Source organism: Sarcophilus harrisii, chromosome 1 (genome assembly GCF_902635505.1).
Source record: "Sarcophilus harrisii chromosome 1, mSarHar1.11, whole genome shotgun sequence".
In the NCBI taxonomy this organism is placed as follows: domain Eukaryota; kingdom Metazoa; phylum Chordata; class Mammalia; order Dasyuromorphia; family Dasyuridae; genus Sarcophilus; species Sarcophilus harrisii.
Window position 1 is genome coordinate 91,825,813 of NC_045426.1, and position 111,877 is coordinate 91,937,689.

General features: G+C 39.5%; 3 protein-coding genes, 1 long non-coding RNA gene, 1 other non-coding gene and 1 pseudogene across 6 annotated transcripts; 3 read left to right on the top strand and 3 right to left on the bottom strand.

Annotated features, from left to right (window-relative positions):
- Positions 1 to 1,317: 1,317 nt before the first annotated feature.
- LOC100917839 (cathelin) lies at positions 1,318 to 15,897 on the top strand. The gene is made up of 5 exons (XM_031961062.1): positions 1,318 to 1,560; positions 3,071 to 3,178; positions 3,455 to 3,526; positions 4,214 to 4,291; positions 15,797 to 15,897. The coding sequence occupies exons 1-4, from the start codon at positions 1,369 to 1,371 to the stop codon at positions 4,286 to 4,288; spliced, it is 447 nt and encodes a 148-aa protein (XP_031816922.1). The 5' UTR covers positions 1,318 to 1,368; the 3' UTR covers positions 4,289 to 4,291; positions 15,797 to 15,897.
- LOC100931913 lies at positions 13,645 to 15,897 on the top strand (annotated as a pseudogene).
- A 21,638-nt stretch (positions 15,898 to 37,535) lies between these two features.
- Positions 37,536 to 40,741, top strand: LOC100919663 (cathelicidin-6-like). The gene is made up of 4 exons (XM_003762945.4): positions 37,536 to 37,971; positions 38,957 to 39,064; positions 39,302 to 39,373; positions 40,496 to 40,741. The coding sequence occupies exons 1-4, from the start codon at positions 37,783 to 37,785 to the stop codon at positions 40,619 to 40,621; spliced, it is 495 nt and encodes a 164-aa protein (XP_003762993.1). The 5' UTR covers positions 37,536 to 37,782; the 3' UTR covers positions 40,622 to 40,741.
- Positions 40,742 to 45,729: 4,988 nt separating this feature from the next.
- On the bottom strand, positions 45,730 to 81,520 carry MYO1G (myosin IG). The gene is made up of 22 exons (XM_012544063.3): positions 81,140 to 81,520; positions 77,848 to 78,056; positions 77,382 to 77,475; positions 75,357 to 75,522; positions 72,746 to 72,799; positions 71,714 to 71,809; positions 71,027 to 71,143; positions 68,694 to 68,900; positions 67,976 to 68,121; positions 67,194 to 67,308; positions 65,625 to 65,795; positions 63,822 to 63,892; positions 61,449 to 61,523; positions 60,623 to 60,755; positions 54,413 to 54,579; positions 53,595 to 53,802; positions 52,835 to 53,058; positions 52,533 to 52,677; positions 50,973 to 51,077; positions 48,094 to 48,207; positions 46,330 to 46,484; positions 45,730 to 45,963 (listed from the first exon to the last, which is right to left on the bottom strand). The coding sequence occupies exons 1-22, from the start codon at positions 81,232 to 81,234 to the stop codon at positions 45,807 to 45,809; spliced, it is 3,024 nt and encodes a 1,007-aa protein (XP_012399517.1). The 5' UTR covers positions 81,235 to 81,520; the 3' UTR covers positions 45,730 to 45,806.
- A 4,316-nt stretch (positions 81,521 to 85,836) lies between these two features.
- LOC105749691 lies at positions 85,837 to 88,387 on the bottom strand. Of its 2 annotated transcripts, XR_004233201.1 has the most exons (5): positions 88,280 to 88,387; positions 88,011 to 88,103; positions 87,301 to 87,407; positions 86,523 to 86,579; positions 85,837 to 85,951 (listed from the first exon to the last, which is right to left on the bottom strand). It is a non-coding gene; the product is annotated as an uncharacterized LOC105749691 (long non-coding RNA). The 2 variants fall into 2 exon arrangements; XR_004233202.1 differs by lacking the exon at positions 88,011 to 88,103 and having other exon boundaries at positions 88,280 to 88,386.
- LOC111719543 lies at positions 86,031 to 86,165 on the bottom strand. Its single transcript, XR_002769650.1, has one exon. It is a non-coding gene; the product is annotated as a small nucleolar RNA SNORA9 (small nucleolar RNA).
- Positions 88,388 to 111,877: the final 23,490 nt, after the last annotated feature.

A 111,877-nucleotide genomic window follows, 5' to 3' on the forward strand; every position in this document is an offset into this window, starting at 1 on the left:
CAATTGTTAGTAATGGACTGTCTATTTATTGCTATGCCAAGCTCAGTTTGTCCTTGAGACTCAATTGCAACATTTAGGTCCCTGTATCTACAAGTCGGGAGTTTCCCATGACAGGGGTTGTCTCACTCTCTTATTTTCTTCAGGGCTCTCCTTAGAGATTGTTGGAGTCCAGCTCTAGTAGCGATTTAAGGGTGTGAAATACAAGGGCCAGGTGGAAAGAATTTAATATGAACTCTTCAAATGGTATTGATCAGAGACAAATATATCTACTTCCAATGCTTATAGACTTGATACAAAATACACTCTTTGATGTTCAAATACTTTTTCTAGGAAAGACAATCTAGTGAGATGTAAATGGTTATGGCTTAATCTTGGTCACTTGGATAGAGCTCTACACAGATGAGATACACATGAAAGTAAACTTATATCAATTTCCTCAAGTACCTTTCTCCCAAATGCCTTTAGTCTCCATTGTGGCCTATGTTTCCTGTCCTAAGGTCAAAGGTAATCCTTTGACCCATTTTATAGTAGTTGTACATTTTGCTTCAGTGGCTTGATTTCTAATCATTATATTAACAAGTATGTCTCTGATATTTTATAAGAAAAGGGAGGTTGGTAAGGCAAGTTACTCTAAGATTCAAGACTTGGAATGGATTCTTACCTCCTGGCCCTCTACAAGAGATTACCTCTTCTGGCTGAAGAAGACCTACTATATGGCTTGTGAAATTCTCAGACATGTTCAGACCATAAGGCTGATGGATCAGCATACAGATTTGTTGATTTGAATGAGAGGGAGGCAGACTTCTAGCTGGGAAGACTTTACCAAAAGGAATGAGGAATCATATAAGGTACCAGAAATTTCTGGTTGACCTTGGACCCTCTGCTTTTGGAGAATTGAAGCTGAGCACTTTGGGGAGGAAAAGAGGAGGCTATAGAGGATAATTTAAGCAATCCTTTCTGTATTACAAAGTTCTTTGAGTAATTGGAAAGGCTTTGGACCACCCACCCATCCACAGCCCCTCCAGAAGTTTATAAGATAGAGATAGATGGAGAAATGATTTATTTCTTCACATTCTTTCACTTGCCTAATCTTTCTGTCTTTCTCCTTCTCTACATTTTCCTATACTTCCTTTTTTCACCCGACGCTTCCTTTTGGTTAACTTCAGGGCTTCATGAAGAAACTAAAGGAAGGATCCTTCAGCGCCAGGGATGAGGAAACCAGTGACAAAAGAATGGAGGAAACCATAGACCTCAGGGAACCGTTGGTACCCAGTGGATGGAGGGATTCATTGCCCTTGTGTAAGGCTGGGTTGGAGCCAGTGTATAAATGATAGCTTCTGTCTGCCCACAGCATTGAGTGTCAAGAAGATGAGAATGCAGAAGATCTCAAACATGCAGATACCCCTGTTGGTGCTGGGGCTGCTCAGCCTGACTCTACTTGCATCTGCCCAGGATGGAAGATATGAGGACGTGGTAAAAAGTTTCATCAGGGAATACAACGGGAAGTCAGGAACTGAAAACCTCTTTCGACTCTCCATCCTGAATCTGGCACCTGGGGAAGTGAGTAGCATTGGGATGGTGGGGGAGGGTTCCACCTTTCCAGATTCCCTGATATGAACTCTCCACTCTTGGGAACTTTGGTCTCCTCACTGGAAGCCATTGTGACATAGTGGAAAGAGAGGGGCAGCCAGGTGGCAAATGGGGTAGAGCACTGAGTTCATATCCACTCTCAGATTTTTACTAGCTGGGTCACTAGAGAAGTCCTTTAACCTCTGTTTGCCTGAGATGCCCCAAATTACTTGTGGGAATAATAAAAATATACCTCCATGAGTTACTGTGAGCAACAAATGAGGTAATAATTGTAAAGCATTTAACATAGTGCCTGGCAGATAATAACACCATATAAAGATTTGTGATTATTACTTTTGGAGGCAGTTCTCTTCTTCCAGGACTGACACTTTTTTCCAACTCTGAGCCATGACTCTATCCTCTCGGAGATTCAGTTTTCTTATCTGTGAAATAGGGATGATAAAATATTCTTAAACTATCCCAAAGTTTCCTTGTGACCTTTCCCTTGGCCTTGATTTCTCTTTCCATTTCCTGTGACTTTCCAATCCCATTCTTAGAGACCAAGCTCCTCATCAGTAACTCCCAATCAGAGGGATCTCTCTGTCTCTGTCTCTGTCTCTCTCTCTGTCTCTGTTTCTCTCTCTCTGTCTCTCTCTGTCTCTGTCTCTCCACATACGTTATACACTGCAGAGGATCATGAACTGTGAAACTGGAAAGAACCTTAGATGTCACTGAGTTTAATACCCACAATTTGAAAAGTAAGAAATCGTGACTCAGAGAAATGAAGGGTAAAGAGCATTGGTAACAGACCTGAGAATCAATGAATGAACTAATAAATGAAGGAAGAAAAAGGGATTTCTGTATCTGGCTCATTCCCTCTTTTAATCATTTCCTATTGCCCTTGCACATAGCTTACTATGTCTTATGTTCATTAATATTTTGTTTCTTCTCTTTACATTGTAAGCCTCTTGAAGGCAGGGTATGTCTTTTAATTCATTTTGGGTCCTAATTAGTACAGTGCCTGGTACATAGCAGATACTTTATAAGTGTTTATTCATTGAATGAATGTCTTGCTATGTCCCAGGAACAATACTAAGCACCTAGAATACAAATAAAATCCAGGTCTTCAGGCTCCAAATCCAGGATTCTTGTCATTACTACAACTTTCACATGACCCTGAGAATGTTTAAACTTGTATTGATTTTTTTTCCTTTTTGAGAGTTGTCTCCCAACCAGACTGAGATGGCCACTGAAGAGGGGGATTGTGGAAGCTGAGCACTGGGGGTGTGGGTGGAGGAACCAGAAGCCATTCAGGAGATCCTGGTTCTGCAAGCCTCCAATTCTGAATCTGTTGACAGTGTGACCTTGGGGGATTTCCTCTAGCAATTGAGAGGGTCAGATTGGATGGTGTCTAAAGTGCAGCACTAAATAGCTTGCTCCAGGCTCCCCAGGGGCTCTGCTGGAACCTGGGTCTAAAAGCCTGTCCTGCTTTCTTCCCCAGAACGATGATCCTGCTGCTCCTCGACCTCTGAGCTTTACCATTGCTGAGACCGTGTGCCTCAATGCTCAAAATCGCAATCCAGATGAATGTGACTTCCGGGAAAATGGGGTGAGAGTGTCCTGGGTTGGGGAGGGAGCCTGAGGCAATGAGTCTCTTTCTGAGTCTCTCCAACATGAGGAGATTGCTTGCTTAGAAGAGGGGGGAGGGTGCCGAGTTCTGCTTTCCTCCTGCCCTGAGGAAAGTGAGTTTCCCAAGAAGAGCTGCAGAAAAATCCTCCTGGTTGGCTGGGTTGGGACAAAGCTTGAGCTTGCTGTCAGCCCTGGCATGTCAGGGGCAAAGGTTACAGACTCTCAGTCCTGAACTATCTCTACAATCCCTTCACAGTTGGTGAAAGAATGCGTTGGAACCATTGCTCTGGATTCTACCCAGAACTCCGTTGATATTTCCTGTGATGGGGTAAGTGATGAATTCTCAGTGGAGATTTAAGGAGGAGTGCAAACCTCCAGGTTACAAAAGGGATTTATGATGCCTTGTTCACTGGAGGCTGCTGGGAGAGATCTGGATGGGATCAGCTTCCTCCAAACTTAGCGTAGCATAGCCAGTCTCCTTTTTTCCTTCCTGGTTCTAGGAGGAGATATAGCTATAAGGGGAGAATTTCTCTCCCCCATCCACCTTATCTAAAACTGGCTCTGGAACCTGAGAGATCTCTGACCAGCTGCATGGTCAATAAAACCTCATCCCAGGATGTTCCTGGGCATAGAAGCTTTTGAGGGGTGGGGGAAGAATTCCTTGTTTTTCTCTACATTTTCTGGGCCCAGAAATAGGAGGAGAATATCATTGGAAGACTATTTATCTTTATCAAAATGGTATCTGTGCTAAGTGGAGCTCCGGATCTAGAATTGCAAGGCTGAAAATTGGGGCTTAAATCCTGGGTTTGCCACCTGCCAGCAGGGTCATGATCTGTCTAAGTGTGCTCCCATTGTTAATGCGGACATTATATGAGGTGATTGCTGAGGTCCTTACAAGTCCCATAAACCTCTAATTTACCATATTTTAAGGGAGTGTATGGGGGAGGGGTTATTCTCTCTTCAACCTGACTCCAGAAGCCCTGGACTGAGGAGTTCTGTTTTCTTCCCTCTGCAGCCTGAAAAGATCAAGAGAATTGGGCTGATAAGACTGATTGGAAAAATCTTGAGGGGACTCAGAAGACTTGGCTAGGAGGTGAGACTCCTATGGAAGACTGAGTCTCAGATTTTGTTTTAAGGTCTGCCTCTTCAAATAAATAAACTCCAGTTTTACTCTTTCTGCATCCAAGTTTGCTCAGACTCTGTCCTCATTCCGTTTTTGGCTTAATATTGACATACTAATTATGTATCTTAGTCTTAGTGCACAATAAAAAAATGAAAAGACCCACCCACAGTCTTTCCCCTCAAGGAGCTTGTAATCTAGGAGGGTGGGAGTGGGAGCAGAGATATAAGTGCAGAATGTAAGGTGGAAATGTGTGGGAACAAGGCATCATCTAGATAAAGTGCTTGAGGAAATCTGAGAGAAAGATCACTTTCTGGTTAGGATCTATATGGGGCTGAGGATTGGGGAAGGGCAACAGACCTGAGATGTCTTCATCTTAGAGGAAGAGAAGGGAGACATGAGAAAAGGTGCATTCTAGACATGGGGAACTTTCTTTGGGAAGATCAAGAAAAAACTATCGAACAGTTAGAACCTAGTTTGAGTGGAAAATATTCAAAATATTAAAGGGTAGAGTGTGTAAGGTGTTGTAGATAGGCTGGGCTGATGAGAGTCTTTCATGCCAGACCTTGCCCAGGAGTTTGTAATTTATTCTGGAGAGAAGAGGGAGTCCCTGTTGTTGTTTTTATTAAGCAGGGGGGTGAGAAGATTACATGTTTCCATTAGCAAGAACTTTTTGGTAGCTGCTTTGAAGATGGAATAGAGAATGGAGGGACTGGAGCCACAGGGATTTAGTCAGGAAATTTTGCAATAGGTGAAAGAAGATGAGACTCAACGCTGGTATTTATAACAATGAAAAAGAGGATTTAGATGGGAAAAGCAGGGTGGACAGGATGGGAGGTAGAATTGACCAGTTCTAGCAAGTGAGTGGATGAGGCTCATAGTGGAGAAGGCATTCCCCTGGGAAAGGGCTATCCACCTAGACTCAATTGAGTATAGAGAACCCAATCGAGTGGTTCTTGTGAGCCTCAGTAGTGGATATGGGAAGAGGAGGAAGGAAGGCTTGTCCCTTTGAATAAGAAAAAAGAAACTAGTGAAATCAGACCCAGGTCTCTTATCCTTGTTCCCCCAAAGCAATATTATACTCTGACCCAGAGCTTCCCAGGCTCCACACACAGATTGGGTGGCAAACAAATAGTCACTTATCCTAGTATTTACACTTCATCACTTTTCTGAATTAGAGACTCCCTTGCCCTATTCTACAACCAGGCACTAAGTCAGCAAAAACCCCAAGTATTCATGCATCCCCTGACTCTCAGCTCTATAGAGAGCCTCACTAGCTACTGTCTTTTCTTCATCAGGATCAAGAGAATGAATGCCTGTGAATATATGGGCAATGGTAGCCTGGCAAAATAGCCCATACAGACCTACCACAAAGACAGAGTGGTGAAGGTTTTTTCCAAGGCCTGTAATTCCAGAGACATGCTCTTTCGCTGTATCAGTCCTCCCACTTGGTACTCCTCCCTTAACTTGCCTCAGTTTGCCATTAATCCTTATGAAGTTCCCTTTGTTCTAGAAGCCTTCTCCCTTGGCTTAAGCTCCTAGGGCCCCCTGTCCATAGGTACACACCTACCCCATTACCACATTCTCCTAGTGTATGGAGGTCTGGATCCCATGTTATTTCAGACAATGGAGCACAATTGCATCTGGAATTTTCACCTGTCCCTAAGTGTATTTGCCTTCTGCTTAAGATTCCTCCATTTGATTTAGATCCTATCACAGCCTCTGAGGCATGGTCATTTTTCCCTTCAAATAGGTGGTTCCCACCTTGTATCCCATACATTAAAAATAACTGGAAGATATTCCTTCTTTCTGTATCTTCTCACACTGAGGCTTCTTTTATACAACTATCACATCACAAGGGAGTGGAAGCATCTGTGTCTTTCTCTTATTCTTCCTTCAGGTTCTTTGATTTTCTCTTATTTTCCTGTATCTAGGCCAGTACTTGCATATTGTAGGTGTTTGGTGAATTGAATAACTTTTTGTCAAAAATATTATGGACAGGGATGACTTGTTATTAAATGAAAGATTGAATGACACTGCCTCTGAAACCCATTCCAGTCATGACATTTTATAATCATTTTATCTTTTAGGGCATAGAATGTCAACCTGTTCTATTGTAGCCAGCCAGCACTCTTGTCTCCTTGTTTCTGATCCCCCCTTCAGTACTCTTCCTGTCTTTATATTCAGTAATAACAGCTTTTTATAACACTTTAAAATTTACTAATCACCTTACAAGTCTTATCTCAATGGATTTTCACAACAACTCTGGCAGGTAGATGGCACAGACAGTATTATTCCATTATATATCCATGAGGCCCATCCCCTCATTTTCTTTTCTTTTCTTTTCTTTTTTTTTATTAAATAACTTTTTATTGACAGAACCCATGCCAGGGTAATTTTTTACAACATTATCCCTTGCACTCACTTCTGTTCCGATTTTTCCCCTCCCTCTACCCTCTCCCCCAGATGGCAAGAAGTCCTATATATGTTGAATATGCTATAGTATATCCTAGATACAATGTATGTGTGCAGAACCGAATAGTTTTCTTGTTGCTCAAGGAGAATTGGATTTAGAAGGTATAAATAACCTGGGAAGAAGAACAAAAATGCAAGCAGTTTATATTCATTTCCTAGTGTTCTTTCTTTGGGTGTAGCTGCTTCTGTCCATCATTGATCAATTGAAACTAAGTTAGATCTTGTCTTTGTTGAAGAAATCCACTTCCTTCAGAATACATCCTCATACAGTATCGTTGTTCAGGTATATAATGATTTCCTGGTTCTGCTCATTTCGCTCAGCATCAGTTCATGTAAGTCTCACCAATCCTCTCTGTATTTGTCCTGCTGGTCGTTTCTTACAGAACAATAATATTCCATAACATTCATATACCACAATTTACTCAACCATTCTCCTATTGATGGGCATCCATTCATTTTCCAGCTTCTGGCCACTACAAAAAGGGCTGCCACAAACATTTTGGCACATACAGGTCCCTTTCCCTTTTTTAGTATCTCCTAGTAGAGACATTGCTGGATCAAAGGGTATGCACAGTTTGATAACTTTTGGGGCATAATTCCAGATTGCTCTCTAGAATGGCTGGATGTGTTCACAATTCCACCAACAATGTATCGCTGTCCCAGTTTTCCCACATCCCCTCCAACATTCCATGTTATCGTTCCCTGTCATTCTAGCCAATCTGACAGGTGTGTAGTGGTATCTCAGAGTTGTCTTAATTTGCATTTCTCTGATCAATAGTGATTTGGAACACTCTTTCATATGAGTAGTAATAGTTTTAATTTCATCATCTGAAAATTGTGTGTTCATATCCTTTGACCATTTATCAATTGGAGAATGGCTTGATTTCTTATAAATTAGAGTCAATTCTTTATATATTTTGGAAATGAGTCCTTTATCAGAACCTTTGACTGTAAAAATGTTTTCCCAGTTTATTGTTTCCCTTCTAATCTTGCCTGCATTAGTTTTGTTTGTACAAAAACTTTTCAATTTGATATAATCAAAATTTTCAATTTTGTAGTCAATAGTGATCTCTAGTTCTTCTTTGGTCATAAATTCCTTCCTCTTCCACAGGTCTGAGAGGTAAACTATCCTATGCTCTTCCAATTTATTTATGATCTCATTTTTTATGCCTAGATCATGAACCCATTTTGACTTTATCTTGGTGTACGGTGTTAAGTGTGGGTCAATGCCTAGTTTCTGCCATACTAATTTCCAATTTTCCCAGCAATTTTTGTCAAATAATGCATTCTTATCCCCAAAACTGGGATCTTTGGGTTTGTCAAACACTAGATAATTAAAGTTATTGGCTGTTTTGTCCTTTGAACCTAACCTATTCCATTGATCAACTAGTCTATTTCTTAGCCAATACCAGATAGTTTTAGTAACCGCTGCCTTATAATATAATTTTAGATCTGGTACAGCTAGGCCACCTTCATTTGATTTTTTTTTCATTAATTCCCTTGAAATTCTTGACCTTTTATTTTTTCATATGAATTTTGTTGTTATTTTTTCTAGGTCATCAAAATAGTTTTTGGGAAGTCTAATTGGTATAGCGCTAAATAAATAGATTAGTTTAGGTAGTATTGTCATCTTTATTATATTTGCTCGCCCAATCCCAGAGCATTTAATATTTTTCCAGTTAGTTAGATCAGACTTAATTTGTGTGGAAAGTGTTTTGTAGTTTTGCTCATAAAGTTTCTGATTTTCCCTTAGCAGATAGATTCCTAAATATTTTATATTATCAGTAGTTACTTTAAATGCCAGCCCCTCATTTTCCAAAAGGATCCTTCATGACTGATCATTCTCATATGGTTAGAGTTTGTCTCTTCTTTTAGTTTTGGGTTTTCTGTTTGTGTTTTCTTCTAGGCCTGACTCAGTCAGTGCTCATGGAATTGAAGGTTTGATACCAGAATGAAATTCAACATTGGAATGACATTCAAACACCCATCTCTGAATTGCCCATCATGGTCCAAAAGCCAAACCAAAGTCCTAGGCTGAAACCATCTCTATTGCCTCAGTTGACTGGGAAGTGTTGTCAGCTCCCTGAGCTCTTAGTTCCCTGAAGTTCCCAAGAAGAGATCCAAAACCTTTTAAGGTAAACAAGCCCAACTTAAATGAGGTTGGGGTTAGGGTATTGCTCCTTTCACACTTTGCATTGTTTAGGTAAAGAGCTCTGCCCTTGAAATCAAAAGAAACTGAGTTCAAAATTCTGTCTCATACTGATTAGCTAGATGAAAAGTCATTTAACATCTTTTAACCTCAGTTTTTTCATCTGTAAAATGACTAGAGTCTCAATGTCTTCTCAAGTCCGTTTTAACTCTTAACTCTGTGAGCTACTACCCATAACCCTGTAACCTAGAGGTAAAGAAACTGGGGCAAAAGCTGCAAAGATAGAAAGGGGAGCTAAAAGGAAGAGAAATCAACTAGTAACTGTTATGATATCATGGAATAAAGAGTGAAAAGGATATTTTTCATCATTTGATCTTGTAAAAAAATTTGACACATTAAAAAATATCCATTTTAGTTTGCAAAAATTCTCCCCCACATTGTCATTTTTTAGAAATGAAATAGAGTCAAGAAAAAGAAATCACCCAATTGACTGTGGCTCTAGAGATACTTTCCTCCTTCTATCCCATTAATCCAACAGCTTTCTGCCAAAAGGGCAAAGAAATAAACATTTAATAAGCCCCCAGTATATGTGAAGTATTTTATTAATATTATCATAATTGATGCTCACACTAACCCACGAGAGATATAAGCTATTATTCCTTGATTTTGCAGTATGAGGACATTGAGGCAAACAGAGAATTACTGACTTGGCCCAGAATGACCAAACTATTAAGTGTCTGAAGTGACATTTGAACTGAGATCTATTCTGACTGCAGACTCAGCACTCTTTCCATTGCACCACCAGACTGCCTGAAGTCTAGAATCATACTTCACTAGCAAGTCCTCCTAAAGTAAAATGCATTGGGCAGATGACTGAAGTTGTTCTGCTAGTTTGGGTGAATTCCCTCTTTATGTTCCAACAAGTTTCTCTAAATGTCCATATTTGTCATTCCTAACAGAACCATAATATTCCACTATGATCAAATCATGGTTTCTTCAATCATTATGATGCAAATTGTATTCCCCTTGACTTTTGGGGGTGAACTCTGAAACTTTTCTCTGGCAGAGATCCACCCTTCAGAGCTTTATTTCTACTTCATTTTGTTGGAAATCTTGGCAGGGAGGAGCTTCACCCTATATTGAGTTGAAGATTAGCCCAGGACCACTCCCAGTAACTTGAATTTAAGTAGTCTCATTCAATTGGAAATCTGAGCCTGATATTTCTATTGAGTGGCTTGAAACTCCAAGATATCTTTTCAACTGGAAATCTAGGCCTGGGGGCATTGAATAGAAGCCCCCATCCTCAGACTTCTTATAAAAAAACAGTTTTGAACTCCAAATCTCTGCAGAAGTTCGAAGCAGTATTATTATGCCTTTCTAAGGTACCTCTCTTCTTGGCACAGCTGTGTACCAGAACTCTTGCCCACTGTGAAGACATTCTCTTCTCAGTGTTAACCTTTATTTCCCTAACAGGACTCTTTGCCACTAAGAAGTCTGTATTTCTAGCAAAGCTGGCTTCTCAGTGCCACTAAAAATCCCTTTTCTTGCTACATTCAGATTTTGGGTTTGTGAATGCTTTCACACTGAATCTCCATCAACCAGAAGGAATTCTCACATTTCAGTTTTCTACTACTAGAACCGCATCAATTAGACTACTGATTCTCCCATCAATAGACATATGCTTACCTTGTGTTTCTTTACTGCTACTAAAAATAGTGTTGTCAATATTTTTGAATAGAAGGTCTTTCTTTTAGGCCTTTGATCTCCACTGGGTCCATTAACTTTATTTTCCTATCTCTCTAACATATAGTAGGTGCTTAACAAATGCTTTTTTTCTTTCCCTTTTGTCTGAGAGCTTTTGGACTAATGGGGCAGAATGAGGCTCAATTTTAGACGCAGCCAATTTTATCTATTTTACTGACTTGTACTTCTGTTACAAAGAAGAGTACTTTGGTGGAATGCAGTCTTTGGGAAGTGATGGGTTTTTCATTTCAGATGAATGGACTACTAACTGTTCCTCCATCAAATCCTGTCCTCTTCTGCTAGGGTAGCAATTGTGATCTCAGACAAAGTTATATTTAAAATACATTTAGTTAAAAGAGATAATGGGGGAACTGCATTTTTCACATTTGCATAACTTCATTTCAAAGCATATATCTCCTAATTTAAATCTTACCACAACTCTATGAAATAAAAGGTACCAGAGCCAATGAAGCAATACTGGACATCCATGCACTAAATACTGCTTCCAGGCATGTGTATAAGCCATCTCCTGGAGCTGCATGGGAATATTCTCCCTTTGCCTTTCTTAACTGGATTATTAACAGCAGCCTCCTAATTGGGACTCCACTATTCAGTGTCTCCCTTCCTCAATCTGTACTGTTGATCAATGATGAATTGATATTCCTAAAACCTAAGTCTGAACATGTCACTGCCCAGTTTGCCTATTGCCTCTAGGATGAAATATAAACATTTGCATTTGACATTTAAAGCCTTTCACAATCTGACTCTGATGCGGGAAAGATTCCAATCTTTGATTCCCAACCCCCCCAGCTAATGTAAATTACCCTTTGACTCACAAATCCTGGTCCCTTTGAATTCCAATAGAAGACCGGGACCTGTCCCAGCCCCACCCGGATCTGAGCCAACTTTGGGGCTACACCCCAAAGCCCCTCAAGCTAAGTCTCCGATTTAAAAGGACCACACTGGGAACCCCTCTTTGCAGAGATTCCAAACATGGTAGCCATGTGAGGACCCTCTGTCCAGAGGACCCTCTGTCCACTGGACCCTCTGTCCAGTGCCCTCCTTCTCTCTACCTTCACCTATCTCCTACTTCTAAACTCAGTAATAAACCTCTTTTATCAATCTAGCTCTCCGGGCCAATAAATGCTTTTATTGGGAATTCTATGCTGCTACTAGACCTCATATACCGCCGTATCCTTGCACCGAATCCGAGGGGGTTGCAGGGGGACTATGTTTGACTCCCTGTACCCCAAACCTGGCACTAGACCTAACTAAACCCTAATTTCATTTAGGTACCCCAAATCTAGACCTCAACATGTGATCTACACCTCAACATTTGGTTCCTGACCTCAACAACTCCAGCCTAGTTTTCTGTTCTGACTTCATTAAACTGCCCTTCCCATAGTCTATGTTTCTGCTAAATGAGGTTCCTTACTGTTCTCTAAATAAGACGGGTCATCTCCCACCATTGTACCTTTGTGAAGAGGGGCAATCTCCATATTTGGAATGCCTTCTCAGATCAAGATTTTAGAATTTCTCCCTAGTTCCCTGTAAAGTACCACCTTCTTCATGAGGACTTTACTGAATCCTCCCCTCTACTACCCTCCAAACCTAGCAATTGTTAGTAATGGAATTGCTGACTGTCTATTTATTGCTATGCCAAGCTCAGTTTGTCCATCAAACTTCATTGCAACATCTAGGTCCCTGTATCTGCAAAGACTGGAGTCTCTTGTGATTGGGATAGTGTCTCTCTCTTATCCTCTTCAGGGCTGTGCTTAAAGATTGTTGGAGTCCGGCTTCAGTAGTGAATTAAGGGTGTGAAATACAAGGGCCAGGCGGAAAGAATTTGATATGAACTCTTCAAATGGTATTGATCAGAGATACAAATATATATACTTCCAATGCTTATAGGTTTGATACAAAATACACTCTTTGATGTTCAAATACTTTTTCTGGGAAACACAATCTAGTGAGATGTAAATTATTAAGGCCTTATCTTGATTCCTTGGACAGAGGTCTAAATAGTTGAGATACACATCAAAGTAAACTTAACATATCAATTTCCTCAACCTTTCTCCCAAATGCCTTTAGTCTCCATTGTGAGCTATTTTTCCTGTCCTAAGATCAAAGGTAAGCTTTTGACCTATTTGATAATTGTTTTAAATTTTGCTTCAGTGGCTTGATTTCTAATCATTATATTAACAAGTATGTCTCTGCTGTTTCATAAAAAAAGGGAGGTTGGTGAAGCAAGTTACTCTAAGATTCAAGACCTGGAATGGATTTTTACTTCTTGGCCCTCTACAAGAGATTACCTCTTCTGGATGAAGAAGACCTACTATATGGCTTGTGATATTCTGAGACAGGTTCAGACTGATGGATCAGCATATAGATTTGTTGAGCTGAATGAGAGGGAGGCAGATTTCTAGCTGGGAAGACTTTACCAAGAGGAATGAGGAATCATATAAGGTACCAGAAATTTCTGGTTGACCTTGGACCCTCTGCTTTTGGAGAATTGAAGCTGAACATTTTGGGGAGGAGTAGAAGAGGCTACAGAGGATAATTTAAGCAATCCTTTCTCTATTGCAAAATTCTTTGAGTAATTGGAAAGGCATTGTACCACCCACCCATCCACAGCCCCTCCAGAACTTTGTAAGACAGAAAGAGATGGAGAAATGATTTATTTCTTCACATTCTTTCACCTGCCTAATCTTTCTGTCTTCCTTCCTCTTGACTTTTTCCTGTACTTCCTTTCTTCACCCAACACTTCCTTTTGGTTAACTTCAGGGCTCAATGAAGAAACTGAAGGAAGGCTCCTCTAACCCTGGGGCTTGAGGAGACAAGTGGCAAAAGAATGGCGGAAACCACAGACCTCAAGGAACTGTTGGTACCCAATGGATGTAGGTATCCATTGCCCTTGTGTAAGGCTGAGGAAGAGCTGGTGTATAAATGATAGTTTCTGTCTTCCCACAGCATTGAGTGCCAAGAGGATGAGGATGCAGAGGGTCTCAAACATGCAGATACCACTATTGGTACTGGCGCTGCTCAGCCTGACTCCTCTTGCATCTGCTCAGGACTCAAGATATGAGGAGTTGGTGAATAGATTCATCAGGGAATACAACAGGAAGTCAGGAACTGAAAACCTCTTTCGACTCTCCATCCTGAATCTGGCACCTGGGGAAGTGAGTAGCACTGGGATGGGATATATATATATATATATATATATATATATATATATATATATACACACATATGTTTGTTTGCATTTTGTTCCCCCACTTTAGATTGTAAACTCTTTGAAGGCAGGGAATGTCTTTTGGCTCTTTTTGGATCCCCATTAGTACAAGCGCCTGGTACATAGTGGGTGCTTTATAAGTGTTTATTGATTGAATGTCTTGCTATGTCCAAGGAACAATGCTAAGCACCTAGAATAGAAATAAAATCCAGGTCTTCAGGCTCCAAATCCAAAATTCTTGTCACTACTACAACTTTCATATGATCCTGATAATGTTTAAATGTGTTCATTTTTTTTTTTTTTTCTTTTTGAGAGTTGTTTCCTAACCAGACAGAGAATGGCCATTGAGTAGGAGGATTGTGGAAGCTGAACATTGGGAGTGGGGATGGGGGAACCTGAAGCCATTCAGGAGACCCTAGTTCTGCAAGCCTCCAGTTCTGAAGCTGCTTGACAAATCCTTGGGGGATTTCCTCTAGAAATTAAGAGCATCGGGCTTGATGGTGTCTAAAGTGCAGCACTAAATAGCTTGCTCCAGGCTCCCCAGGGGCTCTGCTGGAACCTGGGTCTAAAAGCCTGTCCTGCTTTCTTCCCCAGAACAATGATCCTGCTGCTCCTCGACCTCTGAGCTTTACCATTGCTGAGACCGTGTGCCTCAATGCTCAAAATCGCAATCCAGATGAATGTGACTTCCGGGAAAATGGGGTGAGAATACTTAGCGCCTAGGGTCAGGGAGGAAAGCTGAGGCAATGAGTCTGTTTCTCGGGAGATTGCCGCCTTGGGGAGAGGAGGAAGCTGAACTCTGCTTTCCTGCTGCCCTGAGGAAAGTGAGATTCCCAAGAGGAGTTGCAGAAAAATCCTCCTGGTTGGCTGGGTTGGGACAAAGCTTGAGCTTGCTGTCAGCCCTGGCATGTCAGGGGCAAAGATTACAGACTCCCAGTCCTGAACTATCTCTGTAACCTCTTCATAGGTGGTGAAAGAATGCGTTGGAACCATTGCTCTGGATTCTACCCAGAACTCCGTTGATATTTCTTGTGATGGGGTAAGTGATGGATTTGCATTGGTGGACAGGGGGATGAGTGTAAACCTCCAGGCTTCATTAGGGATTTTTGGTGCCTTGTCAACTAGAGGGAAGAATTTCTCACTGGGAGAATTCTGGATGGGATCAGCTTTGACCATTCCCTCCAACCTTAGCCTAGCATAGCCAGTCTCCTTTCTTCCTTCCAGGTTCTAGGAGGAGATATAGATATGAGGGGAGAATTTCTCTCCCCCATCCACCTTATCTAAAACTGGCTCTGGAACCTGAGAGATCTCTGACCAGCTGCATGGTCAATAAAACCTCGTCCCAGGATGTTCCTGGGCATAGAAGCTTTTGAGGGATGAGGGAAGAATTCCTTGTTCTTCTCTACATTTTCTGACCCCCAGAAATAGGAGGAGAATATCATTGGAAGACTATTTATCTTTATCAAAATGAATATGAAGAAGAAACTACTGAGGTCTTAGCTTTCTGTGCTAGGTGGAGCTCCGGATCTAGAATTGCAAGACTGAAAATTGGGGCTTAAATCCTGGGTTTGCCACCTGCCAGCAGGGTCATGATCTGTCTAAGTGTGCTCCCACTGCTAATGGGGACATTACATGAGGTGATTGCTGAGGTCCTTACAAGTCCCATGAATCTCTAAATTACCACATTTTAAGGGATTATATGGGGGGAGGGGTTATTCTCTCTTCAGCCTGACTCCCAGAAGCCCTGGACTAAGGAGCTCTGTTTCTTCCCTCTGCAGCCTGAAAAGATCAAGAGAATTGGGCTGAAAGGATTCGGGATAGATTGAGGGATCTGGGTAACAGAATCAAGAACAGAATTAGAGATTTTTTTTCCTAGGAGGTGAGACTCCTATGGAAGACTGAGTCTCAGATTTTGTTTTAAGGCCTGCACTCTGCCTTGGCCTCTTCAAATGAATAAACTCCAGTTTTATTCTTTCTGCATCCATGTTTGCTCAGACTCTATCCTTCATTCCAATTTTGGCTCAATATTGAAATACTAATCATGTACTCTTAGTCTTAGTGCACAATAAAAGATGAAAAGACTCACCCACAGTCTTTCCCCTCAAGGAGCTTGTAATCTAGGAGGGTGGGAGTGGGAGCAGAGATATAAGTACAGAATGTAAGGTGGAAATATATGGAAACAAAGCAGCATCTAGATAAAGTGCTTGAAGAAATCTGAGAGAAAGATCACTTTCTGGTTAGGATCTATCTATATGGGGATGAGGATTGGGGAAAGATCAATAGACCTGAGATGTCTTCATGGAAGAAGTGACTTGTGAGCTGGGCTTTAGAAGAAGAGACATGAGAAAAGATGCATTCCAGACACAGGAAACTCTCTTTGGGAAGATCAAGAAAAAACCATGGAACATTTGGAACCTAGTTTGCCTGGAAAATATTTAAAATATTAAGGAATAGAATTTAAAGGTGTTGTAGATAGGCTGGGCTGATGAGAGTCTTTCATGTCCGACCTTCCCCACAAGTTTATAATTTATACTAGAGAGAATAGGGAATCCCTGTTGTTATTCTTGTTAAGCAGGAGAGTAAGAAGATGATTTTTTATTAGCAAGATCATTTTGGTAGTTGTGTGGAGGATGGAGTAGAGAAGGAAGGGATTGGAGCCAGAGGGATTAGTCAGGAGGTTATTGCAATAGATGAAAGGTGGTGAGATTCAAGGCTGATATTTATAGGAATGGAAAAGAAGGATTGGATGGGAAAGGCGTGGACAGATTAGGAGTAGAATTGACCAGCTCTGGCAACTGACTGGGCAGAGTGAATGTTGATTCCATTCCCCTGAGTATGAACTATCCACTTAGATCCAGTCTATATTAGATGAAACGATCCAGTGATTTTTTTTTGAGCCCCAGCAATGTATATGAGGAAAGATCTCTTATCTTTGTTCCCTCCAAAGCAATATCACACTGGGCCAGAGCCTCTCATACTGACAGGGTTCCCCAGGGGTGGCAAACATTCATTTATCCTAGTATTTACTCTTTATCACTTCTCTGAATTAGAGACTCCCTTGCCCTATTCTAGACACACACAACCAGGCACAGAGTCAGCAAAAATCCCAAGTGTTCATGCATCCCCTGACTCTCACTCAGCTCTACAGAGAGCCTCACTAGCTACTGTCTTTTCTTCAGCAGATCAAGAGAATGAATGCCTGTGAATATATGGGCAATGGTAACCTGGCAAAATAGCCCATACAGAGCAACAACTAGGCCAGAGTGGTGGGGGCTTTTTCCAGTTCCAGAGACATGATCAGTCCCTGTGGCCATCCTCCTGCTTGGCACTCCTCCCTTAATTGGCTCAGGTTGCCATCAACCCCTATGAGGGTCCCTTTGTTCTAGAAGTCTTGACCCTGAGCTTAAGCTCCTAGGACTCCTGTCTACAGGCTTAACACCCACCTCATTACCACATTCTCATAGTGTATGGAGATTTGGGTCCCATGTTATTTCAGACAATGGAGCACAATTGCACCTGGGATGGACTCTTTTCCCATCTCAATTCCACCTGCCCCCAACTGCATTTACTTTCTGCTAAGATTCATCCTTTTGATTTCAATCCTATCACAGCCTCCGAGGCATGGTCATTTTGCCCTTCAAATAGGTGGTTCCCACCTTGTATCCCACACATTCAAAATGACTGGAAGATATGTCTTCTTTCTGTGTCTTCTCACTCTCAGACTTCCCCTTTGTGATTATCATATCAGAAAAGAGTGAAAGCATCTATGTCTTTCTCTTATTCTTGCTTCAGATTCCTTGATTTTCTCTTATTTTTCTGCACCTAGAAAAATATTTTGTAGATGCTAATAAGTGTTTGTTAAATTCAATAACTGCTTGTCAAAAATAATATGGGCATAATTCCAAAAGACTTATGGTGGAGAGAGTCTCCAGAGACAGGACTATGGTGACTGAATGTGGAGCACAGCATAGTGTTTTCACATTTTTGTTGTTGTTTATTTTCTTGTTTTTTTCTTTGTCATTTTTTTCATTTTTCATCTGATTTTTCTTATGCAACATGATAAATGTGGAAATAGGCAATTCTGAATTGCCCATATGTAACCTATATTGGATTACTTGCTGTCTAGGGGAGGGGGGAGGGAGAGGGGGAAGGAGAGAGGGAGGGAGAAAAATTGGGAACACAATGTTTTGCAAGGGTCTATGTTGAAAACTATCTTTACATGTGTTTTGAAAAATAAAAAGTCGTTTCAAAAGAAAAGAAAAAATGTTATGAGCAAACATGACCTTGTATTAAGTGAAAGATTGAACTATACTGTCTCTGACATCCCTTCAAGTAACATTCTATAAATCATCTTACCCCCTAGGATACAGAAAATCAACTGGACTATTGTGGTCAATACTCTTCTCTCCTTCTTCCTTAATATCAAGATGCTTATCAACATAGAATTATAAATAGCATAGTTATGGTACTCATAAACATCAACAGAATTGTAAAGAGTTGTGATATTTAACAATACAGAAAATAAATCATCCTACTAATGTATTTACTTCAGGTATGTCTTTGATTCATGTAGTGTTCTCAAATATATAATATTCTCTGGGAGCAGATTTCTTTGGGGGGCTTCTGGAGGCAGCCTTAATTTCAGTTCAAAGTAATAATCACCTCAAATGCAGCCAGCTGTTAAAGTACAGTCCTTTATTGTCTCTTACAAAATAGCCCAGTTAGCTTTCCTTGGTTCCAAGAGCTCTTGCCACTAGTCCTTTGTCTCTTCCAGCTTCAGCTTCAGCCTTCAGCTCCCTCTGAATTCTGGCTCTCAATCTCCCCAACTGACTCCTGGCTGAGACTCCAAGAGCTTCTTATATATGAGCTCTTAAAGGTGTGAACTCAAAGGTTGACTCCTCCTCTGAGAGAGTGGGAATGTGGGTTCCTGACTTGTGAATCTCCAGGACTTGTGAATCTCCCCACTGAATCCTGACTTGTGAATCTCGAATGATAATGTGTGAACTAATGTGTGAACTCTTAAAGGTGTGGATTTAAGTACATAAGCATTGTTTTTTTTATCAATTCCAGTGAGTTAGCACCTTGTTTCAAGTTCTGGCCCATAACATATTCATTAGATAGTTAGAATGCCTTGTTCCTGTAAAATGAGTTCTTCATCAAGATTATCCTGAATTTACCAAATATGTCTTCCTATTGTTAGGAAGATGGTGAGTCCATATAGTTTGAATAGTTTACCCTAACAGAGAGTAGGTTTCAAGTAAGACCTGGCCCTCTTGCTGCTCATGGACTTATTCAATATTGGCCCTCTACAGGACAGAATTTTTCCCCATTACACATTTTCATTTACTGACATTGTTCCCATTCTACAAAATCCATGGTCATGTCTTCATGAAGTCTTCTCTGATCTTTTCATCTGAGACTGATCTCTCCTTCTTCAAATATTACTGTTTTCATTAGCTTTTCCTTGTGTATTCTAATTGCATAAAAATGTTGGTTGTGTAACCCTGTGATCAAAGATCATTTATATAAGACTTTATATGATAGATACTGATCTTTATGCCTGTGAGATGGATGGAGTTGGCAAGAGCTTCAGAGAAGAGAGAATTTCCATCATCTAGAGAGAAAATAACAAGATTTCTAGATTCTCTCCAAGGAGAGATCCCTTTAGGAAGAGAGAAAATCAGTCTCTTGTAATGAGGTGATTCTTAGGCAAATATTCTGAACTCTATAGGTATTTATTTATAAATACAGCTATCTCTGATTTATATAACTACCAAAATATTTCTCCTTTGGACAAACCTAACCATACTAGTATCTCTAGGGTCTTCTGGAAAGACTAGTAGGTCTCTTAGAAACTGATTAGTAATAACTTTAATAATTTAGTGTTGGACAAATCCAAAGACCCCAGCTTTTGGGATAATAATTCACTGTTTGATAAAAACTGCTGGGAAAATTGGAAATTAGTATGGCAGAAACTAGGCATTGACCCACACTTAACACTGTACACCAAGATAAGGTCAATATGGGTTCATAACCTAGGCATAAAGAATGAAATTATTAATAAATTAGAAGAACATAGGATAGTTTACCTCTCAGACCGGTGGAAGAAAAAGGATTTTATGACCGAATTAAAACTAGAGATGATTATTGATCACAAAATAGAAAATTTTGATTATATTAAATTGAAAAGTTTTTGTACAACCAAAACTAATGCAGACAAGATTAGAAGGGAAACAATAAACTGTGAAACATTTTTACAATCAAAGGTTCTGATAAAGGCCTCATTTCCAAAATATATAGAGAATTGACTCTAATTTGTAAGAAATCAAGCCATTCTCCAACTGATAAATGGTCAAAGGATATGAACAAACACTTCTCAGATGAAGAAAGTGAAACCATTTCTAGCCATATGAAAAGATGCTCCAAGTCATTATTAATCAGAGAAATGCAAATTAAGACAACTCTGAGATACCACTACACACCTGTCAGATTGGCTAGAATGACAGGGAAAGATAATACAGAATATTGGAGGAGATATGGGAAAACTGGGACACTGATACATTGTTGGTGGAATTGTAAATACATCCAGCCATTCTGGAGAGCAATTTGGAATTATGCTCAAAAAGTTATCAAACTGTGCATACCCTTTGATCCAGCAGTGTTACTACTGGGCTTATATCCCAAAGAGATCATAAAGAAGGGAAAGGGACCTGTGTGTGCATGAATGTTTGTGGCAGCCGTCTTTGTAGTGGCCAGAAACTGGAAACTGAATAGATGCCCATCAATTGGATTTTGGCTGAATAAATTGTGGTATATGAATATTATAAAATATTATTGCTCTGTAAGAAATGACCAACAGGATGATTTCAGAAAGGCCTGGAGAGACTTACACGAACTGATGCTTAGTGAAATGAGCAGGACCAGGAGATCATTATATACTTCAATAACAATACTATATGATGATCAATTCTAATGGACATTGCCCTCTTCAACAATGAGATGAACCAAATCAGTTCCAATAGAGCAGTAATTGAATTGAACCAGCTACACCCAGCGAAAGAACTCTGGGAAATGAGTATGAACCACTACACAGAATTCCCAATCTCTCTATTTTTGTCCGTCTGCCTTTTTGATTTCCTTCACAGGTTAATTGTACACGATTTCAAAGTCCGATTCTTTTTGTACAGCAAAATAATGGTATGGTTATGTATACATATATTGTATTTAACTTATACTTTAACATATTTAACATGTATTAGTCAACCTGTCATCTGGGGGAGGAGGTGGGGGGGAAGGAGGGGAAAAATTGGAACAAAAGGTTTTGCAATTGTCAATTCTGAAAAATTACCCATGCATACATCTTGTAAATAAAAAGCTATAATTAAAAAAAAGAAATAACAAAACAAAACAAAAAAAGAAACTGATTAGTTATCAGATGCCAAGTGTATCCATTGCATCTTGAGCCATCAGCAATCTTCTTGACTTTTATCTTGCTATTTCATTTTAATGATTAATTTAAGAGGCCCTAAGATGGAGGGAAATTCCATTTAATATAACTACAAAATATATAAAATTTGGAGACAAGAAAGTGCTCCCCAAATAAATAAAAAAGTCACTTTAATAACTAGAAGAAGATTTCATATTCAGGGCTAGACCACACAAACATTATAAACATGATGATACTGTCAATTTACAGTTTTAATACTAGTCCAATCAAATGATCAAAAGGATACTTTCTAGAACTTAGTATCTTTTTGAGCAGCCCATTCCATTTGGGGACAGTTCTAAACCTTAACAAATTTTGATATTATTTACATTTCAAAATATAATCCTTTATTGTCCCTTTTTAGAGAGTCAACCTTTACAGATAACAATAAAAAAGGGAGAAATATATAGCAAACCATACCCACTTATTGAAAAAAAATCTTCGAGTATAAGCAGAATGTCATAGCTATTGTCCTTCATTTTTTCAAAGACATGAGAGGGGAAGGGATGAATAGGCAACGTTGTTTTTTATTTTTGTTTTATTCTTTTTATATTTTTAAATAGCATTTTATTTTTCCCCAGTTATATGTCAAGAAAATTTTTAGCATTCAGTTTTACAAAATGTTTCTTCCACCTTCTCTCCTTCCCCTCTCCACTTCTAAAGATGGTAGGCAGTGTGCAATAGTTTATAGACAGCACATAGAGTCTTGTAAGTCTCTGTTAGATGCATTCTATACCTGAATAGAAGCCTGTTATTCCTCTATTTTCAGCAGTGGTTCAAAAATCTAGATTCCATTCTCAAACACAATCTTTTGAATAAGCTCCTCCACTGGACAGAAAAGAAAGCAAATGCATGAAATTTTTATGACTTTTCCAAGTTCCCAAATCTAGAAAATTTGGGGTAGAAAGATGAAGGAAAGACTGGAAGCCAAGGTGCTCTTTACTTACAATCCTGGATGCTACAAGGTCCTGGTGGCAGTAGAATGGGGTACTGAACAAAGTAAAGAAGGAGGGGATGGCATCAAGGATGACATAATAATATATTGCTTTTCAGTTCCAGATGTCCATTGCAACTATGAATGACAGCTTCTATGAAATGTTTTAGCCACCTCTTCAACAATGAGATGAATCAAATCAGTTCCATTTGTTCAATAATGAAGAGAACCAGATACACCCAGAGAAAGAACTCTGGGAAATGAGAGTTTCCCACTACATAGCATTCTAATCCCTCTGTTTTTGTTCACTTGCATTTTTTATTTCCTTCACAGATTAATTGTATATTATTTCAAAGTCTGATTCTTCTTGTGCAGCAAAATAACTGTGTGGATATGTATACATATATCGTATTTAACATATACTTTAACATATTTAACATGTATTGGTCAACCTGCCATCGAGGGGAGGGAGTGGAGGGAAGGAGGGGAAAAATTGGAATAAAAAGGTTTTTGCAAGGGTCAATGCTGAAAAATTACCCATGCATATATCTTGTAAATAAAAAGCTATTTTAAAAAAGAGAAATAGATTAAAAAAAAAAAAAAAAAAAGAAATGCTTTAGCCACCCTCCCAAGCTCTCAAACCCGCTTGTAATGGCCTCAAGCAACAGGACTTTGACTTGACTAATAGACCACTGGTGAAATGGATAGAGATCTTGAAATGAGTTGACACAATTGTCCACTTCTTTCTTTTTCCATAAAGAGGGATGCTCCCTGAGTTCATCCAGGCTGCAGAATCCTAGATTCAAAATCATAAACTTGGAAGGGACCACAGTGATAAATCTAGTCCAGCTCCCACATTTGATTTATTTTAGTCTTTGGGAACAACCACAGTTTAATCCATATATTTCTTCTTTTTTTCTTTTTTCTTTCTTTTTTTTTTATTAAAACTTTTTTATTTTCAAAACATATGCATAGATAAATTTTCAACAAAATTTTTCAACAGGCTATCCTTGCATAGTCTTGTGTTCCAAATTTTTCCCTCCTTCCCCACTCCCTCCCGCAGATGGCAAGCAATCCAATATATGTTATAAATGGTGAACATATATTTTTTCTTGTGAAATCAGATCTCTTCTATATTAATTCATTCAATTGATAAGCAAAAGGAAAAATAACACTTATTTTTATCAGCCTCAGAGGCTTATTGAGAGATAGCACTTGGTAAGCTTTAAAATAATGTTAAATGGCATTATTATCCTAACATTAAAATCTGACCATTGTTGCAACATTATCTCTTTTCCATCCAGAACAATAACAAATCCAACTGGACCTTCTAAAGTGTATACACACACAGACACAGACACAGACACAGACACAGACACCCCCCCCCCCCACATAATCTAACTTAATTTCCTCATACAGAGCCAAGAATTGACCTAGACCTTTTTAAGTCCACTGTTCTTGCCACTAGTCATAATAGTAATTAACCAGCATTCATGAAATGTTTACTTTGTGTTAGGAATTATGTTAAGTTATAAAAATACAAAGAAAAGCAAAACCACTTTTAAAGAAATTATAAACTAATGTGGGAGGTAACATATTAACAACTATGTAAACTGAGACACTGCAGGATCAACTGTGAAGTCTCAGAGGGAAGACTTCATGCAAAATATGGGGATAGTAGGTGTGAGGCTTGAAGAAAGCCGGGAGACTGCTTGATCCCTAATCTGCTCCAGGTTTATTAGTCTTTCCACTGTCCCCTGAATGTATCTGGTACATTCAGGCCTCTCCATCACTTGCCTTCCTCACGAGAAGGCTTTCATTTTCTTCTGCTTTCCCTGATTGCCCCAAATCATAGTAACCTCTCCTTCTGCTTGACTTTACACAGATATGACCAAATAAATCTTGGTATTCGGGCCAGAAGACCTTAGGGAAAATCTGCCTTTAAGGGTAACCTCAACAAGTCCCCCTAACTACTCAGTTTTTCCTCTTTCTAATCTATAAATTGGTGGCTATAAACCCAGGGTTGAAAGGCAGTGTGAGATAGTAGAGGGAGGACTCCTAGGAAAAAGTTAGGAAGGCTGGATTTAAATCCTCCTCTGACATAATGGATATATTGGGACATTAGAATAATCACTTATTCATTCAATGTCCTAAGTAACAGTCTAGGACAATTAACTTCAGAAGAATTGTCAATCTGTATTGGTACAAGAAATTTCTTCACCAGAAACTCCCCACAGCAAGGAAATCAAAGATCTTTACCATTCTTCTTCCCAAAACAAATCAAAACACAACACAAAATCATTCCTGACTTTACCAGACTGTTGAGAGAAAAGACTGTAATTTTTAAGGTGGCATGGAAATAGAACATTTGTATGTCTTCTAATATCACTTACACTATATTTTATTTTTATTTGGGATGATTTCCTTTGTATCAGCATTATCTTCCTCACCACCCAGAAGAGTGAAAGTTGGGGACCTAAAGCTATCAAGAGAGGCCCTAAGTAGCAAAACAAGGAGTTGCTTGGGTAGGATCTCCTAGGCATTTGGCCGTCCAACCCTGGAGAGATAAAGCTATCCATCTTCAGAGGGATGGCAGGGCAGTTTTGGGGAAAACTGGGGACACTAATGGGTTGAGGAAGTTGCCAGAGATAGCAGTATAATGATATAATTTACACCTCTGCTACCTACTATTTATGGTTTCTAGGATAACTACCCTAGGATGATTACGAACCAAAGCAGAAACCACACACACACACACACACAAATGCACACACACATGCACATATATATTACTGTCATTATGAGGAGAGTAGCTCAAGTCCCTCAAAATAGAATCTTTTCCCACAAGGGGACAATTTTAGTATTACATGAATTCTTGTGAAACCCTTTGTTTATAACAATCCTGTTTTACAGAGAGTGTAAAAACTGATATTTCCCATTTTACAGATATGGAAACTGAGGTATAGAGTAGAAAGTGACTTATCTAAAGAAACATTGTAGGAGTTACAATCAAGACTCTCCCTGTGGCATTTGGATTCCCAAATTGGCACTCTTTTTTATACACTATTATGCTTCTCTATGCTGTTCAAGAAAGTATTGCTAACAACTTTGGGCAGGGGGGAATCCTTTAAAATTAAAACCAATACCAATATAATCATGTAAACTTGCTTTGTAACTACTTACATTTAAATTATTTTTTTCTTCACATGTTTATGTTAAACAATATTGGATTACTTACTGTCTAGGGCAGGGGATGGAAGGAGGGAAAAAATTGGAACAAAAATTTGAAACAAATTTGCAAGGGTGAATGTTGCATATATTTTGAAAATAAAAAGCTATTTAAGAAATAAATTATTTAATTTCATTATACCAGATATCAAAAAAATTTATCCCCTCTCCTCAGTTTCCAATAGGGTTCTCATATGTAGGCACTCTTTGTAGAACACTGAGTATTCAATCAGTCCCCATTAATGGGGCAATTCTTAAGCAGATGAACAGAATTTTATAAGTATTTGTCTATAAATACAACGATACTTGTTTGTATAAGTGTCAAAAACATTCTTTCTTTGGACAAGTCTAATCATATCAATTCCTTTCATTGAAATTCTTCAGTGGTTTTCTGCCTGTAAGAATAAAATTCAGACTCCTCAGCTAGCATTTTAGAACCTTCATCATCTGGCTCTAGTACCTACATTTTTTGTCTCCAACTGATACTAGAATCTTTTTTTTTTTTTTGTTTGTTTGTATATGATAAAACATTTGGAGTCTAGGTATATTGTCAAAAAGTGGCTTTATTTAAAAATCAACACAAAAGCACATGATAGATGGAGTGTGGAGGTGACTGTGGCTGCAACCCAAACAAAGCTAAATATTGAATCAAATCTGAGAAGTCCAGGCGGAACAGATGGTCTGTCCTCTCCTATTAGCTTCTGAGAATTGATGAAATTTCAAGTGTGAGCATTTGCACCTCATGTATTGGCAAATGCTGTATAGATTTAAGAAAGTGATGGGGAAAATGTTCATGTAAATTAAGCTTAAACACAGGCTATGCCTTTATTTGGAGAGCTGATTGTTAAAAATTTATTGGCACTCCCCTAGGGAGTCCCTATGTCCTTCTCTTAGATGTTCGTTTCCTCCATAAGGTTGTTCATCCAGAGGTCTATCTTATGCTCTCCAAGTTTGAGGAAAGCAAGGAACCCAGAAAGAAAAGTCTTCACCAATTCTTGCCAAAGCTGCAGATTTTCAATTCAATTTAATCCACCTATTGACACCTAGGTAGCCAGGATCACCAATTGTTTCAAATGGGATGAAATCCCTGGAGTTGGCACTCCTAAATGTGATGAAAAATGACAATCCTTTAATATTGCAATTGCCATTTAGACTCTAGTTTTATTGAGGCAGATACTGGCTGGGAGGGCTTCTCCTAACTTCTCTTGAGGACTCTCAAAAGTCTTCTTTTCCCTTTAGTTTATGGCCAACCATTTTTCCTCTCTCCTTCCAAAAATCATTTCCTGAAATAGGTGTCTTGGAATTCATGGGCTAAAGGTCAATTTTTAGGTTCACGGCAAGACATTACATTAATAGCAGGATGGAAGGTCATGAGATAATAAACTCAAGATTCAGAATAAGACTTTTTTTTTTTTTGGATCTAGGGAATACAAGAAAAAATACTTGACTATCCACATATTTTTACAAGGGTTTTTTTTTTTTTATTTCAATGGGAAAAGGCAGATAGGTGAGAGAAAAAACACTGTTAATTGAAAAAAATAAGGTAGAATAAAATAGAAGACATATCTTTTTTGTTACACACACACATACACACACACACACACACACACACACACACACACACACACTCCAGATTGTAAGCAAGGGCTATAATGAACTTGTCCATACTATTGGTGCTTAGACTAGGGAATATTTCCCCTTGCCCCTCCTTACTTTTGTCACTGTATATTCAGATATGTGGGGCCAGTAGAGTGTCAGGACTGAAATCAGGAAGACTCATTTTTCCGAGTTTATATCTGGCCTCAGATACTTTGTAGATTGAGGAGGATCTCTGTGGATGGCAAGGTCTGTCTGATTGAGGCTCATACATTGTTTTGAATACATCAGACCCTGGAATCTTCCTGGAAGACATCTGTAATCACTCAAGGGAGCTTGATCTGTGCTTCCAATCAGGAATGAGTAAGTGTCTGAAGAAAGGCTATTGCCCAGATTTCAATATGCATCCAACACCTATGGAACTCATCCAAAAGTAAATATATCTAATCCAGGCAGCTGGGATGGACAATGAATGAGGTTCCGAGTTGAGTTGAAAGAAGAAAAGAGACTGGATTACTTTTCAGAAATGATAACACTTTCTGCAAATTATAAAATTTCCCCCTAATTTCAAGACCCATTTTCCATATTAATATTTTATCATTTTTGCAATATGACAGCAAAATGTAGAATTCCCCTGTTTCCTAAGAACCAATGATTGTCTTAGAGAAGAACATGGAGAACAATGGAAAAGTACATGGTAGGCATGGAGAAGCAACACCATATATCCAATGAGGAATTCCAAAAAAGAACAGAGACAAAGGCTGCCAATATGGGCTGGTTGGTGATGTGGCAAAAGCAAGACACATGAGACAGATATCCAGAAGGTTCCACTAGAACATTTGCAATATCAGAAAAGACTGAAGATCTCCAACACATTGAATGTATTCCTTCCTGATAAATTTTTGAGATTACATGCATAGGATAAACAATGATGGGTCACAATCTACACTGATAGAAGAAATTTCCAGTGTAATGAGACTACAGATTCATTTTAGTATTTTACTTCATCTGATCTTTGGTTCTTGTCTTAACTTGCCAGTCAAAGAAGATCTTGGGTTCCAGGTTCCTTTTCTTCACCTCCACACCCAGCCTCACCTAGTTCCTATTGGATATTTGTGAAAGAGGATAGAATGCCTGAAATAGATTTTGAGTACAGAAACTTAGCAACAGGGATGTAACAGGATCATTGATGGAAATCTAACAGTTATGGAGGATTGAAGGTACTTCTGTACCCCCTTCTTGGCTGACTCCACTCTCATGTAAGTAGCACCCCTTATGCCTACCTCTTTTCATTCAACATGATTTTCTTTCAAACCCAGTACTTAATCTAAATTCTCCAGCAGAGACTTAAGCCTTTGTGGTGGAACAAAAGGATCAAAGGTGCCTGGGAAAACTGACCTCAGAAAGCAACTACTCCAGCCCTTTTCTCCACCAATAGACTGCTTTAGGCTCAAAGTGTGGCTAGATTTATTAGGTCTACATTGACATGGTCCCTTACTACCTTCTTGGAAATTATAGTATATAATTCATTATTTTCTCTTTTGTTCATCCTCAGCCATCCCATAGGAGTTCCAGAAATAAGACAATCTTTGTCTCTGATGAATATATATTGTAGTATGTCTTTCACTCCTCTCTCTTATTTTACCATTCATTGATAACAGTATTAACATTATCCTCACAATTATTCCAATACAGTTATTCCTTTCCCATTGCAACTATCCCCATCATGGTTTCAATATATGGCATATACAATTAAATGGAAATTTTAGGGGAGTTTTGGAGAAGCCACAAAACAACATGTAAAGGCCAACAAAGATAAGACAGAAAATTTTTAGGAACTCAGATGTGCATAACCTATATGTATAGTGTACAATATCCACCCAAATTTTACAATAAGTGTAAACACCCCATAAAAGAAGAAGAAGAAGAAAAAATCAGACTTCTCTAGTATAGAGAGAGGACCAAAAAAATTTTACTTGGATATTCTAGATTGTTGTATGAAAAATCCTTCTTTGGGAGACCCATTGTGGGAAGCTATAATCCTTCTCAAGGATGATATTCCCATCTATCTAAGGAGGAATCTTTTGAGGCTTGGTTAGGACCTGACAATGAATTAAGACAGTGCCATGGAATTCAATGAAGCTTTCCATAATCTCCTTCCCATCCTGAAGTACTTTGTGTGCATCTCTGCTTGTTCTTTCACACATTCTACCTTTGTTAAACTTGTTGGCGTATATTCTATTTAATTCAGCAGGTATTTATTAAATTGCCTTCTATATTCAAGGAGAAATGGTTGGCCCAAATGAGAGGTCTGGGTAATTACTCAGAGTGTAAGAAATTCATATGCCACCAGGTGGCACTCCGAGCTTTGGCTGCTTCTGCTTTCTTCCTTGCCCATGGGCAGATAACTTTCAGCTTTCCATCTTTTAGAGCCTTCTAGCATGCTAAATTGCTAAGGGATGAATATCCAATAAAAATTCATAATATTAGTTGGTTGCCTATCCATTTGCATAGGATCTTAAGCCTTTACCCAATTTCCTGTGATCATGAAAGCTTTACTACTCATATCTTGATAAAATCTAATCTTTAAAAAATAACATTAATAAGGTCACCTTCAAAATTCTAGAGAATGCTAAGCTGCCAGCATTCCTACTGTGTTCTAAAGATTCATATTTTCTTCATCCAGTCTTTTGCACCTGAGGCATTTTCCATGAGGCAACCTAAATACCTTAGTAGAGAAGTCTTTTTAAGTGCTTCCAAGTGGTCCAAGTCACAAGGGGAAGGAAAAAACATCTCCTTGACCTCAACTCTTAAAGTAAAGCACTCTCAACTGCTAGCCACTGCCAGGTGAATGTTTCATCAGATCTCCCAGTCAGCTGACCCAAGGCATATGGCCATTGTTTTTCTTTACCTCTTCTTTAGTGATTTCATTGTCAAACTCTTGTAGTCACAGTTAACAGGTACAAATGCCCCAAGGCCAACTGCTGTTTGATGCTTTCACCTGCTCTTCTGTGTCCCTTTGGTCTTCTCCCAGGAATCTCTTTTCCAGGTTTGGTGGTAGGGTCCATTAGGGGATGGCAGTACAAAAAAGGTGTTCATTGAGATTAAGAAAGAAAGTGGTCAAATGAGAAAAAACACCTTATATCCATTTTTTTTTTCTGATAAGGGTTTGGTATCCAAGCTTTATAATTGACTAACATAAGAAAATGATTGTTAAATTCATGGGTCCCAAGAAAACAGAATCCTGGGGTACACTCACATGTAAGGAGCAGAATATAGATAAGGAACATAAAAAGGAGACTTAGAAAGACAATGTAGATAGGCAGGAAAAAAACCACAACAGAGAAATATCACAAAATGCCAGGATGAATAGAGCATCCAAATATTATATGACCCCAAATCATTAGCCATCCCTTATATTCATCCCCTAAGGTCAAACCTCCTAAAGAGTCAGAGTAAGCTTCAAAATTCTGCCTTTTTTCTCTTCAGCAATGTGGTGATCCAAGACAATTCCAGTAGACTTGAGATGGAAAATGCCATCTACATCCATCCAGAAAGAGAACCATGAAGACTAAATGTGGATGGATTGAAGCATAGTATTTTCACTTTTTTATTGTTTGTCTGATTTTCTTTCTCATGGCCTTTTCCCTTTTGGTCTGATTTTTCTTGCACAACATGACAAACATGAAAATACATTTAAAAAGATTATACATGTATAACCTATAGCAGATTGCTTGCTGTCTTGGAGAGAAGAAGGTAAAAGATGAAGGGAGAAAAAGGGAGACACAAAGTCTTATAAAAATGAATGATAAAAACTATTTTTACATATATTTGGAAAAATAAAATACTATTGAGGGAAAAAATTTAAAAACCAAAAATATCAAAAAAAAAAAAAAAAGAACGTTGACAACTATCTTTACAATCATTTGGAAAAGTAAAACACTATTGAGAAAAAAAATCTGCCTTTTCAATATCCCTCAGTTACTTGGCATTCTTTGTGATCTCTACTGTTATACTTACTGTGATTTCTTGAGGCTACTGAACTTCATAGTCCCCATCTCTGTGGATGGTGCATTCAAGATGCATTCAGTGTAGGGGATAAGTGATGAGTACTTATTTGAAAGGGCTGGTCACATTGGAGCTAAATTCCTAGTGAAAGAGTCTAGAAAGGTCTCAAGTAGGAATTGTATTCTGAGTAATGCTCTGAAGGACCCTACAGACATCACTAACCCCTTGTGCAAAGTCATTAAGGTAGCAGGTAAAATATTATATGTGGAGAAGAATAACAGTTTAGTATTAGTAGAACAGAGAATTTGTGATGGGAAGCAATTAAATTAAATTGGGAAAGCGGGTGGGACCCAAAATGTAGAGAGTTGTAGTCAGGCTAAAGATTTCATTTTTTTTTTTCTCGATAGTATTTTATTTTTCCAATTACACGTAAAGATAGTTTTCAACATATATTTTTGTAAGATTTTGAGTTCCAGATTTTTTTCTCTTCTTCCTTTACCTCACCTCTTCCCAATACAACAAGCAATCTGATGTAAATGATATTTTGCATATTAATCATGTTGTGAAAGAAAAATCAGAACAAAAGGGAAGAACCATACACCAAAAAAAGCAAACAAAAAAAAGGTGTAAATAGTATGCTTTTTTCCCCCATTCAGTCTCCATAGTTCTCTCTCTGGATGCAGATAGCATTTTCCATCCCAAGTCTATTGCAATTGTCTTGGCTTACTATATTGCTGAGAAAAGCCAAGTCTATCATAGTTGACCATCACATAGTCTTGCTACTGTGTACAATGTTCTCCTAGTTCTGCTTACTTCATTCAGTATCAATTCATGTCAATCTTTCCAGGCTTTTCTAAAATCATCCTGCTGATTGTTTCTTATAGAACGATAATATTCCATTATTTTCATATGCCATAATTGGTTCAGCCATTCCCCAGTTGATGAATATCTCCTCAATTTCCAATTCCTTGCCACCACAAAAAGAACTGCTATAAACATTTGTGTATATGTGGATTCCTTTTCCTTTTCTATGATCTCTTTGGGATATAGACCCAGTAGTGACACTGCTGAATCAAAGGGTATGCACAGTTTTCAGAATAGCTGGTTCAGTCCACAACTCTATCAACCATGCATTAGTGTTCCACTTTTCCTAGATCCCCTCCCCCCAATATTTAGCATCAGAAAATTTCATATTTTTATCCTAATGCTAAAATAGTAGGGACTAGAAAAGGAAATGGCAAACTACTCCAGTGACTTTGCTAAGAAAATCCTAATGGAGTCACGAAAAATTGAACATGACTTCAGTGACTGAACAATAACAACATAATTGGGACCCAGTGAAAATTCATTACTTTGTGAAAGCTGTGAAATGGTCAGATCTGTATTGTAGGAATATCATTTTGATAGCTGTATAAAGGATGGTTTGCAAAGGGAAGAAACTGAAGGAAAATCAATTAGTAAGTTAGTGCAACTGTCCCTGTAGAGGGAATGGAATTCTTTACCAAGAGAACTCCTTCACCCCCAAATAAGAACAGGGAGCTCTTTTATGATTACAAAAGTGATTTTAAAATTATAATGTGTTACTTATATACTTCTGGGAGCAGTTGCCAGACAATTTATTGAATCTCTGCAGTCTGGGGCAGTGGTCAGACTATTCAGTGAGTCCCTGCAAAAAAACCCAAAATTTCCCATGGTAATTATAGAAATCAAACAAAGGAAAGTGGAACTGCAAAATGTTATTACAGATATCATTAGGGGTTTGAATTATGCTTATCAAGCAGTTCCAGTTTTGGTCTCAGAGCTCAGGCATCATACCTTGAATAAGTGCCTCAACCCCCAAGGTTATGTGATAGACATAACCTTGTTATGTTCTCAACACAGTGAAGGTTATGTTCTTGTATCTTGCTAGAATTTGAACCTAGCTACTATATCCTTACTATGGCTTCCAACCCAACAGAGATCCCACAAAGCTAGGTACTGGTCCGTTTGAATAAGTTCTCAGACACCCACAAGGTGTTTTATTTTGTTTTTTCTGGCACAGTGTCCTTTATAATAGCTTTCTCATTTGGAATGGTTTTCACCCCGATAATATGGATTGATTTTACCTATCAAGATTCCATACCATGACACAAAGAAATGATGATGGCCTGAGATGATATGAGTTGGAAAGAAGGGGAGTGATTGAGGAAGGTGTTCTATAGATAGTCAACAACTTTAGCAACTGATTGGTATGCGAGTTGAGGGAGAAAGAAAAGTCAAGGATTTTTAAATTAGTCAATCAATTCATCAATAAGTATTTATTATATGACTACAGGGATGAGGAAAAGGATTGCAGACCTTGGGAAGTTAAAATTCCATGTAGGAAGAGCAATAAGTAAGTCAGTTTGGTTAGAGCTCAGTTGTATTTGAAGGGAAGTAATATGTCATCAGTCTGGAAAGAGAAATTGGAACCAGAAAGTAAAAGGCTTTTGGGGCCAGACAAAAGACTTTTTATTTTTATTCTCATGCATGTAGAGAGCCTTGATTCTTGATCTGAGGAGTAACATTTGTGCTTTAGGAATGGCAATTTGATAGCAGGTGGAATATATACAGATTAGGGAGAGGAGATACCAAGGAATTTTTTAAAAAATCCACAATGAAAACATCCAAAGTCAAATCTTAATTGAGTTTAATAGATGTTGAAAAATCTTTTGAGAAAGTACAATACTCATGTATGCTAAAAATCCTGATAAAACAGGCATGAATGTATATATGTACAATGTATAATGTATACATTATGTAGCATCACTTCATGTAAGTCTCTCCAGACCTCTCTGAAATCATCTTGCTGATTGTTTCTCACTGAATAATAATATTCCATAATGTTCATATACAATAACTTATTCAGCAAAGGGATACTTTAAAGAACTTGATAAAAAAATAAGAAAATTCATTTAGAAAAAGAAAAGATCTAGAAAATCAACAGATATCATGAAAGGGGAATAGTACTTCTAGTTTTTAAACTATATTAGAAAACAGTAGTCATTAAAATCATCTGGTATTGGTTAAAAATGAGAAATGTAGATGAATGGAAGAGACTGGACAAGGGAGAATCAGAAATAATGGAACGCAATAATGCAATATTTGATAAACTAGAAACATAAATTATTCAGAAAGAATTCTTTATTTGATAAGAAACTTCTGGGAAATCAGTATAATTAGGTTTAGATCAATGCTTTACACTATATTCCTCAATGTTCCCTAAATGCACACCTGCCTTTAATATTAAAGATTATATAATAAAAAATTGGAACAGACATAGATCATACACTTTTCAAAACTATGGGAAGATGTATTCTTAACTAAACCACGGGATAGAAGTAATTATAAAAGCTATATAAATTTGATTAATTGAAACTGAAAAACTTCTGAATAAACAAAATAATTAAAAGATTAAGAAGGAAAGTTGTCAAAATTGAAGAAAAAATCTTTATATCAAATTTTTCTGATACAAGAATGGTATCCAAGCTATATAAACAACTAACAGTTATAAAGATGGTCATTGAATCGATGGGAATTGATGTGAGTAGCAAAAGAATAGGTAGAGATAAGAGGAGAAAGCCTAGGACAGAATCCTGGCGCATACATATATAGGGGCCAGGGTATGTATGATGAACCTACAGAGAAGAGGAAGAAAAACTATACAGATAAGAAGAGAACTACACACCAGAGAACAACACACCAAGGAGGATGTCCTAAAAAAGGGGGATCAACAGTGTCAAATCTGCAAAACAGTCAAGAAAAACAAAGCCTTTTTAAAAGGCCATTGAATTTATTAATATAGCGGTCTTTCACAATCCTGATGAGAACTGAAGAAGATCCTTAAGTAGTAACAAAAAAAAAAAATAAGATTAGACAGAATTAAGAAGTGGAGGTGATTATTGATTAGAGAAATGCAAATTAAAATAACTGTGAGGTACCACTACACACCTCTCAGATTGACTAAGATGACAGCAAAAGATAATGATAAATGCTGAAGGAGATGTGGGAAAACTGGGGCACTAATACATTGTTGGTGGATTGTGAACCGATCCAACTATTCTGGAGAGCAATTTGGAATTATGCCCAAAGGATTTTCAAACTGTGCATACCCTTTGATCCAGTAGTGACTCTACTGAGTCTGTATCCCAAAAAAAAGATCATAAAAATGGGAAAAGGATACACATATGCAAAAATGTTTATAGCAACTATTTTAAAAATGTTTATAGCAACTATTTTAAAAATGTTTATAGCAACTATTTTTTAGTGGCAAGGAAATGGAAACAGAGTGGATGTCCATCAGTTGGGGAATGGCTGAACAAGTTATGGTATATGAATGTAATGGAATATTGTTGTTCTATAAGAAATGATCATCCAGAGGATTCAGAAAGGCTTGGAGAGACCTACATGAAATGATGCTAAGTGAAGTGAGTAGAACCGTGAGAACATTGTATATAACAGCAAGATTATTTGATCAACTGTGATGGGCTTGGTTTTTTTTCAACAATGAGGTGATTCAAGCCAATTCCAATAGACTTGTGATGGAGTTATCTGCATTCAGAAAGATAATTATGGGGACTGAATATGGATCACAAGATAATGTTTTCATCTTTGTTGTTATTGTGTTGTTTGCTTGCTTGGTTTTTTTTCCTCTCATTTTTTTTCTTTTTGATCTGATTTTTCTTGTGCAGCATGACAAATGTGGAAATATGTTTAGAAGATAAGACATATATGGTTTAACATATATTGTATTACTTGCTGTCTAGAAGAAGGGAAAAGTGAGAAGGAAGGGAAGGAGAAAAATATGGAACACAAAGTTTTGCAAGGGTGAATGTTGAAAATTTTCTCTGCATGTACTTTGAAAAATTAAAAAAAAACTATTATATATATAAAAATGGAAGTGATCCAGAAAAAAAAAATATATATATATGAAGTAGAGGTGATCCAGAGAGAATAAATGAAGTCTGAATAGAAACTGAAGAATTTTTTTCTTTTACTTTTTATTTAAAACATTTTTTTTTTACTTTTAAAATTTTTCTTGTTTTTTTGTGATATGGTTAGTATGGAATGTTTTACATGATTTCACGCATAATGGTTTTATATTACTTGCCTTCTAGATGAGGGAGGGAGGGGCCGGAGGCAGAGAGAAAATTTGGAACTGAAAATATTTTTAAATCTTAAAAATAATTTTTTTTAAAAAGGAAGTGGAGGTGAGAAAGTAAAACTAACAAGTTTAGACAGTTTTTCCTAAGTGTTTTGCTATTAAGAGAGATGTAGAATGATAATAGCTTGAGGGGCTGCTAGAGCCAAGTAAAATTTTTTAAATGAGGGAGGAGTACTGAGTATTTTACAGGTGATTAGAAGCAATTGAAAAATGGAGAGAGAGTATGATTTAAAGGGAAAACTCCTAGAAGCAAGAAGGAGAAAAGATCAAGGAAAGAGATGGGCCTTGGCAAGAAAAGGAGCTATCTTGTACTTAATATAAGTTCAAAGAAAGAGAAGAGGGAAAGATCATGAGAAAGTGATTTGAAGTGAGAAGTTGGGAGAAGAGAAAGTTTGCTAAGTAACTAAACACACTGTCAGATAGACTATATCTTTTAGAGGTGGAGTTTGAACCCAACCTTGCTGAACTCTAAGGTCTGCTATCTATTAACCATGCCAGATTTCCTCTACTTGCATCTAGGAAGTACTTAACATACATTTATCGAATTGAGTCTAGTCTCTTCTCTATTGGATTATAAACTCCTTGAGGGCAAGGACTGTGTATATTTTCATCTTTGCATAACCAGTGGTGAACATGGGGTCCTAAATATTTATTTTTATTTAAAAATTTTGTTAATACTTCATTTTAGAGATTAAACTTAGATGGAGAAATAAGAAGAAAATAGCAGATGAAATGGCATATTGGCGTTGAAGAAATTCTTGTTCCAACTGTTAAACCTCTCAATAGGAGACTGGCTTGTACTTATTGAGTTGAATGTGATGGAGGAAGGGATCCCCATCTTGAAAGGTCAAGACAATGGGAATTATGAATAGCACAGAGCATAGATATCCTTAAGGCCTCTGCTTTGTGGAGACCTGTCTGTGGGTAGAGGTAAGAGGATAGGAGAGGAAGGAGGGAAGAGAGAGGATTTCTGAGCTAGACTTGAGCAATCTTCAATTTAGTGCAAAGTAATTGGGCAATTGGAAAGGAAACCCTTCCAGGATACAATCTGACTCTAGGATTCTGTAAGGCAGAGAAAAAAGAGGAAATCATTTATTTCTTTACATTTCTTCACATCCCTTCACCAGCTTAGATCCTCTGCCCTCCTCATGCTGTTTACCATATTTCCCCTCTTTCCCCAGTGCCTCTTTCCTCCTAACTCCAGGGCTCCATGAAGCAACTGAAGGAGAAATACCCCTTCCCTTGGAGGGAACCCCAAAGCCCAAGGATAAATGTTGTAGAATGACAAAAGAAAGGGGAAACCACAGACCTCAGAAAGCTGTTGGTGCTCCATTGCTTTAGGTTCTTACTGCCCATGTAAGGCCAGGAAGGAGGCAGTAAATAAAGGATGAGTCCTTCCGGATCATAGCATTGAGAGCCAAGAGATTAAGGATGGAGAGGGGCTGGATCATGTGGCTGCCACCATTATTGCTACTGTTCCTCAGCATGGTGACTCCATTTGCCCCTGCCCAGACCCTGAGCTATCAGAATTTGGTGAACCGATTCATCATCAACTACAATAAGAAATTGGTTTCAGGAAATCTCTTCCGACTCCTGGTTCTGAATCTGCCACCTGGGACAGTGAGTATGGGAAAAAAACTCCAGACAAGGTATCCCAACATGAACCTTTTGTCCCAAATAATCTAATCTCTTAATTGGGAGAGAATTATGGAGACAGGAGATCTGGGTAAGAATTCCAGGTCCGACACTAGTTTCCAGGTTTTTGAGTAAATCTATTTCCTTCTCTGAGCCTCAGTTTCTCATCTCCAAAAATGGGTGAGCATCATTGAACAGCTCAACTAATATTATCTTTGTGAGGAAAATATCTTACAATGAGAAAGAGGTCTGAAGTATTCCTCATATTCGATAGGTTCATTCTTGCTTCTATGATTCTCTCAAGTTACTCCCTTACCTAGAATGTTTTACCTATCCCTGCTTATCCAACCATACTTACCTCAGAGTACAATCCTGGTTCTCCCAGTCATATTAGGCCATTGTTTTATCTCCCTCTCTTGAAACCCTACAGCAGCAATTTTCAATCTTCTTGGTCTCAAATTCCTTTGTACTCTTAAAAATTATGAATAGCACCGATATCCTTAAGCCTTCTGCTTTGTGGAGACCTATCTGGATAGAGGTAATAGGATAGGAGGGAAAGGAGGGAAGAGAGAGGATTTCTGAGCTAGATTTGAGCAATCTTCAATTTAGTGCAAAGTAATTGGGCAACTGGAAAGGAAACCCTTCCAGGATACAATCTGACTCTAGGATTCTGTAAGGCAGAGGAAAAAGAGGAAATCATTTATTTCTTTTCATTTCTTCACATCCCTTCACCCCTCTAAAGAGCTTTTCTGTAGGTTTTCTGTTGATCTTTATATCATATTAAAAATCAAAACATCTTGGTATTATTATGAAAATAGTTTTCACTTCTTGAATCCCAATGGGTCAGATTAAATTGTCTAAGGTCATTTCCAACACTACATACTATGATGATGACTATAGCTTGCTGCTGGACTCGAAGAAGCTCAAATGAGGCTTCACTCTGGAAAGTTGCTCTGGTTTTTTCCCCCAGAACAATGATCCTTCTATTCCCCGTCCCTTGAACTTTACCATAATGGAGACTGTCTGCCCCAAGACCAAACCACACAATCTGGATGAATGCAACTTTAAGGAGAATGGGGTGAGTAGTATAATGGGATAAGGCTGCAGGGTGGTCTCTTTTTGGGGATATTCCCCAGGAAGATGAGCTCTGATTTCCTGCTGCTTTGAGGAAAATGACTAGCTTAAGATCAGAAGCAGAGAATAACACTCCTAATGGGCTGTGGGACATGGCTTGCACTGCTGTTATCCTTGGCATGTCAGAGGTAGATGTCACAGGCTTCCAGTTCTGAGCCCAGTCTTCCCAACACCTTCACAGCTGGTGAAAGAATGCTATGGAACCATCTCCTTGGAAGCTACACGACCCTCCATCAGTATTTCTTGTGAGGAGGTAAGTGATGTCTCCTTAGTGGAATCTTGGGGGAAGAGACCAAACCGCTATACTTGATCTGTATCTAGAAGAACTTGGGATCAACTCTTACCTTTCTACTTCTCTTCGATCTTAGTTTCAACCTAGTTCTTTTCTTCCAGGCTACAGTTGGAGATATAGCTTCTGAAAGAATATTTCTCTCTCTCTCTCTCCCCCCCTCCCCCCATCCCATCCCAACTCTGGAGCTAGAAGGTTCTCTAACCTCAGAGTCCTAAGGAAAGGATGGAAAGGAAGGGGGACAGAAGGGACTAGATCTCTTCTTCCAGAGAATTAATAGGATTTAGAACTAAAAGGAATCTTAGAAAGCACTTAGTTTAATCTTTCCCCTTCCCCTTCCCCTACCAATTTATAGAGAGGAAACAGAGACCCAGTGATGTGCAATGACCTTACCAAAGATCATATAGCTAGTAAATGGCAGAACTGAATCAGGAGGTGGATATCCTGGGAAAACTTTTTATTTAATGAATTAAAAAAAAATAAGAAAAAATCCTGGGGCATTATCCTCCAATGGAGTTGGTTCAATGGAAAGACCATTGAATTGAATACTGGGTCTGTCATTTACTACATTTTATATAATCTTAGTTTCCTCCTCTCTAAAATGAGGTTAGATTAGGCAATGTGTGAGGTCTCTCACAGTTCTAACTGCGGTGACCCTGAAGGACAGTCATCGCTAAATACTAAAGGGTAATATCTCTAAATTTACCCAGTTACTTAAAGAAAAATTCCTGATGAGTATACTATAATTGGGAAGACATTTTTCCAATAACACCTGCTCAGCTGCTGGGTTTAGTGTTAGGTAATTCTTGCCTGAGGGGCTGCTGGATTGCTCAACTTAGATAAGATTAGAAATTTACACAGCTGCATAGAGGGATGAAACGTGAAATTTTTGGATTGTAACAAGTAAAGGAAAGTTGTGATTATGTTGTTTGACAAACTTCATGACTGCCTTTCTTGGAGGGAAGTAGAGGTGTGATCCATCTTCAGCAGGGGACAAAATTGTCAATGTGCAGGTTTTTTCCTGTTTTTGCAACCAGATTCCCTGAGGCTATAGCCTAAGGAGTCATGTTTGCCTTTTTTCTGCAGCCTGAAGAATTAAAGAGGGAGGATTTTCTGGATCAAATTATTCGGGATTTTAGAAATTTCATTTATCAAAAATATAGGCGACTGCGGGATGAATTTCGAAAACTGCGGGACATTTTATCCGGATGAGTCAACAATAAGAAGTAGGATCCTAGGATGAATCTGCACCTTGACTTCTGTTTCTAGCACCAAATTCTACTCTGGTTCCCTCAAATTAATAAACTGTGTGAAATGGTTTGTTTTATCTTCTCTATCATAGTGTTCTTTCCATCTCCTTTCTCAATTCAGTTCAATTTAGACCAACCATTTTTTAAGTGCTTCTCATTAGCTTAATACTGGGAATACCCAGAAAAAAAAAATCACATGGTACATGCCCTCAAAGAGCTGCTATCTTGGAAGGGTGGGAACTAGGAAATGCACTAATTCTCATAGTGTGTTGGGACCAAGGAGGAAGCTAGACAAAGTGGTCTTAAGACATTTGAAGAGGAGATGTGGTTATTTTTAACTTAAGAGCTAAGGTGAGGGAACCATAGATCAGAGAAAAAGATACGGAAGAGGTCTGCCACCTAAAACAAGAAAGAATTTTATTAGTGTAAAGACAGGAATTTTCCCCCCTTTTCCCCAAGGAAAAGCTTTCAAGGCAGAAAAGAGGGGTAGGGGTGGAGCAACTCTTCAAGTGACACATCGTCTTCCTCCATTAGTTAAAAACTAGCTTCTTAAACTGTGGGTGCAATCCCAGAGAGGGTCTTGTAACTGAATGTTAGGGGTCATGAAATTATGATTTAGTATTAATAAATGTTTGATTTGTATGCTTATTTTGTATAATTATGTAACCGGGATCATTTAAAAATTTCTCAAGTGAAAAGGGGTCACCAGCGGAAAAAGTTTAAGATACCCTGAGTTACAACACTGTGAGCTCAAGGCTACCTAGGTCCCATTCAGTTCCACTTTGGATCCTACAGCTCTCTGTGTCTCATCTAAAGTTTCTGACTAAGTAGTGTAAAATGAAAAGTTTGAAAATGATCAATAATAATCCATACTTTTAACAAATTGGTTCATGACCCATGTCCATTGAGATTCTCATCTTCTCAACATTGTATGACCCCAAATCACTGATAATAGTACTTGTCCAGAATGGGATTAAAAAAAAAAAAAAAAAAGATACACCATTAAAACTCCCAATAGACTAGGGTAGCCATTTCTAGCAAGATATGAAATCTCATTTTTCCAGAATTCCTCCCACCTCCTCTATGACATATCTCACAGGGGAAGAGGAAGAAATGTTTCCAGAGACTTTGACATAAAAATCTTTCCAAGCATCCTCCCCTCCTATATCGTTCACACAACAGGGGTCTGTACTCTCCCCCATTTCTGGCAGGGACTACATTTGTTTCCTGGACAGTCCCTGAACATTAATGGGATTCTCTAATGTTTCTGACACCATTAAGTGCCACTGGACCCAAGGTCCCCAGTCTATCACACCTACATTCATTTTCACCTTCGCTGTAGTCCATCACTCTGAGATGGTACAAATGAATGTCCTTTCCTTACTCCATTTTATGAGCCATAGGCATATATACTTGGGAACTACTTGAAGGAAGTATGATAAAAGAAAATTTTAATTCCATGTTACTAAAACTATGTAAATACATAATACCTAATGCCTGAATCTAAGTGCCATGAGATGAGATATGATAAAGTAAAATAGCTCATGGGGTGGGAGAATGATCCAAAATATAACTGGCAGATTTCTTTTTATTTTCAAATTTTAGTTTCTCATTCTCATGGAGGAATGAGGAAAATACCATATGAGAAAATGCTATGATGGAGCTGGAGAAAGTTTTATTCCAACTGTCAAACCTCCCAAAAGGAGACTGGTTTGTACACAAATTTAGTAAAACAACTAAAGTCTGTCATCTGGTGGCTAAATAAGATATTGCACTCTGAACTCAAACTTTTGCTCCCTCTTCCCCAATAGAATTTGTTATCTCAATGATAACATAATCCAGTGGAAGCAGGATCCTAGACCTGTCTTAATTGTGCTTCTGGAGCAGGAATTCTTAATATTATAAATATAATGGACCCCTTTGCCAGCCTGGTAAGGTCTTTGAAATTCTTTTCAGAATAATGTGTTTAAATCCATAAAGATAAATCCATAGAATTACAAAGGAAGTCAGTTATATTGAAAAAGAATCATATATACATATTATATATGTATATACATGTATAACACACACACACATATATATATATATCTTTCCAATATATATATATCTGTGTGTGTTCCCATACACTTCAGGTTAAGAACTCCTCTCTAGTGAGACTGATGTCATTTCAAAGGCCTATGGGTAGGCTAGATATTGTTTTCATAAAAAAAACCTATGAATAAATATGTTCCCAGGAGAAATAATGCTGTTTCTAGATAGGGCAATGGAAAGCTTCTGATCAGTTTGTAATCCCTTATTCCTAAAATGTTTCAATCACATCTCTCACTGTGATTTGATAAATTTGAGCTTCTCTCTCCTACTTCATACACCCTTCATCTTTTAATCTGTCTCATTTTCATTTTATTATTTTATTTTATTATTTGTTTCCTCAAGGGAGTCCTGAAACTACAAACTGTCAGTGGAATTGCATCAGACCCACAGAATTATCTAGTGATGAGTTCTTTGCTAGGCTATCTTGGATTGTTTAAAACAACAACAACAACAACAACAAAAATTTCCCTCTCTTATTTCTTCATCCATAGCATTAGTTCCTTGAGGAAATCAATTTTATCTTGCATCTCATTTCATGCCTTATAATTTTTGGCATAGTATACTGCACATAGTAAGTGCTTAAAAAAACCAAGACTTAAAATATAAAACTGATGTCGATGAATTGAATTAGATGGTCACATTTTCTTATCTCTACCCAGACCTTAACCCTTAATTTCTTCTGGAAACTGACCCAAATTAACCCCACTAAACTACTATGATTTTGCCTTTCCTATATCCCTAAGCTCTCAATGAACAATATTCACCACATTCTGTATTATTATTCTTAAGGTGTACTGAAAGGGTTTGGGTCTTTTTGTTTTGTTTTGATGGAGCTGGGGGATGTGGGTGGGTAGTGCTATATATATATATATATATATATATATATATATATATATATATATATATATATATATATGTATTCCATCAAAACAGGAGCTCCCTGAAGTCAGGGAGTGAGTTTGTCTCACTCACAAAAGGGGTTACTTTGAGGATCCAGATCAAGTCTCATCAGATCAAAGATTCTCCAAAGATGGAAGTCTCTTCTATTCCATCAGACCAGTTTTAGATTTATTTTTTCTACCTCTTTGCAGTTGAGAGCCCCACCCTCAACTGGGGAAAGGGAAGGGTACTCAGTTCCTGTTTATTAATTTTTGTAGGGTATCCAAATAACTCTCTGCCACTTTGAATGTACAAATTGTAGGATAAATTAAAGCTTACTGGGCAACAGGACTTTCAATGGGAAATAATTCAAATTCAATAGATAAGTATTACTGCAAATGCTAATTTGCTGTCAACTGAATGTTTGCAAGGAAGAAGAAAGTAGCTAAGTGGAAGCATCTGAGACTTTAATTTACAATTTGGGGGAATGGAAGGAGATGCATATTCCTTCCCAAGGCAACTACCATCCCCATACTTCACTTTGTGATGTTCCACTAGCCAGTAACACAAGTCTCTGACTCTCTAATTCTTCCAGAGTGATCTTTTCCCAGAGTCAGTCTTCCTCCCCCCAAACCTGAGAGTACTCAGGCAAGACACAGGTAAAGATGGGGCACTCCTTCTCCTGTCATCTCTATAATTCTCCTCCCCACAATGAATTAATTCAGGTGAAAGAATTTGAATTTACAACTGCATAGGAAAGATTCATCTCAAGAACCCATTGGGAAAATCTGAACAAGTTCCAACTGAAACAAAGAAAATGAAAATAAGGAGAAAAGAATCATTATATACAAATTCTATGAGGGAGACAAGAGGTCCAAGAATTTGCTTACACCCAGAGAGATGTCAACACTCAAAGGCAGATGTGTATATTAGTGGTCAAATATAAAGGAAACTCAGTAATGTAACTGAAGGAAGTGGGCTAGTGACTGGACAAAAGGACTGGCCCTTGTGGGTTTGTGGCTGACATTTAATGTTCTATGGGGTGCCTGTCTAGGTTCACAGAATTGAGTGGGGCTAATATCAAATAACAGTTACACCAATGGATCTTATAAAGTGTTCAAGTTAATCTGTAGCTTGAAATAGTTTCCTCCTTTTCCTTTTCTTCCTACTTCTCTTCCTCCTTCTCTTTTTCCTCTTCTTTCTTCTCTTCCTTCTCCTCTTCTTCCTGCTCTTCCTTCCCTCTTCTCCTCCCATCCTCCTCCTAATCTTCCTCCTCCTTCTCCTTTTCCTTCTTCTCCTCCTCCTTTTCCTTCTTCTCTTTCTACTTTATTCCTCCTCTTCCTCTTCTTCTCTTCTTTTTCTCCTCCTCCTCCTCTTTATTCTCCTCACCTCTCTCCTCCTCCTCTTCTTCATTATCTTTGTTCTCTCTCCTCCTCTTCCTTCTTCCTTCTCTTCTTTCTCTTCCTCCTCCTCTTCTTCATTCTCCTCCTATTCTTCCTCCTCCCCTTCTTTCTCCTCCTTTCCCCCTTCTCTTCCTTCTCTTTCTCCTCCTCCTCTCCTCTTCCTTCTTACTTCTCCTCCTCTTTCTCCTCTCCTCTTCTTCTTTCTTCTTTTTCTCCCTTCTTCCTCCTTCTCCTCCCTTTTCTATTCCCCTCCTCCTCCTCTTCCCCTTCCTCTCCTCCACCTCTTCTTTCTCCTTTTCCTCTTTACTCTTTCTCCTCCTCCTCCTCATACTCTTCCTTCTCTTCTACCTCTTCCTCCTCCTCCTCTTCTTTTCTTTCTTTTCCTCATCCTTTTCTTCTTCTTCCTTCTTTTTCTCTTTTCTTCCTCCTCCTCCCCTCCTTTTCTTTCTGCTCCTCTTCCTCCTTTTTCTCCTGCTCCTCCTCCACTTTTCCTCCTCCTTTTCTTCCTTCCCTTCCTTCTTCTCCTCCTTTACATCCTTTTCCTCTTCCTCCTCCTCATTTTCTTCTTTCTCCTTCTCCTCCTCCTTGTTGTCTCTCTCTCTCTTTCATACACACACACACACACACACACACACACACACACATACACATGTGTTCCCATGCATACACATACACAAAGATAATCAACACTCTAGAAGTGAATTTTTAAAAATCTTCTTGTGACATGGTCTCCATACTTAGGCCAGGAGAATCTTGGCACAACGGTGGAAAGACTCAACAACTTGGCCAAAGGAGGACAAAACCATCACGGCTACGTCGAAAGTCTGGCCCAAGCAGATCGGGTTTGGTCTCCACGGAGACATGGCGCCGGCGTCCACGCTGGTTCAGCTGGATGCAGTCCGAAACCTGTACGTGCAGGTCCTGCCCCACTCTGCGGCAAAATAAACATCAGAGCCCAGGATTCTAGATACCTCTTGGTTGCTTCTCCTAGTCTTAGGGGCTAGGTGCCGGAGAGCTACCCCAACCCACCATTCTAGCTTCTGAGAAGTGTCCCCCTCTAGAGCTCCTGTGACATCTGGGTCCTTCCTGTATTTCTTCCATACTTGCCTCCCCAGTGTCATGGGAAGTCATGGTGGTATCGAGAGAAGGGTTCTGGCCTCTTGCCTGGTACTGCCTCCAGCTCTTAGCAAAGTTCTCACATTACCACCTCATGCTTCCCCTCCTTCCCCCCCAGGTAGAGTCTATCCTTATTCTGACCATATCACCCAGGAGCGCTCCCTCCATGCTCATTTCTTACCCCTGGAAGTGTCCAGCCAGCATGCCCACCAGCTCCCCAATGCGATTGTCCATTTTAGGCTGAGTTCGATGAAGACATACTACCAAATCATCCTGGCCCTTGGCATGTAGTACTACCAGTTGGTCCTGACCACTTGTCACACTCAGCCCAGTCACCTGGAGGGAAGAGAGGTACAAAGGAAAGGTCAATCAGCTGCTTTGAGACACTCATGGATCCTGCCTCCAAATGTCCATCTTTTGTGCCTTTTTCCAACTACGAAGTGCACCTCTTTTGCTCATGTCTGACCCCCTTCCTGTGAGTTACAATTCCTTCTCATGCTCTCGTCCTATGGAAGGAGGAACAGGGGGTCCAAATGGCCTTGACCTACCCTTGAGGCTCTAATATCTAAACCTTCATCTCTTCCTCTTAGTCCATTCATCCCTAAAATGTATGCTTTCAAGGTCCTTCACCATCTGGTTCTAATCTACCTTTTCAATCTCGTCTCATCCTTCTCTCCTTCACAGGCTATATACATGCTTCACAGCTGGGACCATTCCCCTATATTCTGCTTTTGTTCGTGCTTTCCTTTATGCCCAGAATAGTTTTCTCCCCAAACCTATCTCTACCATCAGAGCCCAGCTCAAATGAAGCTCCTCCAAGAAGCCTTTCTTGAAACTTCAAAGTGAAAATGAGTTCTTTCTCCTCAAACTCCTCACTCTTTGCTTGGCTCTCTCCTTTTCTTTATCTCACTCTCCATTTGGGGACTTCCCTTTTTCTCATTAGAAGATGAGCTCTTTGTGAGCAGAGCCTGTATCTTCTTTAGTTTTGCATGCTTGGTGTTTTATAAATATAATATGTATTTATAAAGCTTATGTTACAGATGTTATGAATCCCTTCAACAGAGCAGGTGTCTGTTGAATTAAACTGAATTGAAAACTGCCTTCTATACTTCTTTGTTGCTTCAAGTGTCCATTGTAAAACACACACACACACACACACACACACACACACCAAAAATAATCTTCAGCAGCTCCCCTTTGCCTCTGGCATTAAATACAAATTCTTCCATTTGATATTTAAGGTCCTATATATTATAATTACAAACTATGTACTAGCTTCATTCCACAATAATACCTTCTCTATCCTCTGTGTTCCAGATGAATTAAATAAATTGCCATTCTCCAAACTGTCCTAATGTCCTCAAATGTGTGTAATATTCAGAAGCTATATCCCATGCTGGAATTTGCTCCCTCCTCATACCCCAACATTCAGAATTCTTCCTCACCTTTAGGAAGCAACTCAGAACTTCCCTGGTTTTTTCTGCCATAGCTGAAAGTGTTTTCTCGCTCTCTTTTTAGAACACTTAGGACCTCTCCTTTGCCTCAATCATATTATCTACCTTGTATTATACTTATCTGTGTATATGTTATATTCCCTACTCTCTCTCCCAGCTCCTGGTAAACTATAAGCACCCAGAGGACAGGAACTGTTTCTTTTTTTCATTTTCAGATCCTCAGCATATTTACTTAAAAAGCATTAACTTTATTGAGTTGAATTGAACTGAATTCCTCCTTTTCCTTCCCTTCCCTTCCCTTCCTCTTCCTTTTTTCTTTTCCCTTCACTCTCTTCCTCTTCCCTTAATGTGCTTAATGAAGCAAGTACTCAGGATGAGGGTTCAATATATACTTGTTGCTGTACCAACCCTCCCCATCCAGTGCCCTGAGCATCTCCACCCTGCCACTTCTAGCCACTGGTGCCATCTTCCCTACTAGTGCCCCTGCTCACATGGCTCAGAGGAACAGCCCGCATCACACGGTACTGTTTGCTGGGTTCCAGTTTGTAAAGGTGCTTGTCTGTGAGCAACAGTGCCCGGTCTCTGCTCTTGTTGAATCGGTTTATCTGAGGAGGAGAGAGAATCAGGTTAGCATTACTCAGGATGCCCTTCTGCCCACTCTACAGACTCCAAGTAAGAAATTACTTTTACACAGTCCTTTAAAGTAGAGAGAGGCAGCTTAGGATAGTGGACAGAGGCTGTCCTTAGAGCCAGGAAGACCCAGTCCTGCCTCTCATGTAAATTGGTGATATGATCCTGCCAATACTACTGTGGTTTGTTGCTTATATTATTAACTGAAGAAAAAACTAAATTTTACTAAGAGGTTTTCACTTGGTGAAAATGAAGATAGAATTTCTTTTCCCACCAAAGTTACAAACATTATTTCTCTGGGGACCCCAGGTTAAGGACTCCTCTCCAACATCCCTTACATGTGGTCATCCCAGCCTTTGCTAGAAGACCTTCTACTTCCTAAGGTAACCCTAATTCTTAGGAAATTTCTCCTTGTATCAAGCCTAACTCTGCCTTTTTGGATTAATTGTGTTCTTGGTTCTGAACAAGCCAGAGGTCTTATCTCTCAATAAGCCTTTCAAAACTTAAACATTCTAAGTACTTTTGGGATCACACTCCCAAGGCATCTTTCTAACTAAACCCTTCCAGCTCCTTCAATCAGGTCCCCATGACAGAGTCTAGAAGCCCTTCATCATGCTGGTCACTTTGTTCAGGTGGGCTCTGTGGATTATCCTAAAATATAGACAACCCTCCATGTGTGGTCTGATCAGAATAAGGTCCAGAGGTACAACCATTTTCCTTTGCTCTGGATGCTGTGTGGTGCTGTATAGAGACAGGGCTAGCCTTGAAGCCAGGAATAGTCATTGAGCTCAATGAGTTCCATTTCTCTTATATATACTATGTCATCCTGGACTAGACTATTTTAAAATCTTGTTAGCTTTTTTTTTTTTTTTTAAATAAATTGGGGTTAAGTGACTTGCCCAGAGTCACACAGCTAGTAAGAGCTAGTAAGTAACTAAGGTAACATTTGAGCTCAGTCCTCCTGATTCCAAAGCCCTGCCTAGATCTCATTAGCTTTTTTGGCTAACATGTCAAACTGTTAACAAAATATACGCCAAGTTTGTGAACCACTAAAACCACAAGATCTTTTCAGATAAATTTCTTTCTCAACGTAACTCTCCCATATTATACTTTTGATGTTTATTATTTTGAACCCATGTCTAATATCTTAATTTATCTTTATTAAATTTCATCTTATCTGATTTGGCTGAATGTTTTAGTCAGTTTTTTTTTAATCCTCACTTTGTCATTTAACTCTGTCATTTAGCTATTCTTTCTAGCTGTGTGGTTGTTACTGAGTCATTTCAGTCCTGTCTGACTCTTCATGACCCTATTTGGGGTTTTCTTAGCAGAGATACTAGAGGATTTGCCAATTCCTGTTAGAATCCTAGTGATAACTCAATGGAGTTGATAGAAACAATGCTTATTGCTTCACATATTAGAGCAAATGCTTACAAGGTGTTAAGTCACTAGAATTGATAGAAACAATGCTTCCAGGGGTCCTCAAACTTTTTAAATAGGGGGCCAGTTCACTGTCCCTCAGACTGATGGAGGGCCGGACTATAGTAAAAACAAAAACTTTGTTTTGTGGGCCTTTAAATAAAGAAACTTCATAGCTCTGGGTGAGGGGGATAAACGTCCTCAGCTGCTGCATCTGGCCCATGGGCTGTAGTTTGAGGACCCCTGGACCTTTAAGAATTCACACATTAGCTCACACATTAGAGTTCACAAGTTTGGGAGATTCACAAGTCAGAAACCCACAATCCCACTCTCAACCTTTGGGTTCACACCTTTAAGAGATGATATATAAGAAGCTCTTACAGCTTCAATCAGTCAGTCAGTCAGTTCAGGAGATTGACAAGCTAGAGACTGCAGTGGGCAGAATGAAGGATTCCAAGGAGTAGAACCAAGATTCAGAGGGAGCTGGAGGCGACAAAGGACAAGCTGCAAGAGCTCTTGGAACCAAGCAGAGCTAGGCCTCTAAGAAAGCTAACCGGACTATTTTGGAAGAGACAATAAAAGGCTGTACTTAAATCCCTGGCTGCATTTGAGGTGGTTATTACTCTGAACTGAAACTAAGGCTGCCTCCAGAAAACCTCCCCAAGAAACCTGCTCCCAGAGAACCATCATATTATACAAAAGAAGAAAACACCACAAATTCCTTTTCCAGATCATTTTATAGGTAAGGAAACTAAAGCAAACAGGGTGAACCAACTTGCCCACAATCACACAGCTAGTAAGTGTCTGAGGGAAGATTTGAATTCAGGAAGCTAAATTTTCCTGATTTTAGGTCCAGCACTCTATCCACTGTGCCACCTAGCTGTGTATTATTTGCAAATTTGATAAACCTGCCACCTAAACTATCCTATAAAGCATGGAAAGCAAGGGGCCAGGGACAGATTTCCCAGGGTACTTCACTGGAGACCTTCCCCTTCATGTTGATGTTGATCCATTAAAACCACACGTTGGATCTAGTCATTCAATCAGTCCCAGATCTGCCTACCCTACAACTCAGCCTCTTGTCCACCAGGATAACTTGAAGGACTTCGTGAAACAATTATATGACCTTAATCTAAAACCCTTTAAATTTCTAACAAATACTGAATTTCTAGAGCATATAAGATCACAGATTAAGCAAGAAGGGGCCTTTGGCCCCTTCATTTTACAGATAAGGAACTGAAGCCCAGTAATTCGCCATAGGATCACTTAGGTGATAGAGGGTAGAGCCTAGGAGGGCTCTCCTCCACAGGCTAGTTCTTACCTTTCGGACATGACTGGAAAAGAGCACATTTCTGAAACCATCCTTTTCTTGCAAGTTCTTCAGCTGCTGAGCAAAGGGGGCTGCTGCTGTAGGGTTGTCAGTAGTCTGGGAGAACAATAAACAGGTGGGTATAGATGGAAAGATCAATAAGCAGCCCAGAGCACTGATAATGGTGGAATGCTAAAACCAGGGGCCACCCCAAATGCTGGGGAGATATCAATTTTTGAAGAAGAAAGAATACATGTGGAGAGTGCTAAAAAGGACACTGGGATTGGAGTTAGGTGACCTCCACCCAAATCCCAGCTCTCTCCCATGTCTAGAATATATGAGCCTGCAGGTAATTTTTTGTTTCTGGTCCTCACTTATCTGTAAAATGAATATGAAATCTTTGTACATCATGTCTCTATTAGCAAATGCTAGGGGAATGGCATTATGAATATTTTTATATACCATATTCTAACAACCAAAGGTCTCCCTTCATTAATTGAGCTTTCAGTTCTATTCTAAATGGCATCCTCAGGGGGTCCTCAATGGAGATCCTGCTCTGACCCACATTCATTTCCTCTTTTTTTCTAAACTGCTCTAGAACCCTACCTCAGAAATCAGGACTTAATTTTTCTGTGATTGGTTCATGTTATGTTATGTCTCTCCAGCAGGATTTTAAACAGCCTTTTGGAAGAATACAAATCACAGAAGTCTGCAGCAATTTTTTGTTGTTGTTTGCCTGCATTTTGTTTTCTTTCTCATTTTTTTCCTTTTTGATCTGATATTACTTGTGCAGCACAATAATTGAGGAAATAAATATAGAAGAATTGTACATATTTAATATATATTGAAATACTAGGGGAAAGGGTGGGGGAAGGGAGGGAAAAAATTTGGAACATAAGGTTTTGCAAGGGTGAATGTTGAAAATTATCCATGCATATGTTTTGAAAATAAAAAGAAAAAAAAAGAAAAGGGGAGTTCTAACACTTGTACTACCTATAACTCATAGGATTGTTGGAAGAAAAAAAATGACTTGCAAAACTAAACATTTTAGAAATAGGAGTTATTCCTATGTTTGGAGATAAGCTCCTTAATGGGATGGCAGAGGAAGTTGACGGGGAGCTGGGGGCCAGTCTGTCCATGAAAATAGTTTCAGGGAGGGCAATTCTGGTGGTTTTTCCCCGTGATGGGCACTCAGTGCTCTTGCCAGAGTTTTGACTCCTAGCTGGCAGAACTTCCAGATCCATGGACTCTAATGCTCGCATGAATCAGGGATGGGTCAATAAATGGGATGAGCAGGCAGGGACAGCCAGATGAGCTCAAGGGTGAGGAAGGGGAATCATAGGATAAAGGCTGATCAGAAAGAATAGAGAAGCAGGAGCAGATGGAGTGAGGGAGTGGGGGGCAGGGGGAGACAGATTGAAGTCAAGGAGGACAAAGGGACTCCTCCATTGGTCTTGCCCCCTGGCACCTTCCACGTTCATGGCAGTCAGACTGCAGAAGGGCTTCAGTTGGAGAAGAGACCCTTCCAGGAGGCACAGATTCACCCCCGGGCCGGCCATCTGCCAAACTCACCGAAGAGAGGTAGTCCCGTGACCATGCTCGGCAACACCCCCAGTCCTGGCGCAAGCCCTGGAGCACGCCCATGGCTGCCACCTTAGCCTTAATCTGAGCCATGTCCGAAGGGGGGATGTTCTTCACCAGCTGTCGTGCCCGCCACCTGACCGGGGAAGAGACAGAGGATCTAGATCTGGAGGGGCAGAGGACTAAGGAGGAAGGAGGGCAGCAATGGGAAGCAAAGAAAACAGGGAGAAAGGGCACTGGTTGAAGAGAAAAGAGAGACCAGTGGGGAATGGAAAAAGGAGAAGGAAGGGTACCTTCGAAAGAGCCCCTGGCAGGTGTCTTGGAAAGGTTGGAGCACAGCAGGGGGCGTAGGCCAGACCAGGTCTCGCCCATACAAGGGGGGGTGGCGGGCGGCCTGGAAGCGGTTCTGCAGCTCAGTGAGGTGGGTGCGGACCTTGTGCCGCCGGAAGCAGCCCATGATGGTATAGACAGCCTTCATGCGCTGGCACCGACGCCTTGCCAGGGTCCCCCGCCAGGCCTGGAAAGAGACAGAAGTCTTGGTACTCTTGACCAGGGCTTCTTAAATTTCTTCCACTCACAACCCCTTTTTCAACCCAGAAATTTTTAAATTTTTAAATTTAAGTTTTTTTAAATATATGTAGGTATATAAAACATATAAACAAATAAACACACATAACAAATCAACATTTCATGGCCCCCACATTAAATTAGGAGACCCTATTTGGGATTATGACCCACAGTTTAAGAAGCTCAACACCCACATTTTGCCCTATGAACCTTCCTAATTCTTATTCCCTTCCAAAACCTTTTGCTTCTCCCCAAATCAAGTCCTTCCAATTCTCCTCCAATCTTCTGACCCGATCCTGCCCCCCCCTCCCAATCCCAGTCACTACCCACTGGATCCTCCTCCTCTCATTGTGCCTTCCCAACTGAGCCCTATTCCTGCATCCCCAGCCCCTGTACACGTCCTCCTCATCCTCTGTCCTGCTCCTGACCTATTCCCCATCCCCAGCAGCTCCCCTGCCCCTCTCCCCTTTGCCCCAGACTCTGCACCTTCTGCAGCAGCAGAACGATGATGGGGATAAGCTGGGCCCGGCTCTGCTCCAGGGAGACCAAGGTGCGGGGTGAGCGGATGAAGAGCTTGCTGTGTCCAAAGGCCACGTCTCCCTGGAAGCCGTGCTGCTCGATGAGGGCCCCCACGGCTGCCTTGTCCGAGGCCAGCAGGTGGTTAGGCCAAGTATATTCACAGGTCATTTTGTACCTAGGACAGGGAGAAGGAAGGGAAAGAGCTCCGTCTGAGGGCCAGGGGCATCTTGCTAAGTGGCAGAGGCAAGAAGGCCCTGGCTCCACGTCTCTTGCTCCCTGAAATTCCACAATTAATATCTCAGTCCTTTGGGTTCCTAATTTCTTGCCTTCATCTGAAAAGCGGAACATTCCACGTTCCATCTCCAACCTCCTGATATGAATTACAAGGTGTGAGAGGTGACTTAGGTCTTAGAGACTCTCTCTGTCTTTCCCTTTGAGTTGAGACTAAAAAGACAAAGTGGTTTTTCCTAAAGTAAGTGCTGGGATTTGGACCCAGGGGACCTGACTTTCAATTCAATTGTCATTCCCTTAGACCCCCCTCTCCTGCTCCACTACCCCCAGTTTCTGGCCATAGGTCTGCCTACCTGGGCCTGAATTACAGGCTCAGTCTTTGCCCCAGGAGACCAATGGAGGGAATGCCTCAAAAATCATCACCAAAGGCTAAAGCTGCCTTCCTCCCAAGGGCCTGGAATACTTAGATGAAGGTGGAGGTTTGGGATGGGAGACAATAGATACATGGTGAGAGCTAGGATGCTGTGGTGGGGTGATGGGGGGAGGAGGGTCACCTGAGCAAGAATCGGGGGTAGGGTTGGCGAGATGCAAAGCCAGCCCTTCGCACCCTCACGTTCTCCAGCAGCCCCAGATAAGCCACCTGGTGTCGGCAGCGTTCCTCATCTAGCCGGCCAGGGCACTTTTCTTCATTGGGTTTTATGCAGCGCACATAGTAGGGTTCCTACAGAGATCAGATGATTTAGAGCCAGGTGGAATCTTGGGGTCCAAGCAGCCCATTTTTCAAGTGAAGGCCTGGGAAGCGGATTGCCCAGGATCACCCCCTCCTGGAAGGAGCCTAGCACAGTGCTGAGCACACAGGAAGGCTCTTTATGAACACAACTGGCTGACCCATCAGAGAGTCTCAGAGCTGACCCAGTCAGGGACTGCACTCAGAGCAATCCTGTTCCTTAACTCCTCTCATTTTCTCTTGCTGAGTTTCTACCTATCCCTGAAAACCCACCTCAGGTGGCTCCTTCCAGGAACCCTCCCAAACCCTCGCAGATCAGTAATGAGCTTCCCTTTCTGACCTGGCTTGGCACTTTATGTGAGTGTATCAGGTCGTGTTGTCTATAATAGTCATCTCTGTTTGTATTAAAGCTGAACCTCCAGGTTTTCAGGGGCCTCCGAGACCACCTGCCCCAAACCATCCCAGAGCAAGGGATCCTTGAACAGCATCCCGGACAAGTGCTCCAGCCTCTGCTTGATGAGCCAGCATAAAGGGCTTCCTGTAGCAGCCTCTAACGGTTAGGATGTCAAGCCTATGTCTGCCTCCCCACTCCCTCCCACAGCATGGAGCAGTACATAGTGGAGAGAGGCCACTGGGACAGGGGTCAAGAATCAATCAACAACCAATAAACATTTATTAAGCACCTTTGATGGAGATATAAAAAAGAGGCAAAAGACAGTTCCTGCCCTCAGCAAGCTTACACTCTAATAAGGGAGCCAACATGCAAACAAATATATACACAGCAATCTATACACAGGATGAACAAGAAACAATTAACAGAGGGAAGACACTGGAATTCAGAGGGGCTGGGGAAGGCTTCCTGTAGGAGGTGGGATTTTACTTGTGACTTAATGGAAGCCTGGGAGGGCAGTCGTCAAAACAGAGAAGGGAGAGCATTCTAGAGCAGAGATCAAATCTCCGACCTCAGACACTCATCCTGGACAAACTAAACTCAGGCTGCCACAGTTTCATCCACTATAGAATTGGACAATAATAATCTCCTAGGCTCGTTGTGAAGATCAAAATTATATCAATAAGTTAATATCTGCACAGTGTTTAAATCTGTCTGATACCTGGTAGGAGCTTAATAAATGTGTCCTCTCCTGCCTCTGGAGCCAAGGAGAATGTCTAATCCCTCTTCTGAATGATAGCCTTTCAAATATTGAAGGCAGATATCAAGTCTTCCCTAAGCAGATGAAACATTTCCTAGTATCTTTGACCATTCCTTATGTGTCATGAACTGAAGGTCTTTCACTCTCTTGATCACCCTTCTCAGGATACTCTTTAAATTATCAATCAATCAATTAAGCCCCCACTGTGTGCCAGATTGAGCTAAGGGCTATACAAAAAAAGGCAAAAGTAGGAACCTGCAGTCTTCCTCAAATGGAAAGCTTCTGGGTGGCCTAGTGGATAGAATAGGGGGGCTTTGAGTGAGGATCACCTGGGTTCAAATATAGCCTCTACTACTTACTAGCTGTGTAATCCTGGGCAAGTCACTTAATCTCTGCTCACCTCATTTCCTCATCTGTTAAAAGGGGATAATAATAGCAACTTGCCTCCCAAGGTGATTGTGAGGGTCCATTGTGATAATAATTGTAAAGCACTTAGCAAAGTGTCTGGCATATAGTGAATGCTATATAAATGTTAATTGTTATTAGCTGTTGTTATCACTATTTTATTATTTTATATTATATGTAATATATGTTATATTTAAATTATTTTATTATTATTATTAAACGGATTGTCCTAAACTTGACTTGATACTTCAGATGTGGCCTGACCAGGGCAAAGTACAAGGAATGATTATCTCCCTAGTTGTAGACACTGGGACTCTCAGTGCAATCTAAGAACACATTCATATGTAGGATTGCTAAAGCATACATTGTAGATGCCTATTTAGCTAGCAATTGCAGGTTAAAAACTACTTAAACTCCAAGATCTTTTTCAGGCAAACCTCTATCTAACCATATCTCCCCATCCCCATCTTGTACTTGTGAAATTTATTCTGATTGCAAGAGATAGACTTTATATTAATTTGTTTGGTTTCATTCTATTAAATTTGATTTAACATTACAGTCAAGATCTCTTTTAATCCTATGAAACCAATGTGGTAGCCATCCCTTCTAGCTTTGTGATATCCACACATTGATGAGTGTGCAATCTATTCCTTTCTCCAAATGTTTGATTAAAATGATAAATAGCACAGGGCCAGGCACAGATCCCATTGTGCATTCAACAAATAACTATCTTCCAGGTTGAAATTAAATCATCAATAAGTACTCCTTGGATCTGATCAAGAACAAATCCATCTATATCCATACTATTGTTTAATCAGCATCTTTCCTTATCGTCTTGCAAGTATAGGATAACAGTCTTTGTCCAGTAGTTTCTGAAAACTTAGCTCAACTTTGTCTGTAGCCACTCACTTGGTTTACTGGCCTAGCAACTCTGCCATAAGATATATCTGGGATAACCTGTTTGTGATAAAACTATTCTGGCTCTTTGGAGTCACTGCTCCCTTTTCCTAGTGCTCATTAAGCATTTCTATAATGTATTCCAGCATTTTGCCAAGAATTAAAATCAAGTTCATTCAATCATTCTCACAGAATGTTGTTTCCATATTCATATAGTGTAATCTAACCTTGCTTCCATTTTTCATAAGCGTCTTTTAAAAAAAATCCAAGTTCAATGCTCATCATCATGACAATGATTGGACAAATTATGGTATATAACCATAATGGAATACTATTATGCCAAAAGAAATGATGAATAGATGGTTTCAGAGAAACCTGGGAAGACTAACATGGATTGAGGCAGGGTAAAGTGAGCCACATGATTTATAACAATCACATTATAAAGAAAAATAACTTGGAAAGACTTAAAATCACTGATCAGTGTAATGATCTATCACTATTCTAGAGGAGAAATGATGAAATATGCCATTCATCTCCTGACAAAGAGGTGATGGATTCAAGATCTAGAGTAAAACACACATTTTTGGATATAGTCAATGTGGGAATTTGTTTTACTTGGCAAAGATACTGGGGTGATTTGCCATTTGCTTCTCCAGCTCTTTTTACAGATGAGGAAAATGAGGCAAAAACTGTTCAGTGACTTGTCCAGGGTGACACAGCTAGTAAGTGTCTAAAGCCAGATTTTGAATTCAGGGAGAATAGCCCTCTAAAACAAATATTCTATCCACTATGCTACCTAGCTGCCCTTAATATCAGCAATAAATATGGGAATTTGTTTTACTTGACTATATCTATTTGCTACAAGGGCTTTGTACTTTTTTTTTTCTTCCAAAAGATTGTGGGGGAAGGAATGGGAAGGAAAGAAAGAAAATAAATTTTTGCTAATTGGAAAGAAAAAACTTTTAAAATTTTAAAATTCTTTAAAGTTTTTAAGTTCCAGGTATATCTCTCTACTTTGGCCTGAATGATAGTCCCCTTTCTTCCTCATTGCAATTATTTCTCTTTTTGTTTTCCGAGTTTCATTCTTGTGAAATTCTTTCTTTCCTGGACTACTTACCCTTTAGAATTGGAGGACATGATCTATTTATGCTTTACCTATCTTTTTTTTTTAATGACCATAAGCAGAAATATATTTTGCATGATTATATGTGTATAACATATATCAAACTACTTGCCTTCTCAATGAGGGGAAGAGAGAGGGAGAAAATTTGGAACTCACAATTTTAAAAAAGAATGTTAAAATTGCTTTACATGTAATTGGGAAAAATAAAATATTAAATTTAAAGAAAAAAAAGAAATGGCATCATTTTCTACCTATTTTCTACCTATCTTTTCTCAGAATCCTTTGAAATCTATCTTCATAAATCTAGGGTATCAGCTATGCTCTATTACAAATTCCAAAACGGAGTGGTCACTCCCCTATCCACCCATTCAAACTTCCATTCAAGTCTTCCATATCAAACAGTTCCTCCTTGCTGATGACAATCAGATCTAGAATGATATTAGTTTCTTTATCTTTTTTTAGATGATTGATTGATTTTTTTTATTAAGACAGGTTAGGAAATTATAAACCACTTTTCCTTTGGCAAAGAGTTTAAGCAGTTGTCTATAATAACTGAAGTCCCTTATCATTATCATGTGCCTGATTTGTGATCTGTTTCCTACATCCACCATCTAATTCGTCTTCCTGTCTAGGTGGTCCATATTATACTCAAATGACAGTATCACTTTTAATACTTTGTTCATGTGTTCCTGGATTTCTTTCCACAATCATATCGTTTTAATATAGAAGGCTACTTTACCATTACTAACAACTCTTCTCTCCCTAACACTTTTTATTTTTATATACATTTATTATCTTTCCCTCTAAATGCCTCTCTGTAGAAATTTTTTTTAACCTTCACAATATATTGCCTAATTCTCACATTGGCCATGTCCAAATAAAAATGGTTCACTCAGAATTTTATGTCTATCACTTCTTTAGCAAGAGGTGGATGACATGATTTATCTTTAATCTTCTGGAATCCCCATTTTTTAATCTATCCTGTTTGTTTTGAATGAGATCTAATTATGGATTCTATCCCAGCAAGTGTTAGTGAGCCTATGAAAACAAATTTGCTGTCCTGCCTCATCTCCCTACTAGACAGTAAGTTTCAACAGGAAAGAAGCTGTGTCTCACTTGAATTTGCATTTCAGTACCTACTATATGCCATGAATTCTCTGAGGTACCAGGGCTACAAAGACAAAACTGGAAATAGTCCCTGCCCACAAAGTCCCTGCTTATGTTCTACTAGGGGAATAAAGCTTGTAAATTGATGTGGAAATACCAAAAAATATAGTAAGTAATTTTAGAGGATGAGGAGAGCACTATTAGCCAGAAAAATCAGGAAAATTTTGATTTTTTAATCAGGAAGAATTCTAGCTATTTCTAAAAGGGAGTTGGGGATTCCAAGAGGAGGAAATAGGGAGAGAAAGCATTTTAAGGAAAAGGAAAAAAACTGTACCAGAGAGATGGTCCTGAGTACAGAGAACAGTAAATTGTCTTCTTCAGCTAAAAAATATAGAGTGATGAGGGGTTGCAAACACAAATCATTTTAGAAAGACATGTTGGAGCTGGAAAGAGAAAATCTTTGAGGGTCAAGTGGAAGAGTTTTCATTTTATTCTAGAGGCAATAGGGAGCTACTGAAGCATCTTGTGTTGAGGAGATGACATAGTCAGACTTGTGCTCAATAGATGTCAGTTTGGTATTTGTCTCCATCCACAAAGAAGGCTGGAATAGTACATGAGCACCTGAGTTAAAGTGTGTTCTTGCATGTGGAACACTGGATGCACAAAGTAAGGACTTAATAAATGCTTATTTGATTATTGAGCAAAAGTAACTCCAGTTTTCCTCTTACTGAAGTGTAGTTATTCCTGCTTCATTTCTTGATTTTCAGCAGCAAAGATTTTGAGAGGTTTAATCTAAGTTCCATCCTCTTCCAAAATCACTGAAAGGGTTTGTGCCCCTCCCTGCAGTTTATTCTGCATTTCTCTCCTTGAGCACTGAAGTATGTTCTACATGCCCTGTCCCCTCTGCAGGAATATTGAAGTTTTCTCTTCTTTTCTCTCTCTGTCTCTGTCCCTCTCTTTCATTTCTTTCTTTCTCTCTCTCTTCCTTCCTTCCTTTCTTTTTCTTCCTTCCTTCCTTTTTTTCTTTCTTCCTTCCTTCTCTCCTCTCTCTCTCTCTCTCTCTCTCTCTCTCTCTCTCTCTCTCTCTCTCTTTTTCTTTTTCTTTTTTGGAAACAATGAAATCTGTTTCACATTTTCTTTCTAATTTCTCATCCCCCCAGGCATTCAGATGGTTTTATTTTATCCTAGAAATTGCCCAGGAGATTTGTTTGGGTTCCATTTGTGGGTCAGCCTTCCGATCAGCCCCCCACCTCCAACCCATTGCTCCTCCTGGAGTCTGAGAAAAGAAACACAAGCTGTGCTACCACGAGGTGCCTGGAGGTAGGGGCTCATCTCTCCCACAGGGCCCCCATACCTTGGATGCTAGATTTTCCACCAGTGCCACCATGGAGTTCTTGAAGAGTGTTCCAGCTGTCAAGGGACGCTTGGTGACTTCAGTGATGTCCTGCTGTCCATCAGGCCACATGCCACGTAGGGTAAGGTCTGTGCTGTGGGTGCCAGACCCAAACTCTCAGCTTCATCCCAGAGTCCAGCCCATGTCACCCTCTCCTTGATCCCAGCTGCTCTTTCTTAATCCCTTGGCTCAGAAAGATTAGGAACTAAAATTTGAATTATATAATGTTGGAATTGGAAGGAACCTTAGAGATTAGTTAGTAAAACCCTCTCACTTTACAGATGAGGAAACTGAGGACCACAGAGACAGATCTGACCACACAGATCACACAATAAGTAACAGAAACCAAATCTTTGACCCCGTCAATTTTTGTTTTGTTTTGCATCCCATCCAACATACGACCTCGATGTTGGATCAGGACATCCAAATGGTGCAACTGCTATTAAAGGTTCGTTTGTTCAATGATTAAAGTCCTATGTGATCTGAGTTCAGACCGGAGAATTTCCAGGTCAGTTTCTATCTGTTTCTATCTAGTTGGTTCTAGTTCCAACTGGGGTAACCTTGGCCTTTTTTCCCTTCTGGACCTCAGTTTTTTTCACCTGTAGAACGAGGGGGTTTGCCTGTGGTCTATTTCCAGCTGCAACACTGACCACTTTTCTGAATTGTGGCCTGCCTCTAGCTTCCACTCTCACTCCTGCCCTCTCTAGCAGAGCTCAGTTACTTCCCCTTCTTTCAACCCTCCATCAGATAGGCCAAAACTCACCCTCTCCCTCCCTAGCGTTCTCACCTGTTGTACAGGAGCCTTTTAAAATCCTGGAAAAGAGAATCTTTGTTCTTGTCAATGAAGCCCTCCACGGAGTACCTGGGGATGGGAGATTTGGACATGGAGAGAGCAGAGGCAACTGAGAGGCAGACAATTTTATCCAGAAGCACAGGAAGGAAGTGGATAGCTAACTGACACCATAGTAGATAGAGCGTCCAGTCTGGACTCAGGAAGACTTATAAAACTGAGTTGAAATCAGGCAAATCCTGCCTCAGACACTTACTAGTTGTGTGACCCTGGGTAAGTCACTTAACCCTGTTTGCCTTAGTTTCCTCCTCCATAAAAGTAGCTGCAGAAGGAAATGGCAAACCCCTCCAGTATCTCTCTCTGCCAAGAAAACCCCAAAATAGGGTCATGAAGAGTTGTACAACAGGAAGAGAAAGGACCAGAAGCAGAGTAAAGAGAGACAAGAAAAAGAGGGGAGGGGTTGTTATGAGTACCCCTCCCCTCTTTTTCTTGTCTCTCTTTATTCAAATTTTGCCCATCCTTCAGAGCTTAGCTCAAGTCCCAACCCATTTAGGAAACTATCCTCACTTAGCAGGAGCATTTTTTTGTTGTATCTCCCACCACAAGATCACAAGATTTAAATTTTGAAAGAACCTCAGAGACCATCTAGTACAAGTCTTTCATCCTCTTTTTGTTGTTCAGTTTTTTTCAGTCACGTTGAACTCTTTGTGATCCCATTTGGGGTTTTCTTGGCAAACTACCCCTCCTTTCCCCTCACCCCACCCCCGTTTTAGAGGTAAGTAAAATGAAACAAGTGAACTGGCTTTTCCTAAGGTTGTCACGAGGAACAAAGAAGCAGAATCTAGTGCCCTTTCTACTAGGCTGCTGTATTTCCCCATTTCTGTCTGTCCAGGTCTCTGTGGTGCTGATTTTATTTGTGTCTCTCTTGATTCAGTCATACCTATGCTCTCTCTCTCAGTCTTCATGTCTGTCTCTCCCTTTCTCTCTCTTTTTCTGTCTCTGTCATACACACACACACACACACACACACACACACACACACATACACACACTCACTCTCATTCTCCCACTTTTCTCACCCAGCTTTCTCTCTCCCCCTTAATGTATATTTTATTTGTCCTATTTATTGAATAGATTTTATATTACAAAATTTCCAAGCTGGGAAGGAACCTTAAAGACCACTTCATCCAACTCCTATCCAAGAATCCCCTTCACCACCTGCTGGGCAGTTTTTGCACAAAGATCTCCAGGGAGAGAGGGGCCACAACTTCCCAGGCAGTGTATTACCTTTTTAGACAGCTCAAATTTATGAAAAGCCTAAATTTTCCTCTTTGCCTCTTCTATGGTGAAACAGGTCAAGTTTATTCTGTCCTTCATTTGAGACTCCTTCAAACTCCTGGGCACAGTGTCGACTCCAGGCTGAAAGTTCATATCCAGTGGCCCTCATAAGGCAAGGTCCTTTACCATTCTGGTGACATTCTCCAACTAATCAATACCGTCCCTAAAATGTGCTACACAGAATACATAGTCCAGATGTGATCTGACCAGGACACCACACAGCAGACTATAAACTCCCTAATCCATATACTATGTGTCCCTTAATGCAGCCTAAAACTTTATTAGCTTTCTAGACTGATTCCTAATTAGCTTGTGTTCCACTAATCCTCTCAGATCTTTTTCAGATGAATTGATGTCTAGCTATGACTCCCTTATCTTATATCTGTAAAGCTGATGATTTTTATCTACGTACAATACTTTACATTTACCACTATTAAATTTCACCTTCATCAATTTGGCCCAATGTTCTAGCTGTTTAGAAATCCTATCACTGAGGATCTAGTTATTCTTTCCAGTTGAGTCTATATTTGATCTAAAAATTAGAAATAAGGTTATTATATTTAATTTATACTTTAACATATTTAACATGTATTGGTCTACCTGCCATCTGGGGGAGGGGTGGGTGGAAGGAGGGAAAAAATTGGAACAAAAGGTTTTGCAATTGTCAATGCTGTAAAATTACCCATGCATATAACTTGTAAATAAAAAGCTATAATTAAAAAAAAAAAAAAGGAAAAAAAATAGAAATAAGGGGTAGCTAGGTGGTGCAGTAGATAGAGCACAGGTTCTGGCAACAGAAGGACCTGAGTTCAAATTTACCCTCAAAATCTTACTACCTGTATGACTTTGGATAACTTCCTTAATTGTGATTGTGTCCCTCTCAGAAAAAAATTAAACATAACTCACACACACACACACACACACACACACACAATCATTTAAATTGCTGTTCACTTAGATGTCCCCCAAGTCTCCCCATTAGCTCAGAAGTTCCTCTATTCAGTTAAGGGCTGGGGAGCAAAGAGTTCTTACGTGACATCCCCAGCGTAATGTTTAATGCGGAAATCTCTGCCAAACTCCATAGTCTTGTCTGTGGGACAGAGCTGCAAAGACAAGGAAGGGTTAGAGATTAGGAAAGCGGGCAGGATCAAGGTAGATAGAGGTGTAGGGGGGGCTAGGTGGGGAAGTGAATAAGGAGCCTCTTTTGTTTGGCTGCAGTGTGTTCCTTCCTTTCCACTACTTGGAAATGCAGGGGATCATAGCAGGGGATTTAGAAGAAACCTCACAGGCCATCTCGTCTAACTTTTTTTTTACAGATGAAGTAATTGAAGCCTTGACAGGATGAGTGATTCACTCAAGAAATAACAGAAGCTGGATTTGTTCCCAGTCTTCCACCCTCAGAATGATCAGTTTTCCCATTGTACCACGAGAGCTACCTTTGAGCCTAAATTTGAGAGGCACCTTTCTTGATCTCCCCAAGTATTAGAAAATTCTCACCACCCTTATTACTTTGTATTTATTATGAATGTTTTCTCTAGAAAGGCAGCTAGATGGCTTGGGTGGCCTGAAGCTAGGAATACCTGAGTTCAAATCCAACCTCAGTTACTTAGTAATTTCCTGAACAAGTCATTTAACTTTGGTTTGTCTCTTTCCTCCACTGTAAAACGGGGATAATTGTTGTGAAGACCAAATGAGATAATATTTGAAATGTTTTGTAAATCTTAAGCAATTTATGGAGCTATAGTTAAATGTTAGCTATTATTATTATTTATATCTATTGATTTATCTATGTCCGGTAGAGCATAAGCTTCTTGAGAGCAAGAACTCATTTCATTTTTGTCTTTGCATCTTAGTGTTGAGCACAGTACCTGGTAAATAGTAGGTGTTTAATAACTGCATATTGAATTGAACTGAGAAAGAAAATGGGAGAAAGACCAAGGAGTCTAATAAATAGCTGCCATTCCTATAGCCCTTTAAGGTTTGCAAAACACTCCCCAAATTAAAACCTCAACAACCTCAGAAGTAGGCACAGGTATTATGCCCATTTACAAATAAGAAGGTAGGCAGAGATTAAGTGACTTGTCCAGGGTCACAAGTCAGTTAATATCTGAGGCAGAATTTAAACTGAGATCTTGACTCCTGGTCTAGAGTTTTATCCATGATGCCACCTGGCTACATCTCTTAGACACGTCCTTCCTTTGACATCTAGGAAAATTGCAGGAGAGAACATAGGGACCCAGGGTCTTGTGCCCACTAGTTCTACAGTCCAAGGACCAGCAGAGATAACCCAAACTTTACTTCCTCAGATTTCTTACCTCACTGGATCCTCAAACTACCTCATGACCTAAATAGACCTGGAGATCATAGACTTCTGTAGCATGAGAGTTGGAAGAGCCTTTAGAAATCTTCATTTCCACTCATCTCACTTCTTAACTTTTTTTTTTTCTTTCTTTCTTTTTTGTTGTTGAAGTAATTAGAGTTAAGTGACTTGCCTAGGGTCACACAGCCAGGACATGTCCAAGTCAGATTTGAACTCAGGAAGAGTTCACTTCAGGCTGCCTTATCAGGTATTTTAGGGTCACTTCATTGCCTCATTGACTTCAGAGGGGAATGAACAGGCGAGTAATACTATAGCCAAGATGAAACAAACAAGGTGTCCAGACTCCAGGCTTAGGTCCTTCTGCTCCATTCCTTGGGCCCTGTGGGCAGCTGGGTGAATGGGGAGGGGAGGGACAGCATCCTTGGGAAGGACAGCCAGGTAAGGGGAGAACAGAAAAATTGCTGCTGTCGGCCCTGCTTGGCCAGGGAGGATTGAGGAAGTCAGAGGGCAGATACCTGGCGGCTGGTGTAGTGGGGATGATGTCGGTGGTGGGTGTCCATGCTCTGAAGGAATAGGCGGTCTGTCACAGTACCCACGGTGGTACAGGCTTCATCCAGTATGGCCAGCAGGCCCCGATGGGGCCGCTCTACCAGCTCCACAATGGCTGAATTATTGAAATATTCAATCTGGGATGAAGGGGCCAAGGAGAGAGAGAAGAAAATCAATCTGGAATCCTGATCTGCCATTCAAGTGCCTCCAAAATCTGGACCCAAACTACCTCTGCCACCTTACGCCCCCCCCCCCCCCCCCCCCCCCCCACCCCAACCCCCACCCCCCCCTCCAGAAGTCCTCCACTCCAGCCTCGCTGACCACAGACCATTTCTCACACCCACCGTGGCCATTCCCAGCTTCTTCCCACATCCTTCCTGGGTACCCATCCAACAGCCTACCAGGCCCAATCACCTTTGCACCATCTCTACTTCTCTGACTGCTACAGTCTGAACTGATAACATAGTATGTTATAAGCCAGAACTTGAAACAAGGTGTTAAGTCACTAGGATTGATAGAAGCAATGCCTAAGTTTATACCTTTGAGAGTTCACACATTAGCTCCCACATTAGGGTTCACAAGTTCGGGAGATTCACAAGTCAGAAACCCACAATCCCACTCTCAGAGGAGGAGTCAACCTTTGGGTTCACACCTTTAAGAGATCATATATAAGGAGCTCCTGGAGTCAGAAGTCAGTCAGTTGAAGAGATTGAAAGCCAGAAGTCAGTCAGTTGAGGAGATAGACAAGCTAGAGACTGCAGTGGGGCAGAACTGGGGATTTGGAAGAGGAGAGGCTGAGGCTGGCAGAGGCAGAAGCAAAGGACAAGCAACAAGAGCTCTTGGAACCAAGGAAAACTAACCGGGCTATTTTGGAAGCGACAGTAAAAGATTGGATTTTAACTCCTGGCTGCAATTGGGGTGATTATTACATTGAACCGAAACTAAGGCTGCCTCCAGAAAACCTCTCCAAGAAACCTGCTCCCAGAGAGAACCATCATATTTTAGAAAAGAAGAACATTACAATAGTGTAATGGAACTTTGAATCTGCACTCAACAAATTGGTTTAAATCTTAATTGTGCATCTTGAAGATCTTGGAAAAGTCACTTATTGCCCTGTACCTTAGAGAGACGGGGCATGAGCACCTGCTTAATCCTTAAACCTGCTTTTCCTACCTAAATGTGCCCTATTTCTATAATGATCCCGGGTAATTTAGGGCATGAGTGATAAGGAGGATTTTAAATTTACAAAAGCTTTTTTCACACCAAACCTGTGAAGTAGATAGTGCAAGGATTACAATCCCATTTGACACATGAGGAAACTGAGGGCAGAGAGAAGAGTTGTGCCCAAAGTTGTTTGATTTGACATGGAATTTGAACTTCTTCATGTCTTTTGGCTGAGAATCTTTCCACTATACTCCAGGTCCACCACAGCCATAGTGTTTATATCAGGAGTGATCCTGTGACTGAGAGGGCATTCTCATTCCCCTACTCCCGCTTCCAGCTATGTCTTCTACCCTACTCCAGCGGGTACTCACGTTCTGCCAGGTGATGCCCTCCCGCTGATATTCCTCCTGCTCCTGCTTCAGGATAAGCTGTATGAAGAGCTGTTGGAGTTTCTCATTGCAGTAATTGATGCAGAATTGCTCAAAGCTGGTTAGTTATTGGGAGTAGGTAGAAATTAGTGAGGGACAAAACACAGTAGGATACCAGTTTCTATACTTTCATTAAATAGTTGCCATCTCCCTTAATAAAGGAGGCAGGTGTTTACAAGCACAATGGATGAGAGGGGCTTGGAAAGATCTCTCCAAAATAGCCCTACTACTGTCTTTCAAAAAAAAAAAAATCCCACCATTAGAGTCATTCCTCTGAATTAAGCATTACCCTTTCCAGGCTCTCCCTTTTCCCCTTCCTCCTTCCATTTGCCTAACATCTTTGAATAGTTAAAATATGCTCTTATCACTCTAGGGGATGAGCAAAGGCTCTACCAAATTTATGTATCCATCCTTAACTCTCCCAGTTGAAAAAAAAAAAGCAAATATTCTCTTTCAAACCATTGAAGTAGTAGTCAGAAGAAAAGATTTGCTCTTAGCTGGTCCCAGGTATCTACCCAAATTCAAGACATCTTTGCCCCAGACTTGAGAGGTAAGGGAGTTCAGTATTGCAAGATGAGACATTGGCAAGATAGGGGGGAAAATATTAGCCTGATTGTGGGGGACATTTGTGAAATACTAACGAGGTGGGAGGAATTTGTAGAGATGGGAGGAAAACTAAAGATGTGAAGGTGATCGATGTTAAGGAATTAGGTAGCAGAAGTTACCTGTTATCAGGGAAGATCTCAAAGCCATAGATGTCCAACACTCCAATAACAGTATCCTTGCCATCTCGCCGGGGATCCCGCCCTCGTGCTTCCATCACTTCATTGATGCGCCCCACAATCCAGCCAAACAACCGTTCATATATTGCCTGGAGAAGAGCCAGGATGAAAAAACAGTTTTCTCATTTCTGAGGGTCCTCAGAGGCCGGGGACAGTTGGACTTCCAAAGTAATTTGCTCCCTGATAGAGAAGCTAATACTTAATAATAAAGTGAGGAGGGAGTTTTCAGTTTTCTAAGAGTTTTCTATAGTCTAAGTATATATAGTCCAGACTGGAATCCAACAAAGGCTGGGAAGACAATGTTGCTGGAGAAGAAGGAAGGTATTGAAACATCATAGGGAAGAGACTGGTGTCTTTGTTTTAGAATCACAAAAGCAGTACCTGTCCAGGGAAGCAACCAGTTGAGGAAATGGAATTAATACCTAAATAGAATCTGTAATGTTAGAAGGTCCCCTAGAACACAACATATCAGAAGAGGGAAACCTGGGACTTAAAATATAGATTGTAAAGGCTGAAGAGAACTTAGAATTTAGCACATAGAATGATAGACCTAGAAGAAAGCCCAGAGAGCTGGGCTGATTGGGGCAGAGGGTCAGAGAATGAGGATGAGAGATATTTAAAGAGAGGGCATCACAGGGATTCTGGGCTATTTCCTCCATACCTTGGCACAAGCATCCCGAGCGTATCTTGCCTCTGGGGCACTGTGGCCCTTCTCAATGAGCTCCCGACCCCCAGAGGCTACAGTTCGAGACAGGAGGGAACGCATCACCAGCTCCGGAGGTGTGGCTGTCAATCTTGCCACATGGTCCACCAGCATCTTCTCTTCCACCTCCAATCCTGATTCGGTTTCCACAAACTGAATATTGCCCTGGCAACCAAAAAATCCCTCCTTTTACTTAGAGCTCATGTATGACCCAAACATTCCAAGTAGAAAAGCAGTTTCTTAGAGGTATTTCCAATTCCTAGCACAATGCCTGGAACATAGTAAGTGCTTAATAAACACTTGATACATTGAATAGGGGAGCAGTAGCTAGCAGATAGACTGCCCAATCTGAAGTCAGGGATACCTGTCATCTTCCTTAATTCAAGTCTGATCTCAGACACTTCCTAGCTGTGTGACTCTGGGCAAATCATTTAATCCTATTTACTTCAGTTTTCCCATCTGTAAAATAAATTGGAGAAGAAAATGGTAAGCCCCTCCAGTATCTTTGTCAAGAAAACCTCAGTTGGAGTCACAAAAATTCAGATATGACTGAACAACAAAACCGAATGGAATCTATACTTCTCTCCTTGGCATTCAAGGACCACCTTGATCTAGTTTCAACTTAATATTTCTGTTCACCCAGCTCTGATCTAGGTACAGCTGTCTCTTTTCCATCTTTTCTAAACCTTTCTGCTTTGTCATTTCCATTTATATTACTGTCCCCTCCCTCCATGACCTTATTTTTTATCTCACATCCCATCTCACTCTCATTGGTGGAGGTGGAAAGGATGGTGGCAGGGTCCACAAGTGTAGAACATCAAATGAATTGTCAAATTTTTTGATGTTTAAAAAATCATAAATTTAAAGCTTCAAAGAACCTTAGAAACCATGTAGTCCAGACTCCCTTCATTTTACAGATAGGGAAACTGAGGAAAGAGAGTTGGCTGAGGGCACACAGATGCAGAAGCAAGATTTACATTTGGGCTTTCTAAATCCAGTACTACTAAAACACACTGCAACTCCTACAGCACATACTACCAATACCCTTCAATTTAGCATTTATATCTTCTATTGTTTTTTATTTTGTCTCTACAAATCCAAATCCAAATGTCTTTAAGTCTAATCTTAAACTTTATACATCTAAACTACTGCTTGCCCTGTCTCTACCCACTCCCATTCATACCCTATACTTTCTCCTCTCTAGTTCTCATCTTAATTTGCGCCCCCTCTGTCTCTTCACTTATTGAATTTCTTCTGTCCCTCTTGGAAAGCCCAATTTAAGTCCAATCTCCTCCAGAAAGCCCTCCTTGCTCCAGAGTCAACCAATAACAATTTCCCTTCTCATATTTCAGCATGCTTCATTTGCACCTATCAGAGGTACTTATCATGTACTATTGTATAACTATCTTATACAATATTTGTATCTTTATCTTTTTACTAAATTGTAACTTTCAAGAGGGTAAAGTAAGTTTGTATTCATTTCAATCCTTAGCAGAGAGTTGTTTGTATTCATTTCAATCTGTAGCAGAGGTGCTCAATAAAGGGGATTACAACTGAACCTGTAACATTATTGGTACAGGAAACTCATAGAAAAGGACATTTCTTCTACCCATGAAATTCTGAAACTTAGAAAGTAGAAGTTAGTGACTTGGCTAGAGTCCAACTTGCTCAAGCCTAGGTGGGACTGATGCTGAAACAAGCTCTATCCACGACACCATCCTCCTTCTAAAATCAAACTTTGCTGAAATGAAGTGCTCACATCTATGGAGTCTTGACAGGAAAGGCTTAGATCTAGAAAGGAACTCTTGGGAAATCTAAATGACTAATTGTGGGGTTCCTTGGTTCCTCTTCTCAACACTATCCTTTCTCTTTTCCCCATCACTTTCCTTATCTCCAGGGCTCACTGAACAAACTAAGGTTGTGTAATAGCTAAAGACCAGGGTTGGGATTGGGGAGGAGGAGAAGGATGGCATGTATCAGAAGGGATCATAAGAGGGAAACAGAGACATGCAGAAGAAAGGGCTTTCTCGGTGATCTTGCCTCTGTCTAGAGATGTCTTCAACATCCCTTATCCCACTTTTGTTGACCAGAGACCAGAACTCTTTCTACCCTACTTCCATCTCTCCTCTCCAACCCATTGATCTTCTACCCACTGACTCAGGGCAGATGGAGAGTACCGCAGCCCACCTCTGCTCTTCTATCAGCCAGAGCTGGGGAAATCTAGAAGGACGCAGCCCTTACTCTCCTTCCCTCCTTACATAAGGAAGTAGCTTTCACTTCCCACTGCTTACCAAGTGCAAGATGGCTGCGAGGATCCGGTGCACACAGTCTATCTCATCAGGGCTAAAGCCAATAATCTTCATGGCCTGGATTACAGCCCGGTAGTTCGCCTCATCACTGTCTGAGGACTGGAGAACAGGGTGGGGTAGGATGTGAAGCTGGTTCCAGTGATCTCCCCCCTCAATCTTATCTTCTGTAACCCTGGGCATACAGCTGAACCTTGAGGAGAGAAGACTCCCTTTGGGCTTTCCCAGACTCGTGTGGACCAGGTTGGAGGAGTTCCCCGTACTAAGGGGAAATGGACTTCAGGGAATCCCAAGAGAAAGGGGGAATTCCCTGAAGGATGTATGGGCTCCCTCTGGCAAAGCAAAGGCTACACCAAGACCCTGAAGTTTCTTTTCAATAATAAATCTTAATATTAAACTTTATGTCTATGGTGCTTAATAAAGAACCTCATCACTATATAAGGCAGTATAGTATCCTTATTTATTACTACTATTATCTCTTTTTTATAAGGGTGGAAGGTAAGACTCAGAAAGTTTACTTATGTTCAAGGTCACACAATGGAACACAGTAATTCAACTGCTAAAAGCTACTGAAGTCTGGGTTAGTACAAGGGATCATTCATCTGTGTCCTGTTCAGCTTGAGGATGTGGTGAATTTAGTTATTTCTCACTATTTCTTCCCTCCATACTCACACTGAGTCCTGCCCCTTGCTGGGTAAAGATATATATAGATGGGTCCCTCTGCAAGTTCAGAGCCTGGAGCTGCTCATCTTTGGCCCCCCTCAGCAGCTGGAGGGAAGGAAAGAAAGAGAAAAACAAGAGGAAAAAGAGGGGATGTTGGCATCTGGCAACTTCTGTCCCACCTCAACCAAGCCTAGCCTCCCACTTGCCAGACACCTCCCAAAGGGTGCTCAGGGTAAGTCCCACACGCCCATATTTTCACATGCAAACTTCTCACCCACCACCTGGAAGGAGATCAAGGCACCTCCTACAAGGCAGGTCACTCATTCAGACACTTGGGCACACATGCAGTCACACACGGCTCCCACTCACATACACCGGGAGATGCACAGTCCTGTAAAAGGCCCCTAGGGCACACGTCACATAATTTGCCCACAAATGAACCTAAGAATGATGAGGAGAGAGTGTGAGGGGGTGGAGATAAGGAGGCAAGGGGTAAGGGGAGTGGGGCTTCCTTCGAGATTTCCCCAGGTCTGACAAAACTGCAGGGGTGGGTCTGTGGTACTTTCCGTCTCTACCCAGGCACTAAGTTGAAGGTCGGAGGTAGGGAAGGGGAAGTGGAGGCCCACAAAGTTTCTAAATCTGACTCAGCATGTCTCCTCCAGTCTTCTAGGAGTACCCCATTGGAGAGCTTTTGGGCTCCCAGTGCCCTAGACCTTTCCTTCATTCCCTCAGGCTTTTTATCCACACTTCTCACCAAGGCTAGTTGCCTGGTTTAACCTCCTCCCTCTTTTCCTCCTCAACCTAACTAATCATTGGATTGTAGATTTAAAACTAGAATGGAATTTTGGGTCATCAGGTCACCACCTACCCATCAACCCATTTTACAGATCAAAGGATTGTAAAGATCACTTACTCCAATTCTCTTGTTTTAGTGTTCTGGAAATTGAGAGCAAGAGATTTTGAGTGACTTGCCTCACCCCTGAATTACCAATTGGGAACCATTACCTCTCTTCTGGCTCCATGGTCTGCCTTATCCCTTACCTGGTAGAATGAGTGGAAGTTTCTCTCCCCAGAATGCTGCTTAAGGACTCTAGACTGAAGAAGGATAAGAAAGAAGGGATGAGGGGGTCTATGAAATTCCAACCCTTCCTTTCCTATCCACAATCCTACCCTTTTCTCACTTTGCCTGGAATATTCTGCCAGTGCAATTCTTCCTAGTCACTTAAGATCCAGTTCAACTTCATTCATTCACTCATTTATTCAGACTTTTTCAATTGATTGGTCGATTTACTTTCTCACTATTAAACACAAAGTTGTGTACACAGTACCACAGGGAAGGGAAACACAGAGTTTATATAAAACATGGTCCCTGAACTCATAAAGAACAGTCTGGTAGAGAGACAAGACAACATCATCAATCTTGATAAAACCCAATATTGGGCAATAAGTGCACTGGAGCGGTATAAAACAAATTTCTGTGTGAGTTCTCAGGGGTAAGATTGTTACCAGGAGGATCAGGAAGAAGGAATATTGGAATCTATCTTGAAAAGTTAGGGAGGCCTCCTGACCCCATGTCTACCAGACAATTTAAGATTTATTGGCCTTTGATTACTTCCCCTTCTTAAAATCCTTCTCCCCAGCTAGGCTATAAGCAATTAGAGGGCAAGAACTGAAAGCCTAGTTAGAACTAAATATTATCCCAACTCTTAAGATTCTAGGATGCCTGTGAACCTGTTTTGTTTCCCCTACAAAGCTTAAACACAGGGTTGAGCATATTTTAGGTTTATGATGGATGTTTCAGAGAATCATATCTCAAAGCTGAATGGGATTTCAGGACATCAGCTGGTTCAAGGCTCAGTTCAAATGATATGTCCTCTGGAAGCGTTCCCCAATACTACTTGTCCAACAATGAAGGCCCCCACATCTTGGACTGCATAATACACTCTGCATCTGACTTATGGCATTTATGTATATATAATGTTGTATCATAAATACTTGTAACAAAGCCCCTATCTGCCTACTTGCCAATAAGGTGTAACTCAAGCACCATTTTCTGCCTTAAATCCTTAATTTCATTCTCACCCACCTTCTAGTATCTGGAATATAGTATGTGTTTAATAAATATCTACTGTTTGATCACATGGCACAGTGCTGCCATATATTGCTCAGAAGAAGCTAGGTGGCACAGTAGATTGAGTACTGAGTCTGTAGTCAGGGAAGACCTGAGTTCTAATTCAGACTCAGATATTTACTACTTGGGTGACTTAGAGAAAGTCACTTAAAATCTATTTGCCTTAGTTTCCTCATCTATAAAATGGGGATAATAATAGCACCTATCTCCTAGGATTGTTATGAGGCTCAAATAAGATATATTTGTAAAATGCTTAGCATAGTACCTGGTACATAGTAGGTGCTTAATAAATGTTTGTTTCCCTCCTTCCTCTGAATATAGTAGGTATTTAGTAAATGTTTAAGCTATAGATATTGCTAGTACTATATATTTATAGGATACAGGGTATCCCAAAAGTCTTAAAGCAATTTTAAACATTAAAAATTTCAGAAATATAAATGCTACTGAAATCCAAACCTACAAGAAACAATATTTGAAAGGTTAACTATTTAAATATTCTAAATGTTGATTTTCTTATTAAAATTCAACATCTTGTGTTATACCCCTCTCTAGTTAATTTTTGAACTTTGTAAAAACTTTCATTAGTCGCTGCTCAGTGACTGAAATGATTTTTTTGGTAATCCTGGACTTAACATTATCCAAAGAATAAGGATTTGATGCACTAGATAGTTTTGACAGGACCTCATAAACAAAAGTAATGATACAGAATATGTGGCTAAGGTATCTAAGCAAGAGACCCTTTCTACCCATTCACTTATCTGAAAAAGGGTTATCCAGAAACTGTTTCACACTCAATGCATGGTGAGTGACAGGGTGTCCTGTCTTTTTAAAATTAAAATTAAAAAATCATTATTCAAAATTCACAAAACTAAATCAGAGTAAAATAAATTTAAATAATTAAACTATCAAATGACTTTTAAAAATATTTGTAGCATTCACACTTCACAGAAACTTTTGTGGCATTATAGTTTGCATATATCTAAACAGACATGTATATATATATATATATATATATGCAAAAATATATATCACATACAGGTATAGAAATATGTATATATGATCCTATTTCCATATGTCTTTAAAATTTACAAAACACTTTCCTCAGAACAACTTTGTAAGTATTATTGTCTTCATTTGACAGATGAGAAAACTAAAATTCAGAGAGATTAAGTACCACTGAGGGTCAGACAGTTAATAATTGGGATTAAAAAGCAGATTTCCCAACTGAAGTTGAGACTTCTAAAGTAGACTTATTTTGTTTCTTCATAGATGGGATCCACAGAGCAATCAAGATGTTGCTATCCCCATGTTATACGTGGGCTGATTGAGACCCCCCCAAAAATCAAATATTCAAGGTCATAGAGTGAGTCAGGGAGGGAGCTGGGACTCCAAGCTTTGTCTCCTCATTGTCTTCCAGAGTAGGGAGCCTTCTCTCACATAGAGATATCTCTGAATCTGAGCAGGAGTCAGAGAACACCCTTTTCCCCTGCCCTCTTTCCCCATCCCCGGTCAGTGGCTTACCTTCTCCAGCAGGTAGCTGTGGATATGGCCCCCTGTTGGGTCTCCCTTGAAGTCAAAGTTGATGTCCATGTACTTGCCAAATCGGCTGGAGTTGTGGTTGCGGTTGGTGCGAGCATTGCCAAAGGCTTCTAGCACACATGTTGATTTTAGCAACACATCCTTGACCCTGTTTTTAAGGGGGGAAATTGGGGGAGACACAAAAGAGATGAATGCTCTAGTACAAAGGGGGTCAGGAGGCCAAGAGATGGCCCAGCATTTGGCTCTTCTCACACTGTTCTGTCCCCACGGACTAGAGCAAAACCACAGTTTATCAGCTCTGGGGAGTGGAAGCACTCAAATAACTACAACAGTAACACAACTCTCATCTCTGTAACCTTTTAAAGTTTACAAAAAGGCTGTCCTCTTTATGTGGCAGGTAGTGGAACAATTATTATCCCCATTTTACAGATAATGAAACTGAGATTCAGAAAGTTGAAATGACTTAGTCAATAGCACATGACTTGTAGCAATTATAATTTAAATTCAGATTTCCTGACTCTGAGTCCAATGCTCTTTTTCACCAAGTCAGGCTTCACAAGTGTTCTGCTATATCTTAAGAAGACAGATTTTCAAGATCAAGATTCCCCTCTTCCCTGAAATCTTCTGTGACTATTCTAATTCATATCAAACTCTCCTTTCCCTGTTCTTAGAGCACTCAGAATATAGTGAGAAGTTCTTATAGCACTATACTTCTGGGAGTCAGAAGATCAGAGCCCATATCTCCAATCTAACAATTAGCTAGAAATTCTTTTTTTGTTTGTTTTGCTGAGTAAATTGGGGTTAAGTGATTTTCCCAGGATCACAGCTAGGAAGTGTCTGAGAACAGATTTGAACTCAGGTCCTCCTGACTTCAGGGTTGGTGCTCTATCCACTACATCACCTAGCTGCCCCTAGCAATTCATATTAACCACAATTGCCTCATCTGTAAAATGGAGATATAAAACTTGTACTATCAATGTCATTAGAAATGATGTCCCTCCCTGACTCACTCATTTGATTTTTTTCTGGGTCTCAACTGGCCCCTGTACAAAAATATCTTTGGAAATGTCAGCAACTGTGTCATTGCAGCATTGTTACACAATGTAACACTTGATTCTCATGTGTTCTGTACTCTCTAATCTTCATGAGTTCTTCTCCCCAGTCAGAATGAAATCTCTTAAAATGAAGGAAATATGTCTTCTTTTGCCTTTATAATTCTTGGCAGAAGACGGAACTAGGAATAGCAATTTAATAAATGATTATTGATGAAGCGGATGATTGATTGATTGGACAATGACTACTATGCCTCACTAGGCACTAATGTTAACAAAGCTGAAAGTGAAACAATTCCTCTTTTCTGACTTACTTTCGAAAAGGGAAGACAACATGGACATATGCTTAAGAACTCACATGTCTGTATTGTCAAGTTTCTGAAATGTGATATTTTATCTTGTCAACTTGTCAAGTTTCAACATTTTACAGGTTAGAAAACAGACCAAAGACTAACTCAAGCTCACACAATGAGTTGGTTGTAGCACAGTGGAGGGATGAGAAGTGAGCAGGTCTCCTGATTATCAGGGCCAGGGATGTTCCTAGAATCCCATAGTTCATCACACCATATACATCACACTACTTCTGGAACTGGTGCAGGAGGAGAATGAATGGGGAACCTCATTTCTAAATTGCAAAGCAGAGCTAAAAGGAACTCTGGGACAGTCTATTGTTACTATAAAGGAGAATGTAGTAGGATACCAAGGTCAGAACTGGAAAGAGGAGGAGAACACGGTATTTTATATTTGGGAGGAATCTTAGAATATAGAAAATAGAACATTAGCTGGAAGGGTCTTGGGAATACAGAGCAGAGAATGCTTCAGACATTAAATAGTCCAGTCCTTTTGAGAATGAGAATGCTGTGCTTCAAGAACAGTGAAGCAACCTGTCCTTCCTGTGGGACTCTTCTTGATTTTCTCTGTGCCTGTTCCCCTTGTTCCCACCTGATCCTCTTACCTCTCTACTTCTGCCCTCTGACTGGGATTGGTGATGGCGGCAATGTACTGCATGATGTGCTTGCTGGCTTCTGTCTTGCCTGCCCCACTCTCCCCTGGAAGGTGGATAGACACAGGAACAATGAGACACTACCTACCCACCCACCTGGCCAGGATCCCTTGGCCTGATCCTCTGAGCCACAGTCCCGGCTCGAGTTACAGTGGGACATGGAGAGAGCAGGCTCCTGGAGACAGGGGCCAAAGAGTGACAAACTGGCTCAAACGACATCCTGACTGCTCACTGAGCAAAGGAGAAGGAGATAAGAATTGGTGTTGGAGGAATGAAGGAAGGAATCCCGAGGCACAGAATGTGGGAGGCCCAGGAGAGGGGAGTTTCTCTGGGAATGGGAAAAGGGACATGTTGTTGGGAGAGAGGGCAAGACGCTACGGGAGGAAGAGAGAGAGAGAGTAATGAAGTCAATGCTGACCTGAGATGACAATGCAGGTGTCCTTGGCCCTGCGCTTCATGGCTTTATGAGCAGCATCAGCCACAGCATAGAGGTGGGGGGGCCGCTCATAAAGCTCTCGACCTTGGTACTTAGCAATCACCTCTGGTCCATACAGGGGCAGCTCCCGGTATGGGTTCACAGATACTACCACCTCCCCGATATATGTGTAGATCCGGCCTTTTTCAAACCTGTGGGCACCAAGGGACACATCACTCAATCAACAAGCATGTACTAAGCACCTATTATGAACCAGGCATAGTGCTAGACATTCTGGACATAAAAATAAAAGTGAAATAATCCCTGCCCTCAAGGAGCTTGCATTCTAGGGGGAGCTATTCCATGGGAGGTACAACTTTCACGGATATAACATTCCTAGAAAACATCATGAAAGGAAAAAAATGTGAATGTCAATTTGTTGAACTTATGGGAAGAGGGGGTTTAGGTTCTAGCAATCACCAAAAACTGTAAGTTTTTTGCTGGAGATTACTGAAAATATACTTTTCTGTTTATAATTCTTTATAACAAAACATTATTTCTAATAATGTACACTCTTCCTAACATGTTAACCATGAAATAGTCCATAAAATTCAGTGCACAAAATAAAATTGACAACATGTAAAACATTTTTATTATTAGCAATTCCTAGAATTCTATAACCTTTTGTGTTAACATCTCAATTTAAAAATCCATTGATTTTAGACAATATTCACTTTTCATAATGTGTGAAACTTACAGTACCATAAATACTGTCCAGCAAATAATTTTCTTAAAACTAAAACATTTTTTAATCTGAATCTTACCTTCCATTGTATCAGTTGGCAGTGTGAGGGCATTGTACTGTATACTACACTGTTGTAATTCTCTCTACTTTGACCACCCTCTGAAAACCAAGCAGACGTTGGTGGGACTTTAGTGGCTAAACAGGTGAGGTCTTAACATCACCTAAGAGTCCAAAGGACTTGTAGTATGCTTTGGGGGAATAATTGCAACACAAAACTTGAATTTTAAAGGCAAACAATGAAAATATGCAATGAATGGATTGGAGTTCTTTACAATGGTAGAGTGAACAAGATCAGTGAAGTACCTGGTAGGCTCTCAGACACACCAAAAAAATTTGTGCACATTCCACTTCTCATTTTTTTTCTTTACTATGCATAGCTGGGAATATGTTTGGTAGTCAATGTGAAAATAAAATCATGGGAATTCTTGAAACCATGAAAATTAAATACTCAAATGTTGAGGATTGGATATATCTATATACACAAAATAGATATAAGGTGATTTTGTCAGGAGATTCTGACAGTTGGAGCAATCTGATGATGACTTATGTAGAAAGTAGCATCTGAGTCTTGAAGTGGACTATAGGTTGTAAGAGGTGAAGATAAGGAAGGAATACATTACAGAAATGTGGGAAGACATGGCAATAGGAAACACAGTATTTGTGTATGAGAAATAAGAATGCTAAAAATTTGACTAGATTGTAAAGTGTGTGAGAGATGGTGAAGTAATGTATTTAATAAAGTTGAACAGTTAGGTTCTGGAGAGATTGCAAAGGGCTTTAAATGACAAGCAAAAGAATTAATATTTTCTTCTAGAGGTAATAGGGAACCAATGGAGTTTATTTTAGGGAGGGATCGGTGAGTAATATGATCAGATCTGTGCTATAAGAAAATCACGATGGAGGATAGATTGGAATAGAGTCTTGAAGCAGGGAGCCCAGGCCATAAACAGATGAAAGTTTGAACTAGGGATGTTGGCTGGGTGGAGAGAGGCAATGGATTTAGGGGGATGTAGAGGAAGAAATTACAAAATTTACAATGGATTGGACATAGGAGTAAAGGAAAGTCAGGAGGAGTTGGCTCCAGCTTCAGCCACTTCAGAGGAAAATGAATAGGAAGAGGTTCCCAGATCTAAACAAGGGAGGTTACATGGAGGGAGAAAGAATATTCTCACATGCCATCTATTCCATGAGTTCCTTAGGTTGACAATCGCTGATAAAATAGCCCTAACTATTAAAGGCCCATCAAAATCAAAGAACCTGGTCACAAAGTTGAATAAATGGAAAATGTAGACTAGATGATCTCCGGATTTTTTTTTTTTAATGTTGTTGTTCTACATCTTAAAATCCTACAAGGGATTAACACCTGGGAGAGGGGAGAGGAACTGACATGTACAGGGAAGAAGGAGGGGAGAAGAGAAATAAGGTGGGTGAGAGACTTGAGGTTCAAAGGGAGGGTCATGGGCTTGGGCCCTAATTGTTTCCTGTTCAGTAGCCTGGGCGGAACAGCACCTAGAGGAATAGGAAGGGTAGGGCAGCCTCCCTCTCCTACCCTACTGTTGGTAGAGAATTTAAGTTGGGGGGATCACACTCCTAGCACCATAGGATTGGTAATAGATGGAGGAGACCTCAGAGGCTATCTACTTCATGGCCTTGATTTTACAGATGAGGAACTGAGGTCTAATGAACTTAAATAAATAACTTGTTCAAAGTCACACAAGTGGTTAAAAAAAAATGGCAGACTTAAGATACCCTAGTTCTAAATCTAACTCTCTCCCCTGACTCCATTGCATTATGCTGGGACAAAGGTTCATGCTGAGTACAGGAGTTTGGAGGAAGCTGAAGGTCCTTGTAATATACAGAAAAGGAAAGGGGGTAGGGTGGATAGCAGGGAAAACCCATGGGAAGTATGAGAAAAGCCCAGACTGAGTTTGGGAAAAACCCATGATGATTATGAGGAAAGTAAAGTACCTGAAAGACTGAAATAGGGATTAGAGAGATAGGCCAGTGGTAAGCTCTTGGGTTCCCTCCCTTTTGCTTGAAAGGCCAATGACTGGGAGTCATTATGAAGAAAAGGAAACCCCTAATCTTGAGGGGAGGGTGAGAAGGAGAGGGGAGAGAAGAAATGAGGAGATGTCTGGAGGTGTCAGTACATAGTTTTTGTATGTGGTGGTCATCTCTAGCCACTCTCAACCACTGATGGGTGTGATACCTGGTAATTATCTTATGTAATAATCTAGAGTTCAACCATCCCAACCCCTTAAACTTCAAGCACATAGAAAGCCCAGGAACTTTTTCTGTGCTCAGGTGCTAATAATAATTATCATTATTTATATTATTATTATTATTTTACAAATAATTATTACAAAGTATTAGTTCACAACAACTTTTGTAGTTGTTATTGCCCCCATCTTACAGATGAGGAAACTGAGGAAGTTAAATCCTACTAAATGTCTGAGACAGGATTAAAACTCAGGCCTTCTTGATTCTTACCTGGTTTTTAGATTGTTCATGAAGTCCTCCATGGTCACTTGATCTAGTAGAACAAAGTCCGGTTTCCCAAACTCAGGACCTTCCTCTTCCTCCATGATTGCTGGACTGGGATGCTGGGGGTTGGGAAGTAGGGCCGTGGAGAGCAGTGGACAGACCTCTCCCTAAGCTTCCTGCAGGAATGCTGGGATCTTGAGTGGAAAGGATGACTCCAGAAGGTGGGCAGATCACTGCTCAGCTGGATCTCATGTATCTGGATGCCCAGTCAGTCCCATATATTCTGTCATATACTCAGTTCCCCTCCCTTCTTGCCACCAGTGGGGAGTGCAATAGGAAGTGGGTTTGGTCTCTAGGAGGTTCCTGTCCTCACCACTTGCAGGCTCCCCCACCCCACCCTGAGGTGATCTGACTCCTACTTCCTTCTTCCCCTCTGAGAGGGTGTGTCTAACGGTTCACATGGGGAGCCTCCCAGGCAGCAGTGATTACTTAGACTTCCCTAAGAAGTATCATCCTCTTTTTGATTTGGTTTTCTGGCTCTTTTCCGGGAATAAGGATAGAGCCTTCATCTATCTGAATCTTTTCCTTTTCAGACCTCGCCTCTTCCAGGAATTCTTCCCTGGACATAGGAATCTCTTCCTCCTTTGAAATTCTAGCCATGGTCCTTAGGGTCTGAGATCCATCATAGGCTCGTGTCTCAAGGAAACTTAGAAATAATTTAGTTTTAGAAAGGGGGTGAGAGGTAGCTAGGTGATGCAGTGGGTAGAGCACCAGCCCTGAAGTCAGAAGGACCTGAGTTCAAATTTGGTCTCAGACATTTAACACTTTCTATCTGTGTGACCCTGGGCAAGTCACTTAACCTCAATTGCCTCAGCCCCAAAAAAGAAATGGAACTGAGATCCAAAGAAAAGGCTCCAAGATCCCAAAGTAGTGACAGAATAAGGACCCAGGTACCTTGATTCTGAATCTAGTTCTCTTTCCATTGAATCTTACTGAATATTGCCTTTTCACTTCCCATGCTCTCTGGTACTGGAATCAGAATCCCAGAATGTTGGAGCTGGAAGGCACTTCAGAACTCATCCAAAGTTATTCAGTTGCTTAAGTTATGACCTTATTTAGGGTCTTATGTATTTATTTTTCATTAAGGGTCTTCTTGACAAAGATACTGGAATGGTTTGCCATTTTCCTTTCTAGCTCATTTTACAGATGAGCAAACTGAAGCAAAAGGTGTAAATTATTTACCCCAAATCACAAAACTAGTGTTTGAGATCGAATTTGAATTCAGGTCATTCTGACTCTAGGCCTAGGACTCTGTCCACTTTATCATCTAATTGCCCCAGAATTAATCTAAACTAATAGTAGTTTACAAGTAAGGAAATTGAGTTAGAAAATGGTATTAACTATGTAATTAATAAAGATTTATTTTATATCCTTTAAAGCTCATTGGCTTTACATACTTATCTATCCATAGCATCTAGTTTTGGGCCGCAGTAAATGTTTAGTATGCTAAAGTCAAAATGGGATAGTGCAATTATCATTGGATTTGCAACTAGAGGTCCTGAGTTCAAATCCTGCTTTACCACTTACTAGCTGTGTCAGCTTGGGCAAGTCACTTCTTCTGCCCCTGTTTTGTTTCCTTCGTCTGTAAAACGAGTGAAGTCACTTAGGTGATGTGCAGAGAAGTCTTGGATTAAATACAAAACCTTTCCTGATCTTCCTTAAAGATGTTCCTTCCTTTGTTTCCAAGTTATCTTGCACACACGTTGTCTGCCTGTTTTCTCCCTTATTAGATTGAACCACTTGAGAGCGGGGACTGTTTTTCTTTGAGTCCTGGCACATAGTGGGCACTTCATTGACTAAGAACGTTGGCTTTACAACCAAAGGGCCTGAGTTGGAATTGTCTGTCACTTAGTACCACGTAGTCTTGGGCACATTTCTGGAGACAGTTTCTTCTTGTATGAATGAGGTTGAATTAGACAATCTCTGAGGTCCTTTCAGTGTTTAGCATCTTCTCATATTGATGGCCCCCTCCCTTATGCCCTCTGCTGGCAGCATTCACAAAGCTTTCCTGGAGGCCCCATATCAAACCCAGACTTTAAGAAGCCCCCAAAGCTAGAGATGATTATAACTCGCACTTTAGACTTACAAAGAGCTTTCCTCACAAGATCCGTGAGGAATAAGTTAATAGTCATTATCTCCAAATTTGTATTTCGGGGTTAAGTGATTTGCGCAGGGTAGTACAATATAGAGAGCAAAAGGTAGATCCCCCCACTCTGCAAAACTACTTCCTCTTGGACAAACCAACACCCAGAGAAGACCAAGAAAGAACTAAAGGAAGAATAGTTCCCCAAATCCCTTTCTGAATTATTAAAAATGCTGACCTTAAAGCTTTGGGTGGGACTACCATCTCAAAACTGAAGGGAAAAAATTTTTCTTTTGAGCTCCCCTGAACTTCACCCTTTTCTGTAGATTTCCCCCCCAACTTCAGTCAGGTGTCTCAAATCTAATGCTGTCTCCCTCCTTGCCTCAGTCCCAAGAAATTCCTTCATATAATTTAGATGAAGGACAAGAACTTCCAGGAATCACCCTCAAAGAAAATTTTTACTGCAACTTAAGACAAAGAGATCAAATTTAATTCAACAAAATGTTATTGGAAGCATCTAATATTTACATAGATCTGTTTGGTGCTAAGGATACACTAACAGTTAAGTCCCAGGCCTTGCAATGTGGAGTCCACGATCTAGTGGGGAGGAAGCCTAAGGAGAATAGGTGTGGAAATTATACCGAACAATACGTAGAGAACTGAACACTATGAGAAGGGACAAATTATATCGTGAGGAGACTAAGAAGGGGCTTTCAGGGAAGGCTTCATGGAGAAAGGGGCATCTGAGTTGGGCCATGAAGGAAGCGACTTCCATTAACCTTGACAGTGAAATTTTACTTACCAGTGAAACAAGTAGGGCGAAATTTTTATTGTTTTTACCTCAGAGAAGACATAACCAAAGGAAAACAATACAAACCTATTAGGTGTCACTTAAAGAACCTTGGAATCAGGAATACTCATCTTCAGGAGCTCAAACCCTACCTCAGACATTTAACTGTGTGACCCTGGGTAAGGCATTTAACCCTGTTTGCCCATTTTCTCATCTGTAAAATGAGGTAGAAAAGGAAATGGTAAATCATTCCAGTATATTTGCCAAGAAAGGCAAATTCCAAATGGGGTCACGAAGACTCAGGACTGGAACAACCAAAAGTTAGGCATGAAGTTTACCGATGGCAAAACTTTTCTTAGCTAGTTCTCAGCACATAGCCTTGTTGGGTGGTCAGGGCTAGATAGCAGAGACCTGAATGACACACAATTATATGATCTGGAATTTAGATTATAGAATTGGACCTGGAAGTGATCTCAAAAGCCTAGTGTGAACTGCCTTATTTTAGGAATAAAGAAATTGAGACCCATAGAGATTAATAATCAGATCAGATTGGAAACCAGGGTGACTGCCAAATTGAGTTTTTGTTGTGTCACTGCTAACCTCATTTGAGGATTCTGCAGAAATTAGAGCAGATTTAGAACTGGCACCAAAGAACTAAGAGGTTTTAGGAAGGCAAGAATGTCAGTTGAAAAGTACAATGAGCTATGGAGGTAGCCCGTTTCAAATCCCAACATCTCTCATCCAGGTAATCATTTCCGAAACTCGGGGGATAACACTCCTCCCCACCTCCAAATGATTTTTACCTTAGGATCCGGCTGGTTCTAACCCATGGAATTGAAAATCCCAGCTGATATTTCAGGGAATCAAGTTGACATATCCTGGGGGTGCCCTGAATACTCACTGGTAGCAAATAGCTTAACTTCCATAGGTAGAGCTCAAAGCTGGTAGTTTTTAGAGCCCAAGCCTTCCCCATAATTTTTTCCTTCAATTCTTGGGGCAGGGAAGTGCCCTTCAAACTAATTTTTGACTAAACTTTACCACTTACCACTGTAATCACCTTTGTTGTAAGAAACCTCATTTCTTAAATGAAGTTGGACCCCATGACCTCCAAAGTCCCTCCACTCCCATCATCTTATCCCTTGATACCAGTCAAGATTAGTCAGCTCAGGGTCTCCCTTACTCTCACCTGCTGCTCCTCTCATGATCCCTGTAATAATTCTACATTTTTGCCAGTATATCAAATACTTTATTAGTCCCTTTAAGACAGAAGCTTTCTTTGTAACCCCAGCATCAGACACGTAGTACTTACTAAATGCTCAGACGTCTCACTAAACTGAAAAGTCATTTTCTAAAGCCACAAGTAGTGGACTACATGACTACTTTGCTCAGAAAGCCTGTTCCAACTCATTTGGCATTCAAGGTCCTTCACATTCTGCCATTTCTCCCTCTCAGTGACCAAGTTACATCCCAAGCAGCCTCTCCTGAGATTTTTTCCAAGCTCAACTACACTGCCCCCCCTTCCCTTTTCCCCCAGTCCTACCTCTTTGGAATTTATTCTTTATAGCCTGTACTTAGTTAAACTGCACCTTTAACTCTGGACAGAAATTGACCTTTTCTACAATGTATGCTCACGTTTACTTCTGCTTTTTGGATCTTCAAACGCCAGCATATAATTTCTCCATTCTACTCCCACCCTACATGACCTACTGGTTCTGATGACTACCATTTTGACAAATTCTAGGGAACAGAAGTGAAACAGAACAGGATTATTGTAAAAATTAGATTTATTAAGCATCATTTATTTACTTGTTCTGATATCCAAAAGGTATCGAGATCTTGAAGAAGGCTCCATGCTCCCCCGTCCCATTCAAAGCTGATGAAAAGCCTAAATATGGAAGATTAGAGAATTCAAAATGAGTTTCAGACAATGCTTTGGTTTCACCCAAACGTTTATACAGTATATATAATATCTAAGATTTCTATAACCTCACTCCGAAGTCGGAGCAGAGCGAGGCCTCAAACCATCTCATGTTTGCTCTAGCAAGACTTTAGGAATGTCTGGAGTCATACAGGACACCGACATGCTGGAAAGCTTGCAGAGAGGAAGCGGGAGACCCCAGAAAGGAGCTCCAGCCAGCCATCTGAGGTGCAGGAAATCTTTGAAAGAATAATGAGGCACAGGATGGACTGAACTCATCTATATTATGAAGAAACAAGCAGTCAGCGAAGGCTAAGACTGGCAGGCAGGTCTGTATTACTTGGCTCCATCATTCTCATAGAATGCAATGCTCTAGTGCATCCAATTCCTTTCCCCTTCAAAGACGCAAGGGTCAGGAGAATGGCAATTAAAAAAAAAATTTTTTTAAAGGATGTATAAAGTTTAAACAAATGGACAAAGTTGGGTTTAGGAACAGCTGAACATGGTGAACAAGTCCACTAATAAATGGTACACCTACCAATTCCCATCTAGCAAAGCAACAATTGCTAGGACCCAGTCAGTCAGTGATCAGCACCTGAAATTAAAGAAAACAGAAATTTGCTATAGAAGTTGTAGCCCATTAGGATGGGCAATTTATTTTGCCCAATAACATGGAAGAAGTTACCAACAGAGCCAAGAACCAAAGCCTAATCCTGCCCCCTAATCCCACTTTAGAATTGTCCAACATTCAAAGCCCATTTCATTGTTCCAACACTACCATCAGAAAAGGGCCTTACACCGCTTCAAAACTGTTACTGGGAATGTATGGAATGAAGAATGGCTATTAATGAGAACAAAATTGAAAAACCCAACACTAAGATATTCAATTACTAATTACCAAGTTGGATATAGTATACTTTTAAAAAAATTATTATTATAGCTTTTTATTTACAAGTTATATGCATGGGTAACTTTATCGCATTGACAATTGTAAAACCTTCTGTTCCAACTTTTCCCCTCCTTCTCCCCACCCCCTCCCCCATGGCAGGTTGACCAATACATGTTAAATATGTTAAAGTATAAATTAAATACAATGTAAGTATACATGGACACAGTATTCTCTTAAATGTACATGTCTGACTGGTTTAGTAACCCTATGCATCACAAGGTGGGGTTGGTCTCTCTTCTGTGAGGAAGGAGAATTTGGTTGGAGCAGAAAACGGCCTGGGGTTCCATCCCTACTTCCCTTCCCCTCTTTTCTGTTATTCTCGGGTATAACCTTAGAAAAGAGAGCCCGTAACCATGGAGAGGCTTACCCTTTCCGATGCAATCTCCTCATATTGGCCACAGTTCCAACTCTTCTGTTTTGTATAGGACGAGCTACTTGATGGTGAGTCTGAGAAGGAAGTTTAACACCAGAAACCTGTAATAAGGTGGAGAGGGAGGTTATTTATGACCCGAGTTTTCCTACCTTCCTTCCTTCTGTTTCTTAAAATTCTTGCAGTCTACTGTTGCATGCCTTATCCAGTCTTGCGCTTACAAGGTTTTTTAAGCGAAAGAGCCCTTGGATAGCCTGGAAATCCAAGAAAACAAGGCTTATGGCTTATCTTCTTGTGCTTCTATGGCTCTATCAAAGTCAGGGGGGAAACCAGCTGGACTTCAGAGCGAGGACCTCTCTAAGGGTCTTGCTCAAAGGGAAAGGGCGTTCCTGGCCGGAACAACCGGAGAGAATGAAAGCTGCACACTTCCCGCCTTTCCCGGGCACTTTTCCCGGGCTGCCCCCAGGTCTTGCACGCTCTCCCTCCCACCTCGGCCTCTCGGTCTCAGCAAAAGTTCCCTCCCCGGTCCTGCTTCCCCTCGGCGCCTCCATCTCGCCAGCGTACACCCCTCGTTACCCCTCCTTCCCCGGGAAAGGGCTCGGGGCTGCGGCCTTCCCGCGCCCAGCGCTCAGCACGGAGCCTGGGCCGCGGCGGGGGCCGCCGGAGACCGTGCGCGGGGGAGGGGGGGGGGTATCAAACGCGGTTACCTTGGCCTGGCCCGGGGCCGCCCCTCCCCCAGGCATCTCGCAGGAGGCGGTCCGTCACACGGCAGGCCTGAACGTCACCCGCGGGCTTTTCCACTAGGGAGAGAACAGGCCGTCAGGGTGGGCGCCCAGCCACGCGGAGCGCGCGGCGGCGAACTCACCTCCTGGGTCCCAGCCACGTGCTCCTAGAGCCCGGCAAAAGCCCCGTTTCCCGCCCCGCTCCCCAAGGAAGAACCCCAGCGACGAAAGCTTTGGATCCCCAAGGTCCTTACCTATCCATTGCCGCCGGCTGGAGGTCTCCAAGATCCAGGATGAACATGGATAGGGATGGAGCCGAATGGCCCGCTACCGCCGCCGCTGCCATAGCTAAGAAAGGCCAGGCCACGCCCTCGGACGTCTTATGTCACTCCGCAATCCCCGCCCCCTCGTAGGTGGGCCGGAAGAAGGGGAGGCGGGCTACCACGTGATCTTAATCCCACCCTCCTGTTCTCCTGATCTTTCTTCTAAGAAAATACCTGGAGTTTTGGCATGTGGGGGGAGGGGGGGAGGGCGTGACTTCTTTTTCAGAGAAAGTCTTTTTTCTTTTCCTTCCTTTTCTTCTCTTATCTTTCCCGTTCTCACTTCCTTCCCCCCTTTTTTCTTTTCTTTTTCTTTTTCTTTAAGTCTTTTTTCTTTTCCTTCCTTTTCTTCTCTTATCTTTCCCGTTCTCACTTCCTTCCCCCCTTTTTTCTTTTCTTTTTCTTTTTCTTTAAGTCTTTTTTCTTTTTTCTTTTCCTTCCTTTTCTTCTCTTATCTTTCCCGTTCTCACTTCCTTCCCCCCTTTTTTCTTTTCTTTTTCTTTTTCTTTAAGTCTTTTTTCTTTTTTTTTTTTTCCTTTTCTTCTCTTATCTTTCCCGTTCTCACTTCCTTCCCCCCTTTTTTCTTTTCTTTTTTTTTTTCTTTAAGTCTTTTTTCTTTTTTCTTTTCCTTCCTTTTCTTCTCTTATCTTTCCCGTTCTCACTTCCTTCCCCCCTTTTTTCTTTTCTTTTTCTTTTTCTTTAAGTCTTTTTTCTTTTTTCTTTTCCTTCCTTTTCTTCTCTTATCTTTCCCGTTCTCACTTCCTTCCCCCCTTTTTTCTTTTCTTTTTCTTTTTCTTTAAGTCTTTTTTCTTTTTTCTTTTCCTTCCTTTTCTTCTCTTATCTTTCCCGTTCTCACTTCCTTCCCCCCTTTTTTCTTTTCTTTTTCTTTTTCTTTAAGTCTTTTTTCTTTTTTCTTTTCCTTCCTTTTCTTCTCTTATCTTTCCCGTTCTCACTTCCTTCCCCCCTTTTTTCTTTTCTTTTTCTTTTTCTTTAAGTCTTTTTTCTTTTTTCTTTTCCTTCCTTTTCTTCTCTTATCTTTCCCGTTCTCACTTCCTTCCCCCCTTTTTTCTTTTCTTTTTCTTTTTCTTTAAGTCTTTTTTCTTTTTTCTTTTCCTTCCTTTTCTTCTCTTATCTTTCCCGTTCTCACTTCCTTCCCCCCTTTTTTCTTTTCTTTTTCTTTTTCTTTAAGTCTTTTTTCTTTTTTCTTTTCCTTCCTTTTCTTCTCTTATCTTTCCCGTTCTCACTTCCTTCCCCCCTGACTTCAGGGCCAGTGCTCTATCCTCCACTTCCTTCCCCTTTGATGAGGTATAGATCATATTGTCTTCATCACCTTGAGAAATTTTGTTACAAATAAATACAATGAAAAGGGAAAAAAATACAATAGACTAGCCATATCCAAAAATGCCGAGTTTTGCAGGGAAGAGTGCTAGATGGGAAGTCAGAAGACCTGAGTTATAATTCTGGCTCTCCCTGGAGCCAAATATTAATTTCCTTTTTGTGGAGGAAATTATTTTTTGATTTCTTATTTATATTATTTTTTTATTTTTGTTTGTTTTGTTTTGTTTATTTATATTTGTTTGTTTTTAATACACATTGCTTTATAAATCATGTTGGGATAGAAAAATCAGAACAAAAGGGAAAAACCATGGGAGAGAAAATAAAACAGAAAAAAGCAAACTTAGCATGTGTTGACTTACATTCAATCTCTATAGTTCTTTTTCTGATGCAGATGGCATTTTCGGTCCAAAGACTATTGGGATTGCCTTGAATCACTGAACCTCTGAGAAGAATCAAGTCTTTCTTTTATAGTTGATTATCGCACCTCTTACTGTCACTTTGTACAGTGTATTCCTGGTTCTGTTTGTTTCACTCAGCTTCAATTCGTGTAAATCTTTAAAGGCTTTTCTAAAATCAGCTTGTTCATCATTTTTTATAGGACAATAATATTCTATTACCTTCATATATCACAACTTATTCAGCCATTCCCCAATTGATGGGTATTTATTCATTTTCCAGTTCTTTGCTACCACAAAAAGAGCTGCTACAAACATTTCTGTACATGTAGCTCCTTTTCCCTCCTTTATGATTTCCTTGAATTTCCCCTCCCCCCCTTTTTTTTAAACCAAAGGGTTCTAGGAGATGATCTTTTAGGTCAACAAGGTTATAAGCCTTTGATCAAATATTAGACTATTCCTAATTAAATTAACTCCTTTTAAGGGAGAACTCTTTTGAAAGACTTTGTTGCAAAGGTGGAAGTTTGGGGCCCTTCACTTGTTATTCAAGAAATGTAAAAAGAAAAATCTAGAGGAAAGCCTTTCACAGAGAATCTATAGGAAAACTAGGAATCACCCCATGTTCCCTACTATCTCTCTCCCTCCACTTCCAATTTCTTGCCAAGGTCTGTTGATTTCACCTATGCAACATCTCTCATATGTGTCCTCTTCTCCCCTCTGACACCCCCATCACTTTATTGCTGTCATCACATCATCACTCATCACTTCACCCCTGGATTATTGTAACAGCCAAATGTTGGATCTTCCCACTTCATTCTCCCCCCATGACAAATCCATATGGCCACTGAAATGATTTTCCTAAAGTGCAGATCTGATGGCATGATTCTTCCTACTCAAACTATAGTGGCTTCTGATTGCTCCCTGGAACAAATCCAAAGCACTCTGGCATTCAGAACACTTTATAATGTAATCCCCTCCTACCTTTCCTGTCTTCTTAAGTCCCACTAACATGGACTCTTCAGTCTAGTGACACTGGCCTCTCTCTAGTGACCTTGGCTTCCTGTCTGTTCCCTGAACAAGGCACTCCATCCAGACATTCTCTTGGACTTTTCCTATTCCTGGAAAACTCTCCCTCTTCTATTCTAACTCCTGACCTCCTAGTTTCCTTAAGTCCCAACTAAAATCTAACTTTCTATCCGAAGCCTTCCCTTACCCCTTTTAATTCCAATGCTTTCCCTCTTTTAATTATTTCCTATTTATCCTGTATATAACTTGGCTTGTATATATTTGTTTACATGTTGTCTCCCCTGCTAAATTGTGAACCCTTTTGAGTTTAGGGACTGTCTTTCTTCTTTTTATACAAAACATAGTGCCTGGCACATAGTAGGTACTTGTACAGTAGTTTCAATCATGTCTGACTCTTCATGACTCCATTTGAGATTTTTTAGGCAAAGATACCAGAATGATTTGCCATTTTCTTCTCCAGCTCATTATACAGATAAGGAAACTGAGGCAAAGAAGGTTAGTGACTTGTCTAGTTCGTTAGTGCCTGAGACAAGATTTGAATTCAGGAAAATGAGTCTTCCTGACTCTAAGCCCAGTGTTCCATCCTCTTCAACACCTTGATGCCCCTAATTGGCACTTAATAAATGTTTATTGATTTATAGAATATATAATGGTGAGGGAGACACTAATAAATGGGATATCAAAAAGGCTATTTGAAGAAAATGAACATGAACTTGCTTAGTGGATGAGTTAAGTATTATCTTGCCAGATTAATATTTCCTGCCTTCAACCATGCCTATACACAGAAGAAGAACAAACATGACATCACTACGTTAGAATCAAGTTAGTGTGTCCATTGAGGCTAACCAAATCAATATAAGCTTGGAATGCTCTGCCATAGGTTGGACACAAATAGGTCCTAATTGTGACACAGGAGGAAATCAGTGAATGCTGATAATTAAGCTGCTCAATTGATATTCCTAAAGCCCTGGTCTGATGCTGTTAAATCTTTCCTCAAAATTTCAGTGCTGCTCAGTAGGCTCTAGAATAAAAATACATTCTCCTTGGTTTGGCATTTAAAGCCTGTTACAATCTGGCTCCAGTCTATCTTTCTAGATTGATTACCCATTACTTCACTTCCTTACCAGCAGCTCCTAGACATTTTGGCCTACATCCCACTTGGACTCCACCCTGAGAAGCACACTTTCACCTTTATCTTGCCTAGAACCAAACCTCTTCACTTCCAGTCCAGCAGTTTCAACAATTCAATTTCTACTTTTGCCTTCATATTTATCCCACGGGAAACAGGCGCTCCACCCTAAGACACTCCTCCTTGGCTATGTGTTGTCTACTCTCCTTTATAACACAATCTCTTTGAAGGGAAGCATTGTTTCTTGCTTGTTTTTCTATCTCCACTGTGTAGTAATCAAGTCAAGCGGTCATGTTAACAAGCATTCGGTTAAGACTTTACCAAGAGTCAAGCAAAAAGAATCTAACAAAAGGCAAAAAACAAAGTTAATGCTCTCGGCCTGGATGAAGATCCAGGAATGGAGACAGAGAACAGAACTAATGGAGTCATGTCCCAAAGACCTAGAGAGAAAAGAGCATCAAAGTGAAGAAGGTGATTGACAGTGTCAAAGGCTTTGAAGGGGTCAAAAAAGGATGAGGATGAAAAAAAGGCTATTGGAATTTAGAAGACACATGGGCATATTGCAGGTGCTAGTCAGGAAGAGATACCATTATTCCTTCCACATCTCCAGGGTTAGGGGTGTGACACCCTTGGGATTTAGAAAATCCAAGTAAAAATTTCTGGCCTTTTCTTTGTACCTGAGAAGTCTGAATTTTTTTTTTTCCTTTTTCTTTTATGGGGGTTTACAGTACCTAATTGTAAAATGTGGGTTAAATATTTGCTCACAGACTATATAATACTACATATATTTTATGCATTTCTGGATTTCCAAACTTTTTCTATAGTATCTGCTGGTCTTTGTATTATCTGCAGTTTCTGAAAAAAAAATTCCAATTTAATTTCTTATGTTATATTGAAACCTAAGGGAAAAAATACAATGTTGAAGGGATAACTTTATGTGAAAAAATGAGAATGAAAAAGGAGACAATTTGCTGTAGGAAACAGGATGAAATGATATCACTTGTGTATGTAGAGGGGTTGGCCTTGGCAAGAAGTGCAATCTCATCATGTGAGATGGGCTAAAGGAGGAAATAGGGGTAGAAGGTATCTGGGTGATATGAGATAAAGACAAGATTAGAGGGAGTTCTTGTCTAAAGGCTTCAAATTTTTTTTTCAGTGGCAAGTTTCTCAGCTGAGAGGGTGGAGCCATAGGATACATGAGGAGGGATGAAAAGGTTTGGAAGAGCCCTGTGGTGAGTAGGATAGTGAATTAGGGAGGTATAGACTTTTTACTTATTTAGCATTATTATTTCTAATAATTAATAATCATAAATTATTTTTAATTTTATTGTTAGAACAATAATTATTAATTTATTATATTATGTATTAATATGTTATGTGTATAATATATTAATATAATATGCATTAAAATGTTAATAATATTTTTATAATAATCCTAAATTATTTCTAATAAATTTATTAATGATTGATAATCCTAAATTATTATTTAGCATTATTTAGCAGCAGTTAGTCCAGTTACTGTTCTATATAGTATAAATCGTTCTGGATCCAGTCAGTATGGTTTTGTGATTTTCTCCAGCTTTGTTTAGCAGTATGTGTGTAAAAGCCAAGGCAGCAGATGGTGGGAATGATTCAAGGCTGAGGGCCCAATCATTGATATGATAATGGAGTAAGGGACTCAAGAGGACCAGGGTAGTATTTAGCTGGTTCATCAAGGGGTCAAGATGGAGAAAGGAGGATAGTTTGGCTGGGGCAGTGATATGAGAAGGTGGAGGGAGAAATAGAAAACTAATAGATTGTGATTCAATAAAGGAATTTCAGAGTTCTTGATCTTAGAAGTAATGACAACATTAAGGTTATGATCGTCTTTGCCTATGGCTGAGGTGAGGCAGAGAAGTATGTCATGGAAAATGACTCTAAGTTGAAAAACTGAAGGGTTAGAGTGTTTGAGAGAGCATCAAACCTTGATGTCCCCGGTAAGAAAGCAGAAGTTGGGGAGGAGAGGAATATTTTGAGCCAGGGACTGAATTCATTGAGGAAGGAAGGGGACTCTCCTGGAGATCTGTAAGTAATAGCTACCAGGATTTTGATCTGTTCCTTGAGGAATGGGTAGACTAAATGGGTAGACTAACTTAAGATCTTGATTTCTAGTATAATGTACTTTCTAATTCAATTCAACAAACATTTATTAAATTCCCAATATTTGCAAAACACTGTTTTAAAGGGTATAAAGATAAGAAATTCTGTCCTAATGTGTTGGCACCCCAGAGGATGAAGAGTAATGAACTTGGGAGTAAGGAGGAACTGAGTTCAGGTCTGGCTTCAGATAATAAACTAGCTGTGTGATCCTGGGCAAGACATTTAATCTGTCTGCCTCAGTTTCCTCATCTGTAAAATAGAGAAAATAATAGCACTTACTTCTCAGGTTATTGGGGAGAACAAATGAGATATTTGTGAGTCAATTTGCAGTCTTAAAGGACTGTATAAATCCTAGCGATTAGTAATATTATAATGAGTAATTAGTAGATAGTAATAAGGAATAAGTAATAATAAAAGATGGGCTATATGCACATATATGTGTTTGTATATTTTATGAGAGTGTATAAAAATCTGAGGAGGGAACAGTAAAGAAAGGTTTGTGGGAGAGGGGAACAGGGGCATCAGAAAAAGCTTCGAGTAAAAAGCGTGTCCAAGGGGTATCCTCCCAAGGTTCTCTTGAATTTAACATTTTGCCGACTCCCCAAGCTGAAGCGCCCATCAGTCATTTGGACACGTTCTAAGATGCTCAGCTGCCCGCTCTGCTTAGCCACATCCATTGCTTCTTCCTCCGCCCAACCCACTTCTTCGCAACCACTTCCTTGCTGGGGCAAGTAAAACTTTGGGGTCCAGCAGCAGTTCCCCAATGACAGCCCGCCTCCACCTTCCCCTAACCGAAACGCTAATGCCCTCCCCCTCACGCCTTGCATGCTGTGGACTAAAAGGGGATGCGGGGGAAGGGCGCAGAGGCGGCAGCGGTCGGAGGCGATTGGGTGGCCTTATGAACAGAGGTTCTCGGAACAAAGATTTGATCTCCTCCTACGAGGAAGAAGCCTGTGGGTTTCAGATCTTTATTCTCAAGTCGGTCCATCTTCCCTCTCCTATTCTCTCGTCCCGCTCCTTCCTCTGCCCCTTCTTCCCATCTTCCACTTGGCTCTAACAGAAATTCCTGAAAGCCCAAACGACTTGCTAGCAGACCGGGGAAGATGCCCTTCATCCTCTCCCAACTACTGGGAATAAAGCCCATGTCATCAGGCTTCCATCTTGTTCTAATGTTATAGATGAGGATTATAGGACATTGATGAGGATGTTGCCCATGTGGATTGCATCCAAAGCAGGCCAATGAAAATGGTGAAGTACATTGTGAAAAATGGAACTGAGGATGTTTAACTGAGACTTGGAGACAGGGCCGTCTTGAGATATTTGAAGGTGAAAGAGGGATTTGATTGGTTCTTAACCCCTGAAAGAAGAACCAACTAGAATCTAGGTATGGAAGTTTTAACTCCATAAATTTAGGTTTGATGTCAAGGGAAAAGTTCCAAATTAGAAGACTCCTGAAATAGGATGGGGCTGGCATACTGATCTCTCATGAGTCAATACAGCAAAAAGTGTTTCTTAGGATTTCCATTACAGGCATGCAAAGTACTGGGAATACAAAGACAAAATAGTGCCTGGCTTCAAGGAGCTCACATTCTTTGGGAGAGAGACATCTCCCCCATCGTGAATAATTAGTTATATATAAGAAATGGCTAGCTGTTTAGCTAAATAGACCTTCAAGTGGAGGTTAGATAATCATTGACTGGGTTCCTTCAAGTGGTGAATCATTTTCATGCAGTTTTAACCACTTAGCTTCTGTTTCTTTCAACTCCAAAATCCTGTTTTCCTAATGGTTTTGTGATCCTATCCATACCCATTAAGCTTTCCAACCTGAAGAAGTTTTACCTTTTCAGCCCATCCTCAGTTCCCTCTTACTCCTCAAAGTATTGAACTGCTCTTCTCTGACCTTGCTTAAAATTTTAGGAACTTAGCAAAGTGAAGGAACATAATTTAACAGCTCCTGCTCCTTCCCCTTTTAACTATGACATCCCTAGAAACTCAGCAGTCACTCAAAGACTTTAAAGTCAAAATAATTCTTAATATGGTGACAGTTTGGCATTAGTGGAACAAGTTCTAGACTTAGAGTTACTTGTGGTTGCCCTCTCCCATGAATCCCTCTTAGAATCACTTGGTGACCTTGGCCAAATCATTTAGCCTCTCATTTATTTCTTCTGCCCCTTCAACTCTTTAGGCAGTAAGACAAAGGTGATTTGTACCGAAACAGTGGTGTTCCTCTCACCTGTGAAATCACAGATCTGAACTGAGTAAAAATACCTACCTAACAGGATGGTTGTGAGGAAAGTGCTATATAGATGTGTTATTATTATATGTGTCAACACCTCCTGGGGCAGAGATTGTATCTGTTTTAAATTTGCTTTTTAAAGACAGACACAGCTGGTATGTATATTGGGGGGTTATTTGAAGCTTTCACCTAGATGAATTACTAATCATCTTTGATATAAATTTGCTGATGCTTAAGATTTGCTGATAAGGATGATGAGAAAACTTAGAGAAACTAGGAAAAGTTGACTGAACCTAGAGAGCTACCCAGGGATTAAAGAAGCCCAAAGATTCTACTTTACTTCTAACCCAATTCATTCTGTTTAGTTTTCTTAAAGCAAATTCCTGGTTTATTTGGGGTTTTTCTCCTCCTCAAGTTTAGGTCTCCCTGTTTTGCTAGGTTTAAAATGCAATGGCTCATTGGCTGATCTCAGTTCTGAGGGAAGCTTTGATCTGCTCCATTTTTCTGATCTGGGACATTTTGCTGCTCCAAGCAGTTTGTGATCTCCACAAACTTCTATTCCCAGAGACTCATTATTTAGTAGGAGATTTAGTGTGATCAGTTCTGAAGGTCAGAATAGATGAGTTCAAAGCCATCCACCATGTTTAATAAATCTTTGTAGAACTGAACTGGATTCTCTCCTAAGTTTAGTAGAAGCTTGACATTTTTATTCATTTGCTGTAATAAATTGTCATCTAGGCTCTGTTGCTCAATTAGAGTCATGAGGCTTGTAATCATGATGTCTAGATTGGCATTATCTTTTTTAAAAAAGCTTTTTATTTACAAAACACATGCTTGGGTAATTTTTCAACATTGACCTTGCAAGACCTTATGTTCCAAAAATTCCCCTCCTTCCCCCCCTCCAGATGGCAGGTAATCTAATACATGTTAGATATGTTAAAATATATGTTAAATCCAATATATGTATACATAGTTATACAACTATTTTGCTGCACAAGAAAAATCGGATCAAGAAGGGAAAAAAACTGAGAAAGAAAGCAAAATACAAGCAAACAACAACAGAAAGAGTGAGAATGCTATGTTGTGGTCCACACTTAGTTCCCACAGTCCTCTCTCTGGGTGTAAGATGACTCTCTTCATCACAAGATTATTGGAACTGGTTTGAAACATCTGATTTGTTGAAGAGGGCCACATCCATTAAAGTAGATCCTCATGTAGTCTTGTTGTTGCTGTGTACAATGATCTCCTGGTTCTACTCATCTCACTCAGCATCAGTTCATGTAAATCTCTCCAGGCCTTTCTGAAATCATCCTGTTGGTCGTTTCTTACAGAACAATAATATTCCATAACATTCACATAGCATAATTTATTCAGCCATTCTCCAGTTGATGGGCATCCACTCAGTTTCCAGTTTTTAGCCACTACAAAAAGGGCAGCCACAAACATTCATGCATATACAGGTCTCTTTCCCTTCTTTCAGATTTCTTTGGGGTATAAGCCCAGTAGAAACATTGCTGGATCAAGGGTATGCACAGTTTGATAACTTTTTGGGCATAGCTCCAAATTGCTCTCCAGAATGGCTGGATGTATTCACAATTCCACCAACAATGTATAAGTGTCCCTGTTTTCCCACACCCCCCCCCAACATTCGTCATTATCTTTTCCTATCATCTTAGCCATAGATTGGCATCATCTTTGAACAAAAATCCTATTCTTTCCTCTACTTTCATACAAGTTAAAAGATAGCAAAACGGTAAATGAAGAGTCTTTTATTAGACAAAGGAAATGTATCATGACTTTATCATTCAACAGAGATTCCAAAGCAATCACAGAACATCATAGTGCTTCTTTTGTATGAAAACAATACTTGAAAAACTCAAAGGAACTGGGTTCAAATCTTGCCTCTGCCACTGAGTATGTGTGTGACCTAGGACAAGAAAGTCACTTCCTCACTGTGCCCAAGAGCTATAAGACTGCATATTCTTTATTCTAGCAAGTCTCACTACTGAGCCAGTATTCCAAAGAGATCATAAAGGAGAGAAAAGAACCCATGTGTGCAAAAATGTTTGTAGCAGCTCTTTTTGCAGTGGTAAGGAATTGGAAATTGAGTAGATGTCCATCAGTTAGGGAATGGTTGAATATGTATTAGTATATGAATGTAATGGAATATTAGTGTTCTATAAGAAATGATAAGCAGACTGATTTCAGAAAAGCCTGAAAAGACATGAAATGATGCTAAGTGAAGTGAGCAGAATCAGAAGAATATTATTTATAGTAATAGCAAGATTATATAATGATCAATTATGATAGACTTAGTTCTCAGCAATACAGTGATGCAAACAATTCCAATAGACTTGGGATGGAAAATGTTATATCCACATTCAGAGAAGGAACTAAAGAAACTGAATGTAGATCAAAGCATAGTATTTTCACCTTTTTCTTTTATTTGTTTGCTTTTTCTTTCTTGTGGACCCCCCCCCCCAATTTGGTCTGATTTTTCTTGCACAACCTGACAAATATGGAAATATATTTTAAAGGTTTGTACATATATAACCTATATCTGATTGCTTGCTGTCTTGAGGAGTGGGAAGTAAAAAAGGAAGGGAGAAAAAGGGAGACACAAAGTCTTACAAAAATGAATGTTGAAAACTATCTTTACATATATTTGGAAAAATAAAATACTGTTAAGAAAAAAAAATGGGGAAAAAAGAAAATTAGTTCCACTCTCTGGACTTTTTATCTGTTTTTAGCATCTGGGAATCAAATTGAACTATTCAAGTTATTTTAAAAAATATTTTTGGCCATTACTAAATTGACAGGAGCATTTACAGATAGGAGCCACGAAGTCAAGATAACCTAGTCTCCCACACGGGATCTTTGGGTTTTGTGGCTTAAGTATTGTCTTCCTTAAAGCTATAAAAAGACTGTGGGTACTTCTATGAATTATCCAGTGAGAGTGTGTGATATCTTAAATAGACCACCAGATGGCACTCATTTGGAACCATCTGCCCAGCATTAGTTATATTGTCTAGCATATGCATGTTTCCTTAGAAGCTGTATTTTTCTTACTGGCAACCAGAGGGCCTGTACCTAAGTTGCTTTTCTTTTGCCAAGCCCATCCAGCAGCTTATGGTACTAGATGCTTTGATGTACTGAGTGCTGAGTTTTGAGATTAACCTAGGAGATGAAATATAACATTGGAAACTGTATTATAAGGAGAGGTTCCAAGCATAGGTTGAAGTCTTGTTTCTATTGTTACTACTTCTAAATCACTTAATGTTACTGATTCTCAATTTCTTCATCTTTAAAGTGGGTGAGTTGGACTACATGATCTCTGAAGTCCCTCCCAGATCTGGATCTAGGGTCCTATGGTTCTATGGCAAAATTAAGAATTTAGTGTAAAATATTAATTTTATTATCTATTTAGCTCAGAGTCCCCAGTCCATTGTATTTTACTTCACTGCCCATTAGATCCTGAAACTTAGCATGTTATGATCACATGTTGTTATTCACTCATATTCACCCCATGGATGAAACTGCCCATGGGATTTTCTTGGCAAAGACACTGAAGCAATTTGACATTTCCACATCCAGGTATTAAGACAAATAGAGGTTAAGTAACTTGCCCAGAGTCCCCTAACTAGTAAGCGTCTGAAGTTGGATATGAAATCAAGTCTCCCAATTCCAGGCTCAGCACTATAATGAGCCATTTACCTATGTGCTGGGCAAGTAATAAATGACTTGCCCAGAGTCACACAGTTAATGTGTCTGAGGCTAGATTTAAACTCAGGCATTCCTGATTCCAGGCCCAGCACTCTATTCACTAAACCATCTAGCTGTACATATGATTACATAGTTTATTGCATATAGAATAAAATGAAAAGGAAACTAAACTAAATGCTCCTTCATGGAGACATTTGCCTCCAATCATTTCTCAACATTCCTCTTTTTCCCCTCCCAGATATTTGAGTGTGACTAAGGGAACTCCCAACCACATACATCCATAGCTCATGGAAAAGCAATTGAGGGAAGGGATGTTTGCTTGTTTTTTCAGGACCATGGACCAAAAGAGGAAAAGTGGGTAAGATGATGAAGAGCTTCCACTCCCCTATTCTGACTCATGGAGAATAAGCTTCTGTACCTCAACAGCCAGGCAGGATTCATAATTGCTAGCAGCGTGGCAACTGGGACTTTATACCAGCAGCTCCAAGTCACCATCTCTGCTGTAGGCTCAAAAACTCTGGTTCTGTGGTTTCTATGTGGTGCTGGTTATAGTCTCTGGACTATAAGTCACCTCCCCATCCTCTCAGCCACTCTCATTTTTTTCTCCAGAAAGTCTGAATCCCAAGGGCAAAGAAAGAACTAAAAAGTAAATGCCATAATATACAAATATCATTCTTTTATTCTATTTTCCCTTTAGCTTAGCTCTACTGCAAACAAGTTGGCTGAAATCATAAATAAGGAAAAAGCATAATTGTTCACACCAGGATCATTAAACATGGTCTTCTCTGTCCATAAATCACTTCCCCAGTAATAGGAGAAAAGAATAATTTTATAGAAATAAAAAGGCAATTCTCCTGTGTTAAACTGACATCAGCTTATTGGTTAACATTTAAATTTAGGAAAGGAAGTTTCTAAGGTACTCAAATAGACAAGACTTGAGGTGTTTAGGGGGACTTCAAGTTCAATGTGAATTGATGGTATATCAGAGCAGCCCTAAAGGTAATGTGATAATGGCCTGCGGTGAAAGAGGCATATCTTTTAGGAATGGGGCACTGTTAGTCCTATTACTCTTTGCCTTCATCAGATCATAAGTGTAATAGCATCCTTGTTTCTGGGGACCACAAGATATTAATAAGATGAGAGATATCCAGAAGAAAACAAACAGAAGGTTGGCGAAGGGCCTTGAGTTTATGTCATAAAAAGAACAGTTGAAGAAACTTGAGATGTTTAGTCTGGAGAAGAGAAGATTCAATGAGGACATGATAATCGTTGAAAGGGGTTTAATGTGGAAGAAGGGTTAGATTTGTTCTTTTTGGCCCCAGAGGGCAGAACTCAAAGCAATGGCTAAACTTTGTAAAGAGCATATTTAACACTGAGAAAAATTTCTTAACAGAGCTATCTATCTGAAAATAAAACAAACTGGCTTCAGAGCTGGTGGGCTTTCTCTTTATTAGAAGTGTCTTTATTAGACAGCTTGTTGGATCAGTGGTTAGAGTGCTGGACCTGGAGTCAGGAGGACCTGCATCCAAATCCAGCCTCAAATACTTATTAGCTGTGTGATCCTAGACAAATCACTTAACTGCTACCTGCCTCAGTTTCCCCATCTGTAAAATGGGGGTAGTAATAGTATCTACTTCACAGGTATGTTGTTGTGGCAGTGGAAAGAATGCTGAGCCTGGAGTCAGGTCACCTTCATGAGTTCAAATTTGGCCTCAGAAACTTACTAACTGGGTGACTGAAAAAGTCACTTAATCTTGTTTGCCTCAGTTTATTCATCTGTAAAATGAGTTAGAGAAGAAAATGACAAATCACTCTAGTATCTTTGCCTAGAAAATCCCAAATGCATTCACTCATTGAATAACAACAACAAAACAGGGATAAAAACATATATTTCACAAGCTTATAACAAGGACAAAATGAAATAGTAGTTGTAAGGGACTTTAATTGTATAAATACCAGCTGTTATTAAAAGGTTCTTTTTCAGGTATGGACTGAACTCAAGGGCTGCTTCTCCCAACTCTGAAATTCTGGGATTTTGTGAAACTCCACCAATCTCCCCCTCTATAAGCAGGATGTGATAAAATATTTGTCTGTGAAGACATTTAATAGGTTGTCTTTGTAAAACTAAGCAAAGCCAGAACATATTTAGAACAGCTGTCAGTGTCAGCATTCCCCCAAACTCAAATTTCCCATTAATACTTTGTTTTGCTCTTTCTCTAAAGTCTTCATTCCCTGCCTTCTTTAATACTTATCTATGTACACATCATACGACTCCTCCCCCATCCTTCATAGAGTATAAGCTTAGCGGCAAGAAACATTTTTTCTTTTAATCTTTGACCTAGAGTTTTAGAACAGTATAGACATGCAACAAATTTTTGTTGAATTGAATGGAGTAGATTCTTCAGTCTTCACTTTTTAAAATCACAGTGATTATGGATGGACAGATATAGACTTGTTCCCCAAGTCTGGAAATGCTGGAGGTAGAGAGATCTATGGTCTAAAAGCTTGAAAGAAGTAGGCCATAGGATAAACCAGCTGTTCCCCATCCCCCACATTTTCTTTCCTCTTCTATTCTTTGAACATAGTATAAAAGATTTATTTAGTTTTTTTTTTTAAGGATTTTTTTTTCCCTAAAGAGAAATATAAGCAGTTTGAAATAACAGAGTGAAAAATGACAGCTTATAGCTTGGTCTTCTATCTAATGTAGACAATGTTCTATTATTTTATACTTTTTCCTCCTTCCTCATGTCTGATTGAATTCTTTCTTTCAAATATTGTTCCCTGAGCCAGCTGGCCTTGTCTTGTCTAGGCTCTGGTCTAAGGTTTCTAGCTGAGATAGATTAAGGCTGTCTGTATTTTCAACTTTCTATCTCCTTCCTATCTTTGGATAGGGGACCACCTGGCCTTTGGGAGCTACTTTTCTAATAACTTTTCAAAAAAATCCCCCCCAGGGATACAGGGTATCTCTTTCAAAGTTGGGAGCTGTAACTGAGGGATCAGAACTTTGCCTCTGGGCACAGAAATCGAGAGGGTACTAACAACTCTACCTATAATATTCTGGCAATTGAAAGAAATACCTGAGCTTAGTACCTAGTAAATAAGAATAACTGATAAAATTGGAAGCTAATAGATTGTTCTTTTAAAAAAAATCATATTGATGTCTTTATTTTTACACTACAATTATCTTATCTTAACCTTCCTCTTACTATTGAATCCTTCCTTATTATAATAAGATATTTAAGCAACAAAATCTTAAGATATTTAAGCAAAGATAACCAATACAGAAACTTTGTCTGATAGTGCAAACTATGTTCTACAACTCTAGTTGTATTCTACAATTCAAGTCCTCACCTTTATACTTACTAATCTTTGTCATTTCTCTAGACCTGATTTCTGTAGCCTCATCTGTACTACTTTTCATTTTTTATATCTTTTAAATGTTCTTTTATCTTTTTGGTTTTTGGCATTAGTGTCATTTCTTGCTAATTACTTCCTTCCCTCCCACATTTTACCTTTCCTTTTACCTATAAGTATAGTCGAGTGAAAAAGATCAATCCTTTATCTATGTCTGAAAATTTATGTCTCATTGAGAATCTCTGGTCTGTCTCTGCTGAGAAATGGAGCGCATATTTTATCATTAGTCTAAAGTGATGATTAGTGATTGTGGTTATCATATAAATTGATGGGAGGGATTTCTTTGCAATAGTTCATTCAAGTTTTTCTATGTTTCCTCATATTCATCTTGTTTCAAAAGGACAATTATATGAGACTCTCTTTTTATTATGAGATGAATACTCTGTGCCTGCATGAGGATGAGTGGGTGGGGGTAGAGTTGTTGAAAGCTAGATAGATTAGAGATTCCTGGACTCTTCTTGCTACCAGCTTTGCAAAAAAAAAAAAAAAAAGAAAAATGCACCATTTCAACCTCTCTTCATATCCCAAAGGAAGAGAAAGACTCAAGGAAGAAGAAAACCTGTAAAAGAACTACAAATCTCTATGTCCCTACCCCAAGCTTATTATACTAGAGACTTTGGGGAATTAATATTGGGTGAAATCTGAGATTCTTTCTTTTGGTTGAACTGAGTTATCTCACTACCAATAGAAAAAGCTCCTTCACTGTATTGTCTGGTATGTAAACATATGTACATATATATATATACACATTCATACAAAAAGCTTGCTCTCTACTGGAGGTAGATGTGAGTAGAATAAAACATATATAATAGAAGTATTTTTAGAATATTTGAGAGACAGAGACAGAGATAGAGAAAGAGAGAGAAAACCATTTAAGGAGGAAAGATAAAAGAAGGCTGGACAGAGATGAATCTTAAAAGAAAGAATTCTGAAAGGAAAAGATGAAGAGAAAGTCTATGCTATAAACTTATAGGCCTTAGAGCTGTAAGACAATAGTTTTCAAACTTTTTGGTTTCAGGACCCCTTACATTCTGAAAAATTATCGAGGAACTCTTTTGAAGAATTTTTGTTTATGCATTTCATATCTATCAACATTTGTTGTATTAGAAATGAAATCATTATTATGAAATAATTTTGATTTTGTGGATTCCTAAAAGAATCTTGGGGGCTACTCCTTAAGAGCTATAAGTCTATTATCTATCTATCTATCTATCTATATCTATATATAGAGAGTCTGGTAAACATGTTTATATGTATACATATATTCATATATATATCAGAAATCAGTGGGGAATATATATATTCATATATTACTTGATTTCAGTTTTCTCACTATTTGTATAAATAAGTTTATTTGCTATTTGCTATACATGGTGGAACTGGTATTTTGTAGTAAGAAAATCAAGCCTTGGATATATAGTTTGGTACTTTCCATTCTCATTATGTAATATTGGTCAGGAGTGCAACTTAAACCTAAAATGTAATTCCCCAACACTAGCAATATTTAAGGGAATATATAGATACAGTTCTCTTCCAGTTCCCTTCTCTCTGAGGACATCAGAGTGACCAACTTCTGGTCCCAATTTTCTGCTTCTCCCTGACAGAAATAAGTCTTCCTTTAAGAAGGGTGGTAGGAGAAAATGCTAGAAATATATTCTTGCCTTCCTATGAGCCACATCTAGACAGATCCATGTGATCTTATATATAACTTATATGGGCAAAAAAAAAACCCATTCCAAACTAATAACCACATACATACTCCTTACAGATCGTTTTTCATGGGGCGATATTCTTCCATTGCATTTTTAACAGGGGTGATTTCATGGAGCATCTGTTCTGGCTCCACAACAGATGAATAAAGCTTCTGTCTCCCTTTTACAAATTTCTTTGCTACAATTTATTCAGGCATTTTCCAACCAAATGGCTTATACATTGATACTAGTTCAATACTACAATAGAATGTGTGATTAAATATTTTTGGTACATCTGTATCCTCCTTATCTTTTTAACCTGGTAGATAAGTGCTTTCCTAGAATCCAGGAGTCATTTAACCTCATGACAAAGTATGATGTGAACATATTTCACTTTAGTACAAGTTTTGTAATAGAAAAAATTACTTTAGGCCTACAGTAATGAGTATTAGACAGATCTCTTTCCCAGTAGAATCAGATCCATGGTATCACAATGTGAATTTCAGAAAAATAAAAAGGAAGCATTATTTTACACAACATTTTCATTACAGGGCTGGGGCTAGGGCTTGATTTGTTATGCCACAGAAATTCATTCAGTTATTTATTATGGTATGGAGGAATTGTGATCTCCATTAGTGGAAGGAATAATTATACCATTGACAGATCATCTCAGAAAATAATATTTTTCAGAGAGGATAATGCAATTAGGCAGCATTTTTATGCCCAGGAGTCAAAGGTGCATTAGGATTAATTTACTAGTTATAAAAAAATTTAAAGACCATTCAGCAGAACCAGTTTTGTTTTTTTTTTAATAGATTAGGAAATAGTTCTTGGAAAACTGACTTTCCAAAGGTTAAATAGGTAGTAAAGAGTAGAAACAGGATTTGAATGCAAGATGTTGGATTCTAAATACAGAGCTCCTTACATTGTTTTAATATGCTTATGGATCTATGATTTCCTCTGTGTGCATATTCTCTCCATCAGTGCACATCACAATCCATCCATGAATTTATGATGGTTATATATGTTCATCTATCAAGCTTCCATCTACAAAAGAGGAACAAGCATTTACTAAACATCTAAGATTTAAAAGATATTGCACTAGATTGTTGAGTTTGTTACTATTATATAAGTCCTTCAAATAATTCTAGGTCATGGTTACTACATGGAAAACCTTTATAGGGATAGCTCATTGATTTATGAAACTGGACCTCCAGGGGACTTATAACTTGACACACACATAGTGGAAGACTCTTTTGAGAATGTTATGGATATTATGAATGCACTCAAAATATAATCGACTGTCAAATCATTCAGGTGCATTAGAGTACCTCCATTTTGTAGGTGAATTGAACTTATTTGGCCAGATCAAACAGATATTAGAATCCAAATCTAGATTTTATTTCTTAAAGGTGAATAACCTTTCTACTATATCATTCTGAACATATCTGCACCTTTGGAACTGGAATGGAACTCAGAGGAGGAAACTGAATCTTGCCCAACTTCAGAATATAATTTAGAATATAGTTAAAAGTAGAGATGTTGTTAGTATAATGCCATTGTGTTTTTTCAACATTTTAGCCTGTGTGTACTGAGAATTTCCTAGACTTATGAGCATATGACTATGTTTTTAGCATGAGTTCAAAATGTCTCCAAGAACATTAGTTGTCTGTAAAGACTTAAAAGCAAAGCTTTAATTAAGAAGAGTAACTTGTTTAGGACTTGTTTCCAGAGCACCAAAATATAGAGGGTGCTCACAAGATTTGGAAACTTCTTTAACAGCTAGAAACACCTACCAGTAGTTCTCAAAGTATGGTCTAAAGAATCCTGGGGATCTCTAAAACCCTTTTAGAGGGTCTACAAATTCAAAAATAGTTTTATTTCCAATATGGTAAATGTCTGTAAATATAATCCAGGTAAACAAAAATGCTTTGGAGAGATCCTCAATAATTTTTAATAGGATAAAGATACTGAAAAAAAAAGTTTGAGAATCATTGACCTAAGCATAATACCAGGTAGCAAAAATAATTAAACAAGAAGGTACCAGATAAGAGGTGACCCTGGCCTTCTTCTTATATATAATTTACAAACTGATACACACTGGTTCTCCAGGTGAGAGAAGGGCACCCATTGCATTTAAGTACTGTGGCCCAACATAGGTTCCATCAAGACTATTAAATTTTGGTCCACTCCAATACCAGATGGCAATTACTGGATGAGATGTAACCTCCTTTATTTATAACAAAGTACACCAATTGTGCAAAACCTTGTCATATGCAAACCAGAACTCTTGATTGGTTATTAAAGCTCTCTTTGGAGAACGGTACCATATGCTGGAAGGGTATAAATGTTCCATGTAGAACCATAAGGAATAGTGTCTTTTTGCCACGAAATGCATCTGACCAACTAAGACTAGAAGGCCTTAGTCTTAGCTTACTGTCATGCACCTTTTTGACATCACAATGAGAAGCAAAATAGAGGAGTGAGTAGAGATCTGCTCTTGACTTTATTACTGTAATTGTATATTATATGATATTTTATTATATCCAGGAGAACCCAAGTTCAAATACTGCTTCAGTTAATTACCTATTAGCTTTGTAATCACAGGCAAGTCTTTTAATCCCTTTGAAGCTCAGTTTCTCCATATGCAAAATGGGTTTAGTAATAGTAACCCAAAAAGTTGTAAGGAAACAAGGCAAACCTATACAAGTATGAACTGTTTTTGTGATGCTAGTTCACAAAATGACAAGACAATCACAGGGAGAAGGACCATCACTTAAAAGACCACATTCTCAAACTATTTCTAATTCTAGTTAATTTCCTTAGTGCTACTAGAATCTTAACCATATGTAAGATATTGTGCCCCTCCCAATACTGTAACATGGTTTCAGGGAAGCTTCAAAATATAGGATCTAAGGTTTGCAGAAAGTAAGCAAAGAACCTAGGGTCAACATGATAGCTAGGGGGAGGGACAACTGAGTCTGAGCAATCTCTCCTATAATAAACAAGTAAGTCTGTCAATCAGTCAGTCCAATCTAGCATTTTCTTTGACAATCAAGAGTCATGGTTTCCCTCTTGGATACAGCACAGGATTGTTTTTTCCTAATTCAGCCTGGATGAAAACCTACAGTGTTCATGTCTCAGATCAAGGGGACTCTGCAACAAGAGTTGTTGTGTCTATCAGTCCTGTGCAAGTGATTGGCAAGATATTTTCCAGGTATACTAAGGAATCTTCCTCTATCACGCAGAGGCAATTTGCCTTAGTAGAAAGAGCATTAGACTTAGACTCTGGAGAGCTGGGTTTGTATCTCAGTCTTGAAACTAATTATGTGATCATGAATAAACCATTCTCTCTGAGATTCAGTTTCCTCTTCTATAATTGGGCATTATAACATTTACACTACTTATAGGATTTGTGTAACAAAAGCACTCTAGAAATGTGAATTGTTGTTGTTAGTAGCAGCAAAAATGGTGGTTTTGTCTCATTAATATGATAGGAAATTCCACTAGGAGGTTAACTTATTTTGTTTTTTAAATTTATATTATTTTAAACATTCTTTTTAAGTTAAAAAAGTATTTAAAGTTCTGAGTTCCAAAGTCAGTCCCTCCTTTCCTTCTTATAGTCTCCTCTCCCTGAGATAAATAATCATATATAGGTTTTACATGTGCAATTATGTAAAACATTTCCATATTAATCATTTTGTAAAGAAGACCCAAATAAAAGAAAAAAATGAAAGTGGAAAATAGCATGTTCAGTCTATATTTACTCATTAGCAATTGTTTCTCTGGAGGAAGACTATGCTTCATCATTAGTCCTTTGGGATTGTCTTGGATCATTTTATTGCTGAGAATTGCTAAGTCATTCACAATTCTTCATCAAACAAAATTGCTGTTACTGTGTATAGTGTTCTCCTGTTCACTATGCATCAGTTTATGTAAATATTTACAGGATTAAAAAAAATCATCCTTCTTGTCATTTCTTATAGCATAATAATTCATTACAATCATATACCACCAGTTGTTTGCCTTCCCCAAATGATGGACATTCCTTCGATTTCTTATTCTTAGCCACTACAGGAAGAACTGCTATAAATAGTTTTGTTCAATTAGGTCCTCTCCTTCTTTTTGGATGTCTTTGGGATATAGACCTAGCAGGGATATTGCTAGATTAAAGGGCATGCAGCATTTTCTACCCTTTAGGCATAGTTCCAAATTGCTGCCTAAAATGGTTGGATCACTTCACAACTCTACCAATAGTGTATTAATATCCCAGTTTTCCCATATTCTTTCCATATTTATCATTTTCCTATTTTGTCTTAATGGCTAAGATAGGTGTGAGGTGGTACCTTAGAGTTGCTTTAATGTGCATCTCTCTAATCAATAGATATTTAGAACATTTTTTCATATGATTTTAAATAGCATTGATTTTTTTTTGTTTGAAAATTGCCTGTTTATATCATTTGCTATCCCCATTTATCAATTGGGGAATAATTTGTATCTTTATAAATTTGATTCAGTTGCCAATATAGTTATGGAAGAGTAGAAGGAATGCTGAATTTGGAGTATAACAATTTGGTTTCAGATTCTGACTCTTCCACTTACTATCTATATAATCCTAGCCAAGTCATAAAGGGTTTAAGGTTAAACTAGGTGATGGTAGAATAGCAGCAGCAACATTTCTCCTTCATTTCTCCCTTTGTTCAAAGAGCAGACATTGTCAACAGAATGGGCATGGTTTCTGGAGGGCTGAGGAGTGAGCTCTTCCATGGGTTCAATCTTCTTTCCCAGGAATGCATTAGGACCAAAGCTTGTGGAATTTGCATGTTCTCTCCATATTTCTGAGCACAAAGACTAGAGATTAGAGAAACAGAACAAAATAGGGTTTAGGTAACAGCTGGCTCAATTTAAAAGATAAGTGTCTAACATATGGTAGCTCTGATATCATCATTTAGGAAATTGTAACCTAATTATTTTTCATGAAAAGAGAATTGAAAGAGTTCCCTTGAGTTCAACTTGATGAGCTTATATGGCAGTGAGTTCTTATTTGGGGAATTTGATAAATACCATTTCCATTGGCAATTTGTTAAAAAAAAAAAGAGAGAGAGAGAGAGAGAAGAGAACTCCTGATTAGTCTTAGAGAATGGAGGCTGAAATAAAATGAATTGGTTGGTTTGGATTTGAGGATTTTTTTCCCCCTCTCCATAAGTGAGTTTCAGTGGCTGGGGCTGCCAGCTTCATCATCAAAATAATTTGGTTGCCTTTAACTAAGGAGAAAGAACTCTTGCCAAATCCAGGAGACGTTGTTAGTTCAGAACTTTTCAAGAAATTGTTGTGTGTGTCCAAGATTCTTAATTATTGTTTCTTACCTTATTTTGTAAATAATACAGTTTAAAAATATTCTTATTTATCTTGTTAAATATTTCCCAATTACATCCAACTCCTCATTTCTTATACCACAATAGTATTCCATCACAACCATATACTACAACTTGTTCACCCATTCCCCGATTGATGGATATCCCCCCGATTTCCACTTCTTTGCCACTATAAAAAGAGCTGCTATAAAGATTTTTTTATATGATATAGTTTTAATAATATCTGCTTTCATTGATAAGAGAAATAAAATTAAGACAACTCTGAGATACCTCTACACATCTCTCAGATTGGCTAAGATGCTAGAAAAAGATAATGATAAATGTTGGAGGGGATTTGGGAAAACTAAGACACTAATACATTGTTGGTGGAGTTGTGAACTGATCCAACCACTCGGGAGAGCAATTTAGAACTATGTCCAAAGGGCTATCAAACTCCTCATACCCTTTGATCCAGCAGTATCTCAAAGATATCCTAAAAAGGGAAAAGGACCTATATGTGCAAAAATGTTTGTAGCAATCTTTTTTGTAGTAGCAAAGGACGTGGAAACTGAATGGATGCCCATCAGTTAAAGAATGGCTTAATAAGTAATGGTATATGAATGTTATGAATATTATTGTTTTATAAGAAATGATCAGCAGGATGCTAAGTGAAATGAGCAGAATCAGGAGATCATTATGCATGGCAACAGCAAGATTATATGATGATCAATTCTGATGGATGTGGCTCTCTTCAATAATGAGATGATTCAGGCCAGTTCCATTGGTCTTGTGATGAAGAGAGCCATTTGCACCCAGAGAAAGACTGTGGGGACTGAGTGTGGATCATAACATAGTATTTTTACTCTTTTTGTTGTTGTTTGCTTGCATTTTGTTTTCTTTCTAGCTATTTTCCTTTTTGATCTGATTTTTCTTGTGCAGTATGATATTTGTGGAAATATGTATATTTGCACATGTTTAACATACATTGGATTACTTGCTGTCTAGGGAAGGGGATGAAGGGAAGGGAGGGAAAAAATCTAGAACACAAGAATTTTTTAAGGGTAAATATTGAAAATTATCCATGTAT

What these genes read in the sequence shown, in the direction of transcription:
- LOC100917839 (XM_031961062.1), top strand. Translation starts at nt 1,369, where the DNA reads ATGAGAATGCAGAAGATCTCAAACATGCAGATACCCCTGTTGGTGCTG. An exon ending in TGAATCTGGCACCTGGGGAA is followed by an intron (nt 1,561 to 3,070) that starts GTGAGTAGCATT and finishes TTTCTTCCCCAG; the next exon opens with AACGATGATCCTGCTGCTCC. An exon ending in GTGACTTCCGGGAAAATGGG is followed by an intron (nt 3,179 to 3,454) that starts GTGAGAGTGTCC and finishes ATCCCTTCACAG; the next exon opens with TTGGTGAAAGAATGCGTTGG.
- LOC100919663 (XM_003762945.4), top strand. Translation starts at nt 37,783, where the DNA reads ATGGAGAGGGGCTGGATCATGTGGCTGCCACCATTATTGCTACTGTTC. An exon ending in GCAACTTTAAGGAGAATGGG is followed by an intron (nt 39,065 to 39,301) that starts GTGAGTAGTATA and finishes ACACCTTCACAG; the next exon opens with CTGGTGAAAGAATGCTATGG. An exon ending in TCAGTATTTCTTGTGAGGAG is followed by an intron (nt 39,374 to 40,495) that starts GTAAGTGATGTC and finishes TTTTTTCTGCAG; the next exon opens with CCTGAAGAATTAAAGAGGGA.
- MYO1G (XM_012544063.3), bottom strand. Translation starts at nt 81,234, where the DNA reads ATGGAGGAAGAGGAAGGTCCTGAGTTTGGGAAACCGGACTTTGTTCTA. An exon ending in ACAGCTACCTGCTGGAGAAG is followed by an intron (nt 72,800 to 75,356) that starts GTAAGCCACTGA and finishes ATCCTTCTTCAG; the next exon opens with TCTAGAGTCCTTAAGCAGCA. An exon ending in CCCACTACACCAGCCGCCAG is followed by an intron (nt 63,893 to 65,624) that starts GTATCTGCCCTC and finishes TTGTCTTTGCAG; the next exon opens with CTCTGTCCCACAGACAAGAC.